Source organism: Gymnogyps californianus, chromosome 6 (genome assembly GCF_018139145.2).
Source record: "Gymnogyps californianus isolate 813 chromosome 6, ASM1813914v2, whole genome shotgun sequence".
NCBI classification, from domain to species: domain Eukaryota; kingdom Metazoa; phylum Chordata; class Aves; order Accipitriformes; family Cathartidae; genus Gymnogyps; species Gymnogyps californianus.
The window spans coordinates 29,279,353-29,385,689 of record NC_059476.1 but is presented as its reverse complement, the minus strand read 5'-3'; the positions used below and the strand labels follow the sequence as shown (position 1 = coordinate 29,385,689).

Sequence of the window (106,337 nt, the reverse complement as noted above, 5' to 3'; positions counted from 1 at the left end):
AGCAGAAGGAAATTCAATGTAGAGAAAGTCTCGGGCTTTCAGCTCAAGTGGTTCCCTTCAGCAGCAATATACTGCCAAGGGTGTAAGTGTTGCCCAGGGGTTTAAAGTGATGTCATGGTTAAAGGTATCACCTACACCAACAATATCCATGTCACTTTGGGAACTGATCTCTTCTGATAAGAGAGGAGAAATGAGTTTGCATATTATTTCCCAGTCTAGCCTGTTAACTAGTCTCAACAGGGTAGATCATATTAGAGGTCCTATTTACCTGGTGTTGACAAATATTGTCATGCAGCAAACTGATTAAAATGCCTCTAAAATTAAAAGCAGATGTAATAAAAGCCACAAGAATCTTGTTATCACTTTATAAATAGTAAATTAATATTAATTAAACAAGAATCAGTTCTCAGCAGTTTATGTGGACTACAGAAGTCCTGCTGTTAATTCATTTTCTACGTTGTGACTGGAGAAAGTTACAATGTTACTCTTCAAGCAAATTGTGGCTTTTTATTATGTAACAGAGTTTTACCAAAATCAGTAAAATAATATTATTTCAGCACCAGGGCCAACAGCCACTTAATTATGTAAAAAAACACCCCACAACACACCAAAAAAACAAACCACAAACCCTCTGGATTCCAGACCCAGCTTTCACTGGGCAGGGGCTCAGCTCCTCCGGGGAGCGGTGGCACTTTGTGGGAAGGGGGCCATCTTCTGAGGAGAACCAAGATGTGGCCACTCGGAGTCATAACAAAGCACAGATCGCATTTGCAGGCTGAGCTGCAACCCACTGATGTTGCGTGATGTTTACTGTGCATGATGTTTACACAAGAATGAAGAGCAAAAGCAGATCTGTATTTCCTCGCAAGAAACCTGCTTTATAGATAGGTATCTGTCAAACTCTTAATGACTTCCATGATCCTCATATTCAAAAACTTATACTGTTAACGCATCTATTCATGTAACATTCTTTTGAGGTACGCAAAATACTATCATCTTAATTTAGGCAGAAAATACATCTGATCTAAACTAAAATTCACAAGAAGACACTGTATCACCTAGAAGCATGAGTCCAAAGATTATACTTGAATCATGCCCTCAGCTGAAACAGAATTTCAGAACCCATCATGTTTGGGCTTTACAGAATTCAGTTCACATGCATGCTGCTCTGCAATTCAGGATCTCTCTTATGCACAGATTTTGTTTCCTAAAACATAATGCTTTAATTTTTTTATTTTTATTTTTTAAGAAATACCATTTGGCAAGAAAAAACCTAGGGTAAGAAAGACTTATTACTGCTTCTTTCTTCTATTTTACTTGGTCAGGTATAGAAAGGGGAGAGCCTGGGGGGCTTGGCCTTTGTTTCTCTGCTTTTATTCAATTATACTAGAGCTGTGGCTCCACATTTTGGCACTAATTGAAAAAGACTCGCCTTTGCAAAGGCTTCGGGGCAAGCAGTTTTGCTGTTCTACACATTTGTCATCTTTCTTACTTTATTTTACTTGACTTCACAGAACAGAAATCAAATCCTGATCAGAAGCTATCACAGTGCAAAGAACAAACTCTTCCTCAAGGATTATGTGCATTTAGGCATGATAAGAAGAACCATTTCTGAACTGCATTTAGCTGCAGAAGTAGCTCAGGATGGAGATACAAGATACAAGACAGCATACAAACAAATTTTCAGGCAACTACTGGTAATGTTCAATGAGCGATCACACAACAAAAAGAGCAAGAGCAAGGAGATGAAATGAATACTTCATGAACAACTCATTGCCTGAAGATTATTCACCAAAAATATTTGAGAATGATAACCAAATGATCAAGTGGAATTAATCTGGGGGGGATTTTTTTTTTTTTTTAAAGTCACATGGGGAAGTGTTATCATCTAATCACAGCAATGAATCTGATCAACTTCCTCTGTCGCAGCTTTTCTTCTTTGAATCATAGCCACCCCAAAATAAAAAATTGCAGAAATGGAAAGGGGAAATAAGGAAGATAAAGAAATACTCTATCTGACATAAGCCAACATCCAACAGAAGTAGAAAGATGCATCATAAAGTCTGCCATTAGTTTCTTGTCCAAGATAAAAATACTCTGCCTCAGAACATTTGGTCTTCGAACTTTCACACGGGTGGTGGTCTTCGTCAACTCTCTCCCTTTGCTTTCACTGGTAGCTAAGTTTGTTTTAAGACTTATGTTTCTTTAAGGGGTGAAAATTCCAAGAGGACCAATGGGAAGAATCAAGTGTTTCCACCAGTCCCTCCCTTTCCCTTACTAATTAGCATTTGATTTGATAACAATTTGGGAACAGAGTGAATAGAAGGAGAGAGATGGTTACCTAGCTGCAGATCCCAAAGGTACAGAGAACCTCAGTCGTGTAAGTAAATACTAGGCGTGCTTGAGAAACCATCCAATGTTCCATTTATCAGAAAAGACTAATGGTGGATGGTGTTCCCAGAAATACCCAAAGCCCAAGCTTTGAATATTTTGGGCCAATGAGGTATTTGGCCCAAACTAGGCCTAGCCTGTTGGCTTCATCAGGAGCTAAAGCTCCTTCACCAGGAGCTGGCAACACCCAACCATCTATGCTGAGCACCTTGCAGGATATGAAAGAATTTGACAGCAGGTCCACCTTCCATATACCCTCACCAGACTAGAAGTGCTAAGCAGCAATAAATAATTCAGACAACGAAGTCCAGTCACTAACCGCCATTCCAGTACCTCAAATCTCTTCTGCACCTCACACAAATCCTTTCACAGAATCACATTTCTCCTCTCTGAAGAAATACTCTTGAAGAACTATTAGAAAACAAATAAATGACCTCTCTGATACAGGCAGAATGACCCCAAACATGCACTGCAAAGAATAAAAAAACCTGACTACACAAAACGTAGTCATCTGCCCCCCTGTAATAACCATCATGGGGAAGATGGACTGCAGGAAAATTCTCCCCCTCATTCTTTTCCAGTCCAGTTTATTTCCAAGCCTTTCCACTTGCTTTCCTGTCCGCTATGATGAAGCTTCTTGAGAAGCCAGTTTCCTCAGCTGGCGGTCCAAACATAAGAGTCTTCCTGACTAGCTGTGACCCTTTATCCAAAACGGAAGAATATTTGTGTAAAAATGTTCTCTTTCTACACTGCTTGTCTTCCTGCGGGAGGCATCATTTTAGATGTTAATGCCCTCCTCACATCTGGCCTTTAGTGATTTTTAAAAGTAGACTGTTTTCACAGCCCACTCCCATAACACACAGGGGTGTCAGGATGACCCCCGAGACACAGGCATCTGTGCAGCTTTGCTTCCTGCTCACCCTCTTCACTAAGAGAAAGCCAGGCACTCGATTCTTCTATGAATGAGGATCTCTAGAACGACCTCAGGTAAAAATTAACGGATTCTGATATGAGAGATGTCTGACAATCAAAAATTCAAAGAAAACACTCACTCACCATAGTTAAAGTCAAAAAATGAGAGGTCACAGATTTCTTTACATAACCAAGAACAGAATTTCCAATTCTAAGCCTATCCTGTCAGAGGGAGAAGTGTCTGTCTACCAGAAAACAATTTTTCTCTTCATTGAAGACATGGTCCTGTTAAAGACATAAAAGGGCTGCTTCTCTTTTGGCTATCTCAGTGAACCTGTTGTCCGTACATGAAATGTTCCCAGAGGTATCCTATGCAAATCCAAGACTGGATTTTTAACCTAGTAGGCACTGATTCTCATTGCAGTTCACCTTTCCATAAATATTCTAAATGAATAGTCTGAATTATTACGAAGAAGTTATCGTGAACTCTCCTGATTTCTCAGAAAACTTGGAAAATCTATGAGGTCCAAAACTCAAAAGGCAACCTCAAAGAAACACCAAACCTACTTTAAAAACTCTTGCTACTTCTAGGATTAACTCACATTTTGTAACAGATGAGCTTTGCAGCTCCAGGTCAGAAAGCTGAGGAACAGGAGGTAACTCAGACAAAGCACAAAACAAAGCTTTCTATTGCAAAATAAAAATTCTCTCTCTTCCCTTCCTTTCCCAGACCTGATTAAGATACGGATGAATTAAGTGACTCAGAAGAGCAGGGAAATTTGAAGTAAGGGTGCCCGCTTCCTGACTGTGGCCATTCATCATCTTCCCAGCCTTTCTGGGAAGTATTTTGAATAGTTTAGACGGACAATGACCTCTCCATTCCTCTTCCATCTTGGTTGCCCCTAGTTCAACAGTCCAAACTAAACTAAAATCATTACAGAAACACATTACATCTCAACAGCCTACACACAAAATAAAAGATTAACGTTAATGCAGTTCTTTGTCGGCAGTCATTACCTTACAATAACTGCCATACAACTTGATGCTCTAATTAGTAGCAGTCTCTGCAAGGAGCTCAGAGCTGTTTAAAATTTAAGTTTGGAGCTTCCTTTAATCTTTAACGGTATCTTCTGGGACTAGACACACTCTGTCCCATCTCTGGTATAGCATCTTTCTGGCTAAGCAGTCCTCAGCACTGCCACTAGAATTCATCTGCTGGGGAAAGGGGAGGGAGGGAGAGGAAAAGGCACAGAAAAACATTTTAATTTCATTTTTAAGAAAAGGGGAAGCGCTTAATTGGCCAAGGCCTGCAAATCTCCTCACCCATTTTCCTCCGAGCATGTGCATCCTCCGTTCCCTGAACTAAATAGCTCACTGGCAATGCTGATGAATGCTGAGACAGCAGAACAGCATTTTCATCTGGATTTTACGACAGAGCCACATAACCTACTTTAGCCACGTCATTTACATAAAAATATTGTGCTATAACCTACCTATTGCAGGGAAAGAAAGGGGGTAATGCACCTCTCTCCTTAAAGAAAGGGATATAATTAAGAAAAAAACAATAAACAGAAAAAGTGGCAATCATATGTTTTCCAGACTGTGAACTCCGTAGCCTTAATCAATTTGTTGTGGTTTGTGTCTTTTTTTATATTTTTCATTTCTGAAGAGGAAGCAGTGTAAAGTATTTGAATTTTTCAGGTCCTGCTGTGTCAGCATCAAAAGGAGAACACTGGAATCTGGAATTGAATGGTGCAGGAGGGAGCTGACAACGTGAAAGGGGAAAGGTAAAATTAACATTTGTTTGAGGCCTTCTAAACCCTACAAATCTGTCACTAGAAAAGCAAATACATTAGGGCACTCACCACAAAAAAACCAGTCTTGTGTCTGATTTGCACACTGCTGTCAATTAAAAACTAGAAAAAACCAAAAACAATTGAGAACCATCCCCTCCCCACCTCCTCTATCACAGATGGATGTAGCAAAACCTGCCTGTTTTTCCTCCATTTCCATAGTCAAGTCTGTGGCTCCCTCTAAGGGCCAAAATGAGCTCCTCACCAGCACAATCTGCAGCTGGATCAGAAGGATCATTTCCCTGAAGCTGTTATTCCATTACAAAGCATCACACAAAGCAAGAATGAGGGTATGTTTTTCCAGACCTTCCTTTTCCATACGGGGCTAGTATCAGTAAATCGGACTGTGAAGTGTTTTGGAGCATGGACTGGCTTTGCGTGTTTGTCCTCTTCTCTGTACTGGTTCAAGACTGCTATTTCTGCAAGTATCGTGGTTTAACCCCAGCCAGCAGCCAAGCACCACGCAGCCGCTCCCTCACTCCCCGTCCCGCCCCCCGCCCCCGCTCCCGCTGGGATGGGGAGGAGAATCGGGAAAGAAGGCAGAACTCGTGGGTTGAGATAAGAACAGTTTAATAACTAAAGTAAAATATAATACTAATAATAATAATAATGAAATATAATAATAATAATAATAATAATAGTAGTAATGAAAAGGAATATAACAAAAAAGGGGGGGGGGAACCCAGTGATGCACAATGCAATTGCTCACCACCCGCTGACCGATGCCCCAGCAGCGATCCGCCCCTCCTGGCCAACTCCCCCCAGTTTATATACTGGGCATGACACTCCATGGTATGGAATACCCCTTTGGCTAGTTCAGGTCAGCTGCCCCGGCCATGCTCCCTCCCAGCTTCTTGCACACCTGCTTGCTGGCAGAGCATGGGAAACTGAAAAGTCCTTGGCTTCGTGTAAACACTACTTAGCAACAACTAAAACATCAGTGTGTTATCAACATCATTCTCACACTAAATCCAAGACACAGCACTGTACCAGCTACTAAGAAGAGAGTTAACTCTGTCCCAGCTGAAACCAGGACAACAAGGCACTGCCATAATAAAAAAAAAATAAAAAAAAAAAAGAAAAAACTTGAGGTTTGTATAGTAAAATAGGAATGGAACAGATAGATTAAAACCTCATCTTAAAGAAATGAAATGCAGCAGAAGAGCTATAAACCAATTAATGAGAAAAGATGTCTTACCATATTGTCAGTCACACAGCTGTAAGTGAAGTGATGCTAACTTGGGATTTCAATGGTGCAATGATGATTTACAGTGGCAGGAGTCTCATCAGATAGCTGTTTTTTTTCAAAATTCAAATCTGTTACTCCTCAGCCCCTCGCAGAAATTAGACAATCCCAAATATAGATAGTACTGACAGTAGGGAAAGAAAAGGGATGGGAACTAACCCAGAGAAAGCAGTATTTGAAGTCCAGGGCTGCAGACAATAGAGCGATCTGTCATTACTCCACTCTCCCAAGGTTAATTCTGTACTCTGCAACACTACTTGCCCTTCAGAAGAAGTCACATCAGTGATTATTTTTGCCTGGCAGTGTAGCAATCCTACCCAGCAAGATTACTTTAGGTCTATCCCTTTGTGTTCTGTGCTACAGCTGTTGTACACACGATTACGCGGGAGCCTGTAATGCCTGCATGGTTCAGCACAATTTATCAGAGATTTGGGAAGCTGGGTAGAAAGGTCAGCACTCCAATTTTTCTTCAAGTTGATAGTAGATATTTAAAATTCTGACCTACTTTACAAAGGCCTGAGGTTAATACAAGTTTGTCAACTTTAAGTTTAGACTTGTTTTAATTTTAATACCTCTATGGTAACAGACATGGACGCAACCCAAATGAGAACATTACGTACTTGATGTTTATTGCTATTAATACACTCACAATAACAAGATACATCAAAAGAGCTGGCAAGTTCCATCATAATTTTTCAAATGGAGAATGAAACATCCACCATTAAAATAATTCACAGTGAAAGCTAGTAAACCAAACAGAAAAAAAGTCAAGCTTCCTTAAGAGAGTTCATCTGAGAAAACACGGTACATAGGCTTGCAAGCAACAACTAGTGTCCTGTAAGCCAAGCACTGTAGAGAGATACTTCACAGGGGAGGGGCAGAACAAGAAGGCAAAACACACACACTGCAGTTAACTAAAACAGAGCTCTCGGTACTCCACCATCCTCTCACTTGGATCGTGCTGTCTAATTCAATTGGTGTATATCTTATTTACAAAACAGTAATCAAGCTCTTCAGGTCAGACTCCCAGCTATGAATGGGATGTACTTTGTTGGCAGGCAGCAGGCTCTGCTTAGGAAGCAATTACAGCTCACTAAGTGTCTGTAGGGATCTAGCCTTAACATAGATTAAAAGGCCCACTGGCAACAGTCTCCAAGGAATTTCTTAGTTCAGAAAGATATGTAGAATGCACTGCCCCCTGCTCTCCTATTTACACTTCCTTGCTCATGTCAGATCCTGATGTTACAACTCACTGCATTAAACGCAGCATGTGCTTACACTGCACACTGCAGTTCAGCTTTGTGCTATTTAAGTACAAAATACATCAGTCCATCTGCTTCTCAGCAGAAGTCTCCGTAGCTGAGGGAGGCCATCCATGACTCTTGAAAGCAGAACTGGTTGTCTTTCAACTCCTGAGTGACAGGCTTTTATTAAGACTCTACACACCTTTCCTTTTTATTGATTTACCTCTATCTGATCTTTATAATGAACTGTTAACCTAGGACAAAACTCCAAGTACAGACAGCTACCTAAAGAATACTGCTATAGTCTGCTCTTCTTCCCCTGCCCCCAGCACACACCTTTCCAAGACACAGCTGTCTGCATAACAACAGCATACATATCTTCAAGCAGGAATTCAATATTCTCCTTTACATGAATTATTCGCTTTGTGTATCTGCAAAGCCCAGGAGACCTTTGGATTCCATGACCTAGTTGCTACATGAAATTATTCCAGCGTTTGGTACATTTTCAATGAAATTCATTACAATAAGCTACCCAAGAGATATCACGCTCTAAATTATGTGAGTTTCTTCTCTCAGATATATATTAACTTATGAAGATGCTCAGTAAGTTCACGTTTTTCCATCTAACCATAAGTGCATCAAAATGTATCATGTGAGAGCTAATTTTCTTTAATATACTCCCTGGTACAATTTAGCTGCATTATGTATAATGCAGCAGTCATATCATATCAACTTCATATCATATTAGACACTGCATTATGGCAGCTAAATTGATTACTTGTGTAATTGAAGGCCATTGACAGGAAAATTTTTAATCATTTAAATGACTCATCAGCTTTATATACAAAGTGCCTTGCTTTAGTGGCATCATGCAAGTGATTTTCTTTCAGGGCATAGCATTTTGCCCATTTAAGCCACTTCTTGTCATCTTTGTGGCAATAAAACCCTACAGATTTACAAAAGGCAGAGCATATTCTGCATGCAGACTACACAGGATTTCTTTTGAGTATCGGACTCTTGTTTGCAAGACCTGATCAAGAATCCAGCTAGACAAAGCTAGCTGCCATTCTAAATTGCATCAACAAACTTTTGATGATTTCTGGTTTGGGTTTTGTTTCTGGTGGGGGTTTTTGTGGCTTTGTTTTGGGGCTTTTTTAAATAAGCCGCCAGACTTTTCTTTGTTTTCAAGGGTCAGGTAGAAAAATCCACAAACACTTTTGTCATCTTATTGTTCTTTAAAGCCCTTTAATTTTCAGCTTCACTTGCTGCCCCCCTCCTAAGGTGGCAAAACCTCTGCCGCAAAAGACCCCTAACCTTCTGCTGTAGATCATATTCAGCACTTTCCATGTCTTGACACTGAGGTGCTGTTCAAAAGATTTAAAAAGTAGTACCTAAAGTATTCTGAAAATCCTTCCCTTTTACTTCACAGCCTTTTTAAGACCTTCTCCACTCCTGTCACATACTGTGGGACAAAGAACAGCTCAGGATGTTGTTGAAACTTACTTTTTCTTTTTTTTTTACTCTAATCATCTTCACAGTTTCAAAGCACAAAACCCAGATTAAGCCCACTGACTCATTTTCACAATACAGGCCTTAGCAGCTTTGGCATTCATGCCTGTGCTCCACTCACCTGATAGAAAATACACTCTTCAAAGCTATTTGCAAAATCATGACAGATCCAAGTTTCACAATAGGGATGTGCCCCTATCAATCCCTTATGGCGAACTTATGAAGCAAGCACAGCTCTATTTCTCCTCTTTCTCTCTCCTATTGTCATATCCTCAGTCATGATAGTCACCTCCTCATTCTTTTCCAACAGTGCCACACAGTGCACTTCTTCACGCTTTTGTTTATTTTCTCCTTTCTTCTAAGCTTCTGCATTTTAGATTTCTACTGCTGCTTCCTGTGCTAAGCCTCTACCCACTGTCAGTACCTACCCTCCTGAGAAAGAGGACCCGCTCAAGTAAATTCATCCCTGCTCCTCTCACGGCAACAGAGGACTGTACTGTCCCTGTAGTATCCCACCTTCCCCCTCTCCCAACAGGAAGATGAGCCCCTCTACATTCCCCATGACCCAAATATGCAGAGGTAATACACTTCATTATATTAAATACATTATACAATATGGCCACAAAATGACTAAAGTACTCAGGTGATTGAGGAATTTCTTCCTACAGAAACTCTTGCTTTGGAAAAACTGCCACTGCACTATACAAGCTAGTTCCTACAAAGAGACACTTACCTTATGTTGGCCAAATTTTCTAGCCATTCTTGAGTAATAATGGATTGTCCTGGTTTCGGCTAGGACAGAGTTAATTTTCTTCCTAGTAGCTGGTATAGTGCTGTGTTTTGGATTTAGTAGGAAAAGAATGTTGATAACACACTGATGTTTTTAGTTGTTGCTAAGTAGTGTTTATACTAAGTCAAGGATTTTTCAGCTTCTCGTGCCCAGCCAGCAAGAAGGCTGGAGGGGCACAGGAAGCTGGGAGGGGACACCATCAGGACAGCTGACCCAAACTGGCCAAAGAGCTATTCCATACCATACGACATCATGCCCAGTATATAAACTGGGGGGAGTTAACTGGGAGGGGGGATCGCGGCTCGGGAACTAACTGGGCATCGGTCAACGAGTGGTGAGCAATTGCATTGTGCACCACTGGCTTTGTATAGTTTAATTATTTTAGTATTGCTATTGTCATATTATTATTATCATTATCATTGTTTTTCAGTCCTTTCTGTCCTATTAAACTGTCTTTATCTCAGCTCACAAGGTTTCTTTCCTGATTCTCTCCCCCATCCCAGGGGTGGGGGCCAGTGAGCGAGCGGCTGCGTGGTGCTTAGCTGCCGGCTGGGGTTAAACCACGACATGGATTCAAGCATGTTATGGTTATTGCTCCAGGTCTTTCTTTCCTTTTACTACATCATCTTAAGCCACCTACATGCCTTCAACAGGACATTCTGAGATTTCAAAAAAATAAGATTACCTCCAATTGCCAAACAAGATTATTTTCATGTGCTCATCCTAGAGTTCTTTAAGTACCTCTTTATCTTACCATCGGGCAGTGAGTGTGCCGTCCAGGTGGGAGACAGTGTACTACTACTGTTTCACATTTTTCTGTTCTCTCACTGCTACCTCTATGGATCATCAGCAGTTCAGATCTCTTCCATTCTCTGCAAAGTATTGAATAACAGAAACTGCTGTCAGCTATCCTCAGAAATCTGGAGTAGAGCTCAGTTAGCTGCTGCACTTCAGTTATCAAAATCTGCTCCAGTCATGGGCACAGTCATGCCTGTAATGGTTAGAGTGTCCAGTTGAAAGTCACTCACAGGTCCGTTTCCACTACAGCTGGAATAACTAGAGCTCCTTGAAGTTTGTTAGCACATCACTGGTTCAGCTCCAGTGGTATTTTCAGGATTCTGATGTCTCATACCAAGGCTTACTTACCATACTCCACACTAGTAGTTGCCATCCTAATAGGTCCTGTCTTCTCTTCCACAGACCACTTGCCCTAACTGCACAAGCAAGTAGCTCAGAGGTCTCCTCCATCCACACTGCCATGAACTCCAGAAGCCTTAACTAACTGTTCTGCTCCAAACTACAAAGGAACTCATTGGTTTTTTTCCTTAGCCTTCTTTCAGTCCTCTCCTCACATCTCCAATGTCCAGGCCAGGCTGGCACACAATCTTATGACCATTGTCTGTGTGGCCCAGCTCTCCATACTAGCCACAAGGCTGGCCCTTCCATAGAAGCTGGGCTTACGCTGCCCTTGAGTGTGTTGCTACCTCCCAGCTAAACCTGTTAGGTAGAAAAGATCATTTATTCCTCAGAACAGCAAGCAAGTGGATCAGATCAGTTTATGGAAGTAAAGGTGAGGCATCAGGGAATTTAGTCACTCCTAAGTTCTCATAGTTAGCATAACAAACCACAATCTGGCTCAGAGTCTGAACTATGGAGGAAGACCTGGTCCCTCTGATTTGACTGGTGAAATGTGATTTATTTATTAGAGCAGGGAATTTCTACATTAATACTGTTGGGAGTTTCAACTGAGTCATCCAGTAGGTTACATCTTATAGATACAAGCCGCTCCTTAGATTAAATTATACTGATAATCATTAGTCTCACAGTGACACTAGTCATACACTAACGTGAAGCTGAAGGCCCAGGTTAGCCGGAAGTTTTAAATTTTTCTCTACTGGCACCACAAACAGTTCTTTGCAAACTAAATTAACCATCAATTCTGAGTGCTAGAGTGCTCCAGCAATCCCCATGAAGCCATTCCATACTCTCCTATGGAATTCAGAAAGGTCATAGATCTGTTATATCCAGCCTTAAGAACAAATGCTACATGGATAACTGGGTGAAGTTTTAACGGCCTGTGATAATCAAGATGATCTAGTAGTCCCTTCTGCCCTATTTACTATGAATCTATAAACTCACCCAAGAGTGATACAGACTGCTCCCAAGTGGAGTTGTCACCAAATAGCACAAAAAAGTTAGCACTCAAACATGATGACTGCTAGAAGGCATTGGAGTAATGCAGTACGTGTGCTGATAATTTTATTTAGTCTTTACTTTGATCATATAAAGTAATAATCCTTATAACCATAACTATTCTAGAAAAGACAACAAAGCAGCTTTCTATCCCTCTCTAAAATTTATTGGATTTGCTTGCAGATTTGTCACCAGCAGAGCCTCCTTCCTTTGTTGGTCCAGCTGTTAATGAAAATACAGACTGAAGCAAGCACTTAACTTATGCTGTATAGTCAACTCTAGTAAAATCAATGGGATTAGCTAGAGTGTGTAGTATTTAAAAGCTTTGTAGGTCACTGAAGAAATGGGATCAGACACTGCATCTTCCATGAAAAAAAGTCCAATAAGTACAAGAGAGTATTATGTGATATGTAGGGGAATAGTGAAACACAGGCCAAATTCTTATCCCCGATATAGCTCTTTGGAAGCCACAGAGACCACACAACCAGCTTAGCTAGTTTCCAAAGGACTCCCCATTCCATAGGTTGTGTTGCTCCATACAGTCTATACAGCAGCTCACAAAACCAAGCAAACATATCAGCTGAAGGGCAAGCTACAAGGCATCGGCAGGATGCTACAGAACAGGTGGCTTATTTAGAGAAAAGATGCATATATCCAGGTCCCTTTGGGCCAAGAAAAAGCAGGTAGAGCACTATAACAACCTTGAGGCTTCTCTAGGCTACACAGGAATTTGAACTGCCCCAACTTCGCTCCAGACCCTTCCCACAGGCTATACAAAGACTTCAGCTCAGCTAAACTGAAGACTAGGTCCTTGAGATTGTCACTTTCTTCCTTTCTATTTCAGCCTCTTTTCATATGATTCTACAGAAATATTCAGAGACCATATTTCTTTAGCTGTTATTGTTCCATTACAAAAATGTTGCATTAAGATTTCTTATTTTCTGGAATAAAAATCCATCGCAGAGCAAGATGGACAATATTTGCATTCTCTAGGAGTGATACTACAGACATGCAGTATGTAGAACAGGGACTAAATAGCCTATTTAGAAAAAAAACAAGCTGCAGGAAGATGCAGATAGTTGATATAGGAAGTAATTTTAAAGTCAGAGCTGCATTAAAAAAAACAGGGAGAAAGGAAGAGCTAACAGTGTTACGAACTAAAAATAAAATAAACAGACTACACCCTGGTTTAATAAAGCGAGATCCCAGATTTTAACCACAAAAATAAGACTGTAATCTGGATCTGCAGTCAGAAACTCTTCTACTAGGGGGATCCCTTTGTGGCTTAAGGGCTACAGGTGCTGGACGGGTGGAAATTTTGAAATTGCAACCAAGATCCAGACTTCCATGATGTTTGCCTCCCAGAAATTCATAAACTTCTAGACTTACTATGGCTTATTCTCCATTATGAATAAGTTCTCTTTTTTTAATTCAACAGTGGGTTGAATACAAAGGTGGTTCTCCGTTACTGATACATCATTGTATTTTACAGCTGTTATATTTCAACAAAATAGCTCATACCATTAATGATACCTGATCTTGTGAGCAAAGATATTTTGTGGTCTTTGCTAAATGTTCAATAAGCAAAATCATAGATATGTTTCTGTGTTTACACACTCCTTTACCATACAAGTATTGTAAAAAATTATATATGCAACTCCACTCTAAAAGAAAAAACCCTAAACTCATAACTTTTTTATGTCTAATGACATATTATCATCACCGAAGTGGAATGAGATAAAGAAAATCCACAACAATCTCAGAAGAATACAAGCAGTTCCGAGCATCATAAATACTTGCACATATCCTTCCTTTGCCTTTTCTCTTTTTAAGTTCATGTGTACCAGCAACAAATCTTTTTTGTGGATTTACAATACATTTTGCAGGCTCTTCTATGCCCTACAAAGTCAGAGTTCAGGTAGTTTCAATCATTTCACATGTTTTCTTTAAAAAAAAATATATGAATACCAATACGAATTTTTTAATTTCCAGGCAATTTTATAATACCATAAGCATAATGCACCAGCTCTTTTCTCTGAACAAAGAAGCTACTGGATTGCTTTATGGCTCTTCAGTTATCTATTTAAGACTAGGCAATTCTTCTCTCAAATGATTTAGAAGAGTATTTTGTTTCAGGAAGATATCACAAGGAACAAGCATGGTTGGGTCCTCTGTGTCTTCTAGAGTTCCTTCAAAGGTCAGCTGGAATGACCCTCCAATATCCCTAAGCAAGGACTCTGGTCACTTTTTACACAGCTGAGCCGTAGGACCTATCTGCTTCATTCTCTTGATGTTACAATATTCTGTCTCATGAGGCAGAGAGCTGGGAATAGAGCACCTCAAGTCAGAATTCGTTCAGTGGGCTCTGAATCTGTCTCTTGAGCCTCAGTATGTGCAACTGACGGAGAACCGGTCCAAAAAAAACCCAGCTATTAATGAAAATTATAGGAAGCAAACTCTCAAATACTCAGAGGACCTAAGAAAAGAATTGACACCAAAAATTAATCTCAGCAGTGACGAAGTTCCTCTGATCTCCATTATAAAACGAAAAAGAACAACAGGATTTATATAACAATAGGTAACTAAAAAGTGGCATAGAAGATATTGAATATTTCACTAATATTACTTATTATAGTGTTGTTTGAATTCTGGAGTCCAATATAGGAGTTCTCTGAGCCTGACAGAGATCAAGTACAAACAACTGAATCTAATGCCTACTTTTAAACCTTTTCCTTGAGCAATAAATGTACTAATTGTAGAAAGCAGGATCTAGCTTTCCTTTTGTGCTGTACATGCTGTCACACAGGGATGGAAATAATTAGAGGTTATCAGAATAGTTTTAACTAAAAAAAGTTCTGTAAAAGCCTAAATATTTCAGAGACATATCAATAAACACTTCATTAAGAAAGGGTGGTTGGGGCTACATCTAAGTATGAAAAGGAGGCATTCTCATTGCACCAGTCCTAATAATGAAGTCTTTGATGTATCTGGATGAACTCTCATTTAAAACCTACTCTCAGCAGATAGCAGGTAGAACAGAGGTGTACATTTGCGCATTCCCAAACCAGCTTTATCAGCCTAGCTGGATACGTATGCACAGTCTTCTAATTGAAATACCAAGGTTTAAATTCCGGAGATGACACCCCAGTACTGCTCTGGTTGTGGAAACATAAAAATGAAGCCAAAATCCTCCCAACGTAGAAGAAAATGAAATGACAAAAGCTCAAAAAACTTTTCTGAAACCAAGCTGGTGTTGTGTAGCCAGCTGCTATTGTAACACATGTTATGAGGCAAATTATCTTTTTACTGAACCAGATGGGAAGAATGAAAAATCTATAGCTAATTTAAAATCTGCCTGGTACACACAACACCTAGAATATTTTCCAAATGCATAGTGGCAGAACTGTTCTCCTAAACAAGGGATTTGCTCAGTTACTCATTTGCTCAGTTTGCTCATTTGCTCCAGATCAACACTGATATTCCTTTAACCATTCCTTAGTCTGTGAAAAGCAATGATAAAGTTCATTAATTTTCTCTCAGAAAGTTTCTTGACCAATGTCCTGAGGGAAAAAGGATTTAAAAGTGAGTTATATGGAAGGACATGACATCTCCCAGCCTCAACAAAGCTAGGGAACCTATAGAAAAGTTAATATCCCTTCTCCTTTTTTTTTTTTTCCTTTCTTTTTTATAAGAATAAACTCTCGCAATGAGCCAATGACAACCTAGGATTTCACCTATGCTATACGTTAGAGCCAGAGAATCACGAAATGGAAATCTGACCTGTATTCATGATAATAAAGGACTCCTAGGTAAAAGAAGGTTGCACTAGTTAGTAATTATACTTGTCCTTTGGTCACACAGATCCACAGTTCTTGCCCCAGTGAGCAGAGCTCAGGAGCATGCACATTAAGACTGCACGGGTTTTACTACCTTAATGCAATTCACAGATTTCTAATTCACTACAAGTCAGTTTATTCACTGCCTAATTAGTAAGGCCTCAATATTGCAGGGAGAGAGGAAAGTATTAACCCTGTTTTAACCCCTTTAACTAAAAACTGCAAAGAAATAAATCTTACCACGCAGCAGGTCAGAAGCAGCTCCATATGTGCAAGTCTATGCAATAGCCTTTCAAGCAGCCTGAGGACTTCCACTGGCAGCGCCCGTACAAAACCACCAGACTTCCAAATAAACATATACAATAGCAAGAAACAGCATCACAATAAAGGCTTGTGCTGGTCCACTACGACAGAAGTACAAGACTGCCAAACTAGAAGTGAAACTCAAGAGTGTGAATGACCTTCCGGACTGAAACCACAGCAACCATTTTGTCGCAACACCACTCCTCAAAATGTTATAGGAGTGAAGGATAATAAATCCAAATCCAGTATATGCATGGAATAGAGCTACTCATTAGCACACAGTAATTTGGCCATCATCCTGAGACTAATGGTGCTTATGACTTAGAGCTAATCTGAATTTCTTCCATGGCACTGCTACAGCACCAAACAAGGCTAGGAATCTGTTTTGAGAACTACAGAGTTCTCAGTAGTTTTGACAACTCTGAGAAGCATTAGTATGTGGGCCTTGTAAAAGTGACTCACACAAAATAAGAGACCGGAGCATTACATCGTTACCACCAACTTGAATCTTCACGTGCAAGCTTCCTGACTAAAGTTAAATTCAGCCAGGATCACAAACTATCACATCTATTCCTGTTAGTCATTTCTTTGCCTTCCAGAAGCACCGCTTAAAAATGAGAACTGAAATGACTGATATTTTTCACCCGTCTTTTCTTAAAAAGGGGAGTTTCTTTCTGGTCCCCAAAATCACACACTTCAACTCCTTCAGGTCTCTTTCCATCATAAAAAAAACCTCCAGATAAGCTTCTTTGAAATACAAGTCAAGGGAAAGGCAGGATAATGGTGGTGGTTTTTTCTCAGTTGAAGATATTCAGGCTGGCAGGCATCTGCTGCTTTTTTATTTTCATTTATATTTTTATTCTGTACTGAAAAGCATAAAAATCTGTGGGTGTATGTATATTTTTATTGCACCAGCACCACACAAAACAGGAAGCAAAAAGTGGTACACAAAAATTGCAGCAAGGGAGAACAAAGACAGACAGAACTATTGAAAAATGAATACGCTTGAAGGATCTAGGTACTTCATGAATGCATAGAAAAGGACAACCCTCCTGTCCCTGAAGTACTAAAGATTGCATTCAAGTAGTAAAGATGGGACAGGAAACAAAGACTGACTTGAGTAGTAAATCCAGCTTTTCGCACTTAACATATTACTCACTAAAAGATATCATCCTTTTCGACATCTTATTTTTCATCATTTTGGTCAGCACACTTTTCCCTTGTAGAGTTCCCTGACTATTCATTGTCAAAACATGAACATTGAAAGGATTAGAAAAGAGTTTATAACATCAGCCCTTACTCTTCTGAGTGGATACTCATAAGCAGACTTTCAAAAGTAATTTGATCTTCAGAAGAGATGTTGCCTAGAGGTATTCTCTAAGGTTCTCAGTCAGTTTACAGTAGGTACAGACACCACCTTTTCCAAGTAAATATGATTACTAACCTGCTTAAAACTGCATGGCATTAAATGAATCCTGGACCCTGGATGATGCTTTATACAAAAAGTACAGTCATACAACACAAGAAGATGAAACCATATTACTACAAATTTATCACCTCCACATTTTCATATGATGGGAAGACCCTGTTCCAGAGAAAGATAAAACTTGTAACATGCACATGTGACAAAAAACCCCGAACACCAAAAACCACCAAACACACAACCTGAAAATAACCAGAGAAAAACTTTAATGACCCAAAGTTTAAAGAGTGTATCTCTAAAGTGAGTGGGACACTTAATTACGCGTGCAGAAGGAGAGACAGTCACCTTTTTTTTTTGGCAGCCAAGGAAGAAAAAAAGGTCTAAAGAGATGCCATGCCAGTTGAACTTGTTTACACTGAACCATGGCTCCAACTTAATGCAATCCATTTTTAAGCAATTAATTTAAAATCTTTGGTAGGAGTGTCTCCATTATAAGCATAAGAGTTGCTGCTTTTAATTAATTAGGAATACCAACCTAAGTTACTCTGAAAGTGAAATAAGAGTATTCAGATGGCCCACTGCCTCAGTTTCATAAAGCCATGACTTTTTAATGGGTAGACAAACTTTTGGTGGCCAAATTCTTCTCATAATATTGAAGGTGTATTGGTAAAAACTGCTTGAAAAGAAGTAGCAGTGACAGCAGCAATTCATACACTCTTTCATTGACAAGTCCTTTTTTGCCATCAGGAAATACTGTACTTAATTTGAGAACATGACCATTAGGTACATCCGAATACAACCCTGACCAAATTGCCAGAACTCCAAACATGGCCCCTAAATATGCACAAATTGGGTCTCCAGCATGTGCATTAGGACCGGAGTGCTTCAGATACATAATGGCAATTTGTCCTGGATTTGGGGATATCTGTAGCCCACTCAGGGCTGGAGTTACAAGAGAATTGTAAAACATCAAGAAATCCAAGACAAACACCATGCTCAGGTCACATCCAGTGTGCACAGGAGCATGTACAGTAAATCCAGAGCACAGCAGATGTGTGTGCTTCTTTCCAGGAAATCTTGGACAGAACTCCGGTAACTGTGGTTGTCATTTTTACAGATAAGAATAAACAATTATTTTCATAATAAATCAAAAGTGTACCTCTAAACCCAGTAATGGTATTTGCTAATATGGATTCCCCATCAAAGTACTTCAGAGTAATCTGAATTGCAGAGAGTAATAAATCTTTGATGTCCTCTATGCAGCTAGAGCAGCACTGCAGCACGCTGGGAGAACTGCAGCTGCATCTCTCCTAGTACTGTGATGTTGTACACTACTCTGTGTAACGATACGCCCCCATGAAAGAATGGGACTCGCTGTGAATCTTAATGGGATGTTATAGATCAGCTTATTTCCAATTCTTTCCCCAAAAAAGTTTGCTGAAGCACGACCACAGGCCCTAGCTCTACTCTCCTATACGCTCACCCTCTGCTCTAACTCCTCCACCTTCCCTTCTTCTCTGTTAGGTTTATTTTCATCATAGTTACAGAAATTTCATGCTGAGCAAGTAAGCTGATGATAGTTCCTTTTCTAAAAATCTTTTGATTTTCCCCAAAATAACTGCATCTACTAGACCTGTGAACCAGACTAAAATATCCTTTCACAAGCATTCAAAGGCAGAAAAGAAAAACAATACCATATATGGAAGCACCGTATATTCCCTGGTGTAAAGAGTCCTTTCCAGTAAGTATTTTTCTGGTATTTTACTGCTCAGATCAACACAGGTATCCACTGTCCACTTTTTTTCTGAAGAGAGGCCAGTTTACTTGAAGCCACACTCAAATAAATCACATTTCCACCTTGTAAAAAATTAAAGCAGTAAATTAACCTTCAGATGAGAGATATATCACCATGCAGAATATTAGATTAACTTAACTTAAAGCAATCCATCAACTAAGAAAGAAAGAAACACTCCTCCACTTATTCTAGATAATTTCTTTTGCTGAAGGGAAGTTTTCTCGTTGGCATCTGCAGAGAAAATAGTTTCTCCATGTCAGTCCTCGGACATGCCTAGAAGAGGAGGCATAAACATGCCTCAGGTCCCCCAGGCAGAGCTCCTGATGACCAAGCTTTATTTCAGAAGCTGTACAGGCACACGGTAAGTCTCAGACCCAAGCATATTGTCCCTCTCAGCAGCGCTGACCAGCTAATGCTTCACCAGAGTAGAGCTTAGGCCTCCCTCACCTGAGGAACACCGCTGGGTCCTCTCAACGCCTCTGCCACTGATGCTCCACCAGGTTACTGACGAGATATTTTCTGATTTTACAGTTTGGTTGTAAACTTTCCCAGAGTAAAAATTGCTCGCTATGCATTTGTACAGCACCTAGCATAATCATCACTTGATGTTGGTAACAACCTTTTGCAGTGCCTCTTACAACAGGTTTGCAGGATTATATTCAAACAGAGCATTTTAGCTTGACAGTGCTGTTCCATAAATTTGAATTCCCATACTGTCTTATTTTGCCATAATCTTTGTAACTGATTAGTTTCCATATAAAAATCACAGTTCATTTGGCACAGGATTTCTATACCTGGCTGCTTGTCAGTGCTTTGTGCAATATTATGAACCTCTGTTTTTCCATTAGTATTCACTGCAGCAAGATGATGAATGACACTGAAGATGAGTTTATCTGATGTGATTTCTTACCTGTCTTCACCCATTTACTGTATACCTCATTTTGTTTCCTTTGTTGTCTTCAGTCTTTTACAAAGGAAAGCTGTTAATTTTTTTTTTCATTAGTACCATTTTCTACATATCCATGAGCCTGATCTAGTGTTCCTTTGAAAAAATTCCCATTGACTTCAAAAGACACTGGAACTGGCCCCTATGGAGGCTGAATGTTTCTGGCATACCTAATACTGCAGTAACACCACCTACTCATCCCCTCTGTCCTTCTGTATTTCGTCTCTTTTGGGGCTTCACAGTTTACCATGTCTGCCCATAAAATGCTAACATTTACCCCGCTTCCTTACGTTTCAGAAACATCACAACCTCTGCCCATGCTGACAGCATGTGGCAATCCTGCTTAAGACTTGGTCCATATTCTAACCTCAATGAACATCAGTACCTTTGATACCCAAAAGTGGTCAAGAACCAATTCATCTTGTCAATCCTTGAACTGGCAGGAAGGTCTCACCATTTTGTGACATGCAGCTTAAGCCATGACTGATCTTGGCCACTTTTAAGCCAGTCAAACATACATGCTATATTTCTCCAATATGTGTAGAACACATTTTTTTCTGAATGTGACAATGCAAACAACTGATACACACATAAGCAATTTTCCCCATTACAAGATGTAACGTAGTAATCTTTATCTTAGGACTTTTAATTTCCAGTTCATTTGCAACTTTGCAAAACAAGCCATTACAATTGGAAAAAAAAATTCCAGAAAGCATTCAGCTCACCCTCCCTTTCCATAAGCCCAGCCAAAGGGACCAGCTTTTTAATTATCTAGCAAGAGTGTCAGTAAAACATCCCAACCTCCTTAACAGGATCCTCAGGCTCCAAACTCATTATCAGATCACTTTTTATCTTTAAGGGTCAGCGATTTAAACTCCTTCCAGTGTTATGATCACCACAGCGATTATAGCTCCCCGGTGCAGAGAAGTTTTAGAACGCTACAGACTTGGAGCCCACTGCTACTACCACAAACACCGTGACGCACAGCCATCGTCAGGCAGCACCACACTGGGAAGCTCAATCTGCTTACTGGAACAATCTTTAAATAGTATTAACTGGCAGGCAGTGTCTCCTCTAACTCATACTGCAGCAACGCTAGGGGGTTGTAATGCATCCTGAATAGAACACAGCACATACTTCGTAAGCCATCCTATAACTGGCTTCTATTTATTAGAGGTTCAACTCTCCAATACAGTGGGCTGAAAAAGGCAACAGAAAAAAAAGGTACTTTTTTGAAACTACTGCTTGAAAGACAGCATTATTTTTTCATAACAATTACAAAAAAAAGGGGGAATATTTAAAAAAACATTCTACTTGATCAAAAATAGTAAGTCAGAGATGGCAGCTTCAGGCTTTAATGTTATCTTTACGGAAGAGAAAAGAATACTCCCATGTGTTTCAGCCACACAAACGTGAAAGGTGAGTGTGAAGCAGAATAAGATGAGTCTGGATCAGGCTTTCTCAAGTGCTTAGCACCCACCAGATAAGATTCAGGCATTGATATAGTTTGGCTAGACTTTAGAAGTAGCTTCTAGAAGCCAAACACTTTTTAAATCTGGCTGGTGTACCTAGATGCCAATGAGGGATCTGGTCTCTCTTGGAAAGCTGTCCCTTATTAGATTCAATAATCACTCTTCTGAATGACAGTAGAGGGAAATTCAATATAAATTATTTTGCAGATCTGAAAGGTTCTCTCCCAGCATGATAATTACTGTGTTTCCATTTCTGTTAATGACATCTAAGAACTGGAAACACAAGCAGTGGCGGAGGATTAAGTAATTATGGAGTATTAGATGCATTTGAAGAGCAGGGTCACAGAAAAAGACAGAAGGAGAAAAGAGAGTAAGCATGCTGTGGGCTGCTCATCAGCTTGAAAGCTATAAAACATCCCCCCTTATTCACAGCTTGCTAGCTGTAAAGGACAAAGGCTCACAGTACAGATCAGCTATTCGTTATTGTCCCCATTCTGGAGAGCTACAGCTTTTATGGGTAAGTAAAGCTCTTGTTAACTATAGATAGATAGATAGATAGATATGATCTCTAATACGTGATTAATTTTCTCTCATATAGGAATTGCAAACGTACATGATAGAAGCAGAAACTTAATTTAGGATCATTTAAATATAGACTTGTAGTTCTATAATAAATGCAGTACTATAGGTGACCTGAAATTCTTGTGTGTCCTACTTCAAACAATACTTAACACTTAAAGTCACATGAAAATTAAGGTTTGTTTAAAGAACACTAGCAAATTATGAGAATGACAATGAAAAATGAACTTAAACCACTGGAAAATTACGAGTTCTTATGAATTTAAGTATTTTGAAGGAAATTAAAATTCATCATTCTCTATTGACAGTACAACATACATCAAAGCAAAGCTGCTCACATATGCCTCTGCATACTTATTCCACTTTGTCAAGCGCTACTGAAAAGACTGGAGCTGCATTTAAGTGGTCTGGCCTTTGAATATGTTTTTCTATGACTCAGCTCTTAGCCTAGGTAAAACTGGAGTGTAAGCCCTTAGCTACAATCATTCCATGTGAAAGGAATGACATTCATACTGGATTTAAAATACACCTTTGAGATTTTAATTTCCGTTATTCTCCAGATCACTCAAAGGTATCAGGTAACTGGATCAAAGGGTTCAGCCTTCCACCTTCATTCACATGATGGTAACTCACTCCACAATTAGACCTCATGACATCAGTGGAACTAATCATAGTATTACTCAACGTACTTAAAGATGAAATAATCTGTCTCTAAGTGGAGTATGACAACTGAGCAGCCATTTAGAGTAATTACCTTCTGTCCTGGTTTCGGCTGGGATAGAGTTAATTTTCTTCTTAGTAGCTGGTACAGTGCTGTGCTTTGGATTTAGTGTGAGAATAATGTTGCTAACATACGATTTTAGTTGCTAAGTAGCGCTTATCCTAAGTTCAGGATTTCTCAGTTTCCCATGCTCTGCCAGCAAGGAGGTGTGCAAGAAGCTGGGAGGGAGCATGGCCGGGGCAGCTGACCCCAACTAGCCAAAGGGGTATTCCATACCATGGAATGTCATGCCCAGTATATGAACTGGGGGGAGTTGGCCAGGAGGGGTGGATCACTGCTCGGGCATCAGTCAGCAAGTGGTGAGCAATGGCATTGTGCATCACTGGTTGGTTTTTTTTTTTTCTTTCCTTGGGTTTTATTTCTTTTTTTTTCTTTTTTTTCTCTTTTTTTGTTATATTCCTTTTCATTAATATTACTATTATTATATTTCATTATTATTATTGTTAGTATTATGTTTTATTTTCCTTTAGTTATTAAACTGCTCTCATCTCAACCCATGAGTTTTACTTTTTTTTCGATTCTCCTCCCCATCCCACTGGGAGCAGGGAGGAGCGAGCAAGCAGCTGTGTGGTGCTTAGTTGCTGGCTAGGGTTAAACCACAACACATTCCTAGTCAATTAAATAATTACTCAAGTGAAGTTAAACATCTTAGTAGTTTTGGGACACTGGTAAAAAAAGCAGGTCAAAGTTTAATTTAAAAGCAACTTAAACAGTCGGAGAGATGGACACAAAATGTAGGTGGACTAAACCAGTATTGCACAGGTATTGCTTCTGGCTAAACCAGCTCTTTGTACAGAATTATTTCTGTAGGACTGACTTTCTATTGCGATTCAGGTGGAGATAACTGAACTTGGTGGATTGTTTCTTCTCCTATTCCTACATCGTTTGTGTGTACCTGTCCTACTTTCCAAATGTTCCGTTCAGAAGGCTTATTCTTTTGACATATTTGCTGATTGTGGCTCAAAGTTTTTGTTCCCACTTTTGTTAGTGCTCTTTACAGCATGCATTTGGTCACACAGCATTGTTTCTGCTCCCCAGGTATGAAACTTTGGACAGGAGAATAACAAATGACAAACAGAAACCCATACACTTCTAAGTACAGATTTGTCACGCTTTCCTTTTCAAAAGAAACATTCATTTACGTAAAACCATGTAACAATTCAGGCAATTTTTAGATATAAGCTGTGTTACCTTCCTTACAACTAAAAATATTAAAGGCAGCCTGGACAGTATTACAAATTCCTTGCATGTGCGGTTCTCAGCATTCCCCAGCATCCTGCCATTTGCTTCAACAGCATTATACCCTTAATACATCAATACCATAGGGAAATCCCACAGCTGCTGCTTTTAATTCAAGCTTTTTTTTTCTTACAGATTTTTAAAGCATTGTGTCAGATGCACTTAAATAAATCAGATTCAACAAAGCTTGTTGCTTTCCAGTACCTAATGGAAATTCAGCCACTCTTGTTCTGTAGAATTAGAATCTAGACTGCACCAAAGTCAATAAAGCTATCCTGACCTGTACGGGCTGAAGAAGGGGAGACAGGGTCCCAAACAGCATGGTTTTGAGCAAACTCAAAGTCTCTCAGTATCATTTCAGCTAGATGTTCTTTGTGAAACAAAGCTCTTGCATTTGAGGAAAGACAGTTGTTGAAGGCCCATACCCAGTAGCACTTCACTATCTGCGTTTCCATCTTTCCTTCTTTGTTTCTAAACACTGGTTTGCATCACAAGGTCACCGACAATCTGAAAAAAAAACAAACACACCCCCCCCCCCCCTTTTTGCTCTGTGACAATCCAACTAACTTTTAATATCCATTCACCTAAAACTACCGTTCCTGTGCTTTGGGATCCTCCCCACCTTCATTAAAACGAGCTAAATTAAGTAAATAAAAGAGTGTCCCTTGGAAAGAGCTGAATTATCTTTTCAGTATTCTAATATCAAAATCCAATTTTGGGGGGAGCTTTTTTCTAATGAAGAGCTGATTTAAAATAAAATCTATACAGAAAAAGTACTTCAGGACTCAGTCTAGCAAAAGTGTAGTGACAGTATATTCCTGTTTATAAACCAGTATGGGGACTTTGCTAGGGTCCGTAGATTGGAGTGTAAAATTTCTGTCCTGTTTAGTCTGAAAATATTTGGGGATAAAAGCTGCTCAGCTTTACTAAAAGACCTCTAGAAACTCCTTCAAAGACACCAATTCCAGAAAGAAAAAGCAAATACCTACCCATTTAAGAAAAATTAACCCATGTTACAAATTAAGGAATATTTTACTTCTAAGATGGTGAGAAATACCAGAAATAAGTATTTGGAATCAGCACTGTTCAACCCATTTGTTGAAACATCTAGCACCCCAAAACTATTTCATCAAAAGCATTTTATCATTCTTTAACTTATCTGTGCAAGAGAAGTAGAACAATAGGAAGAAATCTAGTCACAAAGTATTTAGACCAAAATGCACAAGCTCACCACAGCAAAAGAATCTTATGACTTGTTCACAGACACTTCCTTCTCCCCCTTTATTAAATGTTTCCTTTTTTCCCTTCTCCAAATCCCCTCCTATACACTTTCATATACATTCTGACATTAAAAAACTGACTTAGATAACTTCTAATGATTGTAAGCGTTTCTTCCAGGCAAATAAAAGCAAGAGAACCTGCAGACTTTTGAACCTGATAGTTGTAAGTACTCTCAAAAAAGCTTGTATAGCTTTATGTAAACATAAGTTTGTGCATGAAAACCTTATTGCAATATTCAGCCCAGGAAAAGATACCCAAGATAGCAGTTATTCATGTTATCTTGCATAGGCTGCAGCTGTTGTAGACATGAACTCTGTCTAAAATGCTTTACAACTGAATGCATGCTAACTGCTTTATTGAATTTATTTCATTAATACAACCAGGGTTTTCTCAAGATGTCAATCTGTATAAGCCTGCTCCCTTTCAAACAGTACTGTTTGATATAATCACAGTCTTACACTGGCAGTAGAGAACAGCTACTGGGAGGTCCCAGAAGCAAGTCCTCTGCAGAACTCAGGCTACATTCCAGTCCTTCCTGCATGCCCCCTCTTCAGTGCCCAGGCAACACCAACCCACTTGTGCAGCAGAGCTCAAATCTATTCATACAGCACAGGTAACACTCGGTCAACATAATTAAGTTAAAACAAACAAAAAAAAATTACCCGAACTGAATTTTCCAAAGCATTAGGACACCTGTGCCCATCTACATACCTTTAAAATCTGATCATTCTTGCTCCACTGGGAACGAGCACAAAAGTAACACTATAGGTATCGATAAAGTGATGTGCCAATAAGCAGATTCTGCTGAGCAACTCAGGTTTTGGAGCAGAGCTCTAAAATATAGGACATATATCACAGCAACATGTTACTTGTATTAGGCACCAACAGATCTTGTAAGGCCATAATTTTTAAAATGTGTGTCAGACCTCAGAATGATCCTTTTTTCAGTATGAGGTATCTTATACTGCATAAAAATAGCCAAACGCACCCCCCCACTAACTAGGAAAAAAAGTATTCCTAGCACATCCACTATGCAATCAACTTCGAGGCTATCTTCCCAAGGATGATCTTCACGTCCCTATGAAGTTATAAAACAGGTCAAATACACGTCAGGATTGACACTATAATACTGAGCACTACAAAAGCTTCAGATAGTGCCCACAGAACAAATTGCCAGAATGTACGCAAGTTCCCACTACAGTCTGCTTTATTCTGGAAACCACTGCACTGTTTATCATGTGACACCCTTATCTTCCTCAACAGTGCAGAGACAAGATCTTCCTCTCTCAATGGCTTTTTCCAGATCTTGGGTGGAGTCATACAAGCAAGTAGGAAGGACAAGACAGGTGCAGGTGGAGGATGAGTCACAGACAAAAGCTCTGGCCTTTTGAGAATTACAGAAATACACTTTTTTTTTTTTTGGCATTGTACCAGAGAAGCAAAGGAGAAAGGAATATCCTTTCAAGTCTGACAACACAGCTTTGCACTATACGCCTACCTCAAACAGCATTTGTCACACACAAGTGGAACAGACAAATGCTCAGGCCTATGAGTTTCCCTGCACAGACAACAATCATTAATTAAACTCTAGAAGTTTAGGAGTTTTAGTCTGGACTGTGGGACCTTTGAGCTGTGCCTATTTAGGTGGAGTCCAGACACAAAAGGCCAATAATTGCATTTGCCTCATTTGTCATCTGTCCACATAGCTCCCATGCTACTGGGCTCCCTGGTGGGGCCTCCTTGCTCCATCAGCCATGCCACATGGCTGGGTTTCCCAGTGCAGCCAGTCCTATTCTCTAGACTCTACCTGGTGATGCTCTCTTCACTGCCGACACACGTTCTGGCTTCAGTCGTGCATCGCCGTGCTCCAGCAATACCTATACACCAACCAAAATGTCTACAGCCAACCAGATGGCTTTGCAACAAGTCCCTGTGGAGAACCAGATTACATGCACTGCCATGGCCAGGGATGAGACTTCTCTGCTTCACTGCAGAGGCAGCAGACAGCTGGAGGTCAGGGATGGCACATCTTCCTAGCTATCCAGCCCACCATTCTGCGGTCTACCTCCAACACCCGTCAACATCTTTTCTTATGACGACACATCCTGGGGTCTGGACACCAGCAGCTTTATTGTTGCTGTCTATAGTCTCTAACAGCCACCTACACTCCTAACAGACTGTTTAGCAGGGATAGCTGAGGACTGGGTTGATGCTTTGATATCAGTGCAAAGGCTTATTTTTTCACAGCTGTTCTTTTACTTGGCTGAAAAACCCCTTGTAGGAGTTGTCAGCCAACAGAAATTAGTGTTTTCTCTGCTATGGAGTCTAATTGGTTTTTCCTCCACTGACAGCTCTTCAAGCTAAATTTAGGGAGCCAGGGAAATTAGACTGAATGCTATTTGGCTGAGACTATGGCCTACTTCCCATACACAGATAATGACCACAGGGAAGGGTTCCTTTAATTCACTTTGTGCTGCAAAACTACAGAATGTGAGCAAATAGCAAGCCCATCATAAAAGATAACCTACTTAAGACGTGTATTAACTGTGTGATCAAAGGTACCTTTAGAGACCAACACTACTCATAATAAATGCAGAAAACTAGATCTCTAGTGAGCAAGCAAGACAGAGGATTTCATTCATTTCCATAAATGAAGTCAGTCAATTTATACCCAGCTGTCACAATTTGTCCGATTACTTAGCTGCTCACATTGTTGTAGTCAGCACATAGCTTCGCCAGCTCTGACAATTTACCCCTATGTTTCACAATACTTGGTGAAATCAACACCTGGAACTAAACAACTATGGAAAAAGCTGAACTTTGATTTAAACCAGCAAGTTTCTTGACCTCTCGTTTACAAAGAAAAACCTGAAAATATGACCCAAACACAAGCTGTTGTTCATGGAGAAAGAAAGTAATTTTCAGGTACATTACTCATTGCTTTTGAGCATAGTACCTTTCTTGCCGTTTCTGCAAGTCTGACTTCTAAACTCGAAAGCTGGTGTTGCCCTTACCTTGCATAAGGAATTAGAGCATCTGGGAGCTGAGGCTCAGCATTAGCCTATGAAGCTGGCCTATGTCAAACAGACCTATTCCATAAGCACTGTCACAGTTAAATTATCAGGCACGTAAAAAGGCACATACTTGTACACAAGTTTACAATGGTCTGATTCCTTTACACTAAAGTGAATTTTATTCTTATTCTCTATCCCTCAAAAAAGGAATAAGTTTAGCAGAATATGATTAAGCAGCTTTTCATGCTATGGGTCATCTCTTCAGCACATATGTTCTCCATGACTGCACTAGGCTGCCTTTCTTCTGACTTATCTCACTGACCTGTTTCAGGTTGTCCTAGGATAATCATATTTTTCCTCTTATCTCTTGTCAGTCAGGGTTCTGCAGCCATTTTTCTTGTTGACTCCACAGGGCACAGCATCAGCCACAGGCCAGCAGGATCTGCTTTCTACCCCTAGCTTTCCCCCCACACACACTCTTTCCTGTATTCCCCCTCCTTAGTAGAATTCAATTACCCAAGAATAAATTTGCCAAAAAAAAAAAAAGTCATTTCCCCCTCCAAATCAATCTGCATTTCACAATCAATTACCATTTTTCTCACCAGCAACAATGTATCAATTTGTGTTACCACAAGGAATATCATCATCACCTTTTACCAGGGCCTTTTCGTCAGAGCCTGAATTTCTCTACTAGTTTTCTGCAAGTATCATCTTCTGATCATGGGAAGCATAACTGAGTCTCTTACTGTTAACAAAGAAAAAAGCCTTTGTTCATGCACTTACAGCTTTGTACTTCAGTCATTGCACTGTGAAACTCTAAGCTTCAACCATGTAATTCCCACCCAAATAGTGCAACATTTCTACATCGCCTTTAACTGCTTACATTTTCAAGTTCTTCACCCACATTTTGCTCAAGTTAAAGCTATGTACAGGTTCTCAAAGGATAAATGTTATTGATTAAAACCCCTTCCTGCATCAGTGCGCTCTTCTTTTTAAATCTCTCAGCCATAAAATGAAGTTGTCTTTCACCACTCAGGTCAGTCATATTGTTAGTAAAACTCTTGCTCAGAAGCGAACCACTCTGTCCACCCATCTGTTCTGATACGCACTCTGAATATTACTGGAAACAAGCCTGGCATCAAAGGCCACAGGAGAACTAAGCTTTCTGGACAAACTGCAGGCCAAACAGCAGATGAATGGTAGGAAACTCTTCAGAAGTAAAGGCTGAGTAGTGGTGATCAACAGCTGAAAGATTAAGGAATAGTCCAAGGCCAGCTGATGCGCATATTGCAGACATACCAACACCATTATAAACTCTAATACTTCCTGCTCCCCATCCCCTTGCAATGCTCTTCTGTCTAACGGTTGGTGTTCAGGCATTAAAAATTCAACACTCAGTATCCAGCCATGGCAACCAGATGCTGACCTGTTTGTGTGCTGTATCTATTTGCTTTTTCTACTTTACTAAGTGGTTCCTATTATTCTTCACCTCATTTTTTGAAAAAAATTAATGCCACACATGACACCACATCAAAAAAAGAATATTTGTGGCTGTCCTGGCTGATCTATGACAATTAAGAGAATTTTAGACGTGGATTACAGAAAGTTTTCTTACATCCTTGCAATTAATAGATAACATTAAGGTAAGTGCTAGCCAGTCAGGCTTAAATTCTTGTTTTCATCATCCTTTCAACCTGCAGCTCAGGCTAAACAGTAAAAATCTCCTTAAAAACTCACTGCATTCTCACGTTCTTTGAATAGTAAAATGTTCAAAGGTGCAACCCACAAGATCATAGGCACTGAACAATGCTCTAAAGAGTTCAGGATGGGTCAATACAAATCCAGAAAGGCTGCAAAAGCAATGGGCAAAGGCTAGTTTTTGTGGACAACACAGTGGGCTTTCCTCTATTTTCCAGTTCTTGGCAACGGGTATTTTTAAAGCATGCTTAGAAACTGTATGTATTTGGCCATTAACATTGAGAATATTTACAAATAGCCTAGACCAGGAGAAAAGAACATTGGGGAAAATATAGCCCTTTTCAGATTCTGAGAGTAGGCAGAAGGAGAGATTTCAATTCCCAGATAATGACATGGCTCCAGCCTTCTAGGACAACCTATACTAGCCATCCATTCCTACTCCTTTCCTCCTTGAAGAGGGTTGCTGAGGGATGCAGGGGCAAGAAAGATACAAAGGCTATATATACCCGTATGTCATCTACCTGGACTTGTGCAAAGCATTTGACACTGTCCCACATGACATCCTTGTCTCTAAATTGGAGAGACATGGATTTGACGGATGGACCACTCAGCGGATAAGGAATTGGCTGGATGGTTGCACTCAAAGAGTTGCCGTCAACAGCTCGATGTCCAAGTGGAGACCAGTGACAAGTGGCATTCCTTGGGGGTCAGTATTGGGACCAGCACTGTTTAACATCTTTGTTGGCAACACAGGCAGTGGGATTGAGTGCACCCTCAGCAAGTTTGCCGACAACACCAAGCTGTGCAGTGCAGTCGACATGCTGGAGGGAAGGGATGCCATCCAGAGGGACCTTGACAGGCTTGAGAGGTGGGCCCATGCGAACCTCATGAAGTTCAACAAGGCCAAGGGCAAGGTCCTGCACATGGGTCGGGGCAGTCCCAAGCACAAATACAGGCTGGGCGATGAGCAGATTGAGAGCAGCCCTGCAGAGGACAACTTAGGGGTGTTGGTTGACAAGAAACTCAACATGACCCAGCAAAGTGCGCTTGCAGCCCAGAAAGCCAACCATATCCTGGGCTGCAAAGGAAGCATGGCCGGCAGGTCAAGGGAGGTGATTCTCCCCCTCCACTCTGCTCTTGTGAGACCCCACCTGGAGTACTGCATCTAGCTCTGGGGCCCCCAACATAGGAAGGACATGGACCTGTTGGAGCAAGTCCAGAGGAGGGCCACAAAGATGATCAGAGGGCTGGAGCACCTCTCCTATGAGGACAGGCTGAGAGAGTTGGGGTTGTTCAGCCTGGAGAAGAGAAGGCTCTGGGGAGACCTTACAGCAGTCTTCCAGGACCTAAAGGGGGCCTGCAAGAAAGCTGGAGAGGGACTTTTTACAAGGGCATGTAGCGATCGGACAAGGGGTAACGGCTTTAAACTGCAAGAGGGTAGATTTAGATTAGATGTGAGGAAGAAGTTCTTCACTGTGAGGGTGGTGAGGCACTGGAACAGGTTGCCCAGAGAGAGGTTGTGGATGCCCCCTCCCTGGAAGTGTTCAAGGCCAGGTTGGATGGGGCTTTGAGCAACCTGGTCTAGTGGAAGGTGTCCCTGCCCATGGCGGGGGGGGGTTGGAACTAGATGATCTTTAAGGTCCCTTCCAACCCAAACCATTCTATGATCCTACGCCCACATGATCATAAACTACAGGATTGCCCAGGCTGAATTAGAGTACCATCAGGTGCCATTCCAAACAACATCTTAGATTTCAACCCCGTGCTGCTATACACACTACATCAAGCCTTAAGCTCAGTTCAGCTTAATTAAACCAAGGACATTCCAGTGAACATCCACCAAGAGAACTGCAAATTAAAATACTGTCTCAAGCTTTCAAAAGTGTTTCAAAGTATTTCTTCCCTCTTTTCTAATTTTAATAAAACAAACATGTCCACAAAGCAGAATTCATTTTTTGTCCAGTAACTTCCATGCAGAAAAAGTTAAAAAACCTCAAAGGAATCCTTAAAATTTACTTTTATTATGAATTCTTTATGGCTACAGAATAGACATGAGTTATCTAAAACACTTTATAGAGAAACAAGAGTAAAAAAAGTCAGGTGAGGAGTTGTTCATAATTATATTCCTGTCATCCTTAGGATATTGGTTTTAAATTCTCTCCCCAACTCCTTCTTAATCTAATGATTTTTCTCCTACATCTCATCACCCTTAAGTGCAGTGACAAAGACACAAAACATGGCCGTAAGTGGCTTTTCACAGAGACATAGACAATAGCTTATCTGATTTATAGGACAATTTTCTTGCCATAGGTTTGAAAGTCTGAAGAGATGGAGGATCTGTTCCTCCAATACTTTACTTCATGCACTAAGATAAGACAGTTCTATTGGAAAGAATGGAAGTCCGCCCAGTCCCAAAACAGCTCCATGCCTTTCTAGAGATGGAATATAGTAATTCACCACTGGAGAAATTCAAAAACCTTTCCTCAAATTGAATTGCACCTTTTTCCTCCCTTCTGTGGTAGGGCCACCAAAGTCAAAAGAAGCAGCTTTTGCTTCCCTCATTTACAGCAAAACTGCTATAATCATATAGCTGCACCATTCACAGTCAGCACGAATGTGAGTATTTGACAGTACAGGCTTTATTTGCTCTTAACACACATACACTTACCAGTCCTTCTAGATTTCTCCATCTCCAATTTATGCCTTTTTTTTATGTTTCATTATGAAGTAAACATAATATCACATTCCTAGATGAGGAGACCTGGAGCCTTACTTCTACTACTATTACTAATTCTTCTCCTCAACATGCAGGCACATTTGTTACCATAGGTTTATGTGGGAGATGCCATGGACCAGGAATTATTTTTGTTATTTCAGGGAAGAGCATTAAAAAATACTGTGAGAAAATGAAGGCTTACAGCAACATGATTTTGCAGACAGCCACACGAATAAGAATGCAGGTCAACTTTTCATTTTTTTATTATTGAATTGCTAGACAGACCCAACAGCTATTTTCCAGTATTATGACTTGAAATTTTAGTTTCTTCAAGACTCTTCTTATGCCTTCCAGCTATTCTTGACTTGCAGAACTCTAGCAGTTTATCAACAGGGACTCTTACCCCTCAGCTGTTACACGGGATACATTTAATAGAGAATTGTGTTCCCTGCCCTGATGATGATTTCAACAGGAGAAAACAAGAATGAGTTATTTTCTCTCTCAATCCAAAATTACTTTGTGGAAATCATCACCAGTCTATGTTCTGGAAGCTAAATTACAAACAAGTTCAAAATAAATACTTTCATGAATTTAAGTGCAATTAAACAAGATGAAACTTCCAGCAAAGAAAATCCCTGAGGAGTTGATTACTAAAAGTTGAGAAAGTATACCAGGGAAAGGATACGTACTGTCTTCTGTTACTGTTCTTTAATCCTCTATTACCAGAGACATTACACTGAGCTAAATGGACCTCTATTGTAAACAACTACCACATCTTTATGTTCTGGAAAAACACATTAACTTGTGTTGTGGTTTAACCCCAGCCAGCAACTAAGCACCACACAGCCGCTCGCTCACTCCGCCCCACCCAGTGGGATGGGGGAGAGAATTAAAAAAGAAAAAGAACACCAAAACCCCAAAAACTCATGGGTTGAGATAGACAGTTTAATAGGACAGAAAGGAAGGAAAATAACAATAATAATAATAAAATGACAATAATAACAACAAAAGAATTAGAATATACAAAACAAACGATGCACAGCATAATTGCTCACCACTCACCGACCAATACCCAGTTAGTTCCCAATCAGCAATTCGCCCCCACCCCCTGCCCCTGCCCAACTCCCCCCAGTTTATATAGTGGGCATGACATCACATGGTACGGAATATTCCTTTGGCCGGTTTGGGTCTGCTGTCCTGGCTGTGTCCCCTCCCAGCTTCTTGTGCCCCTCCAGCCTTCTTGCTGGCTGGGCATGAGAAGCTGAAAAATCCTTGACTTACTATAAACACTACTTAGCAACAACTTAAAACATCAGTGTGTTATCAGCATTATTCTCACACTAAATCCAAGACACAGCACTGTACCAGCTACTAGGAAGAAAATTAACTCTATCCCAGCTGAAACCAGAATAACTTGTTTCCCAGCTTTGAATAATAATAATAAAAGTCCATGGAAGAATTTTCTGAAGTATACTAAAGGTAAGTGGCAGAAGAGTAAGTTTAGTACGTGAAATTACTGAAGGAAGAGGCAGCAGTAAGGCAGAGACACAAGGCCAGGCATTAGACTGGAGTAAGTTGTTCCAAGCCCTCAAATTGGATCATACTGATTTCACACTGCTCTGGATCCAAACAGTAATAAATGATAACAAATGTAGCATTTAGTATTGCAAGATAGGGTCTACATTTCCTCTAGAAAAAAACAGAAAATAGTTCCTACACATGTGAAAGGCCATAAAATGAGGAAAAAAAAATCAGATAAGGCATTGCTGTTTTGGGGGGGGTATAATCAGTCACTGAAAGAGAGATGTGTGGGATTCCTTTGTTCTCACTCCCTGAGGACTTTATAGGTCAAAACTTGTGCTGGGGATTGACACAACAATGATCCAAGGAATCCAAAGAGCTCACACCTCATGGCTCTTTCCCCACTGCAGAAGCCAGATGAAATCTCCATGGTGCAGCATGTTTTCTGCATTATTGTTTCTGCTCTCATTAGGATGATCAAAAACCAACTCCCACAGAAAAAAGTCTGGTTCCTATGCCTCTACTCAGTAGCTTATGCACAGATTTATGTGTGAATTAATAATCTAGCTCTTCAGCTCAGGAAAAAAGCCTTTTGTACTTCAATCTCCAGGGATTTCTAAATTCAGACCCTGCAGGTAATCAGTGAGAAAGTAAAATTAGAGCTTTCCAGACCAGAGCCTGAGTCCATTTTCCCGGCTTCTACAGTGAATTACTAAAGCTGATCAACCATATTCTGATAAAAATGCTGATTCAAGAGAACAAAAAAAATATTGCTTGAGAACATGTTTATTCTGCTAAAACCCTCCCCAGAAGCCAGGCGGGCAGGCACTCCCTGCTGCCTGACCAGCTGGCTAGCCTGGGTGGCTTCTTTCCAGCTTGCCTACCAGCCAGCCAGGCAGCAGGCCAGCGTGCCAGGCAGCCCCCAGCTGGGGAAGAACCACATTTGTAAAAAAACGGAAACAAATTGCTCTGTTTTGCCTGAAGTTCCACCTTGTAGACATTCTGTTCCAGCATGGGATGAAACAAAATGTCAACAACCCAGAATTTTTGACAAAACAGAAATACCCTTTTCTGGCCAATTTTAGTCACAATCTGTATGTGTGCTGTTATTATTGCCTCCCCACAAAAATAACTGTCTTACAGTGTCTGCCTCAATTCCACTACAGAAGCATGGACTTAAAGACAATGAGTATTGAGGAATCAGACCCATGTTGATTAAATTAATCAAGTTTTTATAAATAACATACAACATGATAAAATTCTGAGTATCTGAGAAAAGGGTTCAGTATTTTAAGATTGTTACAGGTAAATACTGCCTTCTGCAAGACTTAGAAAAATAGCTCTATAGTCAGCTACTTAGTCGATTCTGCTGCTTAAAGTACTAATTTCACAACACTACAGACTGTAACCAGAGGGATATTTTACAAGGACTTTGTCTGTCATCATGCATATGGTGTTATTCCACTGATCTATTCCCTGGAGAAATAACAAAGCACCTGGATTTCTAATTACCACTATACCAACCTAATGAGTGACCAGTAATGTAGACTGTTCCCCGCTATTTGTAAAACAGCCTCCTCCAACTTAAGAGATCTGGTCACCTTTTCATCTTTCTATATATCCTAACTGTATTAGAAATGTAGTTGCAAATATCACTATTGCTCTAATTAGAGAATACAGTCCTAGAAGTTAAATGCATTACCTCTTGCCAACACATTTGGGGTCTTGATAAGGATGAAGTTACAGTTCAGTAGATAATTCATTCTCACAGGCTTCTAATTTATTTCATGTTGCTCTATCAGCAGTTGTAGCCTTCTGCCCACTCCCACTAGATCTAGTTTAAGATCAAAGCTGATTCAACTGTCAGGTTGCTCAGGAGATTTTTTTTTTTGTAAGTAAATTGTATTCTACATGTATTTCATTCATACAAAATCATTTATTCAGCAAATTGTGGCAGGAGAACTGGACAGAAATGGAAACCAGTGATTAATGTTAATTTTTTTAAAGCAGGCCAAAGCAAATAATCCTTGTTGTACATCTATCTATTCCAGGAGTTTTCTGCCTGTTTTCATTAATAAAAAGGCAACAAATCCAAAGTTATCTGTTTTGTTTCGTTTTTTAAGAACATTGATCTCCTATCAATTGTATGCCTGTGTTGCACATGACTTTGAAGAGGCCACGAAAAGACAACAGTTACTTTCAACTGGAAAACCTTTCCAAGAGACATCAATACATACAGCCTCAGCTTCTTACTCAGAATAAAAAATATTGAAGTTTCCCCATATAGATTTTTAACCTGATGAATCCAGCCATTTTTCTAAAGATGGCATCTTGTTTAAAGCACAAAATCAAAATTGTCATTGTTCTTAAATAACTGCTTTTAATTTTTTAAGCCAAAGAATTTTTCTTCTCAAAGGACAACAGCCTTTAATTATGTTCTACTTCCCCTCCCTTTAATTCATCCTTTCTTCAAAACAGCTCAGGACACTTCTGCTTCCTCTGAAGTAAACTCCTGTATGCACTAAACTGATACATTCTAATTTAAAAAAATCTCACATTAACTAATGGACACATTAAAGAAAATAGTGAATCCATCAAACAACAAAAATAAATGATGAATTATTAATCCTCAGCTGAAGAATTTCTAGGCCAAGACTCATGACTCATCTTTTTCAATTAAATAGTTTGTGAAGTAGAAATGCTAGTTTACTACAGTTTTGGTAACACCTTACATTATAGTCTACTACAAGTTAACCACTCAGCCATCAGTTTTCCAGAATTATTTCTTACATTTATTTCAACCACTTCAGGTCTTTCTGTTTTCAGGAAGTAGATGGAGGAACCTTCAAATTGAAAGGGCAGAAGATTTAGAACAAATCAGTAAAATAAATGGTAACCAATTGTCAGGACTGGATGCTATTCCCCAGAGTTTATAAGGAATTAAAAAATGAATCATCAAATCATTAACTGTGACATGCAGAATGCCATTTAAATCAACTACAGGATTAATAGGGTGGAAAGCGGTAAGGGGCATGAGTTTACAAAAACAGTTGCAAGGAATGCAGGAAATTAAAGTACAGAAATCTGATCTCTGCACAGCTAAACCGTAGGATTATAGTAAAGCACAGAATTACTAAACACAGATACAATAAAAAAAAGGAGAGAGTCTATATGACTTCTGTGGAGGCAAGTAATGCTCAACTGCTCTCTCTTTAAACATATTTTTAAGGAGCTAACAAGAAGGTGACTAAAGGAGATACTGTTAACAATGCATTTCAATTTCTACAAACCTTTCAATAAGGTTTATCATCTAAGCTACCTTGGGATACGAGAAGGTTATCTGATGAAGTCTGAAGGGCAGAATAAAGACTGCTTTCACAACAGAGCGCCATAATTATTACAGGTTACCTTTGCTGGAACCTGTGTCATTCTATATATTCATAAACTATCTAGAAATAGCAGAATGGTAAAGAGTTTTTGGATTATTTGGAGCACTCAAAATTAAAACTGACTGTAGAGAGTTGCAGAAAAATCTTATCATCCTGTACAACCTGGGATAAAGAGGCACATCAAGTTCAGTATCTGTAAACGCAGAACAATATACACAGGGACAAGATGGCCTAATTATGAATAATGGTGGGGTCTAAATTAACTCCCTCTGCCCAGAGATCGAGTCATTTTGAATAGCTGCACAAAACACATTCTCAAATAGACAAAGGATTAAAAGAGTAGAAAAAAATTACAATCTCTGTCTTAATCCCAGTCCACCTGTATCTTGAAAACACTTTCGAATTCTAGCTCCTCACCTAAAAAAAAGAATAAAAGTGAACTGGAAAAAGATTGAGGCAAGTTATCAAAGCTTTTGTAGAGGAAATATTAAATGAATTGGCAGAAGAATTACAAAGGAAGGATATAATAAAAATCCACCTAATCATGACAAGCATGGGAAGGGCAAATAGTGAAGGATCATTCCTTTCTCTTATTACAGTAACTCAAAGGCCATTAGCTTTGAGCTTTTTGGTAAATATTTTAAAACAAAGGGAAGTATCTTCCTCTTACAACAGTGAAACTGTAGAACTTATTGTCACAGTGTGCTGTGGAGATAAAAAGTATGAATTATCTTAAATAGGTAATTAAACAAATTTATGGAATAAAAGTCCATCAAAATGTATTAAATACATTGATGTAAATACTAGGTGGGTTTCTAAAGGCCAAGGTTGCCAGAAACTAAGGGCGAAGTATGTTACCATATCTGTTTCATCCTTGCATTCTTTCAGTGCCTGCTACTGGCCACTATCAGAGTAGATATACAGCTAGTTGAACTGCAAGTACTATCTTTATGATAAAGAGGTATTTAGAACTGACAGGCTTGATTTGAGTTCTCTAATTATTCCTCTCTCCTCCCCACCTCAAACTCTGCCACAGTTGTTATACGTTAATTTCTTTTTCCGGATAGAATTTATCTCTGCGTGTTTATGCCTGCACAAGAGCTATGTGCTGTCTGAGAAGCGGCCCAAGCCTTTGTCCTCATGCTCTTTAATTAAATGAGTTATTTAATTAGCATATTTACATCTGGACCCTTCAGGAGATGATCTTATGGCCAGCCATTGTCACTGAAAAGAAATAAACAGGAAGAACTCAATATTTTCCATACTGGCTCACCACAGTCTATCCCATTCTGTTTAGAAACCCTGAGTCAGCACCTGGAGTACCTTGGGCTCTGTGGAGACGACACACATGCTGAAGATCAGATCCTTGCAAGTCTGAATGGGATTCTCCTGGCTCTTACTGAAGATAGCTAAGTATCACTCCAGATCACTATTTAACCATTTGCACAATCCAAAAGCATTCACTGGAGGTTTTCATCTATTGTGATGATCTGTATTACAAGAAGTGATAGCTGCTGGAACTATAGCTGTCCTCAGCCTCTTTTGTTGTTTTCCTTTCTCTTTGTATACTTGCAAATCTACCTGTGATCAGATAAAGCTACTGGTCACTAAAACACCTGAAGCTGCAGAGAAATTCCAAGTTTAATATTCTATTTACTGCAAACTCCCAGGATTAAATTGGGGCAACCCTATCAGGTCAGGAATTTAAAAAGTAGTTCCTAGTCTCCTTATAAGAAAGTCTTTAAGGTCTTTGCACATTCTCCTGAAATAACATAAACCTGCATTTATTTGAATCTCCTGACAGATGGCAATTTACTACCTTAAGGACAATTAGCCATATTTTTGATGAAAAAATGCTAAGGGGATTGACTGTTCTAATTGCTAGTCTAATAAAAGGTGTTGTGCCTACCTACAAACTTAATTGCTTGGCCATACCACAGGAATAGAATCTTAATCCCTGACTTCCCATGCCTTATGTAAGCATCCTTTTATAGTCAGAGAAGATGAAACTGCTTTCCTCTGCTTTGCCACCTGTGCTTCAATTCAGCATGAAGCAGAATAATCAGCCGGAACCACACTTGCTGCAATTCAAGCAGATGACTGTTCCCATAAATTTAGACTGAGACAGCCCTTAAGTACCTTGTTAAGTCAGAACCTTGGATCCCACAGATATCCACTCAGAACTCTAGGAAACAAAGCAACATGTAAATAAAACAGTTGCAAACCTTCTGCAGGTATTGTTAACACTCTTATCATTACAGAGCAGAAATCCTTCAGCCTACTCAGAGAGAGTGGGATCTTCGTAACTTTGGCAAAAATCCTGAAGGGCAATCCACGATGTGCACTGAAAGCAGCCCAGGTGCTTTCAGAGATAGCCAAGAATGGTATGTTGTACTAAAATGTTACTACAAGGCTTATTACAGCACTTTAGCTGTATTTCTCTACTCCTGAGTTTTGTTTCATGGCTACCAGCTATTGGTCTTGCAATTGCAATTCTTCTATTTCAACATGGCAAAAAAACCACAAGTCCCTCTCCTCTACCTACACAGAGGAAATGAAGAAACCATGTATTGAAGCAGATTTGGTTCTAACTTTGATACCTTTGCTGGAGAGCACAGACCAAGAAATGTTGCTTCATGCTGGGAGGGCTATTGGCCGTATCTGTTATGATAATCGTAAGTATCACCTTGGGAGAATCCTATTTTCCCTAGCTGTAAGGCATTATTTTATAAGGCATTGTAACCTGTAACTCTCAATAATTTTATGAGACCTGAGCACACAATGCACTTCAGCCTCCAATTAGATATACAATTCACACAGCTCACAGACATCAGGCTGAATGCATCCCAAATACCTCCTGAACTCTGGGTTTCCCCCTATTTTTGACTTCAAGGTGACATCTGTCAGAACTGCTCTGCAACTACAGAGCCTCATACGTATCTTAATTTTGCCAAACTGCCTTAGGCCCAAATTCTGGATGACTGTCTTCTTCCAAAGTAATAACAGCATCTATAAAGCAAAGCACTTGTTTAAAAACTGTGTCAGAAAAGACAGACTCTAAAAAATAAAAAATACTGAGATATTTATCTACGCAAGGAATGGTCTTCTCTGAGGACTACTGCTTGCATAGAGGAGATCTTTGTGCTCCAGATTTTTCCATAAAGCCAGTACACTAGCTTGCCTGCTGGTCTCACAAATTAAACCCTTTTCATTTACTTGACCCAACAGTTTAAGAATTTTCTTTTACCTTTAATTCCCAGACTGACTAGAAGTATTTATTGCATACTGGAGGTAATATGGAACTTTCCACCCAGTATCTTCTATCCATTTCCCTCTGCCTTCAATCTACCTTCTCTTATCTTTCTAGTGTGGACCTGCGTAGCTTTATCTAGAAAGCTATGGGTTTGTCTCCCTGCACTGTTCCTATGAAATCCAAGCATGATAGGTACCTGGTACAGATTCTACTAGCCCCCTGCAAATTACATGTATTTGCCAAGGAATGCCACATAATAGCTTAAAAAACCTTCCCCATATGATTACATGCAAGGCTCACGCAAACACTGTACGCCAGCATTACTACAGCATATGGCTATACTGCAAATCTGCTTCACTTCTGTCAGAGCACAGGCCCAGCATAGATTTGACAAGATGACTGCGACTATAAGACACATGCTTTAGTAATTTCTATTACTAACACAGCAATAAATACATCACAGAAAAATTAGCTTCAGTGATTCCCTAACCGCATTACTATTGTATATGCTACAATAGCACTCAGACACTTTCTGGTGTCTGTCATACATGCTGTCATCCAAGCAGCAGTCTAGCTCTCAGCAAGACACTGCTGCAAAAGCAGTGTCATTGTACTGTTAAGCAACCATCACTGTCCAACTTCATATTTCACAGTTCTTGGCATTCTCAAAATCATTTTAGATATTAAGCTTTCATTCATTACAAGACAAACTACAAAAAGAAAGAAAACAGTTATCAGTGTTTTCCTCAGCAATTCTGCATGTGGATGGAGACAACTGTAGTTAGTATAGTGGAACCAGGACCAAATTAATTTTTACTTACTGTACTTTGTTGACTTAAGTCACACATTTACACCTGCTTGAGAACCTTACTCAGCCTATAAAAATTCCAAAGATACCTTGAATTCAAGCACTCCAAGACTCCCTACATGCTGAGCAACTAACATTCAAACAACTGGAAGAGAATGATTCCCCTAGATCAACTTCAAAGCAGTCTGTCTCTCAGTGGTATCTTATAATAGCCCAGGTATTGAAGTGTCTTGTTTTACAAAGAACTATTTTTTTAAGAAAAAAAATCATTATTCTAACATGCAAAAAGCAGGTATATGGACATTTGCTATATGAGTCAGAACACTGTCAATCCCTGAAAGCAGTCTCACCACTAGACTATGCTTTATCTTGGCTTTCCAGTTCCTTCCATCTCCCTGCCCTTCAGAACAAAAGAAACCATAGGATACGGCTGAGATCCCCATTCCCTGAGAAAAAAAATAAGCCAACTGTCTGTTCTGCACCCAATTTTCAGATACATGCCAAGAAATACAGTCCATCAGAATTCACTTTAGAAGCTGCACTAGTAGTAGAGATGCTCATGCAATTGCCCTTATACATTTTTACAGTGGCTTAATTCCTCAAGTCAAAGTAGAACCAGGAGGTTTAGCAAAACTGTCCTGAACCTGCATTTCCCACACACATGCATTAGCCTGAACCCACAGCACAAAAGCTGTACAAATTCTAACAGTGTGAGAAACAACCAGACTATCTTGCTGCAGAGCATCTCAGCTGGACCCTTTTTACTGATTTAATTGGTCCCTATTTAATCACCTTTAACTTCTATGCTTACTATTACCAGGTGATCTTCAGGAAGAGTTGGTGAAGGTAGGAGTAACCACCTCACTAGTCCGAATATTAACTGATTATGCAGAGAGTGAACCACTTGTCCATGTTGATCTATTGGCCTTATGCAATCTTGCAGCCCTTGGTAAGTAAATATTTTTGTATCTTGGAGCAAAATATCATCTTCACACTGTCACCGCCTTTCCATTTACATACAGAATGCCCACAGGTTTGTGGGGGGTTTTTTTGTTTTGTTTTTGGGGTTTGGGGGGGGTTGTTTCTGTTGGGTCATTTGGGGGGGGGGGGATTGGGTTTTTTGGTTTGGGGATTTGTTTGTTTTGGTTTTGTTTGTTTTGGTGGTTTTTTGGGGTTTTTTTTTTTTTTTAAACACTACTGATACCTAATCAGAGACTGGCCACAGTAGCTGTACTGGAGAAGTAACTACTCTTTCCTGGAGTACCAGCAATGGCTGGTACTGTATTAAAACAATTAAGATTTAATAGACAGCTTTTGACCCAGAAAAAAGTATAGAGGGCATAACTTCATGTGGTAAATTGACAGTTTCAACTACTTCAGATATGGTACATTAAATACTGATTAAACATTTATTTCTATTTAATAATTAAGTTTATATACCTTAATGAAACAGCTTCCCTTTTCATTTACACAATTTTCAAACTAAAGGCATCTCCACTGATTTAAAATACATCTGCCCTACTTCACACAATTTGTAAGTAGCAACAGAAGAAAAAGACCAAGAAAATTATTACCACACTTTGTATATGGGCTGACTACAATTTGATCTACTGCTTCCTGCATTTAGGGGGAAAGGCAGGGAAGAGGGTATGGTATATCACACTGTCACATCATCCTCTAGAGAGGTCTGTCCTTTATAGATCTCTTATATTACTTAATACCATATTCCATTCAAATGTGTTCTATGTCAGAGAGCAGCAAGCTTTAAAAAAATTTCATCTTTGTTAACATATATCTTGTAGATATTTAGGATCCCAGCAAGACTAGAACCATCTAATCAAGACAGAAAATATACTACTACAGCAAACTGGCATATGCCGATTTGATATATTAAATAATCATACTACAGATGGATTTATACGAGTCAGTGGAATTAAGCCAGGATTAATTTGACAGCTATTGTAAGGTCATAGCTACAGGAATTACACAAAAATAGCATTAAAGAAAGAAGGGGGGGGGGAGAAGGGATGGAGCAGAGTTTTGCTGTCTCAGTGCTGTCCAAAGGGACAGAAGCATCTGTAAAAACAGAAAAAGCTTTCAAAAACAAAGTAGTGTAATCACTTCAGATTATAGGGAAATATGCTTTTAACATTTAATCAGCTAAAGAAACATTCAAAATCCTGACTTTATCATATACACAGATACAGCCAAGGAAGCTCTAAGCAAGACAAAGGTTGCTGAGCAGCTGGTGAAACAACTGAGAAGAGCAGAGAACCATGAGAGGTTAGAAGTCATCTTTGAGGTCCTGCAAGCCCTTGCAGAAAATGGTAAGGCTCCTTTCAGCTTGGGAGAATGAGGGGAGACAAGGTACTGGTACTTAGCTTAAGCTCTGGGTCCGAGTTTGCCATGTGATCCTACTAATGGAACCAGCAGTCCTTTCAGTGGAAATAAGCCACAAGAACATATGAAATCCTGGCCTGAGCAAGACTTTGAAGCTTAATAGGTGAGGCAACAAAGAAAAGAGGGAGAGAGTAGCATTCCACACTATTTCAGTGGATCCGTAAGATAGCAGATTCAAACTCATATTCTCCATGGTGTGTAACAGGAAAGCAGACTAGACAGATTTTTTTTCCATAAAAAAATTACAACCAAATATCATAGATGACTACTCTAACCAGTGCTGTAACAAGCACTGACTAGAAGTATCTAGATACCTGATAGAGATTTTAAAGAAATAAAAACTCATGACTGGCAAGACAAGAAGTGTCAAAGATCAATGCAGAAGCTTTGCTCATTCTGCCTTGGTGCCATCCTAGCACCAGAACATCTGTTACAAACAAAACTAAAACAGTGACTGCACCCAAAAAGAGACTGGCTAAAGTTCAAGGATTTAGCTTCCTAGTTTGAAACACTTCAACAAAGACCCAAGCAGCTTTTAGTGTGCTTTTACTGTGATTTCTACAGATGCTTTGAAAGTGCAGTTGGTGGAGGCAGGCGTGCAAGAGGTGCTGTCCGAGATCCTGCTGAGGCTCCAGGGCAGTTCGCAAGCTGAAGACACATGCATTGTGAAGGCTGCATCAGATCTCATTGTCTCTCTGCTTCTTGGAGGTAAAAAATGGAATACTGACAGTCCAGATACATAAAGAAACAACATCAAAAAGTCCCCTTAGCAGAGGAGTTGCCATCTGTTCTGTCGCTTTCATTTCCTTAACAGGGACACATCTGCAACCTGTTTCATAATCCTTAGGGGAATTCTTCTCAGACACCACACTTCTTCACTTTTTGTAGAAGCCTAGTGCTCACATTGCCATGCTTCCCTTCAAGCATATACGTATGTTGCCTCAAGTCATCTAATACCACTGTGGCTGCTCCTGCATGAACACAATGCAAGCACAAGAACTTCAGGCCATTGTAGCTGTACCTGCGGTCATCAGTTCACACCCTGCTTCTATAACTTTACTTTCAAAGCTGGCCTAAGAGCCAGTTTTAAATTTAAAGCTAATCATCAGATTAAGTTCATATGGTATTGAACTACTCATGTTTCCTCAGTCAGTATTCCAAATCTGTGCACATACTTCAAACATTTAGATTAACAAATCAAATGTAAGAACTTATTGTAATCTAAGTTCTGCATCTATCTATTAGGAACAGACTACACACATTGCTGACCTAGATTTTTCACTAAGTCTTTAAGCTGATTTCAGGAAGAACACAAAAAGGCTAAAGACCTAACAGAAACTTAGTTTAGGTGGCCCTGCTATATTGTATTTTGGGCAATACTGATTAAAGAATAAAACATCAAGAACTGGACACTTATGCTGCATCCTACCACCTCCAATCCCAAAGCAACCAACAATTTAAAGATCTTAAATTATTAACTATAACAACAATCTTTAAGTCATCATTGATTCAAATCTCCCCAAAGATAGACAGAACAGTTTACTTTGGGGTTAACTATAAACAGACATGAGATGTTCTCTCTATTTATCATGCCACAGATAGTACATGCAGAAGTTTTTTTGCAGACAGTACATGCAGAAGTTTTTTGCTAAGGGATGTGGTATCTCCCAGAACGTCGGTACTGGCACCACATCCAAACACACACAGCTACAGAGACAGGAACAACGCCTGTTGCTAATTTTACAAAAAATGCTAAGGTTGGTTATTCTCTACCCTTCAAAGATGGAAAGCCACTGTTTCTGAGTGGAGAGAAAAAACAACACTCAGATTTCATTGCTCCCAGGCTCTGAAACAGTAACATTCTTGCTTTTCCGCAGACTGGAGACTTGTATACGTTTAAGTGACAGATGCTAATGATACTGAGGTAATTTGAGGGACATAATTGTGAAAAATGGGGCAGTCAGGTATGCAAGCTTTTGCACTTCCCCCCCCTGCTCCCAAATCACACATTAGAGGGCAGACTCTGGAAATGTTTCATAGCAGATACATTTGTTAGAAATATAAAAATAACACACAGTTATTGATGTTTTAGGTTTTAAGTCACTTTGAGGAAGGGAGGGTTACTCAGACACATCAGGGGAAAAAGAGAAATCTCAAGCCATTTTATCTTTCACTTTCCTATTATAGAAGGCAATGAGCATTAATACTATACAGAGAGAAACACAGAGAGACTCTTATAAACAGACTCCTGGAAGGCATGCTGTGTTGAATCAGTCAGCAGAAGATACCCCACCGTGTTTTCTGTCCTTTCTCACTGACAGCTACTGTACTGGGTTCAAACTCAATTAACAAAAAAGAGCTTTTTCAACGTTGCTCAACTTTCTGCATTAATATGTGCTTAATTATCATAAAAGATTCCCTTGCATCTGTCTGAATGTTTAGCTAGTCAGTCTTATCTTTAAAGCAAGCTATCATACACACATCTCTCCATCTCCCCCCCATATCCTTTCTAGACTCTTTCCTCCTTGTCTTATACCTTGCTCTGAATCAGCCATCATGCATCACAGTTCTACAAAGGCCACAGAAATGCCCTCGGTGCCTTTAAACTGGCTATCTTCAATTTATTCAGCTGAATGGCTTGCTTTGTCACTCGTTCTTCTCCCTCCATCTTCCCCACAACCCCATTAGATGTTTCATGTGGAAAAAGTGAATAATCCCTCTCAGGCCCCAGTAGGTGCCACTGATGTATGCACAGCCTTTAATCTAAGAGGAAAAAAAATCCTGTGGAAATCTGATCTCAGCGTCAAATGACTTCTGAGACAGCAAAAAGATGATGGACAGCTTTTGCAACTATGAAAGTGGCTATTCCTATCAGACTTTAACTATGAGCCATTAAATTGAAGGTTTTGCTGCTATCCAAGCAAAAATCCATAGGAGAGAACACCAATTTGGAGCTCTGCAACAATCAAAGCAAGGCAACCAGTAACGGGTTCTGCCTACTTGCACTTTACTATAAGAGAAAAAAAAATGCTCTGCCATTCTTCGGTTTGAAAAGTGGGGAGAGGAGAGAAATTAAGTTCAATTAAGGTTAGTCTATATGAAGATCAAAGTATTTTGCCTGTAGAATTTTGTCAGACCAAAAGAGATGGTCTATTCCTAGAAAACCTGTTCCTAAAGAGGACTGGGCAATTTTCCTCATATACTCTGATCTCCAAAGATTAGGACCAGGCAAGAGCACATTTGAAGAATCACAAGCAAAAACATCAGTTTTAGAAAAATGTATGCATAAATTGATATCAAGAGATTTTTGCACGAGTAGAATTTGAACTATTTCACAGACTGACAGTTCTCTCATGAAAATATCCACTTCCATTATAGGCATTTGACAAATTCTTATTTAACATAGGTAGTAACACAGGGGAAAAAAATATGCTAACTGAAACACTAAGAGATTAAAGGAACAGTAGGCATTGGTTCAAAAGACAACATGGAGGAGTTTCTACCACTGTGAGGTGGAAATAACATTCAAACCAGCAAAGGTGTTAAAATTACTAGAGCCATTTTTAAGTGGTATACACACAACAATTAGAAGTCTGTACATCTTAGGCATGTAGTCAGTACCATGAGAAGTACCTAAAGCTACTTTTGGTCAGATTCTGTATTTGCATGAAGTCTGTATAGTTCCATGGATAATTGTTTATTCTAGGTGAAGATGTGGTCTTCCTATACAGCATCCACACTGTTTTCCCACATTTTAACGAAGAGCATTCATGGTAACAGCACAGCAATAAAGAAATGTTCACTGGTATCAGGAAGACACTTCAGGTATAATAAACTGCATAAAATACAGAAAAATATTTGCCAAATGGCATCTTCAAAACACTTCCTTCAGGAAGGATGCAGACCATAATATGGAGTGTTTCCTTTTGGTCTTTAGGAGAACACTTTCTCATTTCCTATCAAGGTGAGCTAAGTAACTTCTGATAACAAAAGGGCTGTCACCTCTGCAGAGTAAGTCCTCACAGAGAGAGGAAGACATACAGACATGCACTGACAAAATATTGTAGAGCATGTACTGGGCAAAATGGTAGTTCTTTGGAATGTACAAATCTGCTCTTTCACCAGCATTAAACAGATCAGAACTCTCTACACCAACTCATTTTCCTAGCTTCATATGAATGCAACACAATTAGACTTCTCATTTCAGAAAGTGGGCTTCTCAAAACAGGTAAGAAAAACCTAGGCCTGATTCTTTCGATGATTAGTTAATGACAATTTATTTGATTGAATACAAGGAGTAACAGCAGTACAAAACTAGTAATCAGACCCACCATTGCTGGATAAGATCCCTGGTCTCACAATAGTCTCTTAAACCAGCAGAATAGCAAAATTGGAGTATTAAAGCTATCCTGTGGAGAAATGGAAAATACCACCAGTATTTCACCACATATATAGTGGAATATAAAGCAGTATTGAGGAAGAAATTGACTGGAGAACATATGGTTTTGAATTTGACAGTGACTGTTGCTAGAAAGCGCTCTCGAGCTAAGCTTTACTAAAGGGTGTCTCAGCATCAGTTCACAGGTGGCTGATGCCCACTTATGTCTAGAGAGTTGAAGGCTGTAAAAAACAATGCAAAAGCTATAGTCTCCATCTTACTAAGACACGAAAACAGTCAAGGCAAAGGCTCCCTGAATTCTCAGTTCGCATGGTTAATTTCTATCATTGTGTTTCTTATCTCTCTCACCTGCTTGATTTTGCCTCTTTCTTCAGATGGCAACTGTGTACGAATGGTACAGCTAGGAGTCATACATCAGCTTCTGGATCTTTTGGAGAAACACGTAGAGAGTGGGGACGTCTCTGTTCAACATGCTGCACTCAGTGCACTTCGAAACCTTGCTATACCAGGTACAGAGTCTGAAGACAATTGACTTAACTGTGATTCTTTGTAAAGATGGGTCATTTAATGAAGATCTGTGTAGCTCTGTCCAAGTCACCAATTCCAGTCCCCTGTATTTTGAGGGGCAATTGACCTTTTTTCCCCCTGCAGAGACATATATTTGAATAATTCATCAGGACTTCTCATCTGCATAAAGGTTCTAAATATAATAAAGTGTGATCTCGTTGCCAGCTGCTGAAATGGTTTCACATTAACAGCATACAGCAGTTCAAGACAAAAATGCAGAACAGGGCTTAGAGCTTAAAATACAGAGTATGGGGCGGAGCTATCACATCACAGCTGGTAGGGCTTTCATAAATCTGCTCCTTTACTACAAAGCCAATATTCATTGCAAATTCGGCCTTTGTAACACACTTAAACTACAGTACTTAAAGGGAGCATATAAGAAAGATGGGGACGGACTTTTTAGTATGGCCTGTTGCGACAGGACAAGGGGTAATGGTTTTAAAGTAAAAGAGGGTAGGTTTAGACTAGATACAAGGACGAAGTTTTTGGGTTTGGTTTTCTTTTTTTTTTTTTTTTTAAACAATGAGGGTGGTGAAATACGGGAACAGGTTGCCCAGGGAGGTAGTAGATGTCCCATCCCTGGAAACATCCAAGGTTAGGTTGGACAGTGCTCTGAGCAACTTCATTTAGTTGAAGATGTCCTGGCTCATTGCAGGGGGCATTGGACTAGATGACTTTTAAATGTCCCTTCCAACCCAAACGATTCTATGATTCTGTGATTCTACTCTTGCGATCTTTTGTTAATACACATCAGAAAATTGTGCTGCTTCTCATCTCAAATTTACTGCTTCCATGTGAAAGGGCCATTCAGGCCAAAAATGTTTTGCTAGAGACATAACAGTACAGCACCCTGCAACACAGTCCTTACACTGCTATACAGTACTCCAGAGAAGAGCATGACACCAATGCTATTTTCTGAAAATAAAAGAACTTGAAGATGTCTGCCAATTTTATTATGTAAGCTAGCCAGCATGCTTGGTTTAACAGTTTTATACATAATCATTGCTTTGAACAAGTGAAAGCCCAGAATATACGAGTTGCTACTTTGCTTCTACTACTTAAAGCCTGATCACTCTCATTTCTTCTTGCAGATAGCTCTCTTCAGAACTTCACCTATTTCTTTCAACTTATTTTTGATATGCTCTCAAGTAACTTACTTACTTTGGCTTACAGTGTTATCACACTTTCTGGATCCTAATAGCCCCAGCCATGTCTGTCTATTCAGTATTTTAATAAACATATTTCACACCACAAGCCCCTCGCTGCTTCTATGTATATTTTATTTCTCTGTGAAGATATTTTCTACCACCTTACACATCAGCAGAGAGGCCTGTGCATGTTGCTTTTTGGTGCTAATAGAGTACGCAGTATTTCAACCATGCATGCCAGCTACCTTAACATCAGTTACAACCTAACACAGAGGTATTAGAAGATAATCATAGAACCATGAAAAATCATGGAGAGCCATCCAGCTGAATTTAGGAGAGTAACTTAGTAGGCAAAATATAACTATCTGTTAGAATGAAAATGTGGATTTTTTTCTATAAGCCTACATCTCAAGCAGAGATGATCACATTCTAACTCATAACAGAACCTGTTCCTCAACGAAGACCAAGGCTCACTTTTTGCAAGGCCAAGCCCAGGCATTCCTTGGGAGTTCCTTAACAAAGCAATGAACACAGCTGATCTTGCAAAGATTATAGAATCTAAAACTCCAGAAAAATGTGGTTGCAACCTACAACTTTACCCCTATATCACTGCCTGCTACACACAGTACCAGTAGATCTTAATGTTCTTTGCAGCTGTACTTTAAAAGGCTCAACTCTGAATTATAAAACATCAATGTATCAACACATAGTCTATTTTGGTTATCTGTTCTGTTCAAGTCTATTACAAACCATTTTAGATCTTTCCAAGTGTGTGGCCAATGCATAGCACTTAAAAAGCTATTCCTACACTGTACTTTTCCTCATCAATTCATAAAAATACCAGAATATGGAAGCTGTAAGACATTCCCTCACAATAATGTATCACTTCCAGATATACAAACTCTATCACTTTCAACAATTAGTCTGCTACCTGGAAAAAAAAAGACTGAGTGCAAATCCAAATAAATCATAAAATAAAAATGAATTAAATATGGGCCAGCACTTGCAAATGGGCACAGGGGAAGTTTCCAATTCAAGTAGTTATCTTGAGAGAACAGGTGCTTATAAAAAAATGGAAAAAAGTCATTATGCTCTAGTGAATAGAGTCAGTCTGTGCCACTGAAAAACAAGGACATTAAGAGCAAGTTACTTGAGTGTCTGCTTCTCAATTTGCCCAATAGAAGGGGGAAGGGATAGAACAATTATCTCCCTAATTTCACCGTCCTTTCATTCCCCCCTCAAAAAAAAATGGCATACAGAAGATGGGAAGAAAATTGCTCTGGAGGAAGCAGCTTTTGGTATCGCAGCTAAGCAGCATTAGGACTCTTCCTAGACAAGCTTCTGATTATTACCAGGGATTACTGCACTAATGACTGGAGCAAAGACACCAGAATTACAAGAGGAAAGCACAGAAACAAAGGCATGAACAACAGGGGATCAGTGAGCTCAAATACAAAAAGAAAATTCATTCTCAAGAAATATGACTATGTAAATCACTTCTGCTACCCAGGTCAGTTAAGATCAGCAAGCATAGGAAAGGCTTGCTCATGTGAGTGGGTGAGTGGATGGATAATCTATTACCACTAGAAAAAGGAAGAGAAACAACAATGCTGTGTTATCCTTTTTTACATACTTCATTCCGGGCAGGGCTAAGATCAAGAGTAACCTAAATATCATAACAGCAATTCCTAGGAAGTTTTTAGCTCAAAAGAGAAGTCTAAACAGTCCAGTAGTCCTGACTTCATTTCTGAGCACTCTAAGAAGTTGGACCTTTTGCCAAGAGCATAACAGAGCATAAAATTCAGAACAACAGTTAGGTCATATCTACATTTCCAGATGCTTGTGTAGTTACTGAGCTTCACAGTTGTCTTTTCTCCATTTTCTAGTTGTTAACAAGGTTCAAATTCTGGAAGAAGGTGTGGCAGAACGGATTCAGGCACTTCTAAGGTCAGAGATGCCTCCTGTGCAGTTTAAACTTCTTGGAACACTACGGATGTTAGCAGATGGTCAAGGTAGGGAATTGCTAATGTTTACTGATGTCAACTATACGCCCCCCTCCTCCCCTCCCCCTGCAAGGCAACGGATGTGCAAGGAGACTACAGGCTAAGTGTCTTGCTAACCTAATTCCACTCAATCTGGAGAGGTTCCAACAAAGATGATTGCCAGAGCCTGCAAGCCTTCCATACCGACCCAGTCAGCCTCAGAGGTAGGTCAGAAACAAACCAAGTGGAAGAACCTACAGTAGTCAGTAAGAAATGGCAAAGGCCTAAAAGGAAGATATTTTCCACCAGAGATATGCCAGCAAGGCATGAGTATGATGGAAAAGAGTCAGGCTAAGGATTTACAGTGCCAAATCACAGGAAAGCAAATCAATAGAAGAACTGGAGAATATAAAAGGATCAAAGGGAGCTGGAGTGGAGAGAGGCAGGAGAAATGAGTTTCTACCAGTCACGCAGTCTCGCTATGAACATGCTGCCAGGTTTATCTTGCTGGTGTGGCTCAAATATTGAGTTTACTTTGCATGTTGAAATATGGGATAATCTACTTGCACTTCACTCAGTTTTACACAGAGGTGGGTACGCAAAGGCAACAATACTCATTCTGTGCATATAGCTGCATTTTGAGAAACATGCACAATGACAGAATTGTGTTAAGATCTACAATACCTTAATTTATCCTTAGACTTATCTAGCTTCTTACCAGAGTATAACACCAAAACAAGTATCGTGGGATTTGGTTTTTTTAGTAAGTGTTCTAATTCTTTCTTATCACCAGAGCAGCTGTTCTAGAACACCAATCAGTACAGACCACCTTGATGTGAAAGAATAACAAGAAATAGGTCAAATAGGTCAAAAACAGAATCAGAAGTGTTATGACCATTTTGCAATGGGAACTTACAGCTGGTACAGAACAATTACAATCACAAATTCATTAGTGATATGGAAGGGTAAAAAAACCTCACTCTCCTACATTCCATGCAGCACTCATTTACACCACTGCAGACACCACTTTGATATGGCAGGTACTTGCATCCTTTTTCAAATTAATATGCACAATATAAAATGTAGATGTAGCAGTCCTATTAATTTGCACTGACTCCAGTCCAGTAAAAAGCTGCTTTCACTTATTTCATCATGGTAGGAAATGGACATTGCAAGATATACAGAAACTTATATCTTCCTCTCAGGCTTTAAAGGAAGTAATTAAAAAGGTCATTTCTCCAAAGTTGTATCTGAATTGTGACAGGGCAGACCCTTTAGCTTTTAAAATTGAGACATCATAACAACACAGATCTAAGTTATCAAACACTAAATTATTTTTTTTTTTTTAATAAATGCTATTTTTACCAGCCCTAGTATGAAGTTGGAATTTGGCCCAAAATGTTACAACTTCTGAATCGGAAACAACAGATATCAAAGTGTAGAGTAGTAGAAGATTATTCAATGTTTACCCATTCCTGCCTATGAGCGCACAATTCTCCCATCTTTAATTACTTTCTATTCTGTTTACCCATGAGCTAACATTGCCCTTAATTAACTCGGCCTGAAACTCTTATGAATACACATCCACTAAGAAGTCCACACTAAATTAGTTAATTGCATTATCTAGTATAAATTCATTACTCTGACAATCACTGGGCATGCTGAGGCCTCCAGAAGAGGTAGGTTTCTTTCTAACTATAGAAGACTGCAGTCAGATCTGTCAGCTTCATTACACTAAAGAAATGTTAACATTAACTCCTGGTTTTTCCACTGTTTTGCTTCAGAGGAGCAGAAGAATTTGTGCACTTCAACAGCCAAAGGACTTTCAGCTCAACTGAAAGTTCAATCATACACACAATTTATTCAAATTTGGCCTTTTTGTAAGTTAAAAGGTCCTCCTGTTCCCGTTAAGAATAACTAATTGGGTTTTATCTCAGAGCTCTATTGCTGGCAGACATCAGGAGGTTCCTATCAAACTGGGTCAAGACTCCTCCTTTGAGCAAACCTCTTAGACTGCTTCCATTCACCACCCTCTTACCTCTTTCAGCTTTCTGTACTAAACTGGATTACCACGATCTCCTCAGACTAATACTTAACATCTGACCTAGAAACAAAAGCCTTTCTGTTACAGGAGGTAATATTCAGGTGGTTGTGCAGTGACAAGTAACTCTTCTCAAAACAAGTATGTTCAACTAGGCTAGAAGCTCCCAGATTGCTTGTGGGATTTTGACCTGTGGATGGTTCCTTAGTGTACTGGACAAATAAAAAAAAAAAGGCAGTGTCTGTCCTTCTTCATCTCCCTCCCTAGAGTAGAAAGAGTATAGGTTGGTGGTACCCTTCACTTAGAAGAAAATTCCAGTTGAACCAAGATGCAGAATTTCAAAGTCTTAAGTATTGACCAGAATCAACTAACTGAAATTACTGAAGTACTATTTACCAGGATGTTCTCAGGGCTGAATCCTTGGCTTAACATATTTGGTGAAAATAGAGTGTTTCACAGTCCTTAGACCCCTTATCTGCATTTTTCCTTTGCTTAGGAAATCACTTTCCACCAGTTAGTCACTTTTGATCCACAGCACTGTGAAGATGCATTACTAAACTGCAACAAGACTCATGTGGAACCATGCGTTAGACTGACATTCCTTTTGCTGCTGAACTAAGAGCTTTGGGAGTAGTCTCCCTTAGTGGTAACAAGCATTAAACCACAGCATATCATTAGAGTTCCACTTCTTAGGAAAAGTTATCTAGTGAGGTTTTTTCCAAATGTCAACCATACAGATTAATATTTCTAGCAAGTCTTGAGATATGGTTCCTGAAACACAGGGGAACGCAAATTAAAAGGCTCCTCCAAACTCTGGGGGAAGTTTTGATGATGCTTAATACACAGTTCAACACACGTTCTTAAGACTTGAGACATGCAATTACAGACATGCTGCAATTCTGTACTAAGACCTGGCATCCCACATGCTACCAACAGTAGTTATCACCATTACCAAGAGCACTGAAACAGCAAGAACAGGCTCTGAAAAGCCTGTAATTACATTTGTGCAGGGCTCAAAGAGCAAGTGCAAGAAACCAAAGGGGAAAGGGAGTCCTCATGAAGATTTCATTATAGCAACAGACTATTTGCTTTCAAAGATATGAAGCTGCTCATTTTAAGCCCTGCTTCAGCAGCCTCTTTAAAAGGATAGGTCTATCGGAACAGCTTGCTTTGTTCTTTTGCTCCAAGAGTTGCCCTAACACAACCCGCATTCCTCAGGTAAAGATTTCCAAGAACCCTTAAAAGCCCAATGCTTTAGTTACAGCTCTTAAAGGATACTGAGCTCAGGCCTGTGGTCCTGGCTACTCCTACATTCACATTTCTCTGACAGAAAGACTGAGAAGTCTGATTTTGAATGTCTCCTGATGATGCTTTTCTCTTCAGCTGATGCAGCCAAAATCTTGGGCCAAGACCCCATGCTGCTCAACAGACTTGTGCAGTGGTGCAATGCTAACGACCACACCGGCATTCACGGAGAAGCAAATCGGCTGCTAGCATCGATCTTGCGTCACAACAGATCTCAAGTACGAGAGCTACTGGTCTGATATGTTTCTACCTTATCCTCAAATATTTTTAAAGGTTGTTGATATACCTACGGGTTAAGCATTAAACAGCACATACAGGTTTATCATTAAAAACATGAAAGTTCACAGTAAAAACCCTTCTAGTCTGCCTCAATACCAGTAAGGGGGAGGGGAGCAGGAAAGCAGTACTCTCCATATCCACAGATACTGCACAGAAACGAGGAACATGGTTACTTACTGTCACTTGTCAGCTTTTACCCTGCTTGAGTAAGGCTTGACAAATGGTAAGAAGGTAAAGCTTTTCTATTTCCATAAATATTAGTTTCAAATTTCAAATTAAAATGGCAAAGATAACCCAGACCTGTCCCGAACGTCAGTCCTCCTGGAGAGCCAAAGAGCCTACTTACCTACCTAGTGAGGGATGAATCTGGTGTGATCTCTTATCTCTTGGCATATTAGAACAGTCTTCTGTTTCTCGTAAATCATGCTATTATACACAGCCATCCCACCCATGCTTTACTTTGAGGTAGTGATAAAAGAAGTAGATACTATCTGCACAGCTTCGATAAACTAAAACTAATCTTTGTTAGTTTGAAGGCTTGAAATGAAAACTTGGAATAAGGTCAAATTAAAACTCTTGAGACAACATATGTATTTTTACCTTATAGATATGCATATACATAATTGTAAGTATTGATATTCCAAGTAAATTAGACCAGCCCTAAGCAGACATGTACGATCAGTGCCAAAAGCAATGTTATCTCTAGACTTCAAATATCAGTTTGTACTGCAGCAGGCAAATCATTTCCATCTATTCAGAGGCTGAAGAGTGCAGTCTCATTTCTCTCTTCATAAGTCAGATTTCCATCTGTGATATTTTACCTTTAACAGGAAGTGGTCAAAGTCATCCAGCAGGCACAAGGAGTGAAGCATCTGGTTGCCATGACAACAAGCGGCCATGCTGCCATGCAGAATGAGGCTCTGAGTGCCTTGGCTATAGCATCTGCAATCGATTTAGGTATTTTTCTCTTAAAAGCATTTATCTGTGCAAGATCCTCAATTAAGAAACATTGTCATGCTGTTAATTCTACATAACATGTAACAAAAAGCATGTTTCTTGTCTAGATTTAGCTCTTCAGCATGAAATAAAGGAGGTCAGCCATCCAGAAGATCACAAAAGCAACAGGCTTCAGGAATTGCCTGAAGATTTTTTGTTTAGGGTGCAGTCAAATGATCAGGTTGTGTGGACTGGCACAATCTCTTGAGTAGCACGGTATGATGCTAGAAACCTACACAAAAAAACAGAAGGAAAGTAAAGGTGATAAGACAAGAGAAAAAGATGAGAAAGTCTAAATGAAGACAAAATTAAGGACAAATTATAGTCTTGAGTGGTCAGTGAAGACTATAAATGGAGGAAATAATCTTCAGAAGACAGACATTTGAATGCAGGAGAGAATAAAGCAGAAGCATAGACAAAAGGGCCTTGTAGAAGCTGCAAACGAAACAAGTGAGAAAGCTGTAAAGGTCCTAACTACTTTTACTGAGCTAGTTTTCAGAGAGATTATGTTTTTTTCACATTTTTCCTGTATGACTGATCACATTTGAAAATGGGTCTCTTACAATAAAGACATTCACCACAGAAATCTACATACATCAAAAGATAAATTGAAAAGAAATAGTCAACTTGAAATTTGGAATTTCCTATACCAACAAGCAAGACAGTAGAGAGCTCACTTTACTGCTTGGTCCACCACTAAGGCTCTCAAACTCAGTTGGGCAACTAATGTGAATCAACATTTCTAGCACTGATCGTTGCAAATTTTAATCTATTATGAGGTTATTTTATACAATCTATAGTATACAGGTTCTGTCTTCCAGAATGAGGCCAGTGAAGAAACACTGTACAGAAAATACAGAAATTCTCCAGTACAGAAATAGATGCCCAAGATATCCCTGTATAGCCAATCTGAAGTGAAGCCAGTCAGGAATTTTATTTTTAAAAAAGCAAGCATGTTCACTTTTCTAGCTTCTTTTCAAGTAACAGCTCAGGTATTTGTTTACTTATTTTTCAGAAACCCTTGAAGAATCTTTTAAGGAATTACAGCTAGTTCAAAGCTTACACAAACTTCTACAAGATGATAATACAAGTCCTGAGGTGAAATATAATTCAATGGGTCTTTTGTGCAGTCTTCTTAATTCAGGTAACTTCATTTTAAGTTGTCTGTGATGAAAGGATGGATATTTGTGATGAAGACACAAGTGTTTTCTGTTACTGAAATGTGCTGCTTGCAATGTTGCAGTCAGTGAGTAGTAAAGGATATTAAAGAGGTTCATTCTTTATTGATCACCAAAAATCCCAGTATCCCAGTCAAGTAGCTTCTTCATGAAAAGTTGATTAAACCATCAGTTGAATAAAAAAAAGAAAGGCTTTATTCCAGCAAGTCAGTGGCATAATCAAGTCCTGAAATTGCAAAATTAGAGCCTTGGAATAAAGGCATCTTTGTCCAAATTCACCATGCACAAATGTCTGGCAGTCCCAGGTCCTGTATGTACCACAGCATTTGTGTTCAAAGAAATAAAGAGTCTGTATCATCTTCCACAGGCAGGCATACATTTGTTCTGCCTATGCTGTAAGCAAACCAGAAGCTGAGATAAAACAGCAATTTTAGCAATGCTGCCTTTGCACACCAACTTTTAGTAAAACATATGAAGGATATGATTTCAGTTTCTCTCACTCCATGGTTAGGGAAGACTTAAAATGCTTTCAGCAAGATCAGACTCATCCTGGATGTGTGGCACTAACCAAAAACCACCACCTTGAAACCAGGAGTCCAAAGATCTCATGCTAGTTTCTCACATCTTAATACATAAATCATATAAATTGAAAATAATGATTGTGCTCAGGCAATGATCTGCCACAAGGGGAGCTGCCTTTCAAATCCTGAAGCCACCCTATACTGGCAGACAAGCTGGATTTTGCAGTATACTCTATTTTTTCCCTGCAGCCACAAAGATATTGGAATAGGGATAAGCATTTGCATCCTTCAGTGCTGTCAGAGTACTGACACAACAGATGTGATCTTTAAGACTTTTTCCAGAGTTGTATATACTTAGCACTTTTAGACTAACTGTAGCACTAAGAGTTGAGTCTTACTAATATGAAAGGCTAACAAAAAGCATACAGGCAAAAAATGCTGGAACTTATCCTGTATTGTACTTTCAACAAAGTGCTCTTCTGTTCAATCAGTTCTTGGAAGTCAAACAGGAGAAAAAAAATCTTAACCTGTTCAATACTTTCAGTGGCTGAAAGGGTATCTATTGAGAGAAATATATTTAAATTAAAGCAGCTCGTTTTAAATAGCAATACTCCAAACTTATCTTACAACAATTGTTGGGAGCCACTATGCCATGGCATATCACTAAAAGTCAGCATTTCATCTCCCATTCAGGCGATCTGAGACAAGAAATAGAAGAGGACAAGATTAAAGAAACCCTCGAACAACTCTGCAGTCACAGCAATGCAAATGTGGTCAAGGAAGCTGTCACAACATTACAGGTTTTGATAGGAGAGACACCACACTAGCCTCTTCTTCCTCATAGCAACTCTGCACTGCTGCTGAGGCAAGCTCAATAAAACACCAGCTTTGCCAACCCCACCTTGCATTTGTCATGCTGCCGCATAACCAACACTACTAAAGCGCAGGTACAGCTCCTGCTTTTAAAGCTGTACATACAGAAAAATACTCATCTGCTCATCTACTTGGCCTACAGATACTTGCATCACTGCTGCTCTTCACTGAGCTACTAACACAGAGCAGTAGGAATAAGGCCTGTCAAGCAAGTGGTCTTGGAAAACATCACATGAGAAGCATCAGGCAATTACCACTTCTGTAATACATTTTTAAGCTACTTGGTTTTGTCACATCAGGATATCACTTGCAACTTTTTCTTGTATCAATGGGACTTTAAAATCATTACAAAATCTCAAGCTTATATCATGCAACCTGAAACAACGGTGTTTTAGATTACATGAGAGCTGTAGCTTAAACAATGCAAAGGGCTAACTGGCACCAATTCAACCTCTGCACATTGTGAATCAACCTGCGAGCCCAGCTGTTAACTGAACATGTTAAAATCACCACAGAACTGTACCATTAAACCAACTCCCCCTTCAATTTCCAGTTTTAAAGCTTATCTCTGAGTTTTTACCTGCTAGTGTCACAAGCTATAGTCCTAAGTATCTGAGGTCACGGTCTTGTCCTAATTTCAGAGTTGCCGCTATTGTAACCTGGAATGAGACTCAATAGAAGCAAAGTTTACAAGAAACTGCAGTCAATGTCCATACAGTGCTTGGACAAGATACAAGTTAAAGCTAATTAGAAGTTACAAGTGGGCATATGTGAATATTTGGAGGCAGTTGGCATTTCATTAACTTATCTCCAGTAGGAGAACCTGGGTTTAACTTTAGATAATGAAAAACTGTAGTAAAACAAGTGTCTCTGAACATTTCTACAGAAGCCTTTCATATTTAAAAATGGTCACCTGATAAAGAAGGTAACAGGATCTATTGCACAACTTCTTATGGGAAGATTTTGAAGCAGTTGCAAGTGTATTGCAGAGTCACACGGCCAAGACCTAGGAGATCAAATTCAAAACCCTGTGGTGGTAGATACTGAAGAGCTAGGGAACAACAACTTTTTTTTTAGCCAGGGAACAACAACTTTTTTTTTTAGCCAGCCGTAAAAGTTATTGAGAAAAAAAACAGAAAAGTACTGACCTTTAAAAAATTGTTATAAAGCAGGGAACATTTAAAAGTCAGCAAGGCCTCCTGTTCTCAATTTGAGTATAACCGGTTTATGTCTGAACAAACATTACAGCTTTGTTCCTGCAAAAGCTCTCCCACTTGCAAAACTTGTTAACACTATTTAGCCCACTACATTTGCCACCAAATGTCACTTTCAGGAGTACTCTTGGGAAAGGGAATTTCACAAAACCACCCTGGACAAGTCACCTGGTGAGTAACACAAGCAGGTTTTGACCACATAAGAGAAAAGAAAAACAAGAGCTGAACCATGTGCAGTTTCCTCTAGCTTAAAGCAAACAGTGATAGAGGCATCCTACACATTTCCAATGTCAAAATGAGAAATAGCTTCAGATAATCTCAACTTCAGAACAAGATCTGGGGTTGTGCCTAAACCAGGCATTAGTATGAGATACATCAGGACCTATTACAAGTTCTACATATACACACACCAAATCACCACATTCAAGTTAAGTCATTCTTATCAGAAGTAAGCCAGCCTTAACATACTGGAGTACCTAATTCCAGATACTGCATTATTTTAATATAGCCATTATCTATTGGTTAAATGTTTCTCTGACCTTATTAAAACTAAAATCAGGTTTTAATGCATTAAAGTAGTGTTAAAATGGTCAAAGAAGCAGACACAAACCTATTTCTGCAAGCCTCATCTTCAAACCTGGAAGTTACTTCCCTTCTGCACTCTTAAGAGTAGTTTCAGGAACATTGCTCAGACACGACAAACCACAGACTGTGCAAATCACAAGAGCAGTAACTGCGGACAATGGCAAAGTGCAAACAGCAGTGTTAACTTTTTGGGTGTCCAGAGATTTAATAATTTCTCTACACCATTCTGCAGCTCTTCACTTGTTCACGGCTTTCCATTAACAATGGAGAGAAAAGCACCAGTGTTATTTATTATTCAGCAGCCCAGACTGAAAAAAAAAAAAATCAAGAATTAGTTTCAGCAAAATATACACATGAACACCAGTGGACCTTTACCATTTCTGTTGTTATCCACAAATTGCAGTCTCATAGCCAGTCTAAACCTTAGAGAGGGAAATACTAGTGACTGGAAGCAACAAATTTTAGAAATCAAACTCCAGGAGTACAAAACATTAGATTTTATTTAATTAATTTTAAGGCTTAAGAAAAAAAATATACTGAAGGTCATTCAGAAAAGCCATCTCAAAAGAAGAGACAGAACCTCTCTTTCCACTGGATAAAGAACATTCAAGTTGCATGATAACCCACAGGCGGTAGGGGGAAGGAAGAGGAAAGGATGGAATGGGGAGACAAAGAACAAGGCAATTCTATGTATAAGCCAATTGCCACATCAACCTCAATGGAGTGGAGGTACAAGTCTATCCACATGGCACTGTATGAGGGTGACCAAAACTAAAGACCCCTTGGGAAGAAATATTCAGGTTTTCAGGAAGCCACTGAAGCTCCTTTGGTCACTGCACTTTTTTCAGTGCTTATGTTCACCCTCCTCTTCACATACAGGGAAACTGTGTCCAAATGCAGGTATATTAAAGAAACAAAAGGGCAGTTGCAATGTCAAACATACTGATAAATAAATACATTGCTTCACAGAAATAAATTGTGCTCATTTCTGAGAAATAAAAGCAATCACACTGAACTTTCCTTCTCTCAGTCTAGTTATTCAAGTCTGATCTCATATTTGACATCTTCATTAAAAACCTTGTTTCCATTGTAGTGTTTGTGGAGTTGTTCCAAATGCAACCACTGAAATCTCAACATCAGCAATTTATCAAACCTCTCTTTGTGAGATCATTGAATTGCTTCTCCTTCGAGGCTTCAGAAGCAGGCTCACACGCAACGGCTTTTGCTGACAAGACTCTTTTAAACCATAACCTAAATCTTTAGCCATGAAGTCACTGCAGGTCCAGAGAGAAAGTATTAAATATAACTCAGTAGAAAGTCGTAAGAAAGTATTCCCATTCCAAGTCTGAAATTACACTAGCCATGTGCACCACCAATGGGGGTGCACTTCAAAATGTCTAGGGGTAAACCAGCCTACAGCCCCAGGGTTTTAGAAGTGATACTGAATAAGCAGAGTAGTTTATCCACAGTGAAAACAAATCACACCATGAATTTAAAGATCCTCCATAGGTTGAACATGCTCTCTTGAATTCAGTTCCAAATAAATGGAGCATTGATACAAAGCTGGTGTTAATATGGCCACAGCCAATAAGAACAAACTGTGGAAAGACAACACTTCAATTAAGTTCTGTTTTGCATACAAAAAGTACTTCAAAAAGAAACCAAGTATTCATTTGTCTTCAGGCAACTTGGCAAGATTTGCAGACACTGGAATCCTGATCCATGACACTAGCTCTTGTCAGCAGCTAATTTCAGTGCATAAACTCCACAGATATCTTTGACACCATGATGATTTTCACCAACTGCTGAAATTACTTCCCAGCATTAGGAGCTTTCTGTGTCAAAAAGCAGCAAAGGGAAACATACTCCCTAGATGCAATTTTCAATGCAATATTTTATGAATAAAAAGTTACAAATAGAAAGCAACCTTCTCCAATTTTACATACATCAGATTATTACACATAACCTTTATAGAGTAAGTTGGTTGATGACATGTTGTAAAGTTTCAAGCACCAGAGTTTAAAGCCAAGGTTGCTGGACACTGCTTTGCTGCTTGCAAAGTAGCAGTAACAGCAGCATATTTTTGGCTGCTCCTAATGGACTAGATTCAACAAATAAGTAATACAGACCTCAAATTCAAGGTTCTACAGAAGAAATGCCTCTCGCTCTCCCCTCAGTGATCTACTGCTATTGTTTCCTTGTCCCCCCAGTGATCTACTGCTACTGTTTCCTTGTTATATATCAAAGCTAAAAAAACCATCAGTGTAATTCTAGCAATTTTACTTTCAGGTTTTCAGATGAGTAATAGCAGACTGTTCTCTGCTACTGTAAGGAAATCAGCCATCCTCAGACAAGCTTCCTTTTCCTATTGTGTCTCAATCACTGGCCACAAAAAGAATTATGAAAGCTGAACTGAAGTACGCATCAGAAGTACAGCATTGTCTGTGAAGTGTTTCACAGATTAAAAGCTAGAAGGATGTCTGGACAATCAATACAGACACAAGGATTCTTATTGTTGATCAACTTTTGCAAGTGAAATGTTCAATACATGCATAATAGAAAAAAGGACATTAGAGATATTTAAAAGTTTGGCTTCCTAAGAAAGCCATATACTTTGGAAATACAAGTATTAAATCCTTCAGGCAGACTACGCGTAGTAAAATATCATTATAAAAATATATACTTTTCTAAAATTTACACTATGTTAGGCACTGTAAATACACCTGCTCTCTCTGAAAAAAATTGGTGGAAGCAGTAAACAGTGTTAGTTATATGGTCCACAGTAAAACTGACAGCTACAGCTACTTCCAAGAACTTTTCAGTCACATACTTCTATCTTAAAGCTAAAAATACTATGCCAAAGTCTTTTAGAGAAGACTGGAACTCTTACTGAACTACAGAACCATCTACTGAACCCCCAAGAAGGGAGGACAGGAAAAGAGTTTAGTTTTCTTCTGATAAAAATAAAAAAATTTACTTCAGCAGGAGTAGTTCAGTTTGATACAGAAAATTACTGTGAAGAAATCATTCTGGTTCACCATACTGTGACTGGCATTTGAACCATGTATCAGAATACAAGCAGAACTGATGATTCAATAGCTTTACAGAAGATTCAAAAATTCAACAATTATAATCTTTCACTAAATGTGTATTTCCTCACTAAAAAACAGACTTCAGTAGGGATCAATGCTGAATTTAATGTTTTTCATCAGTCCTAGTATTAGCAGTTAGGACTTGTGAAGATCAGTATAGCAGTTGTGAAAGAAACTAGAAGAAAGACAAAAAACATCAACAGCTAGCATAGCATGCTTGCTACCTACTGAAACAAGCTGCATTTTGAAATTTCTGCAGACAGCACTTTTTGAAGATATTACTGATCAATAAAAAGCTAAGCATTTTTAAAGAGTTTTTTCTTCTATAAATAAAGAATATTTACATTTTTTTTTCCACACAGGAAACAGCATCAGGGATTCACAGCCCCTTGCCTGAAATGGAGATTTCTAACATATAATGCTACAGATAGTCAGATTTTTCCTCTGTTGAGAAAAGGCTTGCATTTTCAAAACAGCATGGGTTACTCAAGCTCTGATGCTGAGCACAAGTTCCTGCTCCCGAGACATCTACGTTATTCCCTGTCAAACTGAAATATCCCTATTTCTGCACAACTGAAAATCAATGAAAGAACTAGACAATTTCTGACTTTCCAGTTTCCAATACCATGACACTTATGGTTGCTGGGTATCTTGCCAAAAAATGACTGCATGAGTCTACTGGAGAGATTAAAATGATTTCAAGATTCTGAAGAAATCAGCACGCCTTCTGAAAAGATTACTTTTTGAGATCAATGATGGTTGGGAGTGAAAACAGAACAATCTTCATGGTAATCCTGCAAGGAAAGAGTTTACAGCAGTTTTATGTCTCCTTGCTACAATCTTTAAAATCTGTTCCACTGATGTCTTGTGAAATTCCATTTCTTCCTCAGAGATCAATGCTGGTGCACTGAGTTGTCTCATTAGAAAAAAGGTAGACAGGTGTGCAGTCGGAGATTTTTTTTTTTGTACCAGCTTCTAACAAAAAGCACGAGCAGGGTAAAATCCACGTAAGGCTTTTAATAACAGGAGTACTTCATGGTCTGTGCATTTCTTCCACCTTGGTGTCTGACCAATAACTGTAAAATATACTGTTTTGCAACACGTGTCTGCTTTTATATTCAGAAGGCATTACCTGCCTTTACAGCTTCAATATCAGAAATCAATGTCCTGGCTAGGAAAATCCCAAAAATCTAAAAAGACAAAAAACCAAACCATTAGTGAGATGAAACACTTGTAATGTACCAGTCTGCAAGACGTTTCTAAAAACTTACGAGGCTATTACCATCAGTCATTATTGCAGAATGGGAACCTACTTCATATGTGTTCTATTACACTGTACTGATGTCAGTGCAACTACCCTTGTGAATAAAGATATGCATTCAAAGTGTTTACAGGTTCAGATATCATTTCATAGCCAGGATCATCCGTCAAAGCATAGGTATTACTAAAAAGTAATAAAGGCAGCAGAATCTTGTAGGAAATAAAACTCATGAGAAAAAGATGCTTTCATGTAACACTTCAGGAGCATTCAAAATAAGCTCCTAGATGCCCTACAGCTGGAAGAAATCCACTTAGCCAAGTTTGAGTCTTATAACACTCACACTTACGTACTGCTAAAGCTACAAATCAGGCATTTTCATTCATTCCACAACTTGGGATAATCCAGTCAATTTTCTGATCAATTTTTTTTAAATACATACAGAATGTACAGTTACCTGTACTAAAATGAAATTCTTGTCACAAACAGTAGTAGGAAAAGTCCCAGATTATTCTGAGACATTTAAATTTGAAATTTTTACTTTCACTCAAGTTTTCAGGGAAATCTTCCTTTACAAATTGAAGATAAATCCATAACTCAGCACATTTCCTGAAACATTCTTAGAAAAACAAAGACTGGGGTGAAGTTTTGGAAAAGCCAAAAGATTTGTTTTAGAAGCAATCAGGTTATGTCTAACTCTCAGTCTCACCATGAAATAGTTTAATGCACAAGAAAGACCCAATTTGAAAATACAAGTGACTGTGAAAGTGGTTTCACAGAGACTCAGGACATTAATAAGAACAACAACATCAAGTTATTGTCAGTCACACTGCCAAAAGATTAGACTTCATATCTTGAAGATCTTCCTAACTGAAGGTGCTGTTCTCAGGACAGCATCTCAAAGCCATGAAAGCACTATCATTAGACGGTGATAAAGTATCAAAAACCAAGCAACAGAAAGCAGTATTGCCACGGCTGGAAAAAGGTGTTTTGCCAGCACTCTATACTCAACTATTTTCAGTTAAATGGAAAATACATTTTGTAGTAGATTTACAAGTTTGTTATTTCCCACTAGAAGTGAAGCAGTACCATAGCAAAGAAATTTAGGTAAGTGTAAACAACTGCCACAATGAAAAGAGGATCCACCTTGAAAGAAGTAATCTGATATGTTCTACTGAGAATTTTGGTTCTTTTTCTTTGATGTACCAAGCACCAATAAGGTACAGGAAGAAGTCACAGCAACTCCTTCATCTAGTTCTGCTCATATCACATTTGCAACCTGTTCACCAAATTTCCCTGCTCTTCTGTTCTCAACTTTTTTTTTTTGAGTAGTATGCTACATGCCACTTACAGCCAGCTGAGTGGTAATCTTAGCATGAAGGACAGAATTGTATTTTAGTCATTTCACATTTGTGATAGAAGGCTGTAGTTCAGATCTACTGGAATAGATGACCAGATGATCTCCCCTCCCTCACGGCATATTGAAATAGAAGAAATATTATTGTATCACATTATTTCATATAATAATCATATATTAGCATATCGCTACATTAATGTATAACAATATACATCACAATCATCATATACCATACTATAATTGTACTGTATTTTTATAATGACCTTCATTGCTTTGCGGAATATAATTTCAACAGAATTAGTTGCTACTAGATATTTTCAAAGTTCCCATTCCTGTAATTATATTTTTGCCATGTTATTCTCACATGTAAAAAAATCCAGTGTCAAAATATTTACTCTCTCTCTCTCCATAACTACTTTTACCTTCAGCTGGTCTGTATCTGCAAACTTGAAGCTTTTTTTCAAAGTAGCATAACAAAAGCAGCTAACCTGGAGCAGTGAGATAGCTATGAAGACACCTGCAACGATGTAGATATTTCGGGGTAACCAAGCTTCGAGAGCAAGAATACATCCTTTGACAAAAATCTGATCATCCCATTGACTCTTGCTCTGCATGTAGAGATGAAGAATAAGAATATTACTTTTCTGCCCAAGTTTATTACAAGATCAGTCAATCACATGATATAGCTAAACTAACGATTTGTCACTTATGCAGTAATGTTTCTAACCAGACTCCAGAAACACATATAAACCCAGATTATATCAGGGAATGTCAGACATTGATGTTAGTATCTTCCTGCAAATCCTGTTATTAGAATACTTTAGAATTAGCAGATAATAGAATTCAGAGTTAGACTATTGTAACTAATAACTGAAATGCACATTTGAAATGCAAGTCCTATCCCTTTTCGAAACACACCTTTCCCTTTACCTGTTCCATCACTTGTTTTCTCCACCCTCCCACAATACAAATTCACTTTAAACAAAGGAAAATCTCTACCACACTCTACTTGTAGTATGATGTAGCATAGTCTATTAGTTCCCAGAATTTTAAGCTGACTTATCTATCAACTCCACTGCTTTTATAGTTTTGCCTATGCAGGCAGAGAACATGACAGATAGCAAGATCCCAGCACCTTACCTTCTTTCTGACATCATAGCCACACTGTGTATTCACAACTTTTTGCTGTAAAGCAAAAGAGATTTAAGAAATCAATTGAATTCTACTCACTTCTCTTCACAGGAAGTTTTTCTGTCTTTTAGATTCACAGACAAATCAGGACTGCCAGAGCCAGCCATTTTAAGAAGCATTTTTAATAGATGCGAGCAAAGCACTACCAGAACACAAGAAAAGTAATGAAAAAGCAGAGGTGTATAGTAGCAGGAAAACATCCTCTACCAGAAATCCCAGCTGCTTCTATCACTTGGCTTTCAACTAGCAAGGACTTTTTAACATGAAGCATAGCAACTGTACTGCCAGCATACAGATAAGACATCTGCATTTCCAAGATCAGTTTCATGTTAGCTACTTCCCATAACATCTAAACACCGAGGTAACAATAAAGGTACCAGGCTGATTTATTTACACCTGCAGTGGAGAAATATGCCTTTCAAGTGGTATACAACTTGCTATCCCAATCAGTTAAAACAAGAAACAGCTAGAAGCTACTTGAGCCCCCTCAGTTGACAGTTCAGTCTCACACATAACCCAGCTCCAAGATATACCTAGTCTTGAAGCCAGAACACTCCAGTTGTAGATCCCAAGTAGGAAGACCACAAACATCTTTCAGATCACAACCCCACACAACCCAATGACAGTATTTATATCCAAAGATGCAAAGACATTCCCTTTAAGAAGTTTGTCTTCTCTGTATGAGACTTACAAAACATATGTATTACACAATTACAGCATAATTTACACAATGCATAGTGAGTTATATAGAAATATTAGGAGTAGAACCTCATATTAAAGATTTAAACACACTTATGTCTCCTTAAATACAGTACCAGCAACAGAAAAAGTTGCAGTGGAATAGTACTGCTCCAAGTTAAAGTAGAAATTACTGGGGAATCTGAACATGGAATATTTGCCTGACAAAGTCTTTCCTTGGCTGATTTCCAAGACAATCAAAAGCCTTAGTATAACCTACCAATGGCTATCTGCTCTGCACAAGGATTGCTGGACTGACTTTGAGCTGTAACTATTCCCACTAATACTATAAAGCATTATATGTTAGTTCCTACCTCCACATTTTGGCTTCCACTGAAAGGGTCAGATTCCTAAACGTTAGTACACAGATCTAACCAATAAGCACCTAAATCCTGCCAAAACCAGAGAATTGACTCAAATGCTTTAAACTGAGTTTGTGCATGAGCACTTTACTAGTCACTAATAAACAATCAGCAAATGGAGTTACTCCTACTTGTCTGGCAGAGGGGCGGTGTAACATTAATTCTAGCTGGGGCAAACGCACTGCTTAGTGCTCTCAGGTCCTTACAAGCTAGATAACAGAGGCCAGGAATTCAAGAAAACAACACACTGGGAATAATAAAAAAAATATCAGCCACCAACACTTGCAGACTCAAGCCATACAAAAATAGCTTGAATTCCTGGTGCCCATACATTTTCAGCTGTATAACAGGTTGCCACATTTGGACTCTTAAAAAGGATGGAATAGAAACATGAAAAGAGTTTGTCTGTGCAAGAGTAATTTTTGATCATTTAGAAGACCTTTTAAAGCCCTTAAAAAGCCAGGAAACAACTTACGGCAGGATCGGGTATACAACAGGAAAAAGGAACACCGCACTTCTCACGACTCTTGCTGTCACTGCTGCAGTTAAAGTATATGTTAAAGTCCCAGTCATCTGGACCTTGGGCACCACAGCAATGGTTCTGCAACAAATAAACAAACACTTAGCATTTGGGGGTATTTTAGAGACAATTTATCCACTAAACAAACTCTCTGAAATGATATTCGTTCATCATCTTCACTTTCTCTAAGGCTGTGCAGAATCAATAGCAACATCAGAGTAAAAAAATGAGTAATCGATACCATGGCTCTATGAAATCAAAGCAATATATTTGGCATACTGCTCCTGGAAATAGGTGTCAGCGTAACGAACGAAATTATAAAAATTATCACTTTAGATGTAATTGCTAGATGCAATCAGTGTACATTCATAAATGGTGCAACAAAATAGTTTATACAAATGCTTCACACCCTATTATTTCCAAGTCAACCAAAATCAGAAAAACTACGAAAAATGTTTCTTTAAATTTGTGACTCCATCCTTGATTCTTCATAAATCAACAAGTTTTCTTCTCCTTGTTTACTGTAAAAAGTGGATCCAAATATTTGTGAATACACTTCCTTTCTCTTAGATGAGAAGGTTTTCATATCCAAGTGAATTAACTGGTAAAGTCTCACTAGCTCAAGGGTCAGTCAACTCTAGAAGTATTTCACATAAGTTTCTTGACCTAAACAGGGTAATGTAATTACCCTAACTGCAGATTGGGGAAATCCCAACATTTCAAGGAATGTTCAATTCCTGGAACTAATGAAAGCTAGTTTCTTATTAAGTTATGCCTTGCAGTTTACTGGCCTGGATATTTAAGGGCGCAAATTCTTCCCTATAATTTGAGTACTTGAAATGTTATACCATCAGAGATTTTCCTGGTACTTCGTGAAATTCCAGCCTCTTGGGATATCTCTAGCATCTCTCCTCTGCCCACTGCCCGTCTTCACAAAACTTATTAACCTAACTGTCTGTGAGACCACCAAAACTTGAAGTCAGTAAATGGATTCAGAAGTTACCAGGTTGTGACAGATACTGATGTGAACAGAGAGCAGAATTGTTTACACATAGTTTTCACAGGAACTATGACTAAAGAGCTGAACAGAATAGTCAGAATAGAAAACACACCAAGAAAAAGTGATTTTAAATCACTAATACGTTTACCATGAAGAAAGCAAAGACGTTAATTTTGTCTTTCTAGTCCCTCCTCCCTCGCACATCTACACCTTTGTGAAAAGCCATACAACCACTAAAAATGCTAATCTGCCTTAGTAAGGTACAGACTATGAGGTCACTTACAGGCCTGAAAGTAATATAATTAGCCAGAGCAAGGAGCTGCCTACAAAAAGCTCTCTGGGTCCCACGGCACACACTGAGAACAGAGCAAGTCAGCCTAAGGAGCATGGCTTCTTCGAAGATGGGCTTCAGCGAGGCATTTGAACACACTGCTGCACCTTGTTGTTCAACCCTTGCAGAACTACACTTGCTAATCCACACTGCATACTTCCCCTCCTTCCTCAGTACTTTCAGGTATGGATCAATGACAGGCCAATTCAGAGATTTTTCTAGTTTTTCCTTTTTCAGGTTTATTAGCTTGTTAATCTGGCTAGCAAACTCCTTTTAGTAAGCTCAGCCTTCTATTTTCATTGAAAAGTATTTAACTGGAGTTCAACTGTAAATCAGCTTAGCGTATTAGCCTGGCTGACTCCACTGAAACTACATAACCAGAAAGAGCAACAACAGAGCAGACAACACTGCGACAATTGCTGGTGTTGGTCATGGCCAGAAGGAGCCCTACCTTACAAAAAGGTGCCCTTAGCACCAAAAGCTAAAGCAACACAGCACTGAAATCCATCCAGGCAGCTTAGTCAGAGGATGCTTCCATACCAATGCATGCAAGAGTGAATGAACAGAATAGGTAAGCTGCTGGTAATATACAGCTGACCAAACTGGTATCCACTCTAAAATGTGCTTTGCTATCAAACTGAGCTGTGACCACAGATTTCTAAGCATGATCTTCTAGAAGATGGAAGACAGACAAAACCAATCTTCTTTCAAGAGGGGAAAAAAATATACAAAGGAGACAGCCATTTTACCTCTTCGTGAAGTACTCGCATATGTACTCTGTTTCTCTCCATACATACTTTTCTAACCACACACAAAAATAAAAATCAGAAGAGTCACCCTCACTGGTTGTTTCCTGGGCATGATTACAAAAGTAGATGATTGAATGAAAGCCACCAGGCCCTTACTAACATGGGCCTTCTCATCTCCTGGTGTACATCACTGTCTTCTGGTAACTGAAGATTTTAGGACCACAGGAGCATAAAATTGTTTCAGTCTTCCTTGACAACTGCCTGACTAGAGACTAGCCTTTCCTAGTTAACGAAAATCCTCTTTTGCTTCAAGATGAGGTGCATCAGAAGATCAAAGGCCATGTGCTGCATCCCTGTACAAGACTGCAGGGCCTCCTAAAGTAAGAGTGCAGGCTACCAGTTCCATCACGCAATTTTTCAGGATAAAGAGGGTTTTTTTGTTGCTCACTTCTCACTTAAACTGGTGCAACACTGATCAGAACAGGGGAGCAAGTCAAGAAGGTCAAAAGGCAGATGGACGCTTGGCAGAGCTTCCACATTCGCAGTTAGAACAGTGCCGTATCTCAGAATATCTTGCCTCCCTGATGCTTTCAATGTAGAAAGAGCAAAACACAACACCTGTAACACGACACTATTAGCTACAGAATATGATAAATCTGTAACAAAGGAATACTTCCAAATCTACATATGCTCATAGAATGCATGAAAGTAGTGACAGGATATGAACTTACAATTTTCTGTAGCGAATCAATGAGGTTCTGGAGGTCAATATCGTCTCGGTAGGATTTAATGTTGTTCTCAAAGAATTCCTTGACCCTGTCCCTCACCCAGTCCTGGAACAGGAAAGCCAGAACTGCCACTGCCAGCTCCAGCAGGAATATAAACACAATTGCTCCACAGAACTGTAAAGAAAAAGTCCCAAATTAGAAAATATCCATTCATTTTGAATGCATCCCTACTCCAACTCCACCAGAAACAGACACAGAGAATTAGGTTAAAATACTCACTCAGTACAGATACCATGAGAACACAGCCTGTTAAATGAGAATACAATGTAAAGAAACCCCCAAGAGGTAGAGTTATCTTTTTGTTTTGGTCACCTGCACTCAACAGTAAAATGAGCACCATACCACAGTCATTATGCACAGCAGTGAAAATTTTAATAAATGAGAATCTGCAAAACACAGGGCTAAAGTAGTCTTGATGTTACTTCTTGGATTGTTTCCAATTTTATAATTTTTTGTCCAGCTTAACTGTTTTCAGATCTAAAGCAAAGAAGAAGCCTCAGTATAAAAACAACCATTTAAGAGATTTCACATCAAAGTCCCCAAGTTTTGCCCACCGAACATTTAGAAGAAATTTTTAAGTTTAAGGGATTTTGTTCTCCCTAAGCCACTATACCATCTCCTCTCTGTAATTCCTAACTGACTAAATATGTTCCAGAACATCACATTTTGTGATATTACATACACAGTGTTAGATTCTGGTATACATACTATAACATCACTGTATAGCAGAATGAAAAAGGGAAGAATAATTTTCCAGAAAGGGGAAAATACACATAGGTTTGAACCTACACTGCTTTTAATATCATTACTCAGAGGCTCATCAGGGGAGTAAGTTTACCATATACATTGTAACAAATCAAATTCTATAAATTCATTATCTGGGTTTGCTACTAGTTCTCCACCCATCATTCCCAGCTTTCACACACATAATAATCCACTCATATAATGATGTTACTTACAAACTTCAGAAGACAGATGTTTTCTCTCAGTGCTCCTACACAACCAGCAAATCCCAAAGTAAACATCACTATTCCGACCACTAAAACAAGCACCACTGGGTCCAGACCATGAAGACCAGTCACCTTCGTCAGATCAGACAATACACCCTGAAAGAGAAAAACAGGATAACAGAAAAAGGTGACCACTATAAGCATGTTTTTCATTTAACATTCCTTCTGGATGTCCATGATTTCCACATGATTCCAAATGAATTGGTTGCAAACCCTTGAGCTTGCCAACAGCGACCCACACAGAAAAGTCTTGTTTTAAAACGGTTATTGATGATACTAATTTTCTTCACCCTAGCAGAGGAAGTATTAATGCAAAGTTATAGCTATTAATTCTTTTAATAAGTAAACCCAGTGCAGTCAACTTCTCAGATTACATTCTCCTAGGTCTATTTGCCAAACAAGCTTCCACAAGATGGTGCCAAAAGCTCAATACTATCACTGAATATTCATTTAGTTTCAAAGCAAAAGAATTAATGCCTTATATTAACATGAAATGCATCAATCAGAAGGGCATTCCAATTCGAAAGTCTTTAAAAAAATAAAGAAAATTTTTCCAATCCTAATGTTTAAGTGGCAGAAAGGGAAAGACATTCTAACTACAAAGCGGGTTGTGGGTGACATTTTAAGGGAGGGGAACAAAATCTTCTTTTGGTTTTCAAGGGAAGCAGATTTTTCTTCTCAACATTTTAGTTATACCCCTTCTACTGCTGCATAGTCTTAGGAATGTGCCTCCAAAATCTTGCAAAAATACAGAAGTAGGGTCTAAATATTCCCCTTGCACCCCAGATAAAATTCTTACACCGAAAGTTATCTATTCCCTATAAGATACTTGCAATTTGCCTAATTTAGCAGTAATAGTTTCTTTTTTGTTAACTATCAAGAGACACCACTTATCTTGACAATAATCTTACCTATTAAGCCTGTATGCCTGTATCTTAGGACAGAATTTCTAATCTATGTAAATGTAATGCTAACACAGTGAAGCCCTTATTTCTAGATCAGGTTTTAAAGAAATTAAGTTTATATACCAGCTACCATTAAAATTCCATCAAATACATATAACACAAGCTTCTCATGTAATGTGCAAGAACAAGATGCAACATGCAGAAGACAGAAGGGACAAACAGCTGAAACTCTTAAAGTTAACAAGAACAATTTGTAGGGACATCCAGACAGCCTTGCAATAGTCTGAGTGTTCATCATACACTCATCAGCAACACATAGAACATTTTAATAAGGACACACTTTCCCTTTAAAACAGAGAAATAACAAAAATCACCACAGTACAATAACCCATAATTACATGTTTGTTATCTTTTGTTTTTTTCTTTACAAAGTATATTCTCAAGCTAACTACATTTAGTGTAAGAGAAAGAGATCAGAGAGACTCATAAAGTAATTCATATAAGCAGTCTAATTCTGTCAAGGGAATGTAAATTCTCATCTTGCTACTCACGTATTTGTGCTAGAGTTAAGTGCAAAGAATAGACAACCTAAGAGAACACCTTGGAAAAATCCGTATCACTTTGTATTTAAATGCTTACTTAACAAAAATAACGTCTTCAAAATACAGGATTATAAAATGCGCACATGGAGAAATTTCATCAGCTGATGAAAAGACACTGATTAATAGTACTATAGTGATACACAGTTCATCTTTCATAAAGTGTTCCATAACAGATCTTGTTAGAGCCGTTAATTTGGCAACAGCAAGACAATAGAGCTTTTACCAAAACTGGTTGAAGGGATGAAAAAAAAATAATTGAACTATAGAATTCAGAATTGCCTTGCAATAGCTGGTGGCTAACAGTTAAAATAGCGTATTAAAAAGTGGTCATGACTTATAGATTTCCCAGCATTCAGAAAGTCTTGGGAAGCAAAGACTTTTCTACTTAGTGTCACTAGTGACACATTTCCATTCTTACAAACTGTAAGACTCACAGCTAACTATCAAACTTGGTCTACTGGGTTAACTATAAGAGTCCCACCTAATCAAACCTTGGCTCAGACCCCACAATCAAGGAAGACATGCCAAGATTAGCTAGGTCTTAATAGAACCAACACACTATGAAACCAAACACTGTGTGACCAGGATGCTGAAACTTTCACAGCTATTTCCAGCCATCTCCTTCCCACACCCAAACTCAAGCTTTTTTCCCCAGACAATCTCACTTGCTCAAGCAACATCTTTTAGAAGAAAACTTCCTCTGATCAAAGCATGTTATGAAGCAAAGTTGGCAGGAACTGGGCTCTATTATTCACTCTCAGATGTTGCTGGTTCACAACAGTTTCTTCATGTTCACATTTGATGTTTACAACAGTCTCTTTTGAAGAGAAGGTTGTGGGGGGTTTTTTGCCTAACAAAAGATGTTAAGTGAAAAATCCTGAAGGAAGGAAGTAAACAAGAGAATTAATTCAGGGGACTATCTCATTCCACTTTACTCATCTCCCTAAGGATGCTTCTGCCTGTGCCATCTGCAGGATGGTAAAAGCTCTTTGAAGCACAGGCTTCCCTTTACAACAGCACCTACATTTCCTACAGCTATACAGAAATGAAGTCCGATACTTATGTCAGTGTCAAAAAGTCTGAAGTCAGTGTCAAAAAAAATCCAAGAATAAAACTCAGCCTTTAAGTCTTCCTTTCAGTCACTTAAAACAGTGAATTAAGAGTTCAACTGCACATGCCCAACTTGTTTTCCACTTTCTTTTAATGTTTGTAAGCATTATGCCACCATCTCAACTGAAGTGTGTTGGCAACGGAGGGCAAACATGGATTGTCTTTAAAAAAATCTCTAATACAGGCCATTAACAAATGCCAAACCAGCTACTGTTCTGAGATACACTAGTATGGAAACTACAAAATACATGTGACAAGGACAGAGTTGATTTCTTATAATGAAGTTCTGTAAACTGGATGTTGATTGTCACAATATCACACCACCACTGACTATAACACAAACATGACATGCACATACCTTTAGACAGTTTACATACCTCTGTGTACAAACACAAACAAAGATCAGCAGACTAAATAATAAGTACACTTAATCATAGAATAAGTTAAGGTTGGAAAAGACCTGCCTGACACAGTGGAGCCCAAAACTGGACATAGTACTCCAGATGCAGCCTGAAGCGTGATGAATATTTTTGGAAGAAACTCCTCCCTCAACCACTAGCCACATTGGTGCTAATATAGCCCAGCATGCTGTTGGCCTTGACATGAGGACATACCTGATATTCAACTTTCTGATAAACAGGAGCTCAAGGTTTTTTCCTCACAAAGCTGCTTTCTAGGCAGTCAACCCCCAGCTCATACTGATGCATGGAGTTACTCCATCTTAGGCACAGGATTTTGCATTTGCCTTTTCTTAAATAACTTTCATAAGATTCCTGTCATCCCATTTCTCCATGCTCTTGAAGTCCCTCTAAATAAGTTTTGCTTTGAAGTAGACTGACTGCTCCCTCTCCATTTGTTATTAGCCATGAACTTGCTGGAATGAAGTTAGGCTGACTAGCCTCTCATTTCCCAGATCTTCCTCTGTGTCCTTCTTGAAATGGTTTTACCAATAAAACCTGTTTTCCTGATGAGAGGGCTCAGTGTTACTCACTTTGCTTCTATTAACAGTTTATAATTCACTTTCTCTTAGTGATTTTTGCAGTATCTCTTGGGTGACAGACATTAACATCTACGCAGTTTTTGTGTAGACTTTTAAAGTGTTATGCAATTTAACTTTTACGTGACTGTTCAGAATAACAAAACCTAGTTAAGATCATAAGGATAGGCCAATTAGTTACACCACTTAAAGACTGGATTTGACTCAAACAGGTAACGCAAATCGGGATGGGTAACATTTTTACATACAGTATTTTCAACATTTCTCACAAATCAGCATTCTCATTTTGACATATAATCAGCTAGAGGAGATGCACACGATTTATATCCAGAAAAAGAGACTGCTGAGGAATCAATCTGAAGAGTAGTCCTAGTGGAAAAACAAAAAGACAAGAAAAAACAGAGAAGTGAAAGAGACCCAATGTGCTTCATGTTGCACTAAGAGACAGGATGTTCAAAACTCTTCCACCACCTGTAGTTTATCTTTGGGTTTACTACTGCAGCACAGCTTCTGGAATGTTTTTCCTCTTACTTCCCATCTATTGTTCACCAAGGTGTTTATCTGTAAACAGACAGATCCCTACAGGCACTATGGCCAAAGAATGGCACTAGTATGAAAGACTGTCCACACAGCACAGAACAGACATGAAAAATAATGTATAGATTTCATGAGCCGTTCAGAAGTTCAAAAACACAGGAAAAGCTCTGAAGCACTTATTTGCAAGATAGGACAGAGCAGCAATAGTTCAGACAAAATTTTAAGAAATGAAGACAGAAAGAGTCTGTCTTTGCCTTTTAGTAACTTCAGTGTACCATAAAGTCCATTTGGCAAATGGAGGTAGTTGCAAGCCAGTCATTTCCAACCACACAGATCCTATGTGCTTCTCTACAGAACAGAAGATAATGTCTGAACATGAGAGAATACAAATTCAAGACAAGTTTAACACCCTCCCTAAAGGGTTGGAAAGAAAATCCTTTTATAACAACAGAATAGGAGGTAAATGCATTTGTGTGTGGAGATAGGCTGCTTACTATATATCAATGATATCACTAATCTAGTTGTGAGAATGTGTGCACACACATAGGGAGCAGGTAGAAGGAGAATAAACACCTCAGCATTAAGATCATCATAAAACTCTTTCACTCCCAAAAAGTGGAGGAATCCCAGAACCTCTCCGTATGTGGATAGCTGCTGCATATAAGCACTCTTATTAAGGAAATGTTACACTACAATGGTAATTAAAGTGTTCCTATTCAGCAGCACAACTGAACAGTGAGGGCACCTGCCCTCCACTGTTAATTAAGGTGCAGATCAGTAAATCTGCTAGCAATTGTCACTTTTTCCTACTGCTTGCAGTCATGTTAAAGCCATGCTTTTACATTCATAACAAGGGGATGAATCATTCATTTCCATACCTATACCATCTCTTCTCTTGTAACAGGAGAACTCTGTAGGTACATGCCTGCACAGACTTCCTCTGACTGAGGAAGTTATTCAGCTGAAAGAAACCTTTGCCAAAAGTAAGTGTTATTCAGCTAAATAATGTTCTCCAATTTTGTTCCTCTACATGGAGACAATCATTTAAGCAGCTCCATGGGGAGTAAAGTGGAAGACAACAGATTGGAATTGAAGATTGAATACTTCCAACTGAAGACTGGAATACTTCAGAAAGATGGTCCCAAAGACACATTTTTGTTTTTTTTAATATAGAGATATCTGTTACATTCTGCCCAAATGCTTCTTGTTTTTATTAAAAAGAGGTGGGTAGATAAGTGTATTTTAGAAAACGTGCTTTCAAAAGAGAACCAGTTCATAAAGACTATTCATAAAGATTAAATTCTCCCTAGCATCCTGCTCTTACAAGTTTATAAAAAAGGTCCAAACATCAAGGGCCACAGCTTGACACCTGATCAGGGACAAGAATGAAACTCCAGCTAAACTCAGTTAGATCACTTGAGCAGTCCTGAGCTCAAACGCTACATTTAACCTTTGCTGCTTTCTGAGGAAGTCGTTTTACTGGGGCAGAAGAGGGCAGCGACCAAACAAAGGAAGACCAGTCATTTCTACCCTTACCTTTTCACTCCATGCCCACAGACCAGCCGCAAGGAAGGCCACCCCAGCTAGCTAAAACAAAAAGAAAAAATAGATTAGATATACTAATCAACACATTCTCAAACACTTAGCCAGTACCACTGTTGCTCAATTAAAACAAATATTGTCTGCAATGTCAGACAATAGTAATGGGACATTCTTCCCCATGAGTCAGTCTCTTGCAAAAAGGATTTAGAGTGCTTTTATTCCACAGCATTCTTGCATTTTATAACTACTTTTTACAAGTATTTCAATTTGATTATTCAAGAAGCACACAGTACTAAATTAACAATTCCACACAGTAGCATGCAAGTGTCCCAATGACTTGCTCTAAACCTTTTGCCTGCACCCTAATGAAGATTTCAGAACATTTAATGCATTTTGAGGTTATTCCCTATTTAGTAATTTTATAGTACCACCCCAGACAGTAGCCATGCTTGACTCTCCACAACTTCTCAGTGTCAAGGCTCATTACATCAGCCTCTTCTCTAATTAGACACAGTTTGTCTTCTGAATCCTTACCTTGTTTAAGCCCTTTTGAATTAAGCTGAAGTAGTGGCCCATCCGCTTACTTTCAATAAGCAACAAATCTAATTGACAACGTACAAACCCTACACCAATTCACATGTTTGTAGAATAACTATTTCCAAATTATTTTCACCCAAATGAAGCAAGACATCCTTGTTCTAGTCTTTTATTTCCCTTCTCCATTCTCAGGCAGTTTGTCTTTAATATCCAATTTCAATAATCAAACTAAAATGACCTCTCTACAAACTGAGGGCAGCTCCCCCTCATTACCTAAAACGGCATTCTACCCTGCTATGTGCATGTAACCTTAAAAGACATTGAGGTGCAGAGGCGTGTCCAAAGAAGAGCAACAAAGCTGGTGAAGGGTCTAGAGAACAGGGCCTATGAAGAGCAGCTGAGGGAACTGGGGTTGTTTAGCCTGGAGAAAAGGAGGCTCAGGGGAGACCTTATCACTCTCTACAACTACTTGAAAGGAGGTTGTAGCAAGGTGGGTGTCACTCTTCTCCCAGGTAACAACGATAGGACAAGAGGAAACAGCCTCAAGTTGCGCCAGGGGTGGTTTAGATTGGATATTAGGAAAAATTTATTCACCAAAAGGGTTGTCAAGCATTGGAACAGGCTGCCTGGGGAAGCTGAGTCACCATCCCTGGAGGTATTTAAAAGAAGTGTAGATGTGGCACTTAGGGGCATGGTTTAGTGGTGGACTGGCAGTGCTAGTTTAACGGTTGGACTCAACCTTAAAGGTCTCTTCCAACCTAAATGATTCTATATAAAGGACTGAGGTTGCTTCCCCTGCCCCAAGCCTTACACACATTGACAAGTACATCGCAACAACTGAAAAACGTCTTGAAAAAGGGGCCCTTCCCTCTAGGAAATGCAGCCACCTCCCATGAAATAAACAGGCATCACAGGCAATTCCCCACAGCACAGGCAAGAAACAAAAATGGGACCCTCTTACAGTCACACAAGAAAATATACATGTAGATTTTAAGTACTGCTGGGTTCACTGCCTGCTGACCCTAAACTGCACTCAGGGCAAAGAAAGTTGTTCTGGGTTTACTCTGCTGGGGAGAGTGAGGGAAAGGAAAACCAAAAAGGGCTGCAAAGGTCATTCATGTCATTCTGTAAAAATTACTCAAATGATGTTAGACACTTCTATCTAGGCATGAAGTGTTATATGCCATATTTTAGGGCTTAAGCACAAAGATTAACCAACCAAATCCACTACTAATACATGGAAAGAGTTACAACTAGGCAAAGCAGTGCTAAATAAGTTAAATTTCCAGATGTTGCTTAATAAGCAACAGCACAATGACTACTCATCTCAGACTCTGAATAAGCTAAGAACATTCAAAGTGATGATTTGGATCTAAGCACAACTTTAGAAATACTATTAAAACCATGTAGACATAAACAGAATATTGACCCAGATTACCCCTAAATCTTAACCCAATGATTTTCAGATGAAGAAGCAAAACAGGAAAAAAATAATCAATAATCAAACTTGTATGTCATGAAGTTACACAGTGCATGCAATTGATGCATCCTTCACCCTTTCTCATTCCAAATGCTCCAGGAATGCTGGGAGACATGTGAAGACAGCTGGTATAATTTGCAGTAATCAGGGTAAATTACACAGTAGACAGCTGGATCTTTGGGAACTTTCTAAAAAAATGAGGAAAAAAAAGAATTGGGAAGACACACATCTTCCACACTCTGTATACAAACTAACATTAGTGTAACACTAATACTATGCTATTGAATATACAAGTAGGGTGTCCTCTTCAGACTAGCTGCTTTCCATTATAATCACCATCTTAAATTGTAATAGATTCTTAAGTAGATTTTTCACTAGCATGCTTCATTCTCACCTCTGTACATGAACATTGCTCTCATGTTTTTATAAAGCATTCAGTTTCACAAAACTACACTGTTTTTGCAAAGTTATTTCCATGAGCACCTACGCAAACTATCTACAAGTAAAACAGTTTACCAGGAGAAAAATAAACCTAGTCTCACAGAATCAACATGGATAAGTCTAAAACTTAATTCAGCTAAGACACAAGTGATGCACTAGAAGCAGCCAAACCACATACATTAGGTTTCTTTAGCAAAAGACAGTGAAGTATGATGTACTTGCAGAAGAAACAAAGCCATCAGCCACTACCTTTACAGGTGCAATGACCAAGACAACCAATTTGCAAGGAAGTAAAGTTGTAGTTATTTAACCAAATGAGATTTCTTTGCTTTAAATACCATGTGCAAGAAGATACTTTAAAGTATCTCATTGAAAACTATCGTAAAATATTAGCAATGCTAACTGAAAGCATCCCCAGGGCGAGAGTGAGCAAGCCAGATATTTCTAGAGAGGCATTTAGAACTTTGTCTTTCACCAGAATCTGGATGTGTAAGCAAGAACAAACTGGACTACCCAATTCACTTCTATGCCATAGTCATTTAAGCCATATACTGCATGAAAGGTTACATGGAAACATACACAAAGCAGCTCAACTGTACCCCTTTGAACAGGAAACTGAAACTAGTAAGCAGCATTTGGTCATTTCCTGCTTTAGAACTGAAAAATCCACATTATTAACATATTGCATTGAGCTGTAAGCTCTGCTCAGGAGATGTACAATACTGACTCCAACTCACAGACAGCATGTACAAGACCACTTAGCTTAAGCATTATCCATTCCCAACCACACTATGAATTCCTTTGACTATGCTATTAGAATCACCCTACTAACTGAGAAAACAGGTCTAATTTGTTTCTCAAATCTAGGTTGCAGCTAAACATAATTCTTGCAAGACCACCCTTGCACACAAACTGATTTTGTGTCAGCCTGCCTCAAGGTCTGATTAGAAACAATGGGACTGCATTCCTATTGCACTCAGGTTTTGTAAGCACAAAATGTTACTCTTACGGAGAACACTTTTTCCACCCCCTGGACAATCCTGTTTTACACTGTAGCTCCACCCATGCCAGAGCAATCAGTAGCCTACAGCCCTTCCTTCCTACCCTTGTCTCTTCCCAGACTTTTCCTCTCAGGGTCAGGAAACCGCCTGGTGGTGGATTCCTTCCTCTTCCTGGCACAGCCTTGCTGTTTTGTATGTTCCTGAAAAACAACATACACTGCAAAAGCCAAGAAAATCTTATGCTAGCCTGGGTCTTCTCTTACTTTTAAAAAATGAGCTCAGAATTCTTTTCCAGAACTTAGAGAATTTTCACCCTTCATCATCATGTTCAGGGCAAAAACGCCACATCTCCTATAGCATGAGTGCAAAGTTTTATTTTTTCTCCAAAAACCCTTAAGAACCACAAACAAAGCTACAAAGGATTAGAAGATAAATCAAGATGACAGCAGCTAAAAGCTATTTTACCCTCTCACCTCAATTCATCTGAGAGACAGTGAGCTCACATGCAACCCAAAAGGCTTTGGCAGAGGCCACATGCAATCCTTCACTGAAATAGCCATGTCCTGGCTGAGGTGCAATTCCTGGACTACCCCAAAAATCCTTCAACTGGAGACAAAGCAGCAAGCACCAGAAGACATGTGATTGAGACAGCACCTTTCATTCCCTGGGCCTTCCCAAGTGCATGCTGGAAGGCACAGAGCAGTGCTGCACCCCAAGACAGGGCACCCCTGCACTCCCCCTGGGGTCAGTTGTCCACCTCCTGCCTCCTCCTTCCACTGGGGCTTTCACAGGGCTCAGTTTCAAAATGACTCAGAACAGAAAGGTGCCAGAACCAAGCTCTTCACCTTATATTAGTGCAGTTTTTTAATTTCATTATGACAAATGAAGCTATTTCGCAAAAAAAAAAAGCTTTAAAACGCAAAAGGAGGTCCAGCCTTGCTGTAATAGGATAATTTCACTTAAACTTCTGAGCACTCCCTGCAGGGCTATCTTAATGGTTGCAATACTGCTTCATCACTACTCGTTAAAACAAGTGTACCTGGAGAAGTTAAATCTTATTGGCATGCTTAAAAAGCAAGACGAAAATAAAGTAATCCCACATTAAAATCATGCCTAGGAAGACAGAGCCTTCCTATGACCTCCATTCCCTTTCTTACAAGGGAAAGCCAAGCACAAAGAATAGAGAAGTGATTTTGCAAGCCAGTTGTACACAATTAACTCAAAGCCATTAGAACTGAACCTTCTATTGCCAAGTTGCCCATCTGAAAAAAAAATTCCGAAGAATTAAGATTTACAGATTTCTGAAGGCTGATTAAACCATGAGCTTACCGTTATTAAAAGTCATATTTATCCTGAGTTCAATATTTTGTTCCACCTCAATCTATGTGAACTGTATTTGAAACATGACAAACTGAAGAAAAGTAACCACCCACTAAAAAGTTTAAGTATTCTGTAAACTACTCTAAGTCATCATATGCTTTAACATTAAAGTTTATACAGTCACTGATATTATCTTTAGAGCTACAAAAGGGAAGTCAACATGCATCTTTTAGTAAGCATGACAAAAAACCAAATGCAACTATTTATATGCAAATTACCTGGCTTGTGAATAAACAGTGTCATGAGTTGAGACACAGGCGAGCTACCATCATACCTCCAGTAACAGCTTAAATGGGCAAAAGGCTGTCTGCACACCTATCTAAATACCATCCCTCATACCCATAATAGGTATGAGGTATACCCATAGAGTGGCCACCCTCACTAAACACAAACACTCACAAAATAAGCTCCCACAAGCATCTGTCCTGCAAGCCAAGAAAAGTGAATCAAGACTAACATTCCTTCCTTAAATGCTGCTTATTCAAGTCATGGTTACATTTCCCTTCTGATTTTGTAGTCTTCAGTTTAAGGCACATAGAAAGTTTACTTTGTTCTACACACGATGGATTTGTCCAATTAAAGAGACTGTTAGACTAGTCATCCCAGCCAGCAGGATGTCATAGGCTCCTGAATCACTGTGTCAGCTAAATGATTCATGCATTCCCTATAGGAGTGTCTACCCTCCCACTCAACATTTACATAGCTTGTTCTACAACTAAAGGTGCCCAACTCTTATCAAAAGACCTGTAGTTACACATAATTTACTAGGTCAGCCTGATAACTTCTCAGCAGAAGCCTCAGACCATTCATTGAGCAAGCTACCAAGATTACTAGTACCTGTTCAGAAAACCAATTCCTCCAGCCAACAGATCAGCTGAAACACACAAGCTGTATTTCAAATTCTCCTCAATTTTTCTGCATCTCTTTAAAAATGATTCTTTAAGGAAAAGAAAAATTGTTGGATCTTCATAATTAATTTTAAGAAAATACAGTTAAAAAAAGAAATTTGAAGAAAGTGAAATATAATGACTCTGCAGGGAATAAAAAAATAGAGACAAAATTAATTCCTCTGAAAAAGCAGAGGCAAATTCTTGATAGTATTCACAGTAAAGAAAAAAATTTCAGTTTTTCAAAGGTTGTTTACCCATCAAAAATAGTAATAGACCCCACTTCATGAGACACTAGAAAGAAAGCAGAGGTCTAGAACAATCCTAACATATTCATGAACAAAAGAGTCTGTCCATTTCTCACATACCCCCACACTATCTGCTGAAGAGCATCCACCCAGGTACAAAGTGATTTCTCTGAAAACCAGAGCAGCTTGACAAATATTACTTCTCATTGCACCACACTCCACCTCAGGTACATGGGAATTGTACTACATAGAAGAAAAATAACTACAGAGCCGGTGGCCTTCGAGCATGTACTCTGACATGAGGTCATGATGAGAATCCTCAATTGCTGGGGGAAAAAAATCATCATTAATGAACATTTGCACTATGGCAATATTGTGGCCAATTAACCCTGACCGGAAAAAAGTTTCTACGCAAACCACACACATCTTTTCTGCCCTGTTATCCACACAAGGATAAACTCCTCTGTGGCTTAATGCCACAGTATCATGTTAAAACATTGCACTAGTAAACAAGAGGTGGTGACAGTAGCAAGAAGTTCTGTGGTTTTCAACAACAATACCCAAACATTGCAGTCTCAGTATTACCGGGCCTTCTAACATTTTTATTAGGCTGAAGACAGCAGACAATTGATGAGTAAAAAGCTCACAAGACTCTCAGCTCTTCTCTTTGATCACCGATTTCCTACCCTACAGGTCTTGCTTTCAACAGAAAATTGGGCCGTATGACCTCCAGGAGTTCCATCAAACCTAGACCTTTCTATGATTCTAAATTAATTCAGAATTTTGTCCATCATACATGCAGCTTTCAAAAAAGCTTATTGTCTGCCTTAAATACTGCCAAAGCAGCCAAAATGTGCAGAAACGCCAACCTAGTCTACCAGAAGTTTATGTGGGTTAATGTCGTGCTTTAATCCCAGCCAGCAACTAAGCACCACGCAGCCACTCACTCATTCCTCCCACCCAGTGGGATGGGGGAGAGAATCGGAAAAAAGTAAGACTCATGGGTTGAGATAAAGGCAGTTTAATATGACAGAAAGGAAGGAAAATAATGATAATAATAAAATGACCATAATAATACTAAAAGAATTAGAATATACAAACCAAGCGATGCACAATGCAATTGCTCACCACTCGCCGACCGATGCCCAGTTAGTTCCCGAGCAGCGATCTGCCCCTCCTGGCCAGCTCACCCCTGTTTATATACTGGGCATGACATCATATGGTATGGAATATCCCTTTGGTCGGTTTGAGTCAGCTGTCTCAGCTGTGTCCCCTCCCAACTTCTTGTGCCCCTCCAGCCTTCTGGTTGGCTGAGCATGAGAAGCTGAAAAATCCTTGACTTCGGATAAGCACTACTTGCAACAACTAAAACCATCAGTGTGTTAGCAACATTATTCTCACACTAAGTCCAAAACATGACACTATACCAGCTACTAGGAAGAAGATTAACTCTGTCCCAGCCGAAACCAGGACAGTTAATCAAGCAAAATACCAAGTCATTACTGACAAGTACAAACAAGATTCTGCAGCCTGCAATTTATGTTCAAATACTAAACCCCTTTTTTTACTGAAGTTAAATAAAGACTTGGGTAATAATTCTGTATATCTTAAATTTTAGGTATTAAAATGTTGACATGGTTTAAGGAATCACAGTAAACAAATAGAATTAATATAGTCTTCTCTAGCACGTCTGCTGATCTCAGACAAGTCAGGATCAGGAGAATCAATTTTTACTCTTAACTTAAACAAGTTGCTTCAACCACATACCATACTTTGATTCTTACTATCTGATCCTTTTGGCTTTGAAAAAATCTAAACATTTTTAGAAGAGGCTATCCATACTAAGAAATATCTCAACTCAATCAGAACATTAATCCAAACTGCCAGCACCAGGCAAGTCACTGTATCTGCACTTCTCTATGACTACCCAATGCCCTTCTATGACTGCAGTTTACCATGACTTCAGGTGTGAACTCCTAACATTTGACCTGCAAGTTCTGAAAAGAATTATTAAGTTTCTGAACTGCATCTTTACCTTCACCTTCCCCTCACAGACATGTTAACTATTTCTAACGCAATGCTATGCGTTAACCTTTGAATAGCCCCCTTTTCCAAGGTAGCTAGGTGCTTCAGTGATCTTGACCATCATAGACATCTAAAACCACACACCTGTTTTTGCACTCTTTCCACATTCACAATTCTAAACAAACATTATAGGCAGGTTAGTCCCTAGCTAAGTATTTCAAGACACTATCAGACAATTTTGCTGCCCACAGAGCATGACATTTAAGATCTTGACTATGTTGTAATGCCAGCTGTTGACACATCTCTGGGGCAGTTCCTTTCTTCTCTTCTGCATAGTGTATTTACAGCTACACCACCCCAACACAGAGATCAAAGATGATCTGAAAGGAGGTATTAAAATAGAATTCTCTTAACAGGGAAGCAACTTAACATACCACTTAAGTGCATTTAAAGGCAGCTTTAACCTTTGCCCAAACACAACCAGCATTTAATAGCCTCTGTCATTCAAAAGACAGAGGCCTTGTCAGCAACAGTAGAGACTATACTATTTTCTTTTGACAAATCCTTTAAGCAGATCTTTCCTTTCTTCGTTTAAAAAACCTAAGAAAACCAGTTTTATCTGCTTCACTCCTTTATCTTCACTCAGAAGGTAAGACAGAAGGAAGGGGCAAGTAAGGGAAAGATTGTGAGGAATCAGTATCCATATAATTTTCAATAATAATTACTTTCTCACATGGGATAAGCTTCAATTCCAAAACACCAGGGACATACCATACATCAGCTTCTTGTTTCAGGTAAATATTTCAGCCTGTTCTCTTGAACAGAGGAAGGAAGTTAATAAAACTGAGGTATGCCTAAACTATTTCAGTCTTTACATTTTGTACTCACCCAGAAGACAATGTTGTAGCTGAAGAGCAGGTATTTGTACCAACAGCTGACTTCTGCATTAGAATATCGGTAATAGTGCATCTTCTATAGCACAGCGTCTGCACAGAAGAGAAAGAATGAGAAGAAATAGGTAGTGAAAGATTTTAAGAATAAAGAATTTTTTTCCAGGTCTCTTTTGCTGTGTTGAGAAAGGGACTATATTAACCTATACCGTATGCCATTCAGAGGTATGTTCAAAGTCAGCTCAGAAACTTCTGCTGACCCTAAACTCCCTCTAAGTATTTGTTGCTTAATAATCCTATCTTCTTTAAGCACCCTTATGTGGTAACAGGGAGGGACACCCAAAAAGGAAACTAGCTATACAGTTACCCTAGGAAGATCTGCATCAGCAAGTTGACATTCATCCGCTTTCTCACTCCTTCAAAACCATTTTACTTACAGACAGCTGCTTAGACTTATGCAGAAGTCTAAACACACACCCTGTGGATTGCACATCCAACAATCCAGCTAGCAAGATGTTAGAAGTGGTCACCCAGAAAACCTCAGTGTCTACAGACTGCTAAACATAATAGGCAACTGTACTCTGTCTTTTCCATATTTTAATGTTTCTTTACCAAATCAGTACTGCATAAGACATTTTAGTCTCAAGAACAAAAGCCCCACCATTAAACAGCTGATCTCTGCAGAGTTCGGTTGTCTTGCTTCCTTACATACACTAGAGATAAGGTTCAACTGCAACTGTTGCTCAAATATTTCAGAGAACTACAGCTTTTCAGAGTATCATAACTAAACCACCTCTGCAGAAATGCCATGCATAGGGAAAAAGAAACAGAGGCCAAGCAGCTAAAGCAAGAGCCAGAGCGGGGAAGACAAAGCACTCACATAGCCCTCACATTCTAGAGAGCTGCCCGCACAAGTGCTGCCTATGACAGACAAGAAGCAGTTCCACATTTCAACCCTCTACTCACTTGAGGTAAATGTTTTCCTCCCATAAGATGTCAGTCAAAGGCTTGCAACAGGGAAGCAAGCATAGAGAATTTTCAAACATCTCATAACTAAGAAAGACTTCAAGGACTACGCTGACCTGGACATTCACAGACAGCATGCAAAAACCAAGCTTACCCAGCAAAGTCTGAAACCAAGCACCATGGAACAAAGCACTTAAGATCTCCCCCACATCCACAGCCTTGACAAGGAAAACTAATTTTTTAGAATGCAATCTGCACCTGGGTGCAAAAAAAACCAATCCCACTGAAAGAAGGAACAGAAGCAAATACCTGTCAGCTTTGAGAATCCCATTCAATACAATAAACAGCTTGCTTTAGCTTTGAAGTGAAATACCAATTATTTTCCAGGACAATTATTGTGTACTACCATCAGTGTCTTATTGGAGCAGCTTATTTTTTGAAATCTCAACACAAATACTTCAAGCCTTGCCTTAAAATTTTTTCCCCTGAAGCTAAAACCACACACACACAAACAGATCAAGAACACATAACAGACATCTCCAGCCCACAAGACTATGGACAGAGATCCCAAACGGACTTTGATTTTCCTTCCAGGGGTCTCTCCATACCAGGCTTTGCTTCCATCTGGAAGCAGATTAAGAGTCCTTCCTTGGTCCAGACACATCCCCCATCCCTCTTCAAGCTCAGCCAGGAAGTTTCATTGCTGCCCAACCAAATGGAAATAGTTTTCAGAAATGCAGAGACCATGTAGAGAAATCTAAGGAGGGTACATTTTGGTAGAATACTCCATAGCTTTAAGTAGTTATGGAAAAACCAATGGGAAAATCATGTGACTTGGCATAGCAAAGTAAGATTGCAAGCCTTGTGGACAGAGAATAATTTCTGCTTCTTTCAAGCTAAAATGGCCTACGTTTGCATGAGAGGAATTTTCAGATCCTACTGAAAGTTGGTAGGTATTATACAAGTCATACTGATCCACTTGACATGAAGTAGACCAATACGTATACAATAAAGCCAGACATCACCTAAGTAGCCTTCATGCAGATGCTACCTATGCAGGTTGCTTAAGATACATTACCCACAGGTGACTCTAGATGACTGCATCTGAACCAACACAGCAGCCAACAAAAAAATCATTAAAGGAAGGAATTACTCCTCCTGATGCCATATGAGAGAGAGTAAAAAAATTCCATATGAGACAGAGTAAAACCGAGTTAAGTCAGAAGTAAAACATTTTTTCCTCAATAGCCCCAGTAAAGGGACTGAACACACAGAATGAACTACTTAGCTGGTTTCAGAGAAATGCAGTCTGGAGAAAGATTAAAGGATATACTGCACATTCTTACAAAAACAATACCTGCAAAATTCATCAGGCTAGAGAGTGTGAACATTCACCATTAACATCTGAGCTTGATATTTCCACAGTTCAGATGTTGATTTCCACACAGTTTTAACCAAATACTGAAAACAAGTTTTTTTGCCTTCCAAAACCTCACCTTATAACTAGGTTCTAATGTTCACAGTTCATTTTTAGCAAAAAGTACTTAACCTTTGTTTTAACAAAGAAAATTGTACTTTATGGCAGTACAGGCAGTGACTGGAAAGGACTTTCCTAGATGTGACCCAGTCATATACATAAGCTGAGCTTTGCAATATACATTCCTTAGTACACAGTTTTGTTTCCTCATGCCCTGGTTCAGCTTTAGTTACTGACTTTTTCAACCCATCCAGCTTCACATACAACATTTAGGAATGTTACTATTATGAGACACAGTAAAGAAAACTTGTTTAAACACCACTCTCCTGACATGCTTTTCTAAGCCTGCAGCTGAGAGAATACCAGAGAAGGAACAAACACTTGGTTTTTCCAACTTCATTTCAGTCTCTAGCTCCAAATGGCAATTTATATTTCAACAATCAACAGTCATACACCTCTCCAAGTCAGTAAGTCTGATGTGTCCAGGGAAGAGAAGGAAAAGAGGGGACACTAGGAGACAACAGCAGAACCCCACGAATCTCAGAGTCCAAGACTCCATTTGCATCAGTGTAAGCCTGTGTTACAGCAATATACTGGCTGCCAGTGCAAACACATTCTCCGGATGCAGGCACACTGAGGCCTCCATCACTGTTCTGCCTCCCTCCCCATGAAAATCAGGATCCTGGCAAAAGAGAGGAGCAGCAACTGTAAAATGCACATACTACTAATAAGAAACATTGCTTTTGCTGCTGCTACCACTACAAAAGAGGAGGCAGCAGGTGGCATTTAGCTAGCACATCATTAAATTCCATAAAAATGGGGCTCTAGTAGACAGAGAGGCTTAAAATATAATTGAGGCAGAAAGCCAAGCATACCATTTCAGAATCTAAAATACAAACATACTCTGAAGTCTTACTTTTTGTTAGGTTGCTCTCCCTGGCATTGGGACTTACATCCAGCTGTTCAAGTCCCAACTGTAGTGAAACTATTCACAGGAATAAGAGCATCAAAAGTACCCTTACTGATAAGCACCGTTCCCCACCTACCTCATCATTTTCACCACCAGCTTGTGAGACATTTCTCCCCATTTCCCCATACAACTAGCAAGATGCCCCAAGTCAATACCAATCACAGTACTTCCACAGAATGAAAAAGCAAAATGCCTTATTTTTAATACACTGGTTTTTTTCTTTTAATGCTCTGAAGTGACAGGGGGCCTAGTACTACCAGTACTGGTTCCTTGTTGCAAGAAGCTGCCCTATAACAGCACATGGCTCCCCAGACAGATGTCACCTTCTGAAACACCTGCCTATATTAAGAGTGGATTTGACTTACTCTCTTTGCTTATCCTCATCAGGAGTCCTTTGGTTCTTCTTGACAGACCACCGAACACCATATGGAGCAGTGTAATGACTGCTGGTGTGGGAGTGACAATAAATCTAAAGTGTAGGTGTGTCTGACTTTCCCCTAACCCTACAAATAAACAGACCAAGCAATCCACTCAAGGCCGCACAGCCACCTTCCCCGTGTTTATACTAAAAGCAGTCATGTTTCCTAATGTAGGAGGCATCTGTTACCAGTCTAGAAATCTGCTACAATAGTATTTCATTTAATTTACATCACAGGCTGCATAACTATGGTTAGGCAATACTACAAAACACTTGGAAGACTGAAGTAGTATGTGGGCAGCATAGACTAGTAACTTTCTCTACTGTGTTTCAGACAAAGCAAGTCACATTGTGTCAGCTGACAGTTATCACCCACTCATGACAACCGGAATTTCTAAAAATTAAATACAGAGCACTGCTGCTTTGGTAGAATATATAATTGTCTTGGTGTTCACAGCTTTAGTGAAGGGAAAAAATGTAGTTGTCATCAAGAGGCTACTGCCACTTCCAAAGCATTTCTACACCCACGGATTCCAGTCTTACCTTCAAAACGCTACAGCAATGATATTCGTAGTCTATAGATTTTAACTCTCAAAACTGAAGCTGTGATATATTAAACACTAATTTGGATATGCAGGGAAATCCTCACAGATAAGATGTTAAATCTACAACAAGAACAACTGGAACACTAATGCACATCTCTAGATCTAGGTCCACAAATTCTTTTGACCCTCAGGAGGTGTTAACTTTACAAGGCAGACCTAAGTCACACTGCAGTTCCAAGTTCAGCCAGGACTGCCATCATGTGTAGTCCTGATCCCCTTCCTTGCCCCCTCCTAAAATCCACAACCATTAATCATCCTACTCAGCAGAGCAAACAATCATACAGCAAATCACGTAGCAAATCTTCAGGTCAATCCTGTGATCTTGTACCACACGCCAAGAAGAAAACGGTTTTAAGCCTTCCAATCTACCTCCCCAGAGCTCATACAAATGCCAGTGTGGGTGCAGTCAGGAGGTGGCAAGAGAACAAGGATGGGAGGCCAGAAGCAGTGCTAGCTTCTGAGAGCGCTCATGGAAATGCAGCACCCCTGCAATACCAGCCTACACCAGCACCACAGGCAACACACTTGAAGCTAACACACTGACGCTGATGAAGCTGGGGGAACAGGGGCAGAACTGAGGCAAGAGAAAACAAAAAATTTCATTTTGTGAGCTGTTGGCTGCTCCCCCCATCATTCATCAATACAAAGCATCAAGTCTATATGAAGCTAGTGAAGCAAATAAAAGTCAAAAGAAGAACGCACTGAGGAGCAAGAAGAATTAAAATACAGCAAGATATGCATTTTGCACTTTGGCCTATCTTTTGATATGACTACTTAATTCCATTACTCCAACACCAAATCTATATCAAAAAGCATCAGTTCATTCATTCAAGACATGATGCCATCTTCTTTGGAGGTGCTCTATCACTAGAGGGGGGTTTTTTGTGAAGTTGAAAGAAGACTTGTCACTGACCAGGGATAGTTCAGAGATTTTTCTCAGGACCTTCTGAAAATGGAGCAACTAAGAGGCACCTACAGACTGCTCTTTCCACATCCCAGAAAGAAGCTGACCACGAAGGGAGTCTTAATGTTCAGTACAATCTCTGGGTGCTGGGCATCAAATCTTCACATGTAATGACTGAGCTGGTGCAACACAAAGGCAAGAAAAACTGACACGATTTGGAGCTCTTAGAGGCTAATCTGTTCCTGGAAGCAGAGATAGTAGCCCTGCCGATGACTCAGGAACTCCCTGCAAGGATGTGTCATCTTTATTTTTGTAATTTTGCCTCCAAGGAACTCTGACTGGAGCCTCACAAAGAATATACAAGCTTCTCTTAAGGAATACAAGTACAGCGTATTTACTTCTGCTGCAGTCCAGAAGAGTAGAGAAATATTTGCTCACTCTTAGAGGAAACCTGAGGATTACTCAACAAAAGGGTATTTTTTAAACTTGAAAGACTCATGATGCAAGACAGATATTGCTAACAGATTATCCTTGTTTTACTAGAAAAAATAATGGCAGATAACAGATCTCTGAACTCAATGGAAAATATGACCAAAGTCAGACAGATTTCTTAAGATATCGTCTTTTGGGGCTCTTATTTTTGTAGTGTGTTGAAGACTCAAAGTCCTCAAAGTATTTGAAGAATATTTCAAGCACAAGTTGGTCCAATACAAACTCTACAAAACAATCCCTCAGAGCAGATCCAATCCCCTATAAATGGGAAGAGCTTCAGGTTTCAGTGACCAGGCTTTATTCACTACAGCACAAATTGCAACTTAGGAAAACTTGTAAAGAACATACACCAGTGTTCCCAAATCCAAAACAAGGAAGCAGCGATTGGGAAGAGCTCCACTCCAGCTCTATAGACAACTCACACTAAAGTTATGCATGTGCTTTTGGCCAAGCCACTACTAATGTGGATGAGTTGCATCTGAAATACCATGTAAGAGTACTCTGAACTTAGACTAACATTCAGAATGTAGACACCTTAAATTCTGAAAAATAATCTACGTGGGCATCACAAAGCATCATCTTTTAACCTCTTCTGAACTGCCCACTTGACTAACATCAATACTTCAGCATAAAAGCTCTACACTGCACAACTGTAATTCAAGGAGCTATTCAAGCTATCATTCATGGGATATTTTCAGCTCCACTTGATTTCTTAAACTAACAGAAATACACTAAAGGAAGACTTGAAAAAGGCAAGCAGAATTAGGGATCGCTCCCACAGCAATTAAAAAGCAGTGACAGAGGACAAGAGCAGTTGTAACAATTTCACTTTTCACTGTTCTTCACACAGAAGCTACCAAAAGACATAGTTGGCTAGCCTTCCTTTCACATGTTAAAGTCTTTATTCATACTTAGCTATAAAAGCTACTAGTAACACTAAAAATATCCACAAAACAAAAGCAGCTCCAAAAATTCCACATTTTCATTTATACAAACTGGTCAGAATGAAAGCCAATGACACTGTAGAATGCAAGTATTGGCCATGTAAATTCAAACTGCAAATATTTTTAGTTATTGACACTGAGGAGATGTACGACAACTCGGCTATCCACTGAATTTTACTAGGTTTATGCTACTTCTGCTCCACTGACCTCAGGTTCACTGAACTAATAAGTGAACAGATAAGAGACTTTCCGCTCCACCATAGAGCAGCACTTGACAAAGGCACCAACTGAAAGGCATGTATCTCTTACCTAGTTCAAGGGAAATCTGCTCCAAGTAGCTAACTGCAAATAAAGTGTATACTCCATATTCTGACTTAAAGCAAGAGATAGCACCGGAAGCAGAAAGAAAAGGAAATGTCACAAGTAAACTGAGTCTAAAAGCCAGTGATTTTCCAAACATGAGCAGAAGAGTGAAAGACCGTAGAAGAGAGAAGGATCTTTTTGTAAGCTGTCAGGCTCTTTATTAATATTTAAGAATTGCAGACAACAGCAGGAGTACAGGATGTAGGGCCTTCACTGACCTTATCCTCAAAAGCACTATGGGATAACCCATGCTCATGCAAGTTAAAACTCAGCTGGATTACACCAGGATAAGTGAAAGCAACACTAGACACTGTCACTACAGTTCAATGGATGGCTCATTAACATCTTTGGAAAGTTTGGAAAAAATCTTTCATGTCTATGAAAATTTTCTTTCACAAAGCTTTGGACTAGTTTCACCTGAATAGGAGCTTGCCTGTGTTGTAACTTATTTAGTATATGCAACAAACCACAAGCTATGTTTTCCTTTTACTTTGCAGAAAGTTCAGGTATTGTGAAACACATAGAAATGTGTCAGTCATTCTGACCAGGAGTTTATTCACTCGAGGGAGCAAAGCCTGTTAGAACAAGTAGCCAGAATAATCGTAGCTGATCAAAACTCCTCAGCTGCTTTCTACTACCTCTCATGAGAGCAGATACATACCCACTCCCTGTAACATCAACACTAGCAAGGCAAAACTCAAGGTCTCAAATTAAAGCAAGCATGGAATCTGACTTTTTTTCCTTCCAACAGAAGGTTTTGGAACCCTTACAAAGTAAATATTTTATTTGAGGAGCCAGAACTTCCAGTTTGGGGAATAATTTTAGTTCTATTTAGTGATACAACCATAACAGAACCTATTCCACACACGTTGCCTGCTCCCTCCCATACCTCCATACAGACCAAAATGTTTCAAGAAAAAAAATGGGTCCTCCATTTGCTATATCACTTTATATCACAAAAATAAGTCACAACTTAGAGAACAGACAGGAAGCCACCAACTTTCTCTGTTGACAAATCCACTCTTTCTTCAGAGAACATCCTAATTATTTTTTTTTTTAAACACATATTGTGGCTTTCCTCCATTTCCAGGAAAGCCACTTGTTCAAGTCTCCAGTTACATTTCAGCCAAAAAGGATACCCCTTCATTTTCTTTTTTCATAAGAGAGAAAAACAGGAGACTGATTATAGTAATATACACTAAAGAAATGACGAACATGTAATTTGTTTTGTTTTTTTTCTTAAAAACATTCCTTGCTTTGGGTATAACATGCAGTCTGTCCACATCCACACCATATTTCTTAGCCTTTACACTGAATGTTCCTATATATTTATTTATGTAATATATAAATATGTTATGTATAATAAAATAGATATTTAACAATTTAAACTAGATCAAGGTATCTCTACATTAAAAAAAGAATTCCCACATTGACATCTGATCTCTGCTAATGAGCATGCTAAGAAATGAATGCATGTATCTGTACAATATTAGTTACATTCACCACTTGTTCTAGTTAAACAATGCTGTCTCCATGTCATGGAGACATGATGTGGAGCTGAATTCGTAAAAATTCAATTTCTTCTCCCCTCCCACCCCAAGTAACAGGACCCATGTTTTTAAACATCAGAGGAACAGTCATTCCAAATGAGGCACCCTCCCAGCACCAGGGGATGCTACTTATTGGGGGGATGGGCTGTTAATGTGTGTTGGGTTTGGAGACAGTGCTTTCAAAGCTTTCTTTCTTTCGCTGCCCTCCACCTCGTACACCAATTGCATTCACAACACACCCAGGAGAACTTTATCTTACTTGCCGAGCAGGACCATCACCAGCTCACAGGCCACGAGAAAATAGCTCTTTGTGGCCACGTAGACAGCTCAACCACCATGTAATTATTCTCCCTACCAACTGACTCTCTGCTAAAGAAACACACTTGCATGATTTTCAAAAACCAACTAGCAGGTAAACCTCTAACACAACACCGGAAAACATTAGAGATATGACAAAATGGCATTCACCAAGCACCTCACGATCCCAACCACTGCCAGTTCTTCAGCAGACTACACGTCTCAGCCCAAAGACATAGAAATAAGCTAATGCTTCAGGAGACGTAGCAGGTAGGTTCACAAAGCACCCTGCACACGCTACCACAGCACAAGGAAAAAGAATTAAAAAGACAAAGACTGAAGCTGCTCGAGGCCAAGCTCATGCTTGAACGGCTCCAGCCCTTCCCCCAAGACCCAGTGCTCAGGCAGGTCGTGAGAAACCCTCGACTGTCTCCCTGGAAGACTCTGCATCCGCCCCAGGGGAAGGAGGAAAAACAGGCTTTCCACCTCTCAGGATTATGTCAAGAACAACATGGTGCCCTTAAGAGATCAGGGCAGCAAAGGCTGTAAAGTGACACCATCAGAGCTCCTTCCAATGCAGATGTCAGTCTCTGCAATAGCTAACAGCAAATGCACCAGCAGAATTAGAAGGTGCAGAGGTTAGACACAAACACTTCCTAATCTGTGCCTTTCAATAAAGGAAAAAAACAAATACCTCCAGAGGAAAAAAAAGAAATGTGAGAACACAGGAAACTGCCATCTTAACTGGCTGACAGCATGACTGGTTACACAAGTAGCACAGCCCAAAGAAAACCCAGAGCAGAACACCACCTTCCCTTCTCACTTGTCCCAGACGGACAAGGTCTTTCAGTTGAACTCCCTTCTGCTCTGCAGAAGCAGACCACTGCTATGACCGCTTTGTCAAAATACCCTTTGCAACCTCAGTGCACTGTACACTTTGCAAGGAAAGCCACCTTGTTTTCTTCTGAGAGTCATCTCACTAATTGCCTATCCATTAATTTCAAGTCAGACAACTTTTTAGATGAACCTTCTTCCTCCACAGGCTTGCCATGCAGATAAACTGAAGTAACTTAATACTCAGGGCAGGACAGAAAGCTTTGCTTTTTTGTACCCTTTATTATATATAGCTATACCACTGCATTCATATTCCACACAACATTAAGTACTTCCCTGAGCACCATTTAATAACAAATTGTTGAGGGGAAAGAAATGTGTGTCAAGAGAATCAGCTCCACATCCTGGCAGTCACAAGGCTGCTGTCAGATAGAGACCAAAGTCCAACATCTCAGGTGTCTTCCTTCAGATGCGAATTACTTGAGCCTATTCCCTTTGTTTTCTATTCCAGGAGTTTCTAGATGTCAGTGTACATATTTCAGCACTGATTTTATACCCCAAAGGAAGAGTAGACAGCTCTCACCAAGCAGAACAAATCACACTCTTTTTGAAATATTAAAATTCACAGCATTCAGCTGCCTTTGAATACTGTGCTTCATTCTGCTTCCTGTAGCTGCAACTGCAGCAACTGGAAGCTGCCTTGTTACCTCCAAGTCAATCAATTATTTAGACAAAACACCTTTCCAGAGACACTCAACTATCAATGTCTTTGAGCAGGAAACAAAAACCTTTAAAATAGGAAAAAAGATTTCTGGAAAGGGCTGTTGGGCCACATGAACAAGTTTGGTTTTGTACACTAGCAACCTGTCTGAAAAAATGAAAAAGCCAAAATAAAACCACCCATAAAAAAGCCAAAAGCTCATACGCACACACAAGCTCAGCAAGTGCCTGAGCCTGTTAGTGCCAAAGGAAAAGCCCCAACTACATCAGGGGGCTTCAGCACAGGTCTTCACATGGAAGACCTTTATCAATTTGTTATAAATACCTGCTCTCTAGACTGGGAGTGTAAAACAGAGAAGCTCCTTTGTAATACCAGGACAACATTCAACAATGCTTACTGCAAACAGCAAGAGAAAGCAAAGCCCTATGTTATTACACTCTTGCCTTTCACATCCAGGTTCAGATTAAGGATGAAGACAGCCCTAAGACTTCCAGCTTTTGCACTGTCTTCCAAAGACAAGGACACAGAAACAGCTCTCAGAAGAGACACATGTAAGCAGGCACTCTGGATAAGAACAGAAATTCATTCACTCACACATATCATGTATGAGCTTTACTACAAGGAAAGGAATAAAACACTGTTGCTTTGGTCCCCAAAAGGAAGAGAGACAGGAAACACTGAAGCAAAACAAGTGCTGGTCCCCCCCTTCCAAACAGGCTGAGGCACACTTTGAACCAGAAAGGAAAATAAATTTACTTTTAAATCCTGCTAAGAGCCCCGGGTTTGGATACAGTTCCTCTTGTGGTCAGCATATTTTATTTTCATTTGCTAAAAGTTTTCTGCATAAGTGATAACAGAATTCAAGTGTGAATAATCAAGCAGAACGATACTTTTCCTCTCTCAAAGGCCTTCATTTCCAAGATTTATGTCAGATTGGTAAAGGTAGTCAGCAAAAGCCTGGCCATGCAAGTCAGTGGTTTCAACTGCAAACATTGCAATCCCTTATCCTGTCAATATTTGAGGATCACCATTTCCTGCAGGTTAAATCCTTTGCTGTAATCCTCACCTGTGACATGCCTAAAATAGAACAATTTACCCAACAATGATTTTTCAGCTCACTGACCATACTGAAAACAGGTTCTCTTCAGTCACCCAGAATAAAGAGAAGCTGTTTTACAATGCAAAAAATTCAAATACAAAGACATTCAACTATATTTAAGTAATTAAATTGTGGCTGTTTTCAAAATGAAGTCATCTGAACCTAGACACTTTGTTTTCCCCCCCCTCTTTTTTTGACTGCTAGATTAAAATCAGATCTCAGCCTTTTTGGGGGGGACCCAAACTATTAAAACCCACACATACCTAACCTTGACAAGCTTTAGTCTGATCATCTCTGACATTGTCCTTAACCTTTCCTTTATCAGGTACTTTTGGCTGAGCATGAGCCAAAGGGTCAAGGAGAAGGATCCTGTTCCTGCCCAAGCTGCGCTAGGGGCTGGAAGGCTGTGTCGGTACCCTCACACAAGCTACCAACACTACAGCTCTAGAAGAGCCATAGATTTTAGGACTGTGCAATACTAGTGAGGAAGACACATGACCATCCTTTGGACATACAATCAGAAGCCACCTGGACAAGGACCATTTCTTAATTCCCCCTTAGCAACAGCCTGCAACATTTACTCTGAAGTAAAAAAAATTCTTGTTTGAGGGTTTTATTTACTTTATCTGAGGTACTTAAGCTTAAAGCAACATGAAAACCATAGCATGTTCATGGATTTTATGAATTGCAGCCTGTTAGCCTTGGAAATACACCAGATGCCAAAGCACAAAAGTCCATTCTACCAGAAACAGGAAGTTTTGACCCGGAAGCCACAGTGCAAAGCAGCATGGCACAAAAAGCCCACAAGTAAAAACATTCTTGATTCACATGTGAGGCATAAACGTCTCCTTTGTCTGGTGTCTGAAAGCCACGTATTTTACCATACCCCACCCAAGTGGAAATTTTTTAGTAAAAGCAGAAAATGACAAAGAGAGGATCTGTAGGAACAGTTTTGACAATAGCTCGGTGAACTCCGCTTCCTCTCACACACACCTCAATGAGATTTCTAGTCTAACACAGTGAGATCAGAACGAGAGTTTTATTTATTCACGCTCAGCAGTGCTAAAACTGTACCACACCTAATACACAATGGGAAACTTGATAGAGGACTATGACAATTAATTGTAGGAGTTTGTCAGCAGAAAAATCCCTCCCTCCCCTTTTTTTCCCCCTCCCAAACATCAGTTTACAGGTAATGGCCGACTGGTAGCCACACACCAAAGCTTCATAAACTAAATATACCCTCTAAGAAAATCAGAGGTCAGCCTCAAGATGAAACAATCTATAAGGGATCAAAAAGCATATTCCTCAGTTATTCATTAGCCTACAACTTAAACTTCTTCATCCAGATTATCTACATATTTGCATCCAGATATGACCAAATTCATAACACACCATGTCAACAGTTTTCTTGCTACATCTAAGAGCAAAAAGTTACATCTTCAATACCAAAGTAAGTGCCCCAATTAGACAACATTTTAGGGCTCAGAGCAAGGGCTTTTTATGATCCTTTCATTAAGTATTATAAGGCTTAAAGCTAGCAAAAGGTAGCCCAGAACACACCCCTGTCCTGGTTTCAGCTGGGATAGAGTTAATTTTCTTCTTAGTAGCTGGTACAGTGTGCTTTGGATTTAGTGTGAGAATAATGTTGCTAACACACTGATGTTTTAGTTGTTGCTAAGTAGCGCTTATCCTAACTCAAGGACTTTCCAGTTTCCCATGCTCTGCCAGCAAGCAGGTGTGCAAGAAGCTGGGAGGGAGCATGGCCGGGGCAGCTGACCCCAACTAGCCAAAGGGATATTCCATACCATGGAATGTCATGCCCAGTATATAAACTGAGGGCAGTTGGCCAGGAGGGGCGGATCACTGCTGGGGCATCAGTCAGCAGGCAGCGAGCAATGGCATTGTGCATCACCTGTCTTTTCTTGGGCTTTATTTCTCTGTTATATTCCTTTTCATTATTATTGTTATTATATTCGTATTATTGTTATTATTATATTTTAGTTATTAAACTGTTCTTATCTCAACCCACGAGTTTTAGTTTTTTCCCCCAATTCTCCTCCCCATCCCACTGGCAGGGGGGAGGAGTGAGGAGCTGCGTGGTACGTAGCTGCTGGCTGGGGTTAAACCGCAACAACCCCATTTCAGTCCTGTTAGGTATATTACCTATATGAAGGCTCTGGCACAGACGCTGTTCCTAACAAAAGATAACTTTTTCCTTTCTTTTCTGCCATTCCCTCCCACCCCCCAACCCCACCCCCCGACAAGGGGGCAGGGAGGACAGGAAAGAGGCTTTAAACAGGAAAACAGCATAAGATTAATTATTCTACAACGCACTAAATGTCACGCAAAGCCTATGCCCAGAGACAAGAATAAGACTCAATTAAGGTTTCTTCTGATTTGGTCTTCTTACCTGGGGACTGGACATAACGCTTCAACACAAAGGAAGCTACAAAGGAAGCTACCTGGATCAACCTACACTAAATAAAAATCACACAGAGCACACACCGGACAGAAGAGCAACTTGGAATGATTTTGATTTTGTTCTAGACCTCACCTTTAGCAAGTCCATCTATGAGCAAGATCAACAAAAAAGCAAAATACCAACCACGTAACTTACTCACACATTGTTTTTCAACACTATTATAAATGCATTTCCAAACTTTTGGGAAGCTATTTCTAAAAATTGCTGTTTCAGTGGCATTGTAATTTTGAACATGAAAATCTTCTAAGGACAGACAACATCACTGTTCTTCTCTCCCCAACCCACAAGAACAGAGTGAAGAGGACATACATCAGACCCTGAAAGTACCTTCTTCCATGGTCATCAGCCAGAGGACAAAGAACACCATTCCACCAACACAGATGTCCTGGATTTGTTCAAAAAAACAACCAAAACACAAAAGCTGCAAAGCAGTTTCCCCCACAGCTCATTCCTACTTCACCCCAATGACTAGACCAATGAATTCCCACCTGACCCCTTCTCTCCCCACACAATTCCTCTGCCAAGCAGATAGTGGCAGCACCTCAGCCATCCACACCCAAGCATTTAAAGTTTCACACATTTATTGTAAGTATAAAATGGCTCAGGAAGTCATAAAGAGCATGTGAGTACTGATGCCTAACTCACTGATGGAGATAGCCAGAAAGGAGAGCATCACCCCACTGAGCATTTATGAACAAGATATGCCCTGTACTTCCATTCTCTAGGAGCTGGTTTCCTTCCATTTTAACCAGAGCTCTAGGTCACAAGCTTTGTGTCCCTATAAAAAAAAGCAGTGCTGGAAAAATCTTATCCTGCCAGGTATCTTAAAACACCCTTCCCTCCACCACCTTTGAAGACCTACTAAAGAAGGGAAAACCAACACAACAAGTAACTTACCTTATTTTTACAGCAGGTTTTTTTTTTATTCAGAAAGGCTCAAAATGAAACCACTAAGTCTACATTGAGTATGTGAGGTAAAGTTAGACATATGTTTAACAGCCTTATGCAGATACTCTGAAAGTGTAAAATAGGAGTTTGTTCTACACAAAAAAAAAAGCCAGTATTGAAGTTAGGCACATATAACACCATGGGTCCTCCATAATACCAAGCCTTTTCCAGCTTAGGTTAAACTCTCTCCCTAGAAACGCACGAGGGCCATTCCCTTCCTTAAAAAAAGTTTACAAAGGAAAAAAAACACTTTCCCCACATTAACCGTACATTTCACTTGAACTCTCATTAGGTCTGTATGCAGCAGCTTCTCAGCAGCACTCTGTAGCCGTCACAGACCAGAAATAAGACATTCACCTGAAACTACAAAGACAACCAGGTAGAAGGTAAACGACCAAACGGGAACTGGTGATGTGTTAATTATCCAAACACCCATCCTGGGACACCACAGAAGCCGAAACAGGCCCGGCCGTCGAGCGCGCTCGACGGCCGGGCCTGTTTCGGCAGGAAGCTGAATGGGTGTCAGAGAGGTCCCTCGCTAACACAGCTTACAAATAATTAAAGTTAAAATTAAAAAAAAAAAAGTTACAGGCCTCAGTCCTCGCACACCCGGAGCAGTTGCTTCTGCTAACAGCAACACCTGGATTAAGGGCAGGGGCTGGCAGCAGCCGGTGCGATGGCCGAGTAAGGAGCAGGCAAACGCCGCCCCGCAGCTGCAGCACCCCGAAAGGCCTTTGTTTTTTTAAAAAAAAATATTTTTCTCCCTTGTGGCACCTCATTCAACGAAACAACTTCGCATGAGCTCCCAGAGGAAGCCTCGCCCGGCCTCTCCGGCTTCCTTTAATGGACAATGGCAAAGGCTCGCCATAGCCCCGCGTTTTCGGGAAACTACGAAGTCGGAGGGCTGCTGCCCGCCCCGAGGGAGGGCGGCCGGGCAGCGCTTGCTCCTCGCCGGTTCAATGGCTACCAGATCCCAGGGAATGTTGCAGGGGAGAGCCGTGCTCCAGGGGGTGGGGGGTCACAATGCCGGTGCTTAAACACAGGGAGGGGGGCAGGGGGAGAAAGGGGCATTCCGTACGGCGGGGACACGGCGCGACCTCCGGGGCAGACGGCTGAGGGGGACGCCCGGGCCGGCGGCGGGGCGGGCAGGGACTCACCAGGGGCAGCAGCCTGCTCGGTAAGTTTCGCCAAGTTGGGCGGAGAGCGAGGCGGCGGTCGGCGTAATCGGGGGTCCCTCCGCTGCCTCGGCTAGTCCATGGACATGGCGCGGCGGCGCTCCCGGACCTTCCCCGCGTCAGCGCGGCCGGCCACCAGCGCCAGGGGTGCCTCTCCACGGAGCCCAGCCGAGCCGCCCCGCCGCTGCCGTGCTCCCGCCGGGGGCCGAGGCAGTACGGAAACGCACGCCCGTCCGCCCCTCCGGCCACGCCCGCTCTCAGGAGGCAGCCGTCCCCCACACAAAGGGGACGCGCAGGGGGCGCAGCTCTCCCTTCGACCCCCAGGCTCCCGCGGGCCTCCGGACGGCTTCGCCTGCTGTGACCCCCACAGGCGTCCCCCGAGCTGGCGGGGGAGCGCCGGCGGCCCGCGAAGACCCTCGAGGCCGGGCGGAGGCTGCGAGCGCCAGCGGCCCCCGCCCCGCCCCAGCGTCGGGAACGGCCGCCCCTCACGTTCCCGCCGCCCCTTCCCCGCAGCCCCCTTCGGCGGCTCCGCGGGCGGACGGCCGTGACCGCTCCGCGGGGCGCTCAGCTTTTGTATTTCAGACTAGTTTTCTGGTCGAGATGGCCGCGTCCCCCGCCCTGCGGAAGAGGCTGAGAAAGGCAGCCTGCCCCGCGCCCCGCCCCCGGGCCGGGCTGAGGGAGCTCGGCTGCGGGCCGCGCGGCCGGCCCGTCCCCTCCCTCAACGGCGCTTCTTTCCCCCCCAGGGGCTTTCGGAGCGAGAACCGGCATGCCAGGGACAGCACTTTCGGGGTAATATTGAAGGCACAGTCGAGCTTTACCTGGAAAGCCAGAAGGCGAAGGAAAAAAATAACACGACTCCGAAGAGTATTTTGAGTCTTCAGGCGTCCCGGAGCTTTTAAATCTCTCTTTCGAGGCGCTGGGATAGGAAGGAAGAGAAGGAGGAGCTGAGTCGTGGTTTTTAAACCCATGTGGTGAGCAACTGATAGCTCACACCTGAGGCAGTCACCGCCTGGCAGGTGGGGAAATGTCCTCCCCTTCCCGGCCTAGCTTAGCTCCTAACTTCCATGCGCTGCTCCTGCTCTGTTCTTTTCTGTACCTTACGATCTCCCTTGACACAGGGAAGCACTTCTGTCACCTTCATTCTCTTCCTCATATATACAGCAAAACTGTTTTCTTCAGTGCCTCACTAACTACGAAAATACATTTGTATGCAGGAAGGCAAGGCTAAGGAAGGTAGTTCAACACCAGAGGCATTATTACAGGCCGCCTCATATTCTCTACGCTTCTTTTACCTGCTCCAGGGCTTGGACTTTGGGGACTTCCTTATTCCCCCTAGATCAGGAACAATCACCGCTCACAAAGACAGCAGCAATCCCACCGAGGGCTCGGCTAAAGGGTGAAAGGAACCGTTGAGCAATTAAACGGGGGAGG

At 39.9% G+C, this 106,337-nt stretch overlaps 2 protein-coding genes across 5 annotated transcripts; one reads left to right on the top strand and one right to left on the bottom strand.

Moving 5' to 3' along the window:
• Nucleotides 1-22,289: 22,289 nt before the first annotated feature.
• On the top strand, nucleotides 22,290-59,835 carry LOC127017575 (rap1 GTPase-GDP dissociation stimulator 1-like). The gene is given in 14 exon segments (XM_050898711.1): nucleotides 22,290-22,376; nucleotides 22,379-22,430; nucleotides 39,429-39,539; nucleotides 40,393-40,515; nucleotides 40,681-40,806; nucleotides 43,013-43,141; nucleotides 44,394-44,519; nucleotides 45,157-45,300; nucleotides 49,366-49,500; nucleotides 52,593-52,718; nucleotides 56,113-56,252; nucleotides 57,144-57,270; nucleotides 58,325-58,453; nucleotides 59,702-59,835. Coding segments are annotated over 14 exon segments (1,689 nt in total).
• Nucleotides 45,506-105,791, bottom strand: TSPAN14 (tetraspanin 14). 4 transcript variants are annotated; one of them, XM_050898715.1, is made up of 9 exons: nucleotides 105,725-105,791; nucleotides 88,657-88,754; nucleotides 79,764-79,814; nucleotides 74,026-74,172; nucleotides 73,010-73,180; nucleotides 70,154-70,279; nucleotides 68,528-68,572; nucleotides 67,876-67,995; nucleotides 45,506-45,563 (listed from the first exon to the last, which is right to left on the bottom strand). In XM_050898715.1, exons 2-9 carry the CDS (start codon nucleotides 88,735-88,737, stop codon nucleotides 45,543-45,545), a joined length of 762 nt encoding a protein of 253 aa, XP_050754672.1. In that variant the 5' UTR covers nucleotides 88,738-88,754; nucleotides 105,725-105,791; the 3' UTR covers nucleotides 45,506-45,542. The 4 variants fall into 4 exon arrangements, with proteins under 4 accessions (XP_050754672.1, XP_050754671.1, XP_050754669.1 ...); XM_050898714.1 differs by lacking the exon at nucleotides 45,506-45,563 and adding an exon at nucleotides 57,392-57,541; XM_050898712.1 differs by lacking the exon at nucleotides 45,506-45,563 and adding an exon at nucleotides 62,155-65,962.
• Nucleotides 105,792-106,337: the final 546 nt, after the last annotated feature.

Coding starts and splice junctions, on each gene's coding strand:
- TSPAN14 (XM_050898712.1), bottom strand. CDS start 88,737: ATGCACTATTACCGATATTCTAATGCAGAAGTCAGCTGTTGGTACAAA. Junction 79,815..88,656: donor GCTACAACATTGTCTTCTGG/GTGAGTACAAAA, acceptor TTTTTGTTTTAG/CTAGCTGGGGTGGCCTTCCT. Junction 74,173..79,763: donor TGTGGGCATGGAGTGAAAAG/GTAAGGGTAGAA, acceptor TTTCTCTTTCAG/GGTGTATTGTCTGATCTGAC.